Source organism: Sphaeramia orbicularis, chromosome 20 (assembly GCF_902148855.1).
Source record: "Sphaeramia orbicularis chromosome 20, fSphaOr1.1, whole genome shotgun sequence".
In the NCBI taxonomy this organism is placed as follows: Eukaryota; Metazoa; Chordata; class Actinopteri; order Kurtiformes; family Apogonidae; genus Sphaeramia; species Sphaeramia orbicularis.
Genome location: NC_043976.1, coordinates 18100128 through 18244306, shown reverse-complemented (window position 1 = coordinate 18244306; position 144179 = coordinate 18100128). Strand labels below are relative to the sequence as shown.

The following is a 144179-nucleotide window of genomic DNA, read 5'->3' as shown; positions in this document are numbered from 1 at the left end:
AGACGTGAGACAGGAGTTTGGGTTTTCCAACGAATATGCAAAAGCCATTTTAACTCTGAAGCCGTGTATTTTTTTGTTTGTTTGTTTGTTTTGTTTTCTTTTGTGCACAAGTGATACTTGACGGCATGTGCCAATGTGTACCTTAGTGTGTTTGTAACTGTGTTGCCTTAGTATCAATTTGCCAGTATTGTCTAGTTTTTTCCTCCAAAAGGGGAGGTCGTGCACTTTAGAGTATACACATGACCTAATAATGTGCAATGTCTGATGGTTGTTCATAAGTGGATGTTAAAAAAATTCGACTTAAAACATGTAACTTAAGCTTGTTGGTTTGAATGTGTCTCCAATCAAGGGTCTGTTTGAAATGATTTATTATTGTTATTATTACTATTATTATTAATAACATGTTTTACTTATTGCTGTCTTACATTCCACCATAGAGTAGCCTGAAGTTTTACATTCCATGTGGATGATTTGCTGCTTTCGTACTCGTGCAAAGTTTGTGTTTGTGCTGGTCATTTTTGGACATTAGCTAACTCCATTACTAAGCTAATATCTGTCTCCGTTGCAAACGCTTCGACAAACAACCACAATACACTGATTTCTATGTTGAGGTTTTTGAGACCTTCCATGAAAATCCTCCTCATGGCCCACATTCACGCTAAAGACCTCAACACTGATAAGAGTTTAACGCTAACTGTTCATTCCATTGCAACAAAGCTACTTTTCTGCCTTCCGGAACTGAAGGCTGTTCCAAAAAGTATGGCTGTATCACTAACCTCTTAGTCCATAGTTGTTGCTACTGTCAAACAAAACATAAACCACTGATGAAAAGTGAAAGCTAATTGTTAACGTTTACATTGTTAGCATGAATCCATCAACTGCGTTTTACTTCTGGGATTAAACAGACATGTATATATCTCACAATTATCTCACATCTTTGCTATTGTCTCATGTAACATAGTCGCATAGTAATGTTAGCAAGGAGGTGGTTGAATGCTAATGTTAGCTGTATTTTAGCTTCCCGCTCTAAGAGTAAAATGGCCGCCGCATGAACATAGCCTTCCTTCTGCGCACCACTATCTATCGCTAGCTTTGAAATGCAGTTATCTAACCGAACGTCTAATTCTGCCAGCACTACAGACTCCGACACAAACCTGGTGTGAGAACGGAAGCATATCGTCCATACTGAACCTTTGAGACAGTTTCAAAATTCTCCATTTCTTTCTAAACTGGCGTACACACCGTGACACGGACGACATCACTTTATTGCAGCTTCAAAAGAATCTCACTGTGGTAGTCTTGGAAAGCCAGACATGTTGTTTCTCTTGCTGCTGCTGCTGCTGCTGCTAGACCTGCTTCCTTTGCACGTGCATGCGATGCCTTGCCTATCCAGCTTGTTTGATATACTGTCCTATATATCTATTTCTATATCTATATCGACATATATACAGTTCTGTGTAGCTCTGTAATTAGCTTTAGTGTCCGATGTATAACTCAGCCTGTAGATTAGTGCACTGTCGCTCTAGCCTTTACATGTGATCTGTGTCTTTGGCTTCCTGTGGAGTTTTCCTGTGCTGCCAGCATGCTAACCTCGCCTAGCATTGTACTCCTATCTGCGCTTGATCTGACTATCTCTATCCTCTGTCTTTCTCTTCTGCTTGAAGACTGTCGCCGCTCTAGCGTATTATATCTATATGTGTAGTCCCTCAGCATGTCTTTCTGAAAGCTTTTCTCTGCTCTGCACCTGTATGACCTTTCTCTCTTTCTCTTCCGCTTCGCCCTCTGGTAGCAGTATCCTCGGCGCTTTCCTCTAACGTTTCTCGACTACCCGCCGTCTTCGTGTGTCTGAGGCAGTATGTTGACGTGTCATAGTGTCACCGCGTCATTTTATCGGGCCTTCCTAATCCGAATGACATGGAGTTACGAATGACCGTTAAAATTTGGCATAAGATTTGGCGTAACAACTGCTCCCTTGTCATTCGGAATAGCGTAAATGGAATGACAGCTAGAATGGGAATGACAGATGACTTCGAATAATGAAAAACAACGTGTCGGTTTCCTGGCTGGCTGGCTTCTAGTAAATATAGTGAACAGAATATGGAAGTAAGAGCATTTACCCCCTGAAGTGAGCTGTCGGTGTAGCCCTGGTCTAAGAATGGATAATACATTACACTGGTCTACAAGGAAAATGCTTTCAGAATAAAAGTAATGAAATTTTACCACGAGAGTCACTGATAAAGAAAAATCAAGTCAAAAATGCTGGTTGGCTGAACTTTCCAAGCTACAGCCTTGGATCAAAATGTGAAATTCAAGAATTAACGTGAGAATGGGTTTGACTCAAAAGGAATATTCGTCTCAGAGCTACAAGATCTACTTCAAAACACTGTCTGCACATTAGAATACATTCACTTTACAGGTTTTATTTAGTGGAAGATTTATTAAACTATTATATAAATGTATAAACCAATATATACAGGGTGGGGAAGCAAAATTTACAATGAACATTTAGTTGTTTTTTCTCAGCAGGCACTACGTCAATTGTTTTGAAACCAAACATATATTGATGTCATAATCATACCTAACACTATTATCCATACCTTTTCAGAAACTTTTGCCCATATGAGTAATCAGGAAAGCAAACGTCAAAGAGTGTGTGATTTGCTGAATGCACCCGTCACACCAAAGGAGATTTCAAAAATAGTTGGAGTGTCCATAAAGACTGTTTATAATGGAAAGAAGAGAATGACTATGAGCAAAACTATTACGAGAAAGTCTGGAAGATACTATTAAAGAAGAATGGGAGAAGTTGTCACCTGAATATTTGAGGAACACTTGCACAAGTTTCAGGAAGCGTGTGAAGGCAGTTATTGAGAAAGAAGGAGGACACATTGAATAACTAGAAGCACTCGGAGAGCGCAGACCTCCGCCAAGGCTGATCAGTTTCCAACAAACCCTGAAAATTTCATCCAAATCTGTCCATAACTTTTTGAGTTATGTTGCACAGTAATGATCAGTGCCCCCCCCCGTGGGCCCCCCCACCCCCGATCACCACCAAATTTAATCATTTCTTCCTTATCCCATTTCCAACAAACCCTGAAAATTTCATCCAAATCTGTCCATAACTTTTTGAGTTATGTTGCACACTAACGGACAGACAAACAAACAAACCCTGGCAAAAACATAACCTCCTTGGCGGAGGTAAAAATATTTTCTATTATGTCAATTTTCTTGTGGCAAATAAATTCTCATGACTTTCAGTAAACTAATTGGTCATACACTGTCTTTCAATCCCTGCCTCAAAATATTGTAAATTTTGCTTCCCCACCCTGTATGTGTAATAACACTTAATCATATATCTTGAAAACATTAGCAAACCGGCACTTTTGTCATTTATTTTCCAATTAATCTTATTAAAATACGTAACATTTAGCACATTTAATGTCTGAAGCAAATCATTTCTAAAAAATTGTAGACCAGTGTTATCATTCTACCAATTGACAATGTCATTCTGTGGGATATTGGCGTCATTTCCTTTAGAGAGGGAGATAGAGATTATAACAAGGAGAAAACACTGTCATTCTAATGAATTACAGTGTCATTCTATTTCTCAAGGGAGCAGTTGTTACGCCAAATTTTAGTGGTCATTCGTTATTCCATGTCATTCATCATTCGGATTATGAAGGCCCTATTTTATCTGATTTCATTTTCAAGGATTCTCTTTTTTTTTTGTTTTGTTTTTTTTTTCTTTTTGAGGCTCTTGACTCTATGGGATGTATGAGAAACAGAACTAATCAAATAAATATGTCCCAACGCAGATGTGGCTCAGCCTTTAACAAAGTAAAGAAAACCTCTGCTTTACAGGAAATATTGTTTGTTTATGACAATGACTAAATACCCAGAGTGCAGTTCATTTTCTTTAAATATGGTGCAATTTTAAATGATATATTCTGCAAACTGCTGTGCTAGCTTCTCTCAAACATTCATTTGTCCTGAACTACATGTTACTCTTGAGAAGATATAAATAAATATTGTCAAAACACTTCATCTTTATATTGTTTTTGTTCTTCTTTCTCTTCTACTCAGATGTACACGTTTTGGGTCCAACTCGTAGTAGATATTAACCTTTTCATGCATGAATTATCAGAACCTTAGTGGAGATTTTTTTCCTGAATATTTTTATTCCTCTTTAGGCATGAAAAAAAACCAATGTGATTTAATTTTTTTATATAACCCTATTTTTTTAACCCTTTCATGCATAGTGGTCACTGCAGTGGACAGCTGTTCAAAGGTGTTCTCTTATATATTCATGTGTTTTATTGTTTTAGTTTCATATCACCCAACACAGTGGACACTTATGCACCATCCCATAATACACTGCAATTCATACTATTTCTGTAACTTTTCTGTTCTAGATAAACCTGATCTGCAGTAACATGTTTGAACGTAAAAAAAATTCTAATTGTTATTATTTTTTGGTTTTTAACCCTTTCATTCACAGTGGTCACTCCAGTGGACAGTTCTTCTCCAGCTGTTCTCTTGTATATTCATTGATTTTGTTGTTTTACTTGCATATCAACCAACACAGTGGATACTTATGCACCATCCCATAATACACTGCAATTCATACCGTAACTGTAACATTCCTGTTCTTGATAAACCTGATTTCCAGCAATATATTTGAGTTTTAATCAATTGCTAATTGTTATTAGACTGTAATTAACAGGGTTTTTTTTTTTTAAGTTGTTGTGTTTTGTTGTTTTTTGCATATTATTAGAGTGAGTAATAACTACTATTATAGTCTGTTAAAATGTGAGAAAACATCAGATTAGCAACATTAAAACAACATTTATTTCATCGTTTTCACACAGTATGAGAGTAAATGCATGTTTTTTTTTGCTTCAAAAATTAACCCTTTCATGCATGAATTATGAGAACCTTAATCAAGATTTTTTTTCCTGAGTGTTTTTATTCTTCTTTAGGCATGAAAAAACAATGTGATTGATTTTTTTTTTTTTTTTTTTTTTAAATCAACCTGTTTTTCATGGAGTTACAAAAATGTCCACTCAGCTACACCATGAATTTTATTCTTGAAGCAAAGAAACATGTATTTAAAACCCAATATCATAAAGTGATATGAAAACAGTGAAATAAAACCATGTTTAATGCAGCTAATCTGATGTTTTCTCACATTTTAACATATTCTAATACTAGTTATTACTCACTTCATGGAGATAATATGCAAAAAATAAATATTAACCATTGATTTCCACTCAAGAACCAATCAAGAACAGCAAAGTTACAATAATGGTATGAACTGCAGTTTATGAGATGATGCATAAGTGTCCACTGTGTTGGCTGATATGGAACTAAAACAACAAAACCCATGAATATACAAGAGTAAAGCTGTAGAGTAACTGTCCACTGGAGTGACCACTATGCATGAAAGGATTAAACACATGGTGTCCAGCTGAGTGGACATTTTTGTAACTCCATGAAACATAGATTCATAAAAAACAAAAATTTCAATCACATTATTTTTTTCATGCCTAAAGAGGAATAAAAACACTCAGGAAAAAAATCTTGATTAAGGTTCTCATAATTCATGCATGAAAGGGTTAAACTTTTTTTTTTTTTTGCATATCATCTCCATGAAGTGAGTAATAACCAGTATTAGACTATGTCAAAAAGTGAGAAAACATCAGATTAGGAGCTTTAAAAATGTTATTTCATAGTTTTCACACAGTAGATCAGTAAATGAATGTTTCTTTGCTTCTAAAATTAAACACATGATGTCCAGCTGAGTGGACATTTTGTAACTCCATGAAATATGGGTTCATAAAAAAATTCAACTGCATTGTTTGTTTGTTTTTCATGCCTAAAGAGGAATAAAGGCACTCAGGAAAAAAATAAATCTTGATTATGGCTCTCATAATTCATGTATGAAAGGGTTAATGAGTTACAAAAATGTCCACTCAGCTGGACGCCATGCTTTTAAATTTTTGAAGCAAAGAAACCATCATCAGAGAGCAGTAGTGGTAGTAATTGTAATTCATTCGTCCATTTAACAAAACATGATATATACATACAGCTTGGATTTCTATATTAAACATGGATGCAAAGGCGTAGGCTGAAACAACAGCTTATTTATGCCTGTTTATAAGAAGGAAAGCTGCAGAAACAAAACAAGATGGCACCATTTTAAACAATAATATAATAAAACAAATAATATAATCTAAGCAAAATCTTAGATTCATACTAATAATTGGCTTACTTTATCCTAATATTTTATATTTATTGAATACCTTTGTTCACAGGTGTCAAACATGTGGCCCGGGGGCCAAATCCGGCCCGCCATAGGGTCCAGTCCAGCCCTTGGGAGGAATTTGTGAAATGCAAAAATTACACAAAGATATTAACAATCCTTTTAATTAAGGTTCCACATTCAGATTAATTCAATCTCCAGTGGGTCATAATCACCAATAAATAGTCACAATTCCAAATTTTTCTCGTTATAAATGTCAATGTTTTCATGTATTTACACTAAAACAAAGTATAATATTGCAAAAAATATCTGAATAACCTGAACAAATATGAACAACCTGGAATTTCTTAAGAGAAGTAAGTGCAATTTTAATAATATTCTCACCTGTTACTAAATGTTTTGTGTATTTGTAGATCCACTGTGATCTGTAAGTTATAATGTACATGTGTAAATGAAAAACTGAGGCAGAATAGTGTTAAAATTACACATTTTTTTCAGTTTGTTCATGTTATTCACATTGTTTTAAAGGATAGTTTGTAGATGCAAACATCATAATGTAATTTTACTTTTTTCACTCTAAAACATAGAGAAAAGTTTGGAGTTGATATTATTTATATATTATTATTTTTCTGGTTCGGCCCACTTCAGATCAAATTTAGCTGAATGTGGAACTGAACTAAAATGAGTTTGACACCCCTGCCTTAGTTTAAAACGTCCTTTTAAATGCGGTGAGTGATGTGCATGTTTTTAATTCTTTATCAGAACTGATATACTGTGTGTAAACTATGAAATAAAAATATATTTCGTTCAGCCAATCTGATGTTTTCTCACATTTTAACATTTTAACTCACTTCATGGAGATAATATACAACAAAAAAAAAGTTTTTGAATAAGAAAACTGTTGACAATTTTAGCTTTTTTTACATTAAAAATTAGTCTTGATTGGAAACTGCATAATGCAACAGTTTTTTCAGATACATTTTAAAAATTATTTTTATTTATTGATTGATTTTTTTTTTTTTTTTTTTAATGGAATATCCTTTGCAATGGACAGTATTTTTTAAGTTAAACTGTCAAACTTTTGTCTCCCACAGAGGACAAAATGCATTGCTAGGTCTCTGGAGGATATCCAAAAAAAAAAAAAAAAAAAAAAAAAAAAGATTGCAACTCTAATTTGACATTAACACACAGAAACACTCCTGTCTCGAGTAAACCACTTGACATGAATGTTTTTTGCACAGGAGCCAAAGGAGAAGAGGAATGGGAGAGGGAGGAAGAGAGAGGTTGCTAGGTCTCAGGAGGATATGCAAAAAAAAAAAAAAAAAAAAAACTTTTTGTTTCAGAAAACTGTTAATTACAGTCTAATAACAATTAGCAATGGATTTCCACTAAAACATGTTACTGCAGATTAGGTGTATTTAGAACAGCAAAGTTACAGTAATGGTATGAATGTCAGTTTGTGGGATGGTGCATAAGCGTCCACTGTGTTGGCTGATATGGAACTAAAACAACAAAACCCATGAATATACAAGAGAACAGCTTTAGAATACCTGTCCACTGGAGTGACCAGTGTGCATGAAAGGGTTAAAAAACACTAATTCCAGACCACGCACAGTCTAACGTGAACTGAAAAAGGTTATAAGTTGTTACATAAACAGACGGCAAAGTCCTTGAACAGCAAAGTGGAACATGAAAAATGCACTTTAGGACTCATCAGCAGGGCCAGTGCCGCATGCTTCATGTTTATGTAATCAGTTTTTTTTTCTGTGTTCTAGTGGCTTTTAGGTTATATACACGATACACAGTGCAGTATATGTTAGTATTTTCTGCAGTAATTCTTTACATCGCTTTCAGATTAGACACGGGAAGGGCACCGCACAGATATAGGCTACTGTAGTTGTCAAGGTTAAACTTTAATTCTGCTGCATGACAAAGTAGAAGGACGCTCAGAGACCACTGACCTCCACCAGGGCTTGTGTGCATTCTTTTTCTGGTTCCACAATATGACTAAACTACAAAATAAAAAAAAAATATATGAGCTGTGTTTACCTGCCTTTATCCCTTGATGCCAGTGGGAGGTGAGAAATAACTAAGTAGAAATAACTATTTTCATCATTATGTACCATTATATAACCATTACTGTACTAAAGTAGAGTTTTCAGCAATCTGTACTAGACTTTTTCTTTTACTGAAAACTCAGTCTCAACACAAACATATACAGGGTGGGGAAGCAAAATTTACAATATTTTGAGGCAGGGGTTGAAAGACAGTGTATGACCAATTAGTTTATTGAAAGTCATGAGAATTTATTTGCCACAAGAAAATGTACATAATAGAAAATGTTTTTATTCTATGTGTCCTCCTTCTTTCTCAATAACTGCCTTCACACGCTTCCTGAAACTTGCGCAAGTGTTCCTCAAATATTCGGGTGACAACTTCTCCCATTCTTCTTTAATAGTATCTTCCAGACTTTCTCATAATAGTTTTGCTCATAGTCATTCTCTTCTTTCCATTATAAACAGTCTTTATGGACACTCCAACTATTTTTGAAATCTCCTTTGGTGTGACGAGTGCATTCAGCAAATCACACACTCTTTGTCGTTTGCTTTCCTGATTACTCATATGGGCGAAAGTTTCTGAAAAGGTATGGATAATAGTGTTAGGTATGATTATGACATCAATATATGTTTGGTTTCAAAACAATTGACGTAGTGCCTGCTGAGAAAAAACAACTAAATGTTCATTGTAAATTTTGCTTCCCCACCCTGTACACTTCCTACTCTTTTGTGTTTTTAAATTAATGCATTTGTGAGGAACACAAAATGACTTAAGGATGATATAAAAGATGTAATGTCATGACAAAAAAAAGACCTGAAAGACAAAACAAGACAACAATGATGTAAAAGACATAAAACAAAACTATGTTACATTAAAAACAACTAATAAGTAAGTTTTATTTATAGAGCACTTTTCACAGACAGGAGGTCACAAAGTGCTTTACAGAGTAAGACACAGTTAAAAGCAGTTCAAAATACAAACTAAAATACTGTTTTAACCCTTTCATGCATGAATTATGAGAACCTTAGTCAAATTTTTTTTCTTGAGTGTTTTTATTCCTCTTTAGGCATGAACAAAGCAATGCAATTGAATTTTTTTTTTTTTTTTATGAACCTATTTTTTGCGGAGTTACAAAAATGTCCACTCAGCTGAACACCATGCATTTAATTTTTGAAGCAAAGAAACATGTATTTAAAACTCATCATCAGAAAGTGATATACTGTGTGAAAACTATGACATAAAAACATTTTTAATGAGCACAAATCATATGTTTTCTCACATTTTTTTCATACTCTAATACTAGTTATTAGTAATATTATTTCATGGAGATAATATCCTCCTGAGACCCAGGGAATTGACAATTTTAGCTTTTTTACATTAAAAATTTGTCTTGATTGGAAACTGCATGATGCAACAGTTTTTTCAGATACATTTTAAAAATTATTTTTATTTATTTATTGTTTTTTTGTTTGTTTGTTTGTTTTTAATGGAATGTCCTTTGTCCTTTGTCCTTTGGAATGTCAAACTTTTGTCCCCTACAGAGGACAAAATGCATTGCTGGGTCTCAGGAGGATATGCAAAAAAAAAAAAAAAAAAAAACTTTTTGTTTCAGGAAACTATTAATTACAGTCTAATAACAATTAGCAATTGATTTACACTAAAACATGTCACTGCAGATCAGGTTTATCAAGAGCAGCAAAGTTACAGTAATTGTATGAACTGCAGTGTTTGGGATGATGTATAAGAGTCTACTGTGTTGGCTGATATGGAACTAAAACTACAAAACCCATGAATAAACAATAGAACAGCTAGAGAATAACTGTCCATTGTTGTGACCACTGTGCATGAAAGGGTTAAAATACAATTAAAATGCGATAAATACATAAAGTGCAGTCAGTAATATGTATACTATGTAAAGGACAATTCTTATACATTAAGAGAAAACTAGTGCAAAGATGCAACAAGACAAAAACATGTAAGGGACAGTTAACAAGATGAGAGCAACATAAAATATGTACTGAAACAAAAAAATATACAACAGCATTAAAACAGTGTAAACAAGTGGTGCCAGGCACAATAAACCCCGCCCCTCTCATGTATTGTAGCTTATTTTGGCATCAATCCAGCTGATGTCATCATGTCTATGCCTGTGCTGATGTCAGCTTATCAATTATTGTTATTGTTATTGTCTTTATTTATTTCGAACATGCAAAAAAAACAAAAACAAAATAAAACATTCAAATGCACAGAATCTATCTCCAAGCACATAGAAGTCTGAATTTTGCATGGTCGAAAAGGAGTAGGAAGAAGTATAAACTTATTTCATCCTACCCCTCAGTGCTTTTACACCTTTATCACTAACTTAATACAAGAGTCAAACAATAATATTTTCCTAATTTTAACATCAAACCACAGCAAATACATAATGCAGTAACTGAATTACACCCAACAATATGATCATGTCAGTACAGTCATACAAACAGACTCAACAATTCAACTATTTTCTTCAATAATTACAGCAGATTATCTTGACATAAGTGCCAAGTTTGAAGTAAATTGAAACAAAATTGATGTTTTTATAGACATGTGGAATTTTGTCCATTACAAGTAAATGGGAGAAGAAAAATTTTTCAAAAATTCATAAAAAATTTGAACTTTGACCTACTTTTCCCAGAATGTAACCACATCTATTCTGGGTCACTAGAAATCTATAAACCTAATTTGATATAAATTCAACCAACAGTTTTGCTGCTACAGACATGTGAAACTTCACCCATTATAAGAAAATGGGGAAATTTTTTTTTTCAGAAATTCATAAAAAATTTCAACTTTGACCTACTTTTCCCAAAATGTAATCAGATCTATTCTGGATCAGTGGCAATCTATAAACCTAATTTGGTATGAATTCAACCAATAGTTTTGCTGCTAAAGTGTTAACAAACAAACAAACAAGCAGAACCAAAAACAATACCCCTTGCCTCCACTTGGGGGGGGGGGGGGGGGGGGGGGGGGGGGGGGTAATGATGTAGAAAGACAAACAGATGTGAAGAGGTGATAGGATGTTAATATATTATAAAGCTAATGTTCATTATTTTTATTTATTTACTATTTGAAGTTATTATGGACTAAGACCTGAGTTTCACTTCTCTTTGCACAAGGATGATATAAACTTCAACCTCAGCTTTTTATTAGTGCATTTTGGAGCCTGTGCTACTTTTATTCGCTACTTTTGCCCAGATAGTTATTTGATTTCTTAACTTATAACTCATACCGTTCTAATTTCTTTGCTTTCCTGGGCCTCTCCAGTGAAAAACACTTCCAGCCGTAACCCCTTTTTATGGACTTCCAACAAATTTTAAGGGGTTGTATCACATTTCACACTAATCAGGGCACTAGTTTTTACATAATCCTACTGTGATAACATAACATCCTTAGTGGAGATTAAAATGTCCATTGGTACAAAATATAAGGTGTGACATAACATATGATGACAAATGTAACTGTAAATATGACTAAAGCATTTCATTACACATTAACCCTTTCATGCTTACTGGTCACTCCAGTGGACAGTTATTCTACAGCTGTACTCTTGTATATTCATGGATTTTGTTGTTTTAGTTTCACATCAGCGAACACATGGAACGCTTATGCACCATCCCATACACTGCAATTGAAAACATTACTGGAACTTTGCTGTTCTTGATAAACCTGATCTAACATGTTTGAGTGTAAATCAATTCCTTGTTATTGTTATTAGACTGTAATTAACAACAAAAGTTTTTTTTGTTTGTTTTTTTTTTTTTTTGGCATATTATCTCCATGAACTGAGTAATGACTAGTATTATAGTACACTACAAACAAAAAGTTAAGGATATTTTTTTTTTTTTTTTTTGTCTCTTTTTGTCATTTTTGCCATTTGTAAATAAAACTATGTCTGGTCATTTTTAAAAAAAATGTGTTTCAATTCACACACAAAAAAGTAAAAAGCATTGTGCAAGAATCCCAACTGGAAAAAATAGCCCAAAAATTAAAAATATCCATAACTTTTTGTTTGTAGTGTATGTTAAAATGTGAGAAACACCAAATTAGCAGCATTTAATGTTTTTATTTCATAGTTTTCACACAGTATAATCAGTAAATACATGTTTCTTTGCTTCAAAAATTAAACATATGGTGTCCAGTTGAGTGGACATTTTTGCAACTCCATGAAAAATAGCTTCACAAGAAAATTTAATCGCATTGTTTTTTTAATGCCCAAAGAGAAAAAAAATAAAATTCTTGATTAATGTTCTCATAATTCATGCATGAAAGGGTTAACATCCTCCAAAATACAAAGCCTTCTCATTGTGTATGAGCTGCATCCCTGTAGGTCACCAACTTCCCTCTAGGTGGCACTGTTCACTCACAATTTAATCCCAAAGAAGCCTCAGACTTTACAGGCATGTACTGCAAATGTGCTCTGAATTTTCTGGCTAATAATGATTTTCCCCAGTTGTCTCAACCACTTGTTATTTTTTACATTTCCCTCTCATTCATTTCTGATTACCACATCCTTTTAAGTCCAGGAAAACAACCAAAAAAGGTTCCCAGATGGTTTTACCTCATCAACCCCACCGCTCATTCACAGACGGACAGAACAGAAACTCACAGAAGGACACTCACCCACTCTGAACCCGCCTCACCCACTCACAGAGGACGACCCTGTTTGTTTATTAAAGACGCATAAAGGCCCAGATGAGACTGAGAGATGCTGTGTATGTTTTTGAACAGAAACATCTGGGAAGCACACTGTCAGCTGGCTCCGACTGCAGGCGCTCAGAGGAACAGGATGGTTTTAACATTACAAAAATGACATGTAATTGTTCAGATGAGCCAGTGTTTTTAACTGTTTCCACACAACAATTCAGGGCATATCAGTCCCAAACGCAGAGGGTTTAAAAAGAGAAAAACTGCTTTTGCCTCCGTCGAGCTTCTGACTCCCTGTCAGTGTTAAAACATCTGTAGACATCTGGGTGACACTTGCACCTAATGTTCCTCCTGTACTGATGTTGAATTATGGGATTGTGTTAGGACGTGCATCTGGGTTATACAAGTTGTGTTGTGTTTCTACTTTTGGCTGCATATCTGCCAAATGTGACTCTCATTAACCCTTTCATGCATAGTGGTCACTCCAGTGGACAGTTCTTCTCCAGCTGTTCTCTTGTTTATTCATGGGTTTTGTTGTTTTAGTTCCATATCAGCCAACACAGTGGACGCTTATGCATCATCCCATACACTTCATTTCATACCATTACTGTAACTTTGCTCTTCTTGATAAACCTGATCTACACTAATGTGTTTTAGTGTAAATCAATTGCTAATTGTTGTTAGGCTGTAATGAACAGTTTCCTTAAACAAAAAGGGTTTTTTTTGCATATTATCTCCATGAAGTGAGTAATAACTAGTGTTACAGTGTTTTAAAATGTGAGAAAACATCAGATTAGCTGCATTAAAAATGTTTTTATATCATAAATTTCACACATTATTATTATTATTATTATTATTATTATTATTATTATTGCTAATTTTTGTCACTTTAGCCACTTTAACAAACTTCTTTATATTGTTTATATTTCTATCTCTTTATTTTTCTATTGTATTGATGCATACTGTCTTGCACTGCTGTACACGCTTGAATTTCCCCCTTGGAGGATCAATAAAGTATATCTTATCTTATCTTATCTTATCTTATCTTATCTTATCTTACTTTCTGATGATGGGTTTTAAACACGTTTCTTTCCTTCAAAAATTCAACAGGTGGTGTCCAGCTAAGTGGACACTTTTGTAATGCCATGAAAAAAAAGTTGTTTTTTCATGCCTAAAGAGGAATTAAATCACTCAAGAAAAATGATTGACTAAGGTTCCCAAAATTCATGCATGAAAGGGTTAAGTTTTGATCCGTCCTTATAGAATAGAATAGAATAGAATAGAATAGAATAGAATAGAATAGTTTAGGGGTGTCAAACTCATTTACTTCAGGGGCCACATTCAGGCAAGTTTGGACCAGTAAAATACTAACATAATGATATATATTTTTCATTTCATCTCATTTATTTCTTTGTATCAGACATGTAAATAGTTACAGTCCATAGAGTATAATAAACATTTAAAAAATTATAATAAAAAGGGTTATAAATATAAAGAACAACATGCGTGCACACACCCTATCTTCAGTAACAAGTATAAAGATACTGGTGCCAGTATTTAACAAGTGTAGAATCAGTATAAAAGTCAGAGTTAACAACTGTAAAAATCACAGCATTTCTAGAATGACTTAAACGCAGTATAAAATTCAAAATTACTTTCCGTAACATCTCATAAGAGCGAACATTATTAAAACACAACATGCCACTAGCATTACAGCTACGATTTAGGTTGTTAATGTAGACTAAACTTAAAAATGTTATGGTTAAAAATGTTTATGTTTTACCGTGACCTAAGTGGACCATAAAGTTAAAAACCAAACCAAAGTGAAGCAGATGAAGCTAAAAACTAAACAAACACATAAATATTTCAGTAACTCCACCAGTGTGTCTTTTGGGTCAGTTCAGCTCAGATAAAGGAGGAGGGTTGAAAAAAGAACTGACAGTATAGTTCACTTGTAGTTCTAAACATAGTTAGACTGTTTTTATCTCACTTTTTGCCTCTCCTATTCTATTCATAACAATTACAGACACATGTACAATTATGCAAATTAGGTGATGACATCATTTACCAATTTCTAGTGCCTTTTAGAACAGACAGTAGTTACTTTTCTTACTGAGGAGTTGGAATCACTGGTGTGCACCTGGTTGTGACCCAGAAAACGATGATAATGGGCTGATAATGTGGGGCGGTTTGTCCTTTCAGTTACATAAACACACCTGCTGCTGTGGTCGATGTGTCATTTCATGGTGCGTTCCTAGCGGTTGTTAAGTAAACATAAATTGTAGCTTCACACAGTGAGATACTGTACTAAATTTCAGACCCTGTCAGATTTTGTCCCAGACTGTGCATGGTCTCAACACCAGTCGTCTCCAGTGTTGGGAGTAACATATTACAAAAGTAATGCATTACAGTAGCAGATTACTTTTTGTCATAACGCAATACACTGTAAGCCCGGAGAAGTAGAGTTTACTCAAAATATTTGAGGCAAGTGATTGCACTTAAATGATTTGAGTAATGATCGACTAATCAGTCGGTTTAAGTAGTTCAACTTCAATGCTAAAAGTATTGAACTTAAACTATTGAGTAGAAAACACTAAAAGACAAGTTACTTGTACTTTAAATCTGTTGTAAAATTAACCCCACTATCCAAACACTCAACTCAGCGTTTCAGGTTACACTGACTAACTCTCTCAATTATAGACAGATTAATTTATTATTGATTAATCAACTTTTTTTCCAGGTAATCAAACTCAAAATCCTACTCCTGATTGAAACATTTCTGAATTTATACAATTCTACAATGTAGCATGAAAGGTAGTCCTTTCACTGTCATTTGCTAGTATAGGAACTAATTTAAATTTGACAAGTCGTCAGAATTTCCAGTTTACAATATTAATTATAGATCAACAGGAAATCCATAGTTCTTCCTATGGCTCTGACTCATGGTGCAGCTCTACAAAAATACAAAAACAAACACAAAAAGGCCAATAAACATTGCCATACACATATTAAATCCAAATTAACACTAACACCACAACCCCGCTGAACCCCTGCACATAAAAAGAACACATTTTCAACAACATGCCCAATACCCACAATGCAATGCGAAGATAAAAAGGTGTGGTCATGACTAAAACTTAGTGATTTAAATCCATTCAACTTAAACTTTTTTTGTACTTTCAACTATGTCTACAAATTAGTAGAATATACTTCAATTTTTATAGTAACATCATAAAACTTAAATCATTTAAGTGCATTGTAATTAAAGCATTAAAGTAAATACAAATTCTGGGCTTACAGTGTAGTGCAACATTTACATTCATGCATTTGGCAGATGCTTTTTTCCAAAGCGACTTACAGGGTAATATTAACAATTAAGCTCTCTCTCTCTACTTCTTTTGTAAAGCACCTTAGAACAGCCGCAGTGGATCAAAGTGCTGTAAAGACGAATAAATAAAGACCAAAATAAAAGAATAAAATACAAGAATAGATTAAAAACAGCTGTACAATTAAAAACAGTATCGTACAGAGAATAAAAAAGCAAAAAGGCATTAGTAATCAATTTTCAGTAATATTTTGCTCAGTACGTGTTCAATAGCGCTTGCGTTACAACACACTTTTTGCCCATAATTTATTTGCTGAAATGAAAAAAACAAAAAAAAAAAAAAAAAAACGGCAAGACAGCGAGACCTTAAGGAATCAAAAATGTGGCAGGAAAGTTCTATTTCCTGTTGGTGTTCAGCCAGTCGGTGCCGACGGCAGAAGACAGTCCATTATCCACATGAACATATGCTCATTACTAACCCTAACCCTGCTTTAAGAAACTAGTTAGCATGAGCCCTGTGATCAGCAATGACTAGGTAAGCTAACGTTTCTATGACTTTTATAATTCTGTATCGATCACACACAACCAACAGGACATTGATTTTTATTACTGACTGACATTTTGTTTCTGTTGTATTTTACATGCCATATATCTTAATCCCCCCTTCCCCCACATTATGATGATGTAATGTAAGTGTAAATATTGTATAGTACAGTAGATAAATCTCTTTGTCATTTGGTGTCACTTTAATAAAGGTTAAAAAAGAAAAATAAAAGAATTCTGTATCGATTGGACATTTATCTACATGTAAAATGTTGAAAAAATGCAAGCGTTCCTGCTGGGATTCGAACATTTTAGACCAGGGGTGTCAAACTCATTTTAGTTCAGGGGCCACATTCAGCTAAATTTCATCTGCAGTGGGCCGAACCAGTAAAATAATAACATAATAATGCATAAATAATGTCAACTCCAAACTTTTCTCTATGTTTTAGAGTGAAAAAAGTAAATTTACATTATAAACAGGTTTACATCTGCAAACTATCCTTTCAAAAGATGTGAATAACATGAACAAACTGAAAAAATAAGTGTAATTTTAACAATATTATGGCTCAGTTTATCATTTCCACATGTACGTTATAATTTACAGATCAACAGAGGATCTACAGATACACAAAACATTTAATAACAGGCAGAATATTGTTAAAATTGTACTTACTTCTCCTAAGACATTTCAGGTTATTCACTTTTTTTTTTTGTGCAAAATTATACTTTGTTTTAGTGTAAATACATGAAAATATTTACATTTACAAAGAGAAACATTTGAAGTTGTCATTATTTATATGTTAATATGATACTATTTGACTGGTCCTGCCCACCTGAGATTGAATTGTTCCAAATGTGGAACCTGAACTAAAAGGATTGTTAGTATCTTGGTGTAATTTTTGCATTTCACAGATTCATTCCAAGGGCTGGACTGGACCCTTTGGCGGGCCGGATTTGGCCCCCGGGCCGCATGTTTGACACCTGTGTTGTAGACCGTAGCATTACTTTCTGAGCTATCTGTCCACATGTACTACTAAATTTATGCATGCCAAGGCTCTCCTGTCTCTTGTAATGGGGTGGTGGGGTATTATTTGACTCTGGGGGTGTTCTACTGCATACTTGCCATTTATGACAAGAGTCTTTATGTAACTCTAAAGTAATAGAGGAGTCATGTAATACATTACAATTCTGGGACAGTAACATTGTAAGGAAAGGAATTACTTTTAAATAACAGTAACAAGTAATCTGTAATGGATTACAGTTTGGAAGTAACTTGCACAACACTGGTTGTCTCTGAACCTCTTTAACCTCCTAATATCCAGCTGTGGGTTTTCTGTCCACATTTGTGGACAAGAGTTTCACAACTTTATACAAAAAAAAAAAGAAAAGAAAGTAACACTTTATAATAAGTACACACTATGAAGCATTAGTTAAGCATTAACAAATACTGAATTCATTATTTATAAAAGATATTTCTGACATGAATACTCATTAGTACATGGTTTATAAGCACAGTTATAAATGTTTTACTCATCATTCATAATCATAATCCTTCATCATTCAGTCATGCAGTTTGTTTTAATAATCCCATGTGCTTTGTCTTTCCTTTGTTAGAATAACTCAGACTTTTGTGAGTCTTTAGGCATTGCCAACCTTTAAATCTCATTTGTAAATGCTTTAGATGTCATAGATAGTCCACACTTTAGATGAGCTCACACCATATACTTAATTAATGAGTAGTAAGTGCTTTATAACTACCTGAAATAATGGATTCCTGTATTAATAACTGTTTATAAGACACCTATTGGAAAATAAATATGTGAGTTAGTATAAAATACACAGTAAAATATTCACTAACCATTAGTACATGTCTGAATAGTGTATGTGCGAGCATAAATGCATATCATAACTGGTTTGTAAGTGATGCAGTACAAAATTTTTAAATGCTGAATCCATAATTTATAACTTATGAAAATACAATCATTAAGGACATTGTAGATGAGCTTATTAATGATGAGTAAAACCATTATAGATGTGCTTATAAACCATATATTAATGAGTATTCATGTCAGAAATACCCTTTATAAATGATGAATTCAGTATTTGTTAATACATAACTAATGTTCTTATTAATGATGAGTAAAACATTTATAACTGCTTATAAACCATATACCAATGAGTGTTGGTTTTAATTTGATCTTGTAGTATTGTTACCTCCGCCAAGGAGGTTATGTTTTTGCCAGGGTTTGTTTGTTTGTTTGTCTGTCCGTTAGTGTGCAACATAACTCAAAAAGTTATGGACAGATTTGGATGAAATTTTCAGGGTTTGTTGGAAATGGGATAAGGAAGAAATGATTACATTTTGGTGGTGATCGGGGGTGGGGGGGGCCCACGGGGGGGGCCACTGATCAGCCTTGGCGGAGGTCTGCGCTCTCCGAGTGCTTCTAGTTATTATTGTTTATGTTGTTTTGTTTGACTACTGAGTGTTGTTAAGAAGGAAATAGAAGGGTGAATCACATTATTTTTATGCCTGGAAATGGATACTGTATGTTTGTTTGGAATGACCCCAGGGAGAGTAGTTGATGTACTGCCTCAGCTAATGGGGATCCTAATAAATAAATAAATAAATAAATAAATAAATAGTATTCATGTCACAAGTCTCCTTTATAAATGATGAATTCAGTATTTATTAATACTTAACTAATGCTTCATAGTGTGTACTTAGTGTTACCGAAAAGAAAACTGTCCACCACGACGGACATTCCATAAAAATTTTAAAAACTCTATCTGAAAAAACTGTTGCATCATGATGTTTCCAATATAGGCACTTATTTAATAAAAAAACAAAAAAAAGGTTGTACTTTGCTGAAATTTCCTGGGTCTCAGGAGGTTAACTGTAGGAAAGGAAAAAGCTTATCGCTACATTCTCTCATTTTACATCGTCACAAAGTCATAAAGTGTTTACCTGGTTTAAGGGTTTGGAATTCTTTCCACATTAGGTTAAAATGCAAAAAGAAAAGTTTATTCTTTACATATAATGACACACTGTCTGCAAAGTGAAGAAGAGCAGCACTGATGGAAGGACCGGAGATGCAAAGGAGAAATCATAACACTACTAAGCAGTCTTAAAACATCACGGCTTCAAGCACAAATCTACACAGAAGAAGAAGAAGCGATGGTAAGAGTGTTGTTTAAACCCAGACTGCTTTATGTTGGACGTCCTGATGGGTGAGAGGCTAAAAGTTATTAGCCATGACGCTCCCATTTTATTTCTGGCCACAAACCTTTTGCCACAGACCATCATAAATTTTCAGATTCCTGTGGCACTTTGGCCTTAAACAGCATCATTTCAGTCATAAAAATAGACACTGGTTTCGTAGAATTTGTCTAGATGGTCAATAAAACGACATAAAGGAGAGATTCGATAATTAGGACTTTTTGGTGTTTGGTTTCAGTTCTTAAATACAGATTTAAGGATTTTGCTACTAGTTTTCTTCCTCTATAATATATACTTTTTTTTTTTTTTTTTTAGATTTTTGCACAATATAAAACAGAACAAAACAAAACATCTGAGACATGACATAAATAAAAAAAATTAATTACACCACACAGTATTATTATTGTTGTTACAAATATTATACTACATCTATAGATACATTGCCAAATATTGAAACATTCATATATTTGTATACATATGCACACATCTATATAAATACAAAACACCTCATGTCAGGGCTTATAAGAGCAATTCTCATCAACAACCCAAAAAGTTTAATTATACAAATAGTCTTCGACCATGTGCCATCTCCACTTAAAAAGATCCATTTTCATTTGTAATGATGCGGTCATTCTTTCCATAGTGTACACTTGTTTCAGTCTTTGTTTCCATTCTATTACTGTTGGTGATTTGACACTCTTCCAATTTACTGTTACTATTTTTTTAGCAATCAATAGTAAAATATGTAAAATATATCTCTGCTCTGCATTAAAATCATTGACCAATATATACTTTTTAGTCCACTGAATTTGTTTGACATTTCCATATGTGTCCTGTTTATTTTTGATGAACTGATTGATGAAGTGTTTCTTTACAGAGTGAGAAAACCCCCCCTCCCTTTTAAGCTGCGTAAAGTCTGTACAAACGCTCGTAGATTTACTGGAAAATTCTTTGTCACACTTCTGAAAACAGGCCTGTTTTCCAGACCTCATAAAAAGTTGTCTTTGTTGCCATACTTGGTTCAACTCACAACAGCAACATTACAAACATATGATGATCATAAGTGTAGATCAGTGGCGATTTCTCATAGACTGCAAGGGAAGCCCGGCTTCCCCTAAAATTACGAAAATTAAATGGTTAAATATGTTCGGTTGTGTTGACATTTTATTGACAACAAATGCGTTAGAACACGTTCATCTCCAAGATGAGTTCATTCAGAATCAGCTTTATCACAAATCAACGGACGCGATGTTGTTCACTTCTCCTCCATTCCCGTTGCGCTGTTTTCTCATTCGATCTCTGCTCAGTGCATTTGTCCGTAGACGCCGGGCGTCTATGGCTTCAATGGGACTGAGTGGAACAGTTTTTTTCATTGCGTCAAAACTGGACGGTAATTGGATAAATGCCACGATGTTGTCCCGCCCCCGGACGCCGGTCGTCTCTGGGGGTGAATGGAGCTGTGGGCGGAGCTCGGCCGGGCCGGACGCCAGAATCCCACGTGCTGATTGGAGGATCGGTCAAAAGGCTGAATCCCGTTTGATTGACAGCTATTTTCAGATCTACTCCTTCACTGACACAGTTCAGTTTTATACCGTCGTGCATTCTGCTGTGAAATCAAGAGAGAAACCACTACGAAATTACTCGTTCATTTCTTGCACTGTAAATAAAACACACTCATTGGACTTCCTTGTTGCAATTTAACATAATTTCAGTGTTTTCTTGTTTCAGTTCCATAATTTAATCATTTCTTGTTCGAGTTTAATATCGTTTTGTAGATAGTTAAATCAATCATACTGTCGGCTAGGTCGGAGTGAAAGGAGCATCTGTAGTTTAAAAAGGCTGAAGTCTTACACCCACAACACAATGGGCCAAGGCAATCTAAGCAGAGAGGACACTGGCCCAGTCCCTGGGAAAGACGCCTACTTGGCACGATAAGGTCACTGAGCATTTTCTTAATTCTTTTTTTTTTTTTTTTTTTAATGTAAGCTGACAATGAGCTTCCCCTGTCTGAAAGACGAGCAGCCGCCACTGGTGTAGATGAAAGTACACAACAGTATAAATGTACAATATATACAATAGTTCAAATGAGCTCAACCTTAAACATCTACATCAGTAAAATATATCATGGTCAGTGTATCTTTTGGTAATTGGATTGTCTTTTCAGAAACAAAAGAAAAAATCTGTGTATCATTCGTTCATTCGTTTTTCAATTTAAAACCAAAAATCAAATTCATTTTCAAAACCAGAATGAAAAACGGATAACGGTTCATTTTTCCATTTCCCGATTTTGTGCTCAAATGAAAAATGGAAAAAACGGATAACGACCGTTTCATTCGATTTTGCTATTTTCAATATAGTTAGGGTGTCTGACCCAGAAGTAGTCGTTACTAGGAAAAAAATAAACAAATGGAATCATGGACTGGAGGAATATTTAGCTATAATTAAGCAGCTGTTTGATACGGAAGCGTATTGCATTCACACACAAAAAAAAAAAAATTCGGCTCTGTTTTTCTCAATTAACAAGATAATTTTCTCGTTAATTCAGAAAAAACAGAGCAGAATTTAATTTTTTTCAGAAAACAGTATCTCATTCATTCAGAAAAAGAGCCAAATGTATTTTTTTGTGTGAATGATATATGCCTCCGTATCAAACAGCTGCTTAATTATAGCAAAATATTCCTCCAGTCCGGTCATGATTCTGTGTGTTTACTTTTTCCCTGGTAACGACTACTTCCGGGTCAGACAACTGAACTATATTGAAAATAGCAAAATCGGATGAAACGGTTGTTATCTGTTTTTTCCATGTTTCATTTGAGCACAAAATCGGGGAATGGAAAAACGAACCGTTATCCGTTTTTCATTCTTGTTTTGAAAATTTTTGGTTTTAAATCGAAAAACGAATGAACGAATGATAAACGGATTAGAAAAACTCGTGGTTCATTGATTTTTGTTTTAAAATAGAAGAATGAAAATTGAAATTCAAGGCTTTTTTCTTTTTCAGTGCCAAAACAGATAAACCAAATTTTAAAAAACGGACTGATTTTGTTTTCTCTTTCTAATAACAAAAAATAAAGTTACTACCTGACAGAAAAGGAAAAACAAACCAAATAAGGCTGTTTTTTTGTCATTTTCTGTTGTCATGTTGTCATTTTCAAGGAAAGAACATTAATGCCTAGGTCACAAAGATTCTTAAGAGCGATGGGTTTGTACGAAATCTGGACATCGTAGACATGCTCCCTCCACGACTGTCTACGATGTCTGGATTTCGTACGAACTGGAAGATTCGCACAAACAGCCTCATGTACTTTTATGAAGTTTCCCTTGGCAAAGTGCATTTGTTTGTTATGAAGCTGGACAAGACAAGTCAAAAAAAAAAAAAAAAAGAATAGAATAGAATAGAATAGAATAGAATAGAATAGAATACAATACAATAGAATAGAATACAATAGAATAGAATACAATAGAACAGAATAGAATAGAATACAATAGAATAGAATACAATAGGCTTTATTGTCATTACACACAAAATTACAGGTGGTCTCTGCCAGCAACAGTGCACTATGCGTCTATATACAACACAGTAAAACACAGACATACATTCAGAGGTGGCAAACGTACTCACATTCTGTACTTAAGTAAAAGTACAGTTACTTGTGTGAAAAAATACTCTTGTAAAAGTAGAAGTACTAATGCAACTCCTTTACTTAAGTAAAAGTAAAAAAGTGCAACTTCTCAATTTTAATAAAGTACAAAAATAAAAAGTAAAACTGCATTTTTTTTTTACCATGAATGAAACAATACTTATTTAACCAGGCAAAATCATAAAAGTTTCTGTTTTCTAATTCCACAGTGAAGGGTACTGACCAGAGTCCAGCACCGGGTCTAGTACCTGACAGGTTACCCGCAAAAACATGCAGGGACGGGCAGTGGTGTAGTGGTCCCTGGAGAAGTGGGTATACTCAATTTTTGCCATTTTTATATATATATTTTTTAAAGTAGTCCAAAAAAACGCCATTATAGAAACAGTTTTAGAAACATAGGATAACGTTAGCCTTTCAGCACGTTTGCCTGTTCACATAGTTGAACTACTGGTGACAACATCTCTTCTCTAAATGTGCAGTCATATGACCAGTAGTTTAAAACAGTGACTCATTCTGAAACCACCTGAAAACTTACCTCAGAATTATATATTCCATGAAAGTGGGTTCTCCAAATATGTGTCATTCATTTGAAAGACATTTTTTCTGCCTTTCCTATAATCGCGCATCTTTCAATGAGACGTGCAGTGACCTGTCAATCAACTGGGGTGGCACTGGCACCTGAGGTGCCCGAGCAGAGCCCTGGTTCTGGCGCTTAAGTTAGCAATATTTTCCTAATGCATGACCCGCCCTACTCTGCCTCTGATTGGCTCATCAGTCCTCATGCCTAAACTTAATCAATCTAATCAGTAAAGGTACCAAGTACTACACTGTAAAAAAAATAAAAAATAAAAAAAGTAAAAAGTAAAATAACAGTAATATTCCGGCAGCAGGGGTGCCAAAAAAATACTGTAAAATAATGGAAAATAACTATCTCATAAAATATAGTAATTTTCCATAATTAAAATATAGTTTTTTGCCTTAACTTTACATGAGATTTTGCATAATTTTTTGACTTTTTAATGTTTAATAAAGAATATTTACATGTATTAAAACAATCAAATTGCCTATAAATATATATATAAATAATTTTCAATGAGACTAAGTCATACAATCCACTGATAAAAACTGTATTTGGACAGTTTATCAGTGCTTATACATGTTATACATTCACAAAAATGCATTTATTCAACATTTTTGTTGTAAATACACAAGATATTTTTCAATTAACAAACAAGTTTTGTTAAACTTACAGAACAAATACTTCTTTTACAGTTAATTGTCAGTAATTTTATCTTGTTTAATTTTTTTTTTTTTTTTTTACAGTATTAAACTTTAAATTAACAGTTTAATCTAATAAATAGGAAAAAAAATTGTGAAATTACGATACATTTGCAAATGTATTTTAACTGTATTTTTCTGTGAAAAAAGAAAAAATTTCTTTTAAAAAATGTAAATTTTATGGTTATTCACAGTTACAGTTTTTTGGTGTTATTTTACATTTGACGTGTAAAATCACAGTCTGTTTTTGTCATTTCATTGATATTTTCCTGTATTTTAAAAATACAGGAAAAATCTGTAAAATAAACAGTGAAAATTCTGTTAAATTACAGATTTTTTTTTTTTTTTTTACAGTGTAGCCAATTAGAGGCTGAGTAGGGCGGGTCACGGCTTCACCATTCTTGGGGAAAACATGGGCAGTTTGGCTCAGATACGACTGAATGGTGCACATCAGGGGGATTTAGAAGTGGGTATACACAATGCTGACTGAAAAATAAGTAGGTAGACTCCTTATACCACCATATATCCTGGAATACACCACTGGGGACAGGTAAAAAAAAAAAACAAAATTACAAAAATGTTCACAGGCATGAGCACGGGTAAAATTAAACACCACATATGTGACAGTATTTCATGTACTGTCACATCTGTTTAGTCTGAAAAAGAAACAAGCCTATGCTGAGAAGGTAAGGAGTATAAAGTACAGATATTTATGCAAAAATGTAGGGAGTAAAAGTAAAAAGTTACCAGAAAAATAAATACTCATGTAAAGTACAGACACCTTAACCCTTTGATGCATGAAATATGAGGTCCTTACTCAAGATTTTTTTCCAGAGTGTTTTTATTCCTCTTTAGGCATGAAAAAAACAATGTGATTGAAATTTTTTATGAAGCTGTTTTTTTATGGAGTTAAAAAAAAAAGTCTACTCAGCTGGACAACATGCGTTTAATTTTTGAAGAAAAGAAACATGTATTTAAAATGCAATATCAGAAAGTCATATACTGTGTGAAAACTATGAAATATTATTTTAAAGCAGCTAATCTGATGTTTTCTCACATTTTAGCATAATTTAATACTAGTTATTACTCACTTCATGGAGATAATGTGAGAGATAATGTAATTTTTGCTTAAGAAAACTGTTAATTACAATCTAATAACAAATAGCAATTGATTTCCTCTCAAACATGTTACTGCAGATCAGGTTTATCAAGAACAGCAAAGTTGTCTGATATGCAACTAAAACAACAAAACCCATGAATATACAAGAGAACAGCTGGAGAATAACTGTGCACTATAGTGAGCCCTATGCATGAAAGGGTTAAAAATCTACTTAAGTACAGTAACTAAGGACTTATACTTTGCTACTTTCCACCTCTGCATATATTAAAAGAAGAAAAGAGTCAGTTAATCGATTAATCATTTCAACCCAGCTCACAATGACAAACACTGGACTTATTTGAGCTCATATGAGGCCATGTTGTGATCCATCTTCTTTATCTCAGCCCACACACTAGGAGTTTCACAATCCACTCTCACATGAAGACAAAATGACTTGTCAGCTCATGCTCCATTCATTATCATCAAGGATTTGCCTGTGTGTACTCTCCACATCACTTTCTAGATTCTCATGAAACTTCCCAGTTAATTTCAATCAACCTTGACACGCTTCCTCTGTGGTTTTCATCCTCAGTTTCCCACAGTCCACATATTTTCAACAGTGCCTTTACACATTACAAATGACAGTTCTCATAAGTCACTTTTCCATTGGACATCTGCGCAAAACTTTACCGATATTTACTAAATGTCAAAAAAACAGAAGTGCGTAATGCCAGTTTTTCCATTAAATCACAAATGTGATGATTTGTTTATTTATTATCACAAGATGACACGAGAAGTCATTCTATAAACATGCCGACGAACATAAATACAGTGTTGATTTACAGATGTATTCATTATTATTATTATATATTACCCCTCTATCTCGTACTAAATTAAAAAATGATTGGGTTTCCTGGTGTGTCCACACATACTGCCACATGTTTCTTCATCTTTGCTTGTTGTAACGTACGTCAACGTAGGGCTACTCGATTATAGAAAAAAAAAAAAAAAAATCACGATTATTTTAGCAATAATTGAAATCACGATTATTAAAAACGATTATTTGTTAACCTTAAAGTTGTTTATTTTTTTCTTGCAAAACAATATAAAATATGCTCTTTAAACATGAATAAAGCTTTTAACCACTAAAACAAAGTATTTTCACTTTTGTACGAAACAAAAAAATCTTTGAAATCAAATAAGTGTACTGTAAATTCAAGTATGTTTCCTTTTGTAAACAAATAGTGCACTGTAATTAAACTGCTATAGACTTGCCATAGAACTGTAGCAATAAAAAAAAAAAAAAACTCACGTAAAGTGCAAATTATAAATTCAAGTATGTTCAATGTAGTATGAAACATAGTAAATTCAGTGGCGTGCTGTGAGGTTTCAGTTAAGGCCTTCTGTTTACATCAGCCATCTACAGGGTGTCCTATAAGTCTCCATACATAGGAGACATACAGGGGTTGGACAAAATAATGGAAACACCTAACATTGTGGCATCATAGAAGGTGTTTCCATTATTTTGTCCAACCCCTGTAATACATATGGTTCTAACATGTATTTCTTTATATTTCTTCTTTATAGTTCTTCAGCAGTGGAGGACACGCATTGAAATGTGTTCCCGACAAAATGGCAGTCATATAGAGCATATTATATAAATAAAAATGGTTTATGTCAAGAAACGTTTATTTTTCCTATGTATGGAGACTAATGGGACACCCTGTAGAATACGTACGTTAGGGTTATACGGGTTAGGGTTAAGTTTATACGGGAGTTGCAGCGTAAAGAGATTCGGAGACTGAAGATTGCATTGCGGACGAAGTTGATTTTATGCGTTTTAGTTTTTCATAAGATAAAGAATATGATAAAGGTGGCGGTGGTTAAACTTTAGATGGTTCAAAAGGTTTGTTGTGTTAGCGGTCGGTGCGGACACAACTACGAAACACTTTTTGCACGTGATGTGTTTTTGCTCTTCGTCTTCTTCATCAAACCCAAAGTGATTCCATACAATTGAATTTGACTTGCCTTTTTTGTTTACCAAGCACTTCTGCTGTGATTCTCCTGCCGTTTTTCCAGACCGCTAGGTGCAACTTTCCTCTTGGGGCGGACCTGCCGGCTAGCAGACAGCTGTAGCTTAGAGGGGGGCGGGGCAGAGCAGCTCATGGTAGCTTGCGTGCGCGTGAATTAAAACAACTCAAAATTAATAATCGTTTTTTCTCGATTACATAATTTTTGTAATCGTTGCGTGTAATAATCGAAATCGTAATTGAATTTCGATTAATTGCACAGCCCTACGTCAACGTACGTTTTTTTTAATTCATGTGACTCTAGTTGCGAAAAAAGGTCTTTCCATTGCAGTTTTGCTTGATATACCATTTGTATGGTGGCCCAGAGGTGCAACAGCCCAAAAAATTATCCACTGTAAGAAAAAAGAGAACAGCCCAAAAAATTATCCATATAAGAAAAATAAAGAGTACAGCCCAAAAAATTATACACTCTAAGAATAAAAAGAGAGCAGCCCAAAAAATTATGCACTATAAGAAAAAAAATGAGAACAGCCCAAAAAAATTATCCACTACAAGAAAAAAAATGAGAGCAGCCCAAAAAATTATCCACTATGAGAAAAAACCACCTGAAGGCCTTAAAATTTTTCAGCCTATGCTTTTATTTTTTGTGGTGGCCTTAATTTAAAGCAAAAGACCTTTCGATTAAACAGAGCCCCCTAATTGAAAAGGTGGATGATGTTTTTTGTTTTCTCATAGTGGATAAGTTTTTGGGCTCATGGATACTTTTTCAGGATGTTCTTTTTTTTTTCTTGTAGTGGATAATTTTTTGGGCTGTTCTCTTTTTTTTCTTATACTGGATAACTTTTTGGGCTGTTCTCTTTTTTTTTTTTTCTTATAGTGGATAACTTTTCGGGCTGTTCTCTTTTTTTTCTTATAGTGGATAATTTTTCAGGTTGTTCTCTTTTTTTTCTTATAGTGGATAATTTTTAGGCTGTTCTCTTTTTTTTCTTATAGTGGAAACTTTTTCAGGTTGTTCTCTCTTTTTTCTTATAGTGGACAATTTTTTGGGTTGTTCTCTTTTTTTTTCTTATAGTGGATACATTTTCAGGTTGTTCTCTTTGTTTTCTTACAGTGGATAATTTTTCAGGTTGTTTTCTTTTTTTCTTATAGTGGATAAATTTTCAGGTTGTTCTCTTTTTTTTTCTTATAGTGGATCATTTTTTGGGCTATTCTCTTTTTTTCCTTATAGTGGATAATTTTTTGGGCTACTGGATAATTTTTCACATTGTTCTCTTTTTTTCTTATAGTGGACAATTTTTCAGGTTGTTCTCGTTTTTTTCTTATAGTGGATAATTTTTCAGGTTGTTCTCTTTTTTTTTCTTATAGTGGATATTTTTTTGGGCTCTTCTCTTTGTTTTTCTTATAGTGGATAATTTTTTGGGCTGTTGCACCTCTGGGTCACCGCACATTTGCGCTACTCCCGAAAAACCACCTCTTACCAACGCAAAAACTTTTAATCAAAAAATGAGACTTTTTGGCTAAATTGTCACTTTTCCGTTAGGTAAATTTTTATACGCAAATTATATTTGCGCAATTTGAGGGCCAATGGAAAAGCGACTTTAGATTCCCCCTGTGAGGTGTGGTCCTATGTGATCAGAGATGGTTTACACGAGTGTTATATCACCAGTGTCACCTTGATGATCTGTTCAGTGTCTGCTGCAGCACAGACCATGTGCAGTGCATCACAGACCTTGTAAAAGCTCCAGTACTTTAACCCTCCGGTATCCCGTCCAGCAAGGCCCTTACTGAGCATCAAGTGTGCTTTTTTCGCACACTTGTGGAATAACGTCAAAAAAAAAAATGTCATACAGTTTGTTTTTAATTCTTTTACACTTTTTTCTTTTTCATCAACTTGAGCCGTATATAAAAATACCAAATACTTGATAATTGTCACATTTCTTAACCCTTTAAATGCCGTGTTTGTAATGTAAACAAAGTATTTTTGGGGGGGATGCGAAAAACACAAAAAATTATTTTTTTTCAATATACTACATAAAAAGTGGATCGCATATTATTTGATTTTTGCAGCCTGGCATATGTCAATGATTAACAGCAACATTGGTTAATTTGCATTATTATTTTTGGTACTAGGTCAAATGTTCAAAAATACTAGCATCTGTCACTAAGTGTGCGTGAAATGCACACCTATAAATCAAACTATTAAAAGTTATATATTGATTTATTTTTCTGCTCTAATTTGATTTTATTTTTGCAAATCAAGGTCAGCCCTAATCATACATATCAAATGGAAGAAATAGTGCATTTTAGGCACACTTGGGAGACAGATGCTAGTCTGGTAATTTTCTTTTGTTTACAATGTGCACATTTTAGTTGGTGGCCAGAATTTTAAAGATCATGCAAAAATGAACAACTTTTGAATTCTAACCTTATTTAAATTGTGGAAAATAATATGAAGTTTTTTAAAACGAAGTGCAAAGTGTTCCTAAAAGGCGCACCTGGATACCGGAGGGTTAATATAACTTTTCTGTGATGTTTTTGTTTTTTAATCTGTACTTAAGGTTTATAACAGGGGTGTCAAATTCATTTTAGTTCAGGGGCGACATGCAGCTTAATATGATCTGAAGTGGGCTGGACCAGTAAAATAATATAAATATTAGCATAACAACTGATAAATAATGTCAACTCCAAAGTTTTTTCTATGTTTTTGAGTGAAAATCAAGGTCAGCCCTAATCATACATATCAAATGGAAGAAATAGTGCGTTTTAGGCACACTTGGGAGACAGATGCTAGTCTTGTAATTTTCTTTTGTTTACAATGTGCACATTTTAGTTGGTGGCCAGAATTTTAAAGATCATGCAAAAATGAACAACTTTTGAATTCCAACCTTATTTAAATTGTGAAAAATAATATGAAGTTTTTTAAAACGAAGTGCACAGTGTGCCTAAAAAGCGCACCTGGATACCGGAGGGTTAATCCTACTTATGAATACACAAAGACAAGGACAGCAGCTCTGCCCAGACACGAGGAGCGTAGCAAACATGTCATAAAGTTTTAGTCGGTAAAGTTGCTCTTTTCTTCAACTTTTCAGTGATTTATGAGTAAACCAACAGATGGTAAAGTCAGGGTGCCGGCCTGCAGAGGAGCTCACCGAAGCATTTGGACAGAAAGGCCCGAATGATTCTCCTGCTCATATAAACAACCGGAGTCTTTTCTGAAAACAGACCGTATGTCTATGTTAGCGCAGATAAGCCGAGCCAGATGTCGGTGTCTGTCGGAATTGGTGGCTTTCACCTCGCGGTCTTCTGGGCCGTGTACGTCGTGTGAACGCTGCATCTGGTCTAATGTCGACCCAAAAGCCGGTGGGTCATCCATTAGTGTTTGGTTTCACTTTGACACTTGAAAACACGGTCACCTGAGGGGAAAGGCCACATGCCTGGAAGATAGCACGAAAAGTTCTGTTTGTTTTCTTTTGTTTTCCCATGTGTGTTGTTTGTCGAGCTAAGATTTTCCAGGATATTTAATTACCTTCGTTAAAGTAAAGCTGTCGTTTATCACAACTTCAGCCCAACCTTCACAGTTTTGATGATAACATCTTTTAACCTTTTAACCCTTGTGTGGTGTTCAGATTTTTGTTATTCTGCCAGTGTTCATGGGTGAGGTGGACCCGCTGCATTTGTGGGGTTTTAATTCAACATAATCAAACAAATTAATATTAAAATACTCAACAGATGTTTACTTCATCCCAATTACAGGCAACATAAAAACCATATACACTACAAAAAAAAAAAGTTAAGGATATTTTGAATTTTTGGGCTATTTTTTTCATTTGGGATTCTTGCACAGCACTTTTTACTTTTTTGTGTGTGACTTGAAACACATTTTTAATGACCAGACATAGTTTTATTTTCAAATAGCAAAAATGCAAAAAAACAGACATAAAAGAAAAGAAATATGTTTAACTTTTTGTTTGTAGTGTATGTCTAATATTTACCTTTTGCCTTTGCTAGATCACATTTATGAATTAAAGTGCTTCTCATTTTTAGTTCGTTTTTTTAATAAAATGTAATATAATCAAGATATGAGAGGAAAAATTTCATTAAAAACTAACTACTCATCATTTTTCTTTTAATAAAAAATGAAAACAGGTCCCACAGACCCAAACACCATACATGGGTTAACCCTTTCATGCATACTGGTCACTACAGTGGACAGTTATTCTCCAGCTGTTCTCTTGTATTTTCATGGATTTTATTGTTTTAGTTCCATATCAGCCAACACAGTGGACGCTTATGCACCATCCCATACACTGACATTCATACCATTACTGTAACTTTGCTGTTCTAGATGAATGTGATTTGCACTAACATGTTTGAGTGTAAAAAAAAAAAAAAAAAAAAAAAAAGGTAATTGTGATTAGACTGTAGTAAATATATATATATATATTTTTTTAATTTTTTTTTTTTTTGCATATCATCTCCATGAAGTGAGTAATAATTAGTGTTAGAGTATGTTAATGTGGGAAAACATCAGATTAGGAGCTTTAAAAATGTTTTTATTTCATAGTTTTCACACAGTATATCAATAAATTCATGTTTCTTTGCTTCTGAAATTAAATGCATGATATCCAGCTGAGTGGACATTTTTGTAACTCCATGAAAAATAAGTTAATAAAAAAATTCAATCACTTTTTTTTCCATGCCTAAAGAGGAATAAAAACACTCAGGAAAAAAAAAAATCTTGATTATGGTTCTCATAATTCATGCATGAAAGGGTTAACATAACATCAACACTAACAGAAGTAGTGAAAGGCCAATATGCATGAATTATACGTCATTTAAAAGGGATCATGAAGTTTCTGTGTTTTGCATGTGGCTAAAACACAACCTAAACTACATCACATTATAATTAACCCAAATGTAACTGTAACCTACTTAAACTTAGCATTTTTGTGATTCTACTTGCGCATAAACTTGTGTCTACAAACTATTAGACCAGTGTTTTTCAACCTTGGGTTCGGGACCCCACGTGGGGTTGCCTGAAATTTCTAGTAATTGATAAAAAAAAACAAAAAAAAAAAAAAAAACAACAACTTACTGATAAAAACTAAATGGTGAGTTGACAGAGACAATCACAATCCATAAAAGACATGACAAACTGTGAAGCTGAAACTGAAGCACTGTGGTACTGTTTATCTTTCAAATGTTCATTGTGGTCGGTTTCAGATGCTGCAGCTCTTTCATAATTCACAGTTTCAGTTCTTGTTTGTTCAGTATTAATTGTCAGCCTAACATTCATTCAATGTTAAAGCTGCATTGTTAGTTACCCTGAGATTTGTATCTGTAATATAGGTATATAGGTGGCAAAACTACACTTATTGTTCACTGAAATAGAAATACAGATACCTGTGTTTTAAAAAATAAATAAATAAAGTACTGCAGTAAAAATGGACAGGTCCAAGCCTTGAACTGTACTCTAGTATTAAAGTAAAAAGTAGGCCTTTAAAGGTCCCATATTATGCTATTTTTCAGTCACATCATATAGGTCTCAGAAGCCCCAAAACATAGTATTTAAGTTTGTTCGCACCAAAATCATCCTTTTTTCGGAGTTTCAGCGGTCGAAAAAGTCACTCTCACCAGCCCTCCTCAGAACAGGCTGTTTCTGGGCCTGCTTCCGGGTATGCAAATTAACGCATCTGTCCACGCCCACTCCCCCTCCCCTCTCTGGGAGAGGACGCTAGCGGTACTACGCGCTAATGTTGACTGTGAAGCCATGGCTCTCTCGTCTACAATACACATGTCTCAGACAGAACGTCTTTCCAAACACTGGCTTTCTTTGCCTTGAGGCGTGATTGAGCCCCGACGGAAAACGGCGGTGTTGTGTCGGGTTCGTGGACCTGACACGGACAGACGCCTGCCGCCACTAATGCAGGCAGCTACTAACAAGCTTGATGCTAACTATACTGATGCCAACCACAAAAGGCCCGTGTTCAAAGTAGTTCTGTTGAATGTCTCTTGATATTATCAGCTCTTGCATGTTAACGGGGACGCAAACGTTAGCAGCAGTAACCGAGCTATGTTAGCTGCCATGCTAACGTTAGACGTACACATCAACAACCACCAGCTTATCCGTAATGTAGGGTTATGCAGTAAAGATACAAAAAAATGAGAAGAACTTACATCTCCCACACTTGTACTTGGGTCACGAAGCGCTGGTACTGCGTCCTTCTTGATTCGGAGTCTTTGTGCTAAGCCGGAGCTGTATGGGCCCATGTTAAAAAAACACTAGTCTGTGAAATGCCGGGCACACACATACAAGTGTTTCGGAATGTTGTTTGGTACATGACCATCAAAGATATAATCCAGCCACTTTTTACGGAGAGGCTCGGAAGTGGGGAGCAAAAATAAACTATCGTGTTGGTGTGTGCAGCCAACAACACCACAACTTGCGTGTGTCGCCTTCGCCATGTTTGTTGTCCAAGAGGTACTTTGCCAGGGCGGGGGCACAGTCAGGGGGAGGAGTTAAATCCGCTTATGTCGTCATAAGCGGACCCAACTCAAACTCGGCCGTTTGAGCATTTTCACCATATGTGGTGTAGCAAGGCAGGGAGGAAACAGACAGTTTTCAAATTCGAACCTCATAATGAGGCTACTGCAACACACACTACTATAAGAAAACTGTCACAAAGTGAAATTTGCATAATATGGGACCTTTAAAGGCTGTTTCTGGGAAATGTGCACTGAACCTCATGTTGGATCAATAGAATGTGAAGACTGTTAAAACATTCTGCAATTACAAATAATGAACTTAAAAAGGTCAAGAACAGAACCCAAACCATTACTTGTTGTTTTGTCTTGTTTCATTTGTCACATGCTGAATGTGCCAATGGAGACACGAAGTTATTGCCTAATCTTTTTTTTTTTATTGTGCAATACACTCGTGCATTTAGGTTAAGGTGTGTTATGATGGGATAATTTTCTTGCAAATACATTAAGAGTGAAAGTGCAGATTGGGGCTGCACGATACTGGAAAAAACTTACATTGCGATTTTTTTTAACTTCGTGATATATGTTGCGATATGAAAAAATACTCAGGAGGATATAATAGCTGTGTGGTGCAGACGTAAATGGTCAAACAAATTAGATGCGTTACCTCTCGTGGCGACACATGCATGGAACTATCGACGCAGAACACGTGTTTCAGTATCATCCTTCTTACAGCCAAAATTTTTCTAGATAACTGACATTGCTTTACTTTTTGACACCAAGTCTTCATTTTCTCTTGTGATTTTCTCTTGTTTGTTGCGCATTTTTCAACATTGCAGTGTTTCCTGTGGAACTGACCTGTTGGTGTGGCATGTGTAATCTGGGGGGGGGGGGGGGGGGGTGTGCGTTGTTACCAGCGACTCACTCCATGTGCAGGGTATGGTCTGCTTCAGCAAACTGATTAAGAATGAATGCAATTGGTAGATCGCTGCACGCAATGTGTGTCAGGTACCCTTGAAATTAGATGAGAACACATTGAGTTCATTTGCCTCCAACATCGCAGGACCTGCGATGTGACTACTGCGCACACGGATATCGTATTGACAGTGCTACAGTGATATATCGTGCAGCTCTTGTGCAGATACATGTGTAAAATGCAGAGTAAAAGCAAAAAGCTGACAAATATAAAATCCAAAATCTATCTATCTATCTATCTATCTATCTATCTATCTATCTATCTATCTATCTATCTATCTGTCTGTCTGTCTGTCTGTCTGTCTGTCTGTCTGTCTGTCTGTCTGTCTGTCTGTCTGTGGCGAGTGCGGGGAAAGTAGGTTAAACGACAACTCCACCTGGAGAATTGCACCCCAGGAAATTAGTAAAAGGCTCACAGGTTCCAGCAAACACCACAGGGGGCATGAGACGGTTTCAAGTTAAAACAATTTATTGAACGAAATGTTAAAAAGAGTACTATTATTTAAAACAGGAGTGTCAAACATGCGGCCCGGGGGCCAAATGCGGCCCACCAAAGGGTCCAGTTCAGCCCCTGGGATGTTTTTGCCAAGTGCAAAAAATTCCACAGTCTTGAATTGAATTAGCCAAAAAAATTTAGCTTGAATTAAGGAAAAAATCACCAAAAAATAAAATAAAAAAATCTTCAATTAAGTAAAAAAAAAAAAAAAAATCTTCAATTAAGCCCAAAAAATCTTCAATTAAGTAAAAAAAAAAAAAAATCTTCAATTAAGCCCAAAAAATCTCAAATTTAGCAAAAAATCTTGAATTAAGCCAAAAAAAACCCATCTTCAATTGAGTAAAAAAATCATCAATCAAGCCAAAAAAAATCTTCAATTTGGTTTAAAAAATCTTCAATTAAGCCAAAAGAAAATCTCAAATTTAGCAAAAAAATCTTGAATTAAGCCAAAAAAAATTCTTCAATTAAGTTAAAAAAAAAAAAAAAACTTGAATTAAGCTAAAAAAAATCTTCAGTTAAGTAAAAAAAAAAAAAAATCTTGAAACAATCCAAATAAAAAAAAACTTCAATTAAGTAAAAAAAAAAAAAAAATCTTCAATTAAGCCAAAAAAATCACAAATTTACCCAAAAAAAATCTTGAATTAAGCCAAAAAAAAAATCTTCAATTAAGTAAAAAAAAAATCTTCAATTAAGCCAAAAAAAAACTTCACTTAATTAAAACAAATCTTCAATTAAGGCAAAAAAAAAAAAAAAAAAAAAAAAATCTTCAATTAAGTAAAAACAAATCTTGAAGTAAGCAAAAAAAAAAAAATCTAGAATCAACAACTTAATTTTTTTGTCTTTGTTTTAGTGCAAAAAAATAACATTAAATTATGAAAATATTTACATTTACAAACTATCCTGTAACACTAAAATGTGAATAACCTGAACAAATACAAACAACCTGAAACGTCTAAAGAAAACTAAGCACAATTTTAACAATTTTTCTGCCTGTTCCTCAGTGTTTAGTGTCTTTCTAGATCTGATCCATAATGCATATGGAGAAATGATATGTTGAGGAATAATATTGTTAAAATTGCACTAAATTTTCTTATTTTTTTAAATTTAAATTTCAGTTTTTATTTTTATTTATTTATTTTTTTTGATAGTTTATAAAAGTACGTATTTTGATAATTAAATGGGTTTTTTTTTTACACTAAAACAAAGACAAAAATTTGGAGTTGTCATTATTTATAGGTTATTATGTTATTATTTTTCTGGTCCGGCCCACTTCAGATCAAATTTAACTGAATACGGCCCCTGAACTAAAATGAGTTTGACACCCCTGATTTAAAAGCTAGCACATGGCCCATAAAGGTGAACAGGGCTGGGGCTTACCACTGCGGCAGGGATCCGACAAAATATAGAAAAAGGGACTGCAAACCAACACCCGTGAATCTGCACACCAAACAAAACTGGGAACTGTGAAGAAAATCCACCACCAGGGATCACACTGCCACCCTAGGCCCACAGCACCTGTTCAAAAGAAAGAAAGAAAACAGTTAAAAAGGGCCACGTACTGTACCCAACCCCTCAACTGAAATAAAGAATACAATTAATCAAACTATAATACAAATAACTAAACAAAACGCAATGACAAACTAAAACTGCACAAAACACCGAACAAAAAGGAAAAAATATCTATAAACTAAAACTAAAAAATTCAATTAATAAGAAACTTAACTATAAGCACAAGTTACTAAACAGAAAAATACAGTAATGATGATAAACAATCCAGCAATACAAAAAAAAGAGAAACAAAATAAACCAAAATTCTATTAAACACAATATAACAAACGGAAAAAATACAATTAATTATAATAAACACCGCCCGGCAATACACTAGAACAGAACAAAAAGAAAAAACAATATAACAAATGATTCAACGAAAGAACTTCAATATAATACGAACAAACACACTTAACACAACTGAAAACAACTCAACGGAATGAAAAGAAAGAACCCCCCATGCAAAAGCAAAAGAAAAGACATTGGAATCTGCATTATCTATCTATCTATCTATCTATCTATCTATCTATCTATCTATCTATCTATCTATCTATCTATCTATCTATCTATCTATCTATCTATCTATCTATCTGTTTTTATTTTATTTCATTTATTTCGTTGATGGTTGTGCATTTCATCAGTAAACATTCAATAATCATCAAGTAAACATGTACACACCCATGCTCGAAAAGGAGCAGGATGAAGAAAATCTTATATTTCCTGTCCCCTTCTAAATAATAATAACCTTAATGCTTAGCCATACACAACTAGCTATAAAATCATACTGTATAAAGTCAGACAAACCAACTAAACACATCCAAAGATAGTACAAAATGAATACAAAACCAAGTACAAAACTACATGTCCAGAAAGTACAAAACATAAGTAAATATAAACCTGATGAAATGATGCAAAAACATTTTACCAGTCCAAAATAAGTAAATAAATATGTCCCGAAATGCAAAACAAATACAAAGCCAAATGTAAAACTTGTAACTGTTCATATAATGTCATTGTTCTTTCTTTATACACTTTTTTCAGTTGGAATAAGTTTTCTATCTATCTATCTATCTATCTATCTATCTATCTATCTATCTATCTATCTATCTATCTATCTATCTATCTATCTATCTATCTATCTATCTATCTATCTATCTATCTATCTATCTATCTATCTATCTATCTATCTATTAGGGATGGGAATCGAGAACCGGTTCTTTTTGAGAACCGGTTCCCAGTAGCTTGATTCCTTGGAATCGTTTGCCTGCCTGCTTAACAATTCTGCTTAACGATTTGTTGTGCATGTGCGATGACGTCACACGTACGCTGCATTGTTTTGGTCAGAACGTAGCCAACATGGCGTTGAGGCAAAAACGGTCCAAACAGACAACACCAGGTCCACTGGAACACTGTCAAAGCTTCCATGTCTTCAAAGGGGTGGAATCCCTCCAATATCCTCAAACATTTGTCCACAGCATGTGAATCATTTACAGGAATGTCACATATTTGATACTCTACTTAGCGGTGCTTGTGAATGTAGCGGCAGAGTGAACACCGGGCCGGTTCTGGTGTGGGCAACAAACATCATAACTCCTCAAATACAAGTTTCCAAAGGTAAGAAGGGAAAGGAAATGAGGTGCACAACAATGGGAGACCAGCCGAGCTGAGTCGAACCGGTTCCACGTAGTAGAAATGCGGCAATAGAAGAATTAGTAGAGTTTTTAGTTTCACTTTCACTGTATGCCCCCCCAAACCGGGCCCTGCGTCATCTGTTCTTATTATTTGTACATACTGTATATGCTATATTTTCTGTTCAGATGGAAATATAAAAGACAGTTCATGCAAACACACCTGTTTGTACTCTTCTATTCCCTCACCCAATGAGAATCGATAAGGAATCGGATCGATAAGCAATATTGATAATGGAATTGGAATCATTAAATTCTTAACGATTCCCATCCCTACTATCTATCTATCTATCTATCTATCTATCTATCTATCTATCTATCTATCTATCTATCTATCTATCTATCTACTCAGACAGACCTTTTTGTTGTTAAGGTTATGTCTTACAACTTAAAAAAGACCTTTTTCTAATAAACAACTCCTCTATTCTAAATGCTGGATGATTATATATGGTTACACAGCATTTAGGACAGAGATACTCTTAAGCACTGAGGCACTTTTTCCTTGTTTTTGGTGACGGCTGAGTCCACTTTGTTAGTCAAAGTCAGTCATACTCATTAGCTTCTCTGCCCTCGCTGTACCCTCTGCCTGCTTCCTATGCATACACTATGTCCTGTTGCAAAGTGCTGCATACACACTCACATCACTCCTCTCAACTTATTGTGGTGTATGCAGAGTCATTTGTATGGATGCATTCAGTGAGATAGTTAATCTGTAAGCGTCTGCCGGAGAAAGCAATTAACCTCACAGACCACCGGAGAGTTGATATGAGTGAGAGAGCATCTCTATATACACCACGGGGACTCGTTTGCTCACATTCAACCAACCTATTATTCATCATCAACACTTGAAATGGCCTCTTTATGAAGACAGGCCTCACTCCCCGTGTTTATTGTACACACACGTGGACACTCAGGTATTTATTTCCACACCCAGACTGACTGATCCCATGGCTCTGGAGTTTTGGATTGCCCTTGATGCACAATAATTAAGGTCGGCTAAAGAATGAGAAAATGAAATGCTGCATTCCTAGTGATCAGGGACTTTACCAGGCACTGGAGGGAACTATGCAGAGTCTCTGCCAAGACTGGAAATAGGAAGATAGAGCATGTCCAGCATGATTATTCTCACTGCTGATGTATCTTTCGCTTGGTCTAAAGATCTTATAGCTCACTGGCACAGAAAATCTTAGGAATGTAAAGAGAACTTTTAGTGTTTGCCAGGCCAAGAAACCTTTCACAGGCTGTTCAATATGAATCCCACTTTGTGTTTGTGGCCACTGACCTGGCAGCCCATTCCCTCATGCATCAGTAAACTCTCTAATGAGGAGAGAAACACCGGCACAGATGGACGACGGAGGGGAGGAGACTGTGACAGATGAGTAGATCCACAAGAAAGGGCGGATGATGGAGAGTTCAGGATGAAATTAAAAAAAGTCTCTTAAAACTATAATAGAGCTGTAACACCAAATATGAGATCAGCAGCAGATGGAAAAACTTTGGCGTGGAGCAGAAACATTGAGATATTTTGCAAATGAACATAGGCTCCTATCGTACTTTTCTGGCTCAGTGGTGTTCGGAGTGCTTTACAATGTATTGCATTTACCCATAAACCCACTGGTAAAACTGTCACAAACAAGCTGAGGGTCCAGTGTGTTGTTCACTGACACTTTGACTGTGTTGGCAGACATCAGGATTGTATCACCATCCGTTTGGTTTATGGAAAACTTGCTCAGCCACCCCATTTGTATGGCTATTACTGATTTTTTTTTTTCTCCTATATTCATGGATGTTTGCAAACCTCAGTTACAAACAGATGATTCACATAAAGTTGGAAAGTAATAATTTAAGATGACATGCAATATTATACAAATGTGAGCCGTAATGAGCCATAAATAAGAGCTGTACCATACAGTGTCACACATTTCAGAGGCTCACTGAATGAGGGCTACCTAGTGTATCACTAGTCCAATGATAACCTCTTGGTTATCACTGAATATCAAATACTAATGAAAATGTTTACACAAATTGCAAGTCGCACAGAATAAAGCAGCATGAATTGTTTTGGGTTGCCCTTACAGAACTAATAGAACCACAATGCACAACAGTTTGACATGGTTAACTGTAAAATCTAGATTGAAATATTCTTTATTATCATTTATTTGTAATATTATAGCAACACAAACTCCAGAAATTATTCACAGAAAACTGTCATTTTTTGCTGATCAACATAATTATCGTACAAGACAAACCACTGAAACACGGTGTGCTCTGCCTTTGGGCAGAACAAATCAGTCACAGTGAACTGTTTTTTATTGGGCCACGGTTGCATGGAATGGATTGCCAGGGTTTTTGTTGTTGGAAAATAATAGAGAATGTTTTCAAAAGAAATTTAAACTTTTTTTTGTTTACACAACAGGCATGAAATGGAATGAGTATTGCTAATATTGAAAGATGTTTCATGATTTGTATCAGAAAGCTATTGTTTGGTGAAGGAGTATGAATGTATAGCACTTATTTTGTTTGTTTATTTATTTTAATTGCATTGGGTTGTTGTATATGTCCTGTTTGTGTGTGTGTGTGTGTGTGTGTGTGTGTGTGTGTGTGTGTGTGTGTGTGTGTGTGTGTGCGTGTGTGTGTGTGTGTGTGTGAATGGTGTAAGATTAATGTAAAAATTTAAAATTGCAATGTAATGTAGAGGAGACCCCAGGAAGAATAGCAACTGAATCATCAGTTGCTAATGGGGATCTTAATAAATGAAATGAAAAATGAAATGGTTTTGTCTTAAACATTGAATTTCTTTCATTTAGGTACAACTGAAATATTCCCTTTAAATGTAAATCAAACTACATAAAGTCTAGCTAATGAAATACATGGTTTAAAGATTCTATATCTTATATTTGTGCATACTTGTGTACTGAGCCACTCATCTGCTGAGGTCAGCTAACTTTATTTATTTCCAGGCTAATGTTTGTAATGACAGTTTTCTACATTCCTAATAACAAGCCATATAATTTCTATGTAGAAGACTAAAGGCTTTCTTTCTCTGAACATCAGAAAGCTCCCAGATTCTTTGGTGAATCTTTTCTGCTCCTCTGCAATGAAAACAAACCCAATGCTAGCTACTTTTAGCTTAGATATGATGTTAGCTAACACAACAGTAACTCCAAGGACAGGCTCAAACACAAACTTCATATAAGCTCACACAGAACTCTCACACTGAAAAAATACACAATTTAAAACTTCATTATCTAAGATTTGCACATGCTTGTAAGCGAAGTTTGTTTTTTATGCTATTGCAGCTTGTCATTTGTGTCTGTTAGCTAACTCCATTTTTAAGTTAATGGCTGTCTCTGTTCCCCTACTTTGTAATAACCATTCATAGACTGATTTCTACTAATTAATGTTTATGTGTTTTTAAGGGTTTAATGTTTTGGGCAAAGATCAAAGTCAACAATGACAACTGTGTCTAATGTTAGCTTCTGTTAGCTTAGGGCGGCCATGGCTCAGGAGGTAGAACAGGTTGTCCAATAACCAAACTGTTGACGGTTCAATCCCTGCTTTGTCCTAGTCAGTTTGTTGCGTCCTTGGGCAGGACACTTCACCCTCCTTGACTCCAGTGTCCCTCACACTGGTGTATGAATGTTCGGTGGTGGTCGGAAAGTGCTATAGAAATCTAATCCATTATTAGAAATGGGGTTTGCTGATGTCAACAAACAACTAGCTTTCAGAAAAACACATAAAAAATGTCATATAAGGACAGAGTTTTACATATGAACATTTTAAGTACGCAAAGCTATACTTGAAAATTTGTGAATTTCTGAAACTCATGTATAATGGCATTAAAAATAGCATTAAACCAAATGACTAAATGTCAAAATATTATTTTATCTCATTTTTCAACTTTTAAACCCAAAACTTCAAGTGTCACTTCACTTTGACAAATAACCGCTGGTATTTTAAACAAAAGGTTTAGTTTTCACCAGTTAGATGGTTTGATGTGATTAATTCTCACAAAAGACCAACAAACAGAACATCATCGCAGTCATTACAAACTCTTTTTACACCCCATAAATCCTCTCCTTCACAGCCTTCTTCATGTTGAGTACCACTGTAGCACTGTGTGGAGGTTTGCAGCATCAAGTCTGACCACATGGTCCAAACATTTCCCTGTAGACAAGAGGCCTTGGCTCTTACAGTAACATCCGCTTCTGATTAAAACGAGCCTGTCTCCGGCTTTGTCCTTTTTAAGTCAACATCGGAGCAGACTGGGGCCAGGTTTGGGTTAGGAGGGTGTTCACCTCCACCGCAAATCACTGCGACTGATGTGTCTATTACCAAAACGAATGAATGATGCAGATGCATTTCTGAAGTATTAAGTTAAGTGCTCTATAGACGTCAGGGGAAAGATTTCTAGGCATGCTGGGTTGTTTAGATGTTGAAACAGTTACTTTTAGAATCATGTGAGTTTTTGTTGCATCAGAGTAAGTCTCTGTCTGTCTGAGAGTACTGCGAAAACACAAAAACCCTCAGAAAGAAAATAAACTCACAACAGATGCACTGCGGTGATGAACGATGTCTTTTTGCCACAGATATGCTGGCATGCAAGTCATTAAACGCACAGCACCTTGTGTTTCAGCAGACACTGGATTTCTAAATAACCAGCTTGTTTTGGTTGATGACGTCCAATCAGAACAACTTTCATCGACCCTTTAATAACCATACTTTTTATGGAACCCTAACAGAAGAAGTCTAAGCCAGAATACATATTGGATTTCATTTGGAAGGAAGCGTTCTAGTTTCTGTGTTTAACATATGACTTAACACAACCTAAACTATATCAGAGCAAACATATCTCAAATGTAACCCTAGAGGAGGAGGCTGTCAGGAGGTTTATTCTTGATTTTATGTTTATATATAGAAGATAAATATACTTCAGAATAAACTATGATCAAATTTTCAACTGAATGAATTCATTTTTGCTCAAAACACCCTCTTAATGTTGTAAACCTTGTTCATGAGTAGGAAAAAAGGTGTCAAAATTGTACAGCTGTGCAAAAACTGCAGACTCAGGCACAACATGACCGTCTCGTTGCACATAAAATTTTGATTCCTTGCTAATACAAAAAATATGGATTTTTTTTTTTTTTTTTGTACATGCATAACTGTGTACTTTTCTCTCTCCTGTCTTAATTCTCTGTCTCCGTTTTTCTCTCTGATGTCTCTGAAAACTCTTCATGTGCTGTGGGTCTCATTTGATCTACATCCTCAAACATCTGGAGCGCTGCTTCACCGAAACACCTGTTTTCAATTCAGCGACCGACAGAAACATTTGATTGTTTCTCACAACCAGACTTTTTTTTTTTCCTCTTCTCTCTCTTCCTTTCATTGACTCACAGGCTATTTGTTATGTTTAAGCAAAAGAACAGCTCTCCTACAGGTAATGGATGGAGGAATAATTTGAAGTTGATTAAGACCAATTGAAAGGAAAATACAGTGTATGATTTTCCAGGTATTATGTGCACAATTTTGGCACCTTTGCTGCTGAATAAGGTTGCTTTCAAATAGGTTCAGTATGTTTGGGATTAAAACTGGAATGAGTAATGTCTGAATGTTAAACTTTTACCCTTTAAATTGATGGAAAATAAGAGGTGTGCAGTATAAACTGTTGATAGGTATGGCTAATATAAAAATAATTGTGCTTGTCAAGGTACTGAAATACAGGTCAAACATGTGACTGGAGTAGAAAGCTTTGCGTGCACATGAAGCCGATTTCTGCTTTTTTCTCTCTTGTGTACTTTTAAATGTACAGTGACAGTCTCGGTTGCCTTTACCTGCATTGAATTTGACAGTTTTAGCAAACCAGTATGAGTGAAATTCCTTTTCTGGCAAAATATATGTACATTTTATTTGGTTTAAAACAAGTATGCATGCACTGATGTTCCAAAAGACATGTGCAGGGTGCCTGAACATAGACACATACACATACACACAAAGAGAAAAACATCACTAAACATAATGAAGTGAGAATAAAGCTGAAGAATTTCAGTGGCGCCTTCGCTGCCAACTCTCTGAAACACTTAATTATGCCTAATTGTTTAGAGGACAGAACACACACAGAGGCAATTAGGAACGATATGCATGGGCAACTCTTCACAGGGAAACATCATTTAGGCAAAAGAATAACAAAGTATGATGTTTGCACATTCCATAATACTATGTTAAACTATACTTGTGCAAATAAACGCTATAACTGCATGTACTTGATTATTAGCACTGCTTGTTCAGTGCCTCACTGTATAATTTACATATTTATGTCCTACTTTTTACTCACACCTAACAAATATATGCATTCTATAGTGAAATACAATAGTTTTGTTTTATAAAAGGTAAATAAATATAATAAAAAACATTATCAATTATCAAAATTCCTGATGACACAGGTTAACTACATTGCATTAGTCTATTGCATTTAAAGACCTAAAGATACAGTATAATACAAAAAGTTTGATACATATAATATACATGTGCAGAATTGGTAGAATATATATGTTAAACAACTAATTCATGCAAAAGTAGGCATGCCAGTGTGTGTGTCCACATGCACATACATACATATTGTACATAAGCATCAATTACTCACATGTATACACACACTCATCCATACACACACAAAACGTTTGACAAAGAATTGGTCACTGCTCAACCAGCCGAAGTACTTAGAGCAAAAGCAGTACTTACAGTGTGTAAAATATACACTAGAGACAATTTACAATTAAAAACGTCTAAACAGGGCATGAAATATAGATTCAAAAACATCAATATGACATTATGTAAATGAATGAGGCATTTTTTCTTTTCTGTCGTTTGGTAAATTGTTGAATCTGCTCTGCAATTCAATCATGTGCAAACTGTCTTTTAGTTCATGAAAACAAAATGTACTGATGAAAAAGTTTCCATCGCGCTGAATCACACAGCAATCCAGAGGATTGAAATGTTAGTGCCGCCCTCGTGCGTTATCTGGTTAACTCGTCCACGGATACAGTCCAGAGTAACATACACTGCTGTACCATTCTGGACCTGGAATGAGGCCCTCAGCCCTATACTGGCCCATTCACTCCCCTCAGGCATATACCCAGACACCTGCTGAGCCACAGGACCTGCCTGCCCCTGCCCACCACGACCTGGACCTCCCACCTGGTGTAAAGTGAGTTTTATTATATTACATGAGTGGATCAGCTTCAGGTTCAGGGCTACATTCGCTGTCCCTTTTTCATGGAACATAAAGTTCTTCCGGCTGTGCGGTTCTCCTGAACGGGCCAAGTGAACCTGCGGCGTGTCTGAGCTGATCTGCTGGAACAACAGAGGTTTATTCCTGACCGCTCCGAAAGGAAGGCCGGTCCTGGACACGGTAGCGGACAGGGACGACGACACAGCTGAGGGAATCCAGATGAGGCTCAACATACTGATCCCAGTACTGTCCCCAAAGTAACGGATGTTACACTGGGACGGGGATGTGATCTCAAAGCTCAGCGTGTCTCCGCTGTCCACGTTGACAGCACCAGACAGGGTGATGGAGGTGTCCCTGTAGTTAACCCCAGTCTTGAATGCTTGCGTTGCCTCCTGGCCCGTTCCGTTATGATTGGTGTAGGCGATCAGGGAGAAACCCTCGCGAATACAAGTGTGACCCATGGAGTAAAGCGCCTGCTGGAGGACGAACTTCACCACGCCACTTTCTGTGAAGCGAATGCCACGGCTGTCGTGCGTCAGACTGATCATATAGGGGTCGGACACCGAGGTCATGCGGAACGTGGGGCGGTAGCTTGTCTGGTAGTGTGACAGCAGAGACATTTGAGCAGACATTGCGACGGCTCCCGTATCATGCGACAACCAGAGCAGACTTAAAGACGGCGCAGTGACATCATAGACATGGATGTCCTTGCTTTGGTTGCAGTACTGGTTTGGACTCCTCAGCAGCAAAGTTAAGGTGTGATTAGGCTCCACCTCAACTCCACTGCTAATGCTAACCCCCTGGAAGTACTTCCCATCAGGCTGCTCAATGCGAACTCCACTGAGGTCCCGACCTTCTTCTTCTTGGCTCCCATTGAGCCTCATGCCCACCTGCAGGAAGTTCCTGCAGCTGTGCTTTATCGCAAAGTTATGATCCAACCACACTAAACCATGCTGCAGGAAGGTCACCTGCCCCGCCTCATTGGACAACAGGTCAGTGCTCTGTTTGCTTCGGATGTTTAGCTGAAGCCCAGGGAAGATGTGGCCGCCAGAGGTCCTAACAGAGGGAACTGCCACAGTGGCCCCCCAAGCCTGAGACAGCTGGCTCTCTGACAGTGGATTGCAGATGGCATCGCTGATGGCCGTGCAGGGAACGGTGACAGGCTCTCCATCACAGTCAGAACAGGCCTGGCACTCCTGCAGCTCCTGATTATAGAAGTAGTCGTGACCACATAAACCCATCACCGCCTCTCGCTCAGAAACGCCCAAACACCTGAACCCTCCTGTGCAGAAAAAGAACAGAGGAAGGAGAACCGGAGAGTAAAAACACAGTCAGATATGCAGTCCTTTATGTAACTATGATTTAAAGTGGTATGGGTAAGAATTTTACATGCAGAGATGAAATTAAAGTCAGACGTAACTTCTTTTTGGAAAGTTTTGATTTTAATAAATTCTATTAAAACTTGGCACTGAGGGTCTATCAGTCAAAACCTAGTAAGTGTAGCATAATAGCAGAGTGAAGTAGCATGGAATCATGGGAGTCGTTGTCTCCATTACCAATGTCAATGAAAATCCATCTAATGTGACTCAAAAAAAAAAAAAAAAAAAAATCATGCTTACAGATTAGTATTAAAGTTGTATTCATATTTTCTTTAGTGAAACACATTCACAAATTACACCAGTGTAAAGTTAAATGCTGACATCACATTAGATGAGTTAACTTTTCTAATGATGCTGACACTCTTTAATGATTACAATATTTTACGCATCATAATAAACAAAAGTTAATTAGATGTATAATGAACTGTATCTAAAATGTCACTTTTTTTCCTGATTATTGTGTGACTTAATGGCTTGCTGATAAACAAATATATGCTTTATCCTTTAAATATTACTGTATCACACTTTATTACCATGTAAATAACACTTATTAAAGTATATTTACTAAAGGGGGTATGATGTCCTTGACAGGTGACCAAATGTAAGGGGCCATTACAAGGAGTAAAACGATAGCTTTCTCTGAACTGGAACATTTGATATAATGTAAACACACAGGTCAACAATGTTTAATACACAGGTTTGGATGATTTTAGATATCAAAATGCAGAAATGTTACATATTACAGCTTTAAACTCACCCGGAGTGTTGAGGCACTTCACTCTCTCTCCGCAGATGTTTGGTAATTCTAAGCATTCGTCTCTGTCCTGTAATTCAAACAAGTCAATGCAGTCAGAATATTAACAGCCAATACTGTTGCTACTGCTTCTGAACTCAGAGTAAAGATTACCGATATATTGTTTAAGTATTCATGAGCTAACTCATTTTCAACATGATGGGTTTTTTTTTTTTCTTCAATCTGTAGTCAGGGATGCAATACGAGTCCAAGGCCCATGAATATAAACATTTTCATTTACAGTCTGTTAAAAATCTGATGACACATTCTTCGAAGTCACTGATTCAATTATAACTTGGAGTGTCAGATATCGCTCACGTCATTGGTGTTTTTATATAAATCCCTAAACAGGGTCATATTATTAGTTGACATATGACCTCTTCTTTAAAGTCTAGTACACAGGTGTCCAACATGTGGCCCGGGGGCCAAATTCGGCCCACCAAAGGGTCCAATCTGGCCTGGGGGATGAATTTGTGAAATGCAAAAATTACGCAGAAGATGTTAACAATCAGTGGTGTCAAAATCATTTTAATTCAGGTTCCACATACAGACACATACAGTCCAATTAGATTTCAAGTGGGTCAGACCGGTAAAATATTATCATTATAACGTATAAATAATGACAACCCCAAATTCTCCCTTTGTTTTTTAGGTGTAAAAATGTAAAATTACATGAAAATGTTTACATTACCAAACTATACTTTTACGAAACACATGAATAACCTGAACAAATATGAACAAAAGGAAATGTCTTACGAAAAGTAAATGCAATTGTACTGATATTCTGCTGGTTACTAAATGTTTTGTGCGATTGTAATGCACATGTGTAAATAATAAACTGATAAACCGAGGCAGAATATTTTTAAAATTACACTTGTTTTTCCTAAGATAATTCAAGCTGTTCATGTTATTCAGATTTTTAAGGAAACTTTGTAGATGTAAACCTGATCATAATAGAATTTTACTTTTTTCACTGTTATTATTTTACTGGTCCGGCCCACCGTAGATCAAACTGGGGTGAATGTGGCCCTTGAATTAAAATGAGTTTGACACCCCTGGTCTGGTACCTGGCACATCCTGTCTGCTGTCGGAGAACACTGTGAGATGAGGAAGAAGCCGGGTGGACACATGGTGCACTTCACACACTGTGGTGGGTCCTTCTGAAAGTCACAGAACTCCTCTGGTCCACAGGGTGAGGGGCACCCCAGCAGAGGCTGAGGGAAATGAGCCTCCCCTATGACGTCCATCACCTTGGAGTCCATGTCCACTTTGTGAACGGCGTAGGACTTCTGCAGGTGACTACGGGCTTGGCTCTGCAGACCCGCCAGGTGACTCTCAAAGTAGCTCTGCAGCTCACCCTGCAGGCCCTGGAAGGACACCTGTTTGACAGTATCTGAGAGGAGGCCATACTGGGCTTTTACCACATCCATCTGTTCGTACATGCGCCTCTGCTGCTCCAGGATCTCCCGTTGTTGGGACAGTAGTGCCTCCTGTTGGTCGGCGAGCTTCTGCTGCAGGTCTCGGATGACCATTTGCTGGGCACGGAGGGCCTCCACCAGCTTCTCCTGACCCTTGGCCAACTGGAGGTGCAGGATGAGGGCATCTTCAGAGGGGACTTCATTCTCCCCTGATGCACACATACAGACACTGTTACTGGACGTCAATGCAACTGAGCTGAAAATATGAAGTTAAAGCCTGTTTCATGAGTTTGATGTCAGGAAATAATGCTGCTTGAAGTGTGAACACCCAGAAAATCACAGCCTATCCATCCAAACCTCCCCAACATCAAAGCAGCCTAAATTTTCTGGACAATTGATTCTGAGACATTTTTACAGTTGAGTTGCTGCAGATATTTTAGGATGAAGGTCAATAAAGTCTTTGTACTCAATCCCACTTCACTGGTGGTCAAATAGACGACAATAAAATGGATTTGGTTGATTTCTGTAACACTTCAGTGTTTTAGAAATCGTCTCTTTCTACAGACTGGTGCCTTCATGTCTTCCATGCCCATTGGACATTATAAACCACAGGTGTCAAACATGAGGCCCGGGGGCCAAAACCAGCCCGCCAAAGAGTGCAATCTGGCCTGGGGGATGAATTTGTGAAATGCAAAATTACACTGAAGATATTAACAGTCAAGGATGTTCAAATCATTTTAGGTCGATTCAATCTAAAGTGGGTCAGACCAGTAAAATACTATCAGAATAAACTATAAATAATGAAAACCACAAACTTTTTCTTGGTTTTAGTGTAAAAAAAAAAGTTACATTACACAAAAATGTTGACATTTACAGACTAGCCTTTTACAAAAAATGTGAAAAACCTGAACAAATGCGAACAACCTGAAATGTCTAAATAGAAGTATGTGGAATTTTAACAATATTCTGCCTGTTACTAAATGTTTGGTGTATTTGTTGATCCACTGTGATCTGTAAGTTGTGACGCACATGTATAAATGATAAACTAAGGTGTAATGTTGTTAAAATTGCACTCTTTTTTCTTCAGAATTTTCAGGTTGTTCATATTTGTTCATGTTATGTTCAAGTACAGTTCATGGATGTAAACATTTTCATGACAGAATTTGACTTTTTTCACTCAAAAACATAGAAAAAACTTTGGAGTTGACATTATTTATCAGTTCTTATGCTACTATTTACATTATTTTACTGGTCCGGCCCACTTCAGATCATATTAAGCTGCATGTGGCCCCTAAACTAAAATGAGATGGACACTCCTGCTATAAACCTTAAGTACAGATTAAAAAACAAAAACATCACGGAAAAGTTATATTAACCCTCTGGTATCCAGGTGCGCCTTTTAGGAACACTTTGCACTTCATTTTAAAAAACTTCATATTGTTTTTCACAATTTAAATAAGGTTAGAATTCAAAAGTTGTTCACTTTTGCATGATCTTTAAAATTCTGGCCACCAACTAAAATGTGCACATTGTAAACAAAAGAAAATTACAAGACTAGCATCTGTCTCCCAAGTGTGCCTAAAACGTACTATTTCTTCCATTTGATATGTATGATTAGGGCTGACCTTGATTTACAAAAATAAAATCAAATTAGAGCAGAAAAATAAATCAATATATAATATTTAATAGTTTGATTTATAGGTGTGCATTTTACGCACACTTGGTGACAGATGCTAGTATTTTTTGAACATTTGACCTACACTGTAAAAAAAAAATGACTGTGGAATTAACACCAAAAAGTTGTAAAACTGAAACATAAAAAAACTGTAAGTGACAATATAATGCAAAGTTGTTTATTTGAAAAGATTTTTGTGTTAACGATTAAATCAAATATAGCTGTAGGTTTTACAGGAAGAGTATGTGAACAAAACCAGATTTGGATGTAGAAATGATGTATTTCTATTGTTTTTAGAAAATAAAACTGTAAATTGAAAACAATCTGGTGCCGTTTAAACTGCAAGACCATAATGTTGAAATAACGGCATATTTGCTTTATATATATATATATATATATATATATATATATATATATATATAGAGAGAGAGAGAGAGAGAGAGAGAGAGAGAGAGAGAGAGAGAGAGAGAGAGAGAGAGAGAGAGAGAGAGAAAGTTGTAAAAAAGTAAACATTTAACAATGTAACATTTTAAACTCGTAAATTAATGGGTTGGTAAAGTTGAAGAGTTGGTAGAGCGGCTCGTCCAATAACCAAAGGGTTGGTGGTTCGAATCCTGGGTCTGACTGTTCATATGTCCAAGTGTCCATGGAAGACACTGAACCCTAAATTGCTCCAGTTGGACCTGGTGGATTTGGAAAGTGCTTTGGACACCATGAAGGTGGAGAAAATGAGCTAAATAAGTGCAGTCCATTTACCATTTAAATCTACATGTTTAAAATGTTAAATCTACATGTTACTCTGTAAATATGTTTACAGTTGGATGTGTTTTTTACTGTATTGTTCTGGAAACCACAGCTGCCAGTTTCTTTTCCGTAAAAACAACAGGATTTTTTTTTTTTTTTTTTTTTTTTTTACAGTGTATAGTGCCAAAAATAATAATGCAAATTAACCAGTGTTGCTGTTTGTCATTGACATAAAAAATCAAATAATATGTGATCCACTTTTTATATAGTATTTTGAAAAAAAAAAAAAAAGATTGTTAATGTTTTTTGCATCCAAAAAATGGTTTGTTTACATTACAAACACGGCATTTAAAGGGTTAAAAAAAATGTGACAGTTATTGAGTATTCGGTATTTTTATTTACAGCTCAAGTTGATGAAATAGAAAAAGATGTAAAAGAATTAAAAACAAACTGTATGAACATTTTTTGGACATTATTCCACAAGTGTGCCAAAAAGACACACATGGTGCTTAGTCGGGGCCTTTCTGGACAGGATACTGAAGGGTTAAAGATAACATTTTAGATTGTATTGATAATGATGATGATAGGAGCAGACCTGGCTTGATGTCACATGTGAGCTGGACACCCAAAGGCGCACCGCCAAGTTCCGACGACGGATATCCAAACTCCGGAAAATCTCCCAGAAACTGCGCGGCTCTGTCGGACAGATGGACGGGAGGAAGCTGGTCCTCCGGATCGGCCACGCATCCCTCTCCCACGCAGGACTTCGCTCGAGCTTTTGGCCGTATCCTCAGCGGCAGCCTGCATTCGATCCCCCTACAGTCTCGGGTGTCATTGGTGGGCTGGACGTGCTTCCCTGGAGCGGCGCAGTCCGCATCGGCGCATCCAAGTTCGGGCGCCGCGATGCGTGTTCCGCGGAGCGTCTGTGGATGTGCGGCTGGATGAACCTCCGACGCAGCTCTCGGAGAACCCTGGTGTGCGTGGTGTTGACTGCCAACTACCTGCGCCGCTCTCCCCTGCACCGTGGGAGCGAACTGCCGCGGAGGTCTGGAGTGCCTCCCCACCGGACAGTGCGCACCGGTGCACGGTCTCGGATCTGCGCTTTCCTTTCCGTGGCACTGAGCCCCACGGCAGCTCTCTGCGGCAGCTTCTCCGTGCAATGAAATCCACGACAGAAACAGCAACAGCACTCCTGATAGTAAAATCATTTTGCAGCAATTACACACACACACACACACACACACACACACACCCTAGAAAATAAAATGACAGGAAAAATCGAGGTACGCGTAAAATCCTAGAGAAACGCACCAAAGATCATGGCCAGTCCTCAGATGTGTTTCTACTTAGTCCCAGTAAAGTTTGTCAGAGTGGATGTGCAGCTCCTGACAGACAGAGTGGCTTCTCTGACTGTCAGTAAGAAATAAAAACATTAGACCCACGCATTAGTGCTGGCTCTGTCCACGCCTGAGCCACTCTGTGCGCTCCAGTGTCAGTCTGTGGCATTCCTAAGACTTCATTAGCATCAGGTTTCCCCGGCCACACATTAACCCTTCACCTTCCCTGCTCTGTTAGGAGGAATTCCCCCATTGGAGGTGGACAAAGTCATACAATTAAAGCTTTCAGATAGCAAATATTTTGGCAGTATTATGGCATACATTTGGCATTTTTGGCTTTCTTTTGGCATTATGAAAACCTTTAGGCTTAACTATGGATGTAACATTACCAGTATAAGGATAAACCATGGTAAAACTGCTGAGGGTTAGTGTTACGTTTTAAATTCTAATTATCATGATAACCCTGTTTGATTTTAGGGGAAAAAACCCAATGTAAAGATCTGCTTTTATGACAAATATTTGAATATAGTTTTAATTTGTTACAATTTTTAATTTTGTATACCTATTATTTGGAACCAATATTCACTTTTAAAGTCTTTGAAAAGGTTTGTTAAACGTCTTTGTGTTATTTCTGAAATAAATTATATACGTTTTTCAAATCAGATTTAATTTTTTTTTTTTGTATTTTCTGGCCTTTTGTGTTGTTATAGTAGGTTACAGTGAAAAAAATAATAGACACATGATATAGATGAAGTTGTGCTGGAAAAAAAAAGATCCCAAACATGGGTTAGATAACATTTGTTTGTATAGTATATAAAGGCAAAATCAAAAGGACTGAAAAACAGACAGAATAGACTCAGACCACTGAGGGTTAATATTTGAATGTTTCTGCCAGCAGAAGGTACATTGTGCCTATTATTTTATCTTTTTATTTATTTTTTTTAAAATACAACTTGATTAACCCTTTCATGCACAAATTATAAGAACCTTAATCAAAAAACTTTTCCTGAGTGTTTTTATTCCTCTTTAGGCATGAAAAAAACAATGCGACTGAAATTTTTCTTCTGAAAAATAAATAAAAATAACGAATGATTTAAAAAATACATTAAAAAAAAAAATAATGAAAAAAAAATTCTTATGAACCTATTTTTCATGAAGTTGCAAAAATGTCCACTCAGCTGGACACCACATGTTTAATTTTTGACACACAGAAACATGTATTTACTGATCAATTGTGTGAAAACTATGGGGAGGGCTTGTGATTCTGGGGGTTTATGCTCAGGAGAGATCTACATAATGTTACCAATTCATGTCAGAAAAGATATGTAGTGTCTTAAAACTTTAATAAAGATGTGTGTAAAATAAAAAAAAAAAAGAAGAACAAAATCCATGAATATACAAGAGAACAGCTGTAGAATAGCTGTCCATTGGAGTGACCAGTAAACATGAAAGGGTTAAATTATTTCAGTATGTGTTTAAGTACTTTTTGAACATTTTGAGCACAATTTCAATAATACCGTGATAATAATGATAACCGTGATAATTTTGGTCACAATAACCATGATATGAAATTTTCATATTGTTACATCCTTAGGCTCAACTGTGGTATAACTAAGGTTATCCATAATAAATATGGAGGCACCAGCAGTACATGGCAGAGTTCTGGCATATGTCTGGTTAACCAAAAGACTGGGCAAAGAGCGGGATCAAGTATAGGGATGGTATGGCATGTTTATGGCAAGACAGAAGATTGACTAAAGAGCGGCAACATCTTATTCCATATATGGAGGTTTTTGGTTGTGTTTTGGCATATTTCTGTAAAGCCAAAACACTGTGCAAAGAGCAGGAATTTCTACCCAGAAGAAAACCCACTTCATTTTAAAAGCATGATTAACACAAATTTGGGTGAATTTTGGCCTCCTTCTGGCCTCTCTTTGGGTCAGTTTTGGCTACTTTTTGGCTGGATTATGGGGATTTGGGGCTTTTCTGGGATAATTATGGCTATATTTTGGAAGACCGCAATTAGTTTTGGGTGAATTTTGGCTTCCTTCTGGTTTGATTTTGGCTTGCCTATTTTGGGCCATTTAGGGCCCATACATCTGCACAGAACTTTGCCAAAATGGCATGCCAGTTTTGGGCCAGATTTAAGCCATAATGATTTTACTATCTGGGTTAGGGCGTCTCAAAAATCACTTTTCTCTTCAGATCACGGTGTTATTTATAACCAGTTAATCTCCAACATGATAATAGTCCCCCTCAAAAGTTTCAGCAAAATCCGTCAACGTTTGACACCCCCCCCACCCTCACCACCACCACAAGGGCCCATCATAAAATGCTAAAAACGCTCATTTTAACCTAGAAAATCACATATAATGAAGTCTTAAGTGTCCACAAATTGCTTTTTCTGGTATTTTATAGCATCCATGTCACTGTAAGTCTGGAATTTGTATTTACTAAAATGCTTTAATTACAATGTACTTAAATGATTTAAGTTTTATTACATTACTATAAAATGTCACGTATATTCTACTAATTTGTAGACATAGTCGAAAGTATGAAAAATTTTAAGTTGAATGGATTAAAATCACTAAGTTTTAGTCATGACCACCCCTTTTTATCTTGGCATTGCATTCTGGGTATTGGACATGTTGTTGAAAATGTGTTATTTTTATGTGCAGGGGTTCAGCGGGGTTGTGATGTTAGTGGTAATTTGGACTTACTGTGTGTATGGCAGTGTTTATTGGCCTTTTTGTGTTTGTTTTTGTATTTTTGTAGAGCTGCACCATGAGTGAGAGCCATAGGACCAACAATGGCTTTCCCATTCCTTTTTAATTAGTCATACTCCAAACAAGTCTGACCAGCTTAACAAATGGAAGATGCTTCCTGTATTGACAAGTGAAACGTACCTATCTTCAAGCCTGGCTTTCAATTATGCAACAATATCTTAAGTTGAATAATTATACTTAGTGATACATTTTGCAAAACAATTTAATTTCAGTCGCCTTGGAACGGAACACAATGAACTGATGATATTCAGTCTAACGACTCTACGAAGTAATTGACATTGCAACAAATTTTAAGCTAAATTAACTTGGCATTGAGTGTGTTGTACTTAAAATAGCAAATCCATTCAAATCAAGCATTTAAGTTTAATACACTCAAGTTTTCATCACTCATTACTTAAATTTTTTTAAGGGAACCAGTTTACTCAAATTTTCTAAGTAAACTCAGCTTATTCGGTCTTACAGTGTAGGGCGTCTCAAAAATCACTTTTCTCTTCAGATCACGGTGTTATTTACACCAGTTAATCTCCAACATGATAATAGCCCCCCCCCAAAAAAAATTTTCAGCAAAATCCATCAATGTTTGACCCCCCCCACCACCACCACAAAGTATGAAGGGCCCATCAAACAATGATAAAAACATTCATTTTAACCCAGAAAATCACATATAATCAGGTCTTAAGAGTCCACAAATGGCTTTTTCTGGTATTTTACAGCGTCCCTGTAATAGCAACTTCATCCCAGATAGCAAAATCATTATGGCTTAAATGTGGCCCAAAACTGGCATGCCATTTGGCAAAGTTCTGGGCGGATGATTTGAATGGATTTGCTATTTTAAGTACAACACACTCATTCATTCATTTTCTGAACCCGCTTTATCCTCACTAGGGTCACGGGGGTCGCTTGGAGCCTATCCCAGCTACATAGGGGCGAAGGCGGGGTACACCCTGGACAAGTCGCCAGTTCATCACAGGGCATCACAGGGCATCACAGGGCATCACATTACTCTTCCATTTCATTCTTGAGAAACTCTGGTAGCTTGATTCTGTGGGTACCATGTTCCCTCTAGGGCACCATCCACAGCTGCATTGGCATCATCTTGGATGTCCTTAACACCTCTTTCTGCAGCATCGTTACTGACAGATGGCTCCGAGACATTCATTCATTCATTTTCTGAACCCGCTTTATCCTCATTTCTCTGTACTGCAATTGTCTTCAAGGTTAAAATAGTTTTGGATTTTTCATTATAGTTTAGTTTTATTTAGTTTTGACTTTTTTTTTCTCTAATTCAGTTAGTTTTAATTTGTTTTTAAAGCAGGTTTGCTAGTTTTTATTAGTTTTCATTTTTTTCTAAATGCTTAGTTTTAGTTTAGTTTTAATATTAATTGTTGTTTTGTTGTATCTATTGTCTTCTTCAAAGTTGTGTTCAAATAAATCCCAGACAGGACTCTGCTGCTTTCTCCCAACTTTAGTCTCCATGTTTCCAGGTAGAGTGGGGACCAGAAGACGACTGGAAACCACAAGTGACAGACCGTGAAGTGTCATATGGTGCCACTAGCTAAAATTGCTTGAGCGAAATAAATTGATTTCATATCAATCCGACATTGACAAAGACGAAAACGAAGGGAATTTTATCCATGATTTTTATTTGTTTTAATTAGTTTTGTAAATACACAATACAGTTTCAGTTAGTTATCATTTTTTTCTTTTAATTATAGTTTTATTTATTTCAGTTAACGAAAATGTTTTTACAATTCTAGTTTTCGTCATTTCGTTAGTTTTCGTTTATGGTAATAACTTTGGTTGTCTTGCCATGGCTGCTTTGGTTTCTATTGGTACTTCTTTATCAAAGAGACTTAGTACCACAGGCAGGTACCACATGTGACGCAGTATGGATGTCTACTTTAGGCACTTTAGTATCCATTTAGTATCCGTTAAGCATGGTAATGCATTTAAAAACAGTATTTTTTGGCGTTTTTTGATGGGCCCATCATACTTTGTGGTGGTGGGGGGGGTCAAATGTTGACGGATTTTGCTGAAATTTTTGGGGGGGGCTATTATCATGTTGGAGATTAACTGGTTTAAATAACACCGTGATCTGAAGAGAAAAGTGATTTTTAGACGCCCTATTAAAGCTCTTTCTGGCTCATAACACAGAACTGATAAGATACTGACTTTAAAACATGCAACAAGAGGAGGTTTTGTTTGAGCATTGCCAGGGTGATGTTCTCATCCTGCATCCTTTTCCTGATGACTGTCACTTTTCATTTTGCTCACTGTTGACTTTCCTATGACCCTGTGGTCACCGGAGTGGCAGTGTTTTTTGTTTCCTGAGTGTTGGGACAGCTGCTGGTCCTCGGCCCGCTGAGCTCCAGGTTATACTGGCCTTGTCCTTCTTTATAGACAAACAGAGGTCAGACTTTTGTTGAATAGACCTAAGACACAAGTCAGGAATGTGAAACCCACAGCTGATTTTTTGTGTCTTCTCCACTCTAATTTTAGGCCTTGAGCACAGCCACAGATCCAGTGGGAGGTTATCTGATGCTGGTGTGTGGTCAGACGTTCAGGAAATGGTTTAATATCATTTCTGTGTGGTTGTTTAGTCATTTTTACTTACTATTTCATAAGTTAGGAACAATATCAACTTCATAGCTCATAATTTAGACTCATTCTCAAATAATGGGGTTGTAGTTTCCCATAAACCCTATAATTCTGATATATTTCCTCATTATTTTATTTAACTGTCTCATAATATGGTTATTCTGTTGTTTTACTTGGTATTTTTATTTCACTGTCTTAATTGTACAGCTGTTTTTATGTCCTCTTAATCTATTCTTGTTTTTTTAGTCTATCATTTTTTATTTTTAATCTTCTGTACAACACTGTTTTTAATTGTACAGCTGGGAAGTAGATGGGATAGGCTCCAGCGACCCCTGTGACCCTTGTGAGGATTAAGCAGGTTCAGAAAATGAATGAATGAATGAATATTTGACTTTAATTCCAATTCTATATTTGTATCAATATCTTTAGAAATACCAAATTTCTTAGTTTTCTCTTCATATTTCATTTTTCATTCATTTCTGTTTTTTCTTCCTGTCTTTTTTCTCTGCACTTGCTTGTTGTATGTTGCTGCTGTTAACTGTGAAATTATCCTCATGGTGGGATAAAGTCTTATCGTATCGTATCATGTCTTGTCCTGTCCTGTCCTGTCCTGTCCTGTCTTGTCTTGTCTTGTCTTGTCTTGTCCTGTCCTGTTCTGTCTCATCCTGTCCTGTCCTGTCTTGTTGTATTGTATCTTGTCTTGTCTTATCTTATCTTATCTTATCTTATCTTATCTTATCTTATCTTATCTTATCTTATCTTAACTAATGTGATCCTTTTCAGTCTCTCAGAAGTCAAAAAGTGTTCCTTATCGGGCTGTGCTGTCAACTTTCCATGAGTGTTTGTATTTTCTCTCAGCAAAGTTTTCCTGTTTTCCTCTCAGCTTCAATAGAAGGATTCAATCTGACTCATATTAATAAAAACTAACCTCAATTTCATTGTTTGTTGGATTCCAACAGAGAATAAATCCTGCCAAGAAACATACGGACTGATCGGAAATTGGTTCCATACATAGAAAAATATTCCAACTTATTGGCAGAAACTTTCCCAGTGTAAGGATTTTGTGTCAGTATTTCACAGAAGTTCCTTAAACTTAGTATTTCACAATTTTGACTAAGCGTAAAAAAAATCTGATTGTTTCATCACTATTCATCTCATCTTAAATAGCAGGTAAATCTGACTATATTGGTAAAATTAGACCTCAGTTTTAAGGATTTCGGGAATATCAGTTCAAATCAGTTCTTGTCTGATTCTTTCTGCTGTAAATGATTGAACCCAGTGACTCATGAATGTCATCAAGAACTAGAAGCACTCGGAGAGTGCAGACCTCCGCAAAGGCTGATCAGTGGCCCCCCCCGTGGGCCCCCCCACCCCCGATCACCACCAAAATTTAATCATTTCTTCCTTATCCCATTTCCAACAAACCCTGAAAATTTCATCCAAATCTGTCCTTAACTTTTTGAGTTATGTTGCACACTAACGGACAGACAAACAAACAAACAAACAAACAAACAAACCCTGGCAAAAACATAACCTCCTTGGCGGAGGTAATTAAAATGTGTCTCTCATTATGTCATAACTTTCCATCACAGTTTGTATTTTCTTTTAGCTAAATTTTCATCAGTTTTTCTTTCTTTTCTGTGTTAAATTTGACTCATATTAATAAATAAACACCTCTTTTTTTCCTCATTATTTTCAAATGGCGAAGACTGAGTGAGAATTGTAAGATATTTAATACAACATCCTTAACTCATAAAACCCCAAATATACACAAACGACCAAAAGCATCTACTGATCTAAAATGTTTAATAACTTTAGAGCCACTAATCCTATCAATGCATGTAAATAACTGATGTAAAATGCAGTTTGTCATCTTTGATGGTCATCAGATATGACCCATTTGGATGTTCAGAGGCTCCGTAGTGAACATGGAAACACTGTCATCTTCTACAACATTAGTTGCTTTTCCATTGACCCTCAAATTGCGTGTATATAACTTGGACATAAAAATTTGCCTAATGGAAAAACGACAATTTTGCCAAAACTCTAGTTTTTCAATTAAAAGTTTTTGTGCTGGCAAGAAGTGGTTTTTCGGGCGTAGTGCAATTGGTATATTGCGCAAAACTGCAATGGAAAGACCTTTTTTCATAACTAGACTCACATGAATAAAAAAAAAAACAAAAAAAAAAACGATATTGACTAAGGTTACAACAAGTGAAGACAAAGAGTTTTAAAAGAAACATGATGTGGTATGTGTGGACACACCAGGAAACTGAATCATTTTTTAATTTAGTATGGCATAGAGAGGTAATACATGATAATAATGAATATATCTGTAAATCAACACCATATTTACGTTCGTCACCATGTTTATGGAATGACTTCTCATGCCATCTCGCTATACTAAATGAACAAATCATAGCATTTGTTATTTAATGGAAAAACCGACATTACACACTTGTGTTTTTTCGACATTTAGTAAATATCGGTAAAGTTTCGTACGTATGTCCAATGGAAAAGTGACTGTTGATTCACCAATAAAACCCATGGAGTTTGATCAATGACTGTGGATGGAGACACTTGGTTTTATGTTCTATTAATGATAAATCCTACTGAAAAAGTCACTTTTTCTCAAGTTTTCTTTTGTTTTTAGTATAATAACCTTCAAATGTAATCTCAGCATGATGATTAAAGTACATAATCAGTCAAATAATACAGGAAAATACATTATTTTCAATGAAAAATACAAAATGGACAGGATAATGCTATGATAAGTGTTGATAAATCACTTAAGAAAGGTTAAATATAGAGAAAAATTCATTTGGAACTACCACAAAAGTAAGACTGGGTCTTTATGGGTTAAATATGTTATAGTTTGGACAAAGTTTTGATTATTTTGTTTTAAGCTTTAAAAAAAATCTCACTTTTGAATGGTTATCCTTTCTTTCAACTAAGTTTTCATCAGTTTTCACCACAGCGCTCTGTGGTAGGCAAATTTGAGTCACATTACTAAAAACAGACCTCGGTTTCATTGTTGTTGGATTTCAGTGGCGCGTACTCCTAATACTGAGAAATGTAAATTAGTGACATAGATTCAAAAGAATTCCGCTCATTGTCAGATTCTCCTCTGACACAAACAGTTCAACTCAGTATTTCATTAATCTCATCTTTTATTGTCATGATTTTGACAAAGTACCAAAATGTTGTTATTTTTTTTCTCATTAAGTCATTACTGTATTTTTCTGTTTTATTTAATTAAAAGTCATTTAATTGTCATTTAAATTTAATTTAATTTAATTTAATTAAAAGCGCTTTTCAGGTTCAGAATTCATTCATATTCACAAAACTATACCTCAGTTTCTTTGGTAAATATATCCTACTATGGAGCAGCTTCACTGATTTCTACTATATAAATATTAAATATAGTACAGTTTTAACTTAGTATTTCATAAATTGACTAAAAAATTAAACTTTTAGCTGTCATAATTGTAGCTTTCCATTAGTGTATATACTTTATTTCCACTCAGCTTCAACTGTAAACAAATTTGACTCATATTCGTAAAAACAGACCTCAGTTTCATGTGTGTTGGATTTCAATGGCAAATAAATCCTAATAATAAATGTGAATTAAATATGTAGATACAAATCCTTCCAAACAGTTGTCAGATTCTCTTCTTGTGTAAAGAACATGACTCAATATTTTATCAAAATCATCTTTAAGTTTCATGATTTTTTGACAAAGGATCGAAATGGTTTTCAAATGATGTCATAACTTTAACTTTCTATCAGAGTTTCTATTTTCTACTTTCATTTCTTTTAATTTTTAATCAGTTCTTCCTTTTCAAATTTTACTCATATTAACAAAAACACCCCTTTACAAGGAGCTGCTGTACTCATTTCTACTCCACAGATCTTAACCCATAGAGACCCAGTGTTACTTATGTGGTAGTTCCCAATGAATTTTTCTCTATATTAACCTTTCTTAAGTGATTTATCAACACTTATCATAGTATTATCCTGTCCATTTTGTATTTTTTTCATTGAAAATAATGTATTTTCCTGTATTTATTTGACTGATTATGTACTTTAATCATCATGCTGAGATTACATTTGAGGGTTATCATACTAAAAACAAAAGAAAACTTGAGAAAAAGTTACTTTTTCAGTAAGATTTATCATTAATAGAACATAAAACCAAGTGTCTCCATCCACAGTCACTGATCCAACTCCATGGGTTTTATTGGTGAATCAACAGTCACTTTTCCATTGGACATACGCACAAAACTTTACCGATATTTACTAAATGTCGAAAAAACACAAGTGTGTAATGTCGGTTTTTCCATTAAATCACAAATGCTATGATTTGTTCATTTATTACAGCGAGATGGCACAAGAAGTCATTCCATAAACATGGCGATGAACGTAAATATGTTGTTGATTTACAGATATATTCATTATTATTATATATAACCCCTCTATGCCATACTAAATTAAAAAACGATTCGGTTTCCTGCTGTGTCCACACATACCGCATCATGTTTCTTTTAAAACTCTTCGTCTTCGCTTGTTGTAACCTCAGTCAACATCGTTTTTTGTTGTTTTTTTTATTCATGTGAGTCTAGTTATGGAAAAAGGTCTTTCCATTGCAGTTTTGCGCAACATACCAATTGCGCTACGCCCGAAAAACCACCTCTTGCCAGCGCAAAAACTTTTAATTGAAAAACGAGAATTTTGGCAAAATTGTTGTTTTTCCATTAGGCCAGGGGTATCAAACCCATTTTAGTTCAGGGGCCACATTCAGCTAAATTTAATCTGCAGTGGGCCAGACCAGTAAAAAAAAACAAACCTAATAATATATAAATAATGACTACTCCAAATTTTGTCTTGTTTAGGGTAAAGAGAAAAAAAACATTGAATTATGAAAATACTTACTTTTATAAACTATCCAAACAAAAAAGATGTGAATAACCTGAAAAAACTGAAATTTCTTGAGAAAAATAAATGCAATTTTAACAATATTCTGCCTCAACTTATCATTTCTACATGTGCATTATGGATCAGCTCTACAAAGACACTAAACACTGAGGAATAGGAAGAAAATAGTTAAAATTGTGCTTAATTTTCTTTAGAAATTTCAGGTTGTTCATATTTGTTCAGGTTATTCACATTTTATTGTTATAGGATAGTTTGTAAATGTAAATATTTTCATAATTTAATGTTATTTTTTGCACTAAAACAAAGAAAGAAATTTGAAGTTGTTAATTCAAGATTTTTTGCTAAATTTAAGATTTTGTTTTTTTACTTAAATGAATTTTGTTTTGTTTTGTTTTATTTTGGCTTAATTCAACATTTTTTCCTTAATTCAAGCTAATCTTTTATTTTTTATTTTTTTTGCTTAATTCGTTTCAAGACTGGAATTTTTGACTTTGCCAAAACATCCCAAGCCCCAGACTGGACCCTTTGGTGGGCCACATTTGGCCCCCGGGCCACATGTTTGACACCCCTGCATTTGGCAAATTTTTATGTGCAAATTATATACACGCAATTTGAGGGTCAATGGAAAAGCAACTAATGTTGTAGAAGATGACGGTGTTCCACGTCCACTACGGAGCCTCTGAACATCTGAATGGGTCATGTCTGATGACCATAAAAAGATGACAAACTGTATTTTACACCAGTTATTTACATGTATTGATAGGATTAGTGGCTGTAAAGTTATTAAACATTTTAGATCAGTAGATGCTTTTGGTCGCTGGTGTATATTTGGGTCTTTATGGGTTAAATATCTGACAATGTAAATTTAGCATTTTATGATTTTGATTAAACATCAAAATAAAACTTTTCCACAAAGTCAGATTTTGTGCATTTTATCTTTCCATGAGTTTCTGTTTTTACTTTTAAGTGAAGATTTTATCAGTTTTGTTCTTTTTCGCTGATCTTAACAAAACCTCAGTTTGATTGTTTGTTGGATTCCGGCGGTGAATAATCCTGCCAAGAAGCAGCTGTTGATCGGAAATAAAAAGTAGTTGTGTACATGCAGAAATATTGAGTATATTGGCAGTTACAATCCTGGTGTGAAGACATGGTGGAGGTCACTGCTGCAATGAGAGAAAACATTGAAGTGCTTTACACCACCCACTGAGTTCAGTACTGTTTGGTATGTACAGTACAGCAGAGTACAAACAGAGGGCACTACAACACACCTATATGCATCACTTATCACATCATCGTCATGGTGACAGCTTGTCCTCTGCTGTACTACGTCTGATCATTTACAGTGTGTTGCAAGGTCTCTGCTGGTTTTGTCATCATCACCCTGTTTTCTCTGAGTGCACAAGAACCGGGGAAAGGTTTTTAGAAGTGTGTTGAAGCATTCAATCTAAACATAATGGAGACTAATGGTTTAACCCATAAGACCCAGAGCTACTTTTGTGTTTTCAGTTCCAAATGAATTTTTCACTTTAATAGACCTTACTTGAGTGATTTACCAGTATTTATGATAATATTATCTTCTGTATTTTGCATTTTTTCAGTGAAAATCTGGTATTTTCTGATATTTATTTTACTGATCATGTAGATGTTCATAAAAGCTCAGATTAAAGTTTATGCTTATGTTATCGGAAACAGAGAATAGTGACTTTTTCAGTAGAATATATCATTAACTGAGCATAAAACAAGTGTCTACAGCTGCTGTTATTGATCCAACTCCATGGGTTTTACTGGCGAACCAATGCTGCAGAAGATGACGATGTTTCCACGGTAACTATGAAGCCTCTGAACGTCCAAATGGGTCAAATCTGATATCTGATGACCATGAAAAGATGACAAACTGTATTTTACACCACAGCTAAAATTTACTTAGGGGGTAAAATTAGTGGCCATTTTGTCAAAAAAAAAAAAAAAAAGTTGTAAGAAATGCATAGAACTGTGTTGAAATAATGCTAATACATTTGTGCACAGACTACTGATATTATTTGACAGTGGAAGCTCTATTTTCAGAAATATTGGATTTTCAATAGCACGTGTATGTGAAAACTTTTGCTGGTGGACGGACGTGACATTACCCATGATGATCTGGTCAGTACCAGTACTTTATTAGTAATAAACTTATATACTTACTATTGCTAATTCTCCTCTTATTCATAAATGTTAGTATTGTGGATCTAAAACAATAACAGCTGACACAAAAACACAAAATGTGGCAGTGGACGGATGTGACATGGTTGTTACAGATCCCATCATACTGATGCTCGGCAGCCATGTCAGCGTTTCCACAAATGATCCCTGTGCAAAAACTAGGATCAGAATTATTTATTGTATAGTTTATCATCATACTAAAGAGTAAATAACAATATAGAATTGTTATTTCTTATAAAAATGCTATTATTAGAAAACTGTTGATTTGAAAAGTGACGTGTGACATTCTTAATGTATGTATTGACGTAACATAAGCAGGATGGATCAGCACCATACTCCAGATTGCAACCTGTAAAAATAAAATGTGATATGTAGGATATAATCTTGTAAGAAAAACTGGGGAATCTAAAAGAATAGAATATTTGTTTTTCAGGTAAATTCCGTACAAATATAACTTGGCCATTTGTGACATGAAAATATAGCTTTAATTGTGATGAAATTGGACATTTTTGACCTGAAAACATAGTTCATATGACCATAAACATATTGCAACAGAACTGAAATCCTGTAAATTTGCATAACTTGCATTTACCAACACACAGTTCCTTTGGGGATTCACTTCTATTGATTTCTTATGCACAAAGACAGAAATAAGACCTCTAAGCACATTTTAGCCAACCAATTATTTACATGTACTGATAGGATAATTGGATCAACGGGTATTAAAGATTTTAGATCAGTAGATGCTTTTGTTTGATGGTGGATGTTTGGGTCTTTATGGGTTAAAGTATGTAGCTTCACACCTCACCATGTGGGGTTTGTTAGACTTCAAAAGCAGCTCTTCAAATTGAACTCAAACTATCTGAAAATTGCTTAAACCTTATCTGGAAAATAACTGTATTTTTCAGTTTCTGGCTTCAGACTGTGATGTACAGGCTCATTTGTTCTATTGGGTAAAAAACATTATCAGTCTGGACCACCCTCAGAGACTGGAGAGTGACTGCGGAGACACAACAAAAGCAGAAAAATCACCCTGTCCTATTGCTGAGCTCCGTGACTCTTAATCAGTGTATTTATTGAGAAATGTTCTGCGAGGGCAACGGCGTGCTGTAGTGTTTAGGCGGGACGCTCGGAGCCAATAGGACGCTGTACTATGGAGTCCATCTGTTTGTCAACCCCTGAGAGAGAGGGAGGGAAATGAGTGGTGGTTGGAACACATGCCTGTACCCAGAGTGTTTGTTTAATACATCACCAGTCATGAAAGGCTCTTGGATGCATTCAAGGTTATTTGGCTTCCCCCACGGTGCTCTGGCCTCACTGTACGATGACAGGGGTTTGCCACAGAGAGGGTGGTCTGCCTTTCCCATCGGAGCAGCCACGAGTCTACAGAGATGGTAGCACACAACAGTACTAATAATAGCAAAATGATGTAAATGCAAACCAGCGCTGGAGTTTTAATCAGAGTCAGGAATGGTGTTATTTTCATGTCAGTACCTCAAGCATCATTCACTCTGAAACTCATCCCTCAGTACTCTTTGACCTTACTTTTCCAATATTTTTGACACATTTTTGCTGAATATGCCAACCATGTAAGCTTAAGGGATAAAAAAAAAAAAAAAAAAAAAGAAGATGGAATCTTGTTTTTTGGCCTCCCAGGTTGAGTCAAGGAGAAATGCAAATAAATAGAGCTATCTGTGTCTGCGTGGTCAGATAAGAGCCCCAGGCTATTCATAGCTTGACAGCTTGACTCTCCTTGGTTCCCCCACTGAAGATAACTGACCTTGTTGCACCACATCAGTGTCTTAAGATATTCCTTCCTGATTTTAAAGGAAAAGATTGTAAACGGATGCACTTTTTTTTTTTTTGCCTCATCTGCAAAAGAAGAGTTTTAACCAGTAATGTGATGTAACTTAGAGCTCTGGGAAATTTGGCTCATAGTAAAAATACTTAAAGTGCATGATAAGCAATCACCAAATTCTGAGAAACATTATACATATGAGGCAGTGACAAGAAAAAACAGAATAATGATAAAATAAGTCAATTGCACTGATTCGTTTATTTTTCTTTTAAATGGAAGATTACATATCCAACATAATTTCACTGAAAATTTATTTTTGACCTTAAATGAAATATGTGTCATGTATGTATGTGTAAAGAATGATTATAAAAGATATGAAGCATAACCTGTTAACTGTTGCCAAATGGTGAATAAATATGGCGTCAAGATGAGTCCAGATAACATTGTACATGTACGTGAAGTATTGTAAACCAAAAACATATATTTTCTTTTCAAAAATTCACCTACAAAACTTTGTTTGCTCCTAAAAAACCTGTTTTTTGCTTTTAAAAAATGCTTTTTGAATTTACATAACTTCTCTGTAGTTACAAAACATTGTGGCCTCTTTTGACGTGGGGGTGTGGTTAGCTAGGGCTTGCAGCTTGGAGCATGGTTTGGTTCCCAGTTCTGTAAACGAAACTGGTTCCATTTACTGGTTCCATTGTAATGAATGAGGTAATGTCTGTCCATCACCACTAACACTGCTTCCTGTCTGTACCAGGTCTGGACACACCTCTCATCTAACCACGCCCCCACGCCAAAAAGAGGCCACAATGTTTTGTAACTGCAGAAAAGTTTTGTAAATGCAGAAAACGGGTTTGTATGAGCAAAATAAGTTTTGTAAGAGAATTTTTAAAAAGATTTATTTATTTATTTATTTTACAAAACTTCACTTGCTCTTGCAATACTTCACATATGTGTACGATGTTACCTGGCCTCATCTTGACGCCATAATTCAATCATTCACACTAGCAATTGTTATATTTTAGGTAGGTTGATTTTTGATGCAATTTCATACAGGCATTTGGTAGCTATAGTTCCCGGGGTCCTCAGGTGTGAGTCAGTGAATGGACCACCAGCAGCTAAGTGTCTGATGGGCCTGTGTGTATCTGTTTTGCAGGTGAGTGAAAGTATTGAAAAAAATGTGTAAAAGTGGCAACAGTGAAATATTATAAATGTTTACAGATTAATTAACAAGTGGTGCTTGTGCGAACCAGTGCTTCATCTTGTGTCAGTAATTCACAGACATAGTCAGTGTTGTGTCCACTGTTGTCCTGCTAAAATATGTCAGTTGTGAACTATTATTTTTATGAGTGACAGACAATGAAAACGGACTGTTAACACAGGTGTCAGTCAGTGAATGGACCACCTGGGGCTAGAGCCTGATGCTGCCTTCATGTGCAGTCAGGAAGATGAAACTTTTCACTTGTGAATTCAAGATTGCCAGTGTGTTATGTTCAATTGCTTTTGTAATCGTAGCGAAAACAAAAAATGGCTGATGCACAATTTATCGTCAGCTGCTACTTGGGTAAAACAATTTTGGACATGTTAGCATTTTTTTTTTCATCCATTCATCTTCTGACCTTTATCTGTGAGAGGGTCACAGGGACATGTATACGCTGACATAATAGAGACGGACAACCAATCACTCTCACATTCACACCTATGGGCAACTTAGTTTCAACTATTGACACACATCTTTGGAGGCCGAAGTACCTGGAGAGAACCCACACATGAGGAGAACATTCAAACCCCACTTTTTTTTGTAAAATTGTTTTTTGCAAATTGTGTACACTATAAATGTGCAAAATAACAGCAGCAGAATGTTAATAAAAGCAGTGTTTAATTAAAATTCCTGTTTAATCCCTTGTTGCTCTCCACCATGTTGAAAAATTCGAAGGTTATTTTCATCTCGGCAACTTGTCTATCAAGATTTTTTCCTAGTTTCCCAGAGGAAAATACAACATGAGGGGGCTTTCATGTGCAATTTTCAAGATTGTAAGTAGTATTTACCATAATTCTCATAGTAAATGAAGGCAGCATAAGTGTCCATTGTGCCTGTGTGTGTCTGTTTTGCAGCACAGAGCACAGTAAAAGTCATTTGAACAAACTCATGCACACCTGCAAGTCCCTCTGTGTCCAAGTGTGCAATGCATAAATATTCGAAAGCCTGTTCCAAACACTGTTTATGCAGCTTTTTGACACTTGCTCGAGACTGTGTGGACGTGGTACATGGCATTTTATTGGCTTGGTATAGTGTTGACCTACATTATCACAAGAGGTAAATCTCAAAAATTAGACACATTAGTAAAATCTGAAAGTTTAAGATTCTAGGTTAATTTTATTGTCTGACAATGGAGGGAACTTCTACATCCTGAGCTTCAGTCTGTGCTGATCAACATATGTAAAGGACGTATTGAGACATATTATGTTGGCTGTTGAAGGCATAGCTACATTAATAAAATAAAACAGAGTAAGAAGTTGGATGAATAAAAAATTCATCATACAAAAGGTGCATTTCCTTACACAAGTTAGAAAACGTTAGACATGCCTTAATGAGGTCCAAAATTTTCACAATACAGTTCAATGATACCCAAAACATGGTGGTGGTTCCTGTTGCTTCACTGTTCATGCAGAGGTGGACCTTACAGACCCCTGTAGACCACATTGGGACCTCAGATTGTTGACTCACTGTCCTCACTGGAACTGGTGATGCCACTGTCTTGTAATGTATATGGAAATTACCAAAAACAGTCACTTGCCTGATAAAGGATTAATAAATTTAAGCACTTTTACCTTATTTGGGTCAAAGTATGGAGGCTGGTGTACACCTAAAGAGTCTTCAGAGGATAGGTGCGTAGGAGCATGAGGTACGAGTGGAAGAAGAAAAAGGTATTCCACACGCTGTCCAATAAACTTGCAAAAAAACTTTAATCTTAAATTAAATTCAATGTTTTTTGCAAGTTGATTGGACAGTGTGCGGAATATGTTTTTTCTTCTTCACTCGTACCTTATTTTGGTCAGCCATTTTAATGCTTCTTTATACTCTTCTCTTCTATAAATACAATACTCTATATATTTTTTTCTTCTTTACAGTGGGTTTAGTAACTTTTAAGATAAAGTTTTCCACCCCATCATATCCTGTAACAACCATGTGTCAGCAAATGATGACAACGATGATGATGATGACGATGATGATAACAATGACGACAATGATGATTAATATGTGTTAGTGTTTCCCAACCCCTGTGCCGCAGCACATAAGTGTGCTGTGAGAAATCATCAGATGTGCCGTGAAAGATTTTCCAATTTCACCAGATTGAAACTCTAAGCAAGCGATGTGATAGAGCTACATAGGACAGTATGCCCCAGTGATCCACTCTACAACAACAGTCTCCTGGTTCCCTTTGCAAAGTGAAAGTGAACCAGCCCCAATGCATTGCGTTCTGTTGATAAAGCCCTCCTCCCTATGATGCGTGGATCAGCAGGTACCTGTGGGATCAGCAGGTCGGGGCGGGGCGGGGGGGATATGCCTACCATACTAATGTACTATTATACAACGAACCTCAATCCGTAAGCCAGGGGTCCGTCTGAAGCAAGGTTATTATCGTTAACGAAAACTAACAAAATGACGAAAACTAGAACTGAAAAACATTTTCGTTAACTGAAATAAATAAAAACTATAATTAAAAGAAAAAAACAATAACTAACTGAAATTGTATTGTGTGCTTACAAAACTAACTAAAACATATAAAAATTATGGATAAAATTCCCTTAGTTTTCATCTTTGTCAATGTTGGATTGATACGAAATCGATTTATTTCTCTCAAGCAATTTCGGCTGCTGGCACCATATGATATTTAATGGTCCGTCACTTCTTGTTATTTGTTCGTTCGAGTCTTCTGGTCCCCACTCTACCTGGAAACATGGAGACTAAGTTGGGTCTGGGATTTATTTGAATACGACGGAGAAGAAGAGAAAAGGGATGACTAAACTAAAACTAACTAAAACAAAGCATTTAGACAATAACAAAAACTAATAAAAAATAGCAAACCTGCTCTAAAAACTAATTAAAACTAACTGAATTAGAGAATAAAAAAGTCAAAACTAAAGAAAACTAAACTATAATGAAAATCCAAAACTATTACAACCTTGGTCTGAAGAGTCGCTGACGCACCCCCTCTCAGCTTTCTTGTCCAAATGCCCCACAACAATGTCACCCCTGCACCCCCCGATGTGCTCGCGCCCCCCTGGGAGTGTCCAGTGACTGCTGCCATGGAGTTCCCCATTCTGGCAAACAAAGCTATTCCAGTTCTGTTCCCTTTCTCCACAATCCATCTATGCGAGCTGGGCTTATTCTTGCAGGAATTAAAGAAAGACACACCGAAGATCTTCAATTCCTGCAAGAATATCAGCTTTGTGTTCAAACTAAAGGCCCAGGTTTACACTGAGTGAGTAAATTGAGACTAGATTTGCATTATATTTCAATAAATATACTTTTTTGTGACATTTGTTTGGTAGTGTGCCTTGTGATTTTTCTAATGTAAAATATGTGCCGTGGCTCAAAAAGGTTGAGAAACACTGATATGTGAGATATACTGAAGGATGAAGTGCAACTTTATGGGCTGACTTTCCAATTCTTTGTTAAATAAAGACCTTAAAAACTGCTGAAAACAGAGTTGATTCTTACAGAGGAATATGGCTCTCACAAGACAGAAACAGAGCAAACGTGATGAAGACCTGAAACTGAAGGATCTGGTTTCGTTGGACACTTTTAAGAGGATGCTGTGTGACTTAGAGAGGGAGATATCTGGCTGCAGACGTTTTACCTGACGCACTTTTGTCTACATATCATGAGCACTTTTTGAGTTGACTTTGGAAGGTTTGACTTGTCTATGTGCTTTTTATGTATTTGTTTTATGTACGGAAGTCTGTCTGTAACTACAGGGTGTCCCATAAGTCTCCATACATAGGAGACATAATACATTCCATACATACCCTTATGCAAAGAAAATATATTTCTCTATATATTGACTGTCAATATATTACTGACTGAAAAATATATTACTGTATAATATATATTTAAATTTAAAATATACAGAATAATATATTGTATCAATATATTTTGTATTATATTACAATATATTGAAAAATACATAAGGAATTGAAGCTTTCCATATATTGAAACATATATGGCAATATATTTACTTATACATGTAAATATATGTCATTATATATTTAGTAATACACTTCATAATGTATGTATGCATATATACATACATATATTGTCTAGTGTATTACTAAATATATGTAATTATATATTTAGTAATACACTTCAAAAAATATGAATGTATATATATATGTACATCTTTTTCATCCTATGTTGCCAAAATGACTAAGAAGGCATCTTTTTTCAGTTAACACTTTTTTCATGTATATCATGATGCATATTTTCATGAAATATGTTATTATGCATACCAAGTAATGTAAGTGTTGATAAATATCTGCTTTATGTAAACTTGTGTCAATGGAAAGAAATTGAGTTTCAATAAAACTGTATGCAAAAATATAGGGTAGTTTTTGTCTTCATTGCAATATATGTTTTATATGTATCAATATATGATTAAAGCATATATTGCAGTATATTGGAAAATATATGCACTACTTTCCCATATATGGAAATGTATTTTTTAATATAATGCATTATATTTTTCAAAATATTGCCATATATTTTTGTTTCATAAGGGTATATGGTTCTAACATGTATTTCTTTATATTTCTTCTTTATAGTTGTTCAGCAGACACGCATTGAAATGTGTTCCCGACAAAATGGCAGTCATATAGAGCATATTATATAAATAAAAATGGTTTATGTCAAGAAACGTTTATTTTTCCTATGTATGGAGACTTATGGGACACCCTGTATTTAATGTACTGCTGCCCGTCTTGGCCAGGACACTCTTGAAAAAGAGATTCTTAATCTCAATGAGGTTTTCCTGGTTAAATAAAGGTAAAATTAAAAAAATAAATAAATGAACTAATAGAATATGATGTATTGTGTAAGTTAAACTACTCAGTACATAAAGCAGCTCAATTGAGGTCAGGCTTTAACATCTACGGCAATAAAATGCAACGTACACATGAATGAAGCAGTAAAATGACTCAAATACATCATATATATATATAATAGTAAAACACTGACAGGGACCATTTTACTGCACAATGGCTACTTTGACTTTTCATGCTTGAAGTATATTTCGCAGATCCTTTTTACGTACTTTTACTGTGCTAAGGAGTCAACTGTTCATTGCTTAAAGTCGATCTCAGGATCTCAGAGGCAGGTTTTGTATCCTTCTGTGCTGTGACGTGCCACATTACCACTCCACTCCTAAGACCTGCTGTAAATCAGTTTCAGCGAGGTGAATTATTAACCAAGACCCTCACATTCCTGGTGCTGATTCAGCCATTCTCCGGATCCCACCGAGACCTTGCCTTTTTTTTTTTTCTCGTGCTCTCAACAACCTTCATCATCTGTTCAAGTAGTTGTCAAACACTAGTACAGTCCCAGTTAGAAGTCACAGCAAAGGCAGCTTTTCCTTGGTGTGTCCGTAGGTGAAACACTTGCATTGTGCACTCAGCTCCAGTTCAGATAAGCAGCACTTGTTGAAGGGGGACGGCCCAGCGCTGTCCAGACAAGACTGTTGTGAAAGTGTGGAGCTCTTAGAAGGAATGTAGTGACAGGTCTAGACCTGAACTTCCGCATTAAGCAGGAAGAAGTTAACAGTCCGAAAAGCCAGATGCAACACACACTCACACACCCATATCTGCTTGTATGTTAGTTCATTAGTCTGTTATTCGATAATATTGTCTGAAGCTGGAACTAATATCTATGAAGCTGTTATCTTGAAACTAACGCGTGAGACAAGGACTGATACAAACGTAAAGGTGAGTAGCATCTCCGTTAAGTTTGATGGCGTGGGTTTAGTTAACGGTAAACTTCCATTACTGCTTTAGAGCAAAAACACTACTTCTCTCAATGTTTTATGTGATTTATTTACATTTAAATGGAAGGATTGAACTGATAACATTCATCAAACAAATGAAAAAGTTTGGACATTTTTACTTTTACACTCTTTAAGTGTTGACGTGGTGTTAACACATGACAGTAAATGTCATAAAGCCTTCGTTTTCACTCTAATACGTGTCTTTTCATGAAATTAGTAGACGGTGAGTCAGTCATTAGGTGTATTTTCACATGATAAAAAAAGGGTGTTAGTGCATATGTGATCTGTGCTTTCCATTGGGTGGACCCTGCTCTAATTTCAGATTGCTGTGTGACTCAATAACCACATGAAAAAATGGGCTGGCTTCTTATTTTAAATGGCCAAGCTAAGAGTCAGAGAGCAGATTTTTTTTTTTTTTTTTTTTAATAAGACATTAAATCACAAATACAGATACAAAATACAGTACAAACTATGACTGGAAGTGTCTGGAATGATGAATTAAAAACTGTGTACTTGAAAAGCCTTTTTTTTCTGTTTTTCACCTTAATCAAAGTCACAAAAACTCTGCAGTACGCAACGACAGATACGATCTAGTGTTTTGTTAAATGTCAGTCGTTTTTTATGCCCCGCGGAGCTTTGTTTCTGCTCCTGAACACACACAATTTGCCTGTTACAGCAGAGTACATCCAGGCCTGTAAACACATCTGCCGTCAGACTGAAGTATAGATACATGATCCGAGTAAGAGAGGGAGTTTCTGTACGTTATGGTAAACACGCTGTGCTTCGATGCATTCACTTAGAGCTTTTGTCTGGTTTCCATTTTCTTTCTTGAAGCTTAGGTTACACACATTTGAACCAAAAAGCCTCAAATATACTGTACGGTTGAGATTTTTGGGTAAAAGTCCCTCGCATGTTCTGTTTTTCAGCTTTTATTTCCTCATATAACAGGAGTAAAGTGGTGTGTTTTTACAATGCATTGTGCGGGTTTGGCAGCTCGCCATATTTCATGCCTGAGTGTGTCCAATAATATTTATAAATGCTGACAAATCACATATTTTCAGAGCGGTTTCTGGAGAGAAAATAATATTGTGCAAAGGACACATTGATATACTTTTATAATAATATTCCTCTATGTTCCATATCTTCTAAGAAAATGTGACAGTGAATAATTTCTTTCTGAATATGACTTTTGTAGTTTGCTAAGCACAGAGCTAGGAAGTTACTAAGTACTAATACTTGATTACTCCACATGAGTATTTACTATTCTGACAACATTTTCACCATTATTGTGTCCATTGTAACATAAGTTTCTGCATTTTCTACTCCTTACATCTCCTTATATCATTAGGAGTTACTTATATTTTGCATAATTGCAGACCTTCACCACATTAACCCTTTCATGCATGAATTATTAGAACCGTAGTCCAGATTTTTTTCCTGCGCGTTTTTAATTCCTCTTTAGGCATAAAAAAAAAAAAAAAAAAAAAAAAAACAATGCGAATGAAATTTTTTTATTAACTTTTTTTTTTCATAGAGTTACAAAAATGTCCACTCAGCAGGACACCAAGCATTTAATTTTTGAAGAAAAAAAAACAAAAAACATGGGCATGGGATCATTCCTAGGTGTTTATTTTTTCTTCAGGTTCGAACATGTAGCAGGTGGAACTAATGTTTTAGCGTTGGAGCACCCTGGACTCATTTTAGGGACGTACAACAAACAAATCTACTGCCATGGTGATCTGTCACTAGACTAGACAAAGAGTTTAGGTTTGGAGAATGGACAAGGACTGAACTGGAAAAGAAAAATGTGCAATGTTTCTGTTTTTGCACAGTTTGTACAGTTTGCACTTTGATGTTCTCAGATGTGCAACATAAACAGGCTCATTGCAGCCACTGACATTGTTAAAATGTTCATCTTTGTTACCAAAATGTGTTTGTTGTTCTAAAAAAAAAGTACCTTATTGTCATAGTTGTAAGATAATTACACATTTCCTATTTTTATTTTGAAAAATAATGTCTCAGGGAGCAGTCTTGTTGAGTTCATTTGTATTGTTCAATCAAAAATCTACGTTATTTTTAATTTGCACAACAAATTATTCAAGGAAAAGCAAAAAGTATTCTTACAATATTGATGTTTCTTTCAATAAAACTAATAATTGCACCACAGGTACAATGTTGTTAGGGTTGAGGGGGGCTTGGAGATTTTTTTGTGCTCCAAAGGGGGGGCCCGACAGAAAAAGATTGAGAACCACTGATTTAAACCCATCATCAGAAAATCAGATACTGTGTGAAAACTATGAAATAACATTTTTCAAGCAGCTAATCTGATGTTTTCTCACATTTTAACATACTCTAATACTAGTTATTACAAATTTCATGCAGATAAGATGCAAAAAGACAGTAATGGTTTGAATTGCAGTGTATGGAATGGTGCACTGTGTTGGCTGAAATGCAACTAAAACAACAAAACCCATGAATATACAAGAAAACAGCTGTAGAATAACTGTCCACTGTAGTGACGGCTATGCATGAAAGGGTTAAGACTGATCTAAAGACGCAAACAATAACATGCAGAGAAGACAACATACATAAAAGCATGCTTTAGTACATATTATACACGACAAACGTAACAAGGCAAAACCATAACAAGACAAAAACAGTGTAAAAAGACGTAATGACACGTAGCAAAATGTCTGATTTCTTGATTTGTTCCTTGTTCCATAAGTTTTGATGTAATGATACAATACGACAAAAATTATATAAATGAAACAAAAACCATATGTCATAACAAAATGTAACCAGATGAAAACAACATAAAAGATGTAAAAAAACAAGTGGTATCAGGCACAACAAACCCCGCCCCTCGCACGTATTGTAGCTTCTTTTGGCATCGATCCAGCTGATGTCATCATGTGATACGCATGTGATGATGTTAGCATATTAATTACCTCTATATATGTGCCAAGTTTGAAGTAAATTGAAATAAAATTGATGTTGTTTATAGACATTTGAAATTTCCCCCATTATAAGTCAATGGGAGAAAAAAAAAGATTTTAAAAATTCATAAAAAATTTGAACTTTGACCTACTTTTCCCAAAATATATTGACATCTATTCTGGGTCACTGGCAATCTATAAATCCGATATGGTATGAATTCAACCAATAGTTTTGCTGCTAGAGTGTTAACAAACAAAACAAAACAAACCGAACCAAAAACCATACCCCTTGCCTTCCCTTTAGGAGGCGGGGTAATAACGAATGCAATCAAGAAAAAACTTGTGTATTCAACGAAAACAATGTAAAAGACTCAACAATGTAAAAAGTATATAATGACAAACGTGAAGTAAACAATGTAAAATATGTCACAAAATGGAAAGTTTATCAAAATTAAAGCAATATAAACAACACAAAATGGAAACAACGTTAAAGTCGTATTGAGACATAAGAAACAAAAGCAAAAATTTCTTGGATTTTTTGCTTATTTTTCATTTTTTTTTGTTAATATTGCTTTCGAGGTAAATATTACACAAAAAAAATACTGGAATGAGACTAAAGCAATGTATTTATAACAACAGAAGAAAAACATACTTGTGTTGGACTTTGTTTTCGATCAATGTTGCAACAAGACATGATGATAAAAATGATTTAACAAAATGAAAATTATATATAAAAAAAAAAAGAAGTAAGATGAAAAGTGTATAGGAGTGAAAACTATGCAAGAATTTAAAAAAGTCCTAATATTTTGATTTCTGTCCTTTTTATCATTTTGTACATTTAAGAGCCTGTACTTTCTTACACTCTTCTCTCTTGCACTTTTTATTTTGTTTCATCTGCTCGACCTTTTTTAATAAGGAAGATTCTCCTGCGTTGTTGATCAAATCTTTTGCATGATTTCACAACAAATTCCCCTTCAACTGTTTTTCACAAGAAACCAGATGATGTTAGAAAAGTACTTCCTTTAACAAATAACAAACACGAATGCAAGGGCGAGACCTTCTTTGTGGTTCCTCTTGTGTTTATTTACAATGTCACGCCAGAAAAAAGGGGTAATACTTTGTTCTGTGCTGATGAGAGGTGTGAGGTCATATCCCTGTTTGATTCGAATATGAATCCCTTCTCAGTAGTGACTGTAATATTGAATCAGCTTTGAAAAAAATGAGGGAAAAAAAAGGCCACTTTCGCTTCGATCAGCAGCCGTCTGTTTGTTTCCTAATTCTGACCAAAAGTTCTTTTTTTTTTAGAAACTTTGCCATTTACTGCATTTGGCGTCTAAACGTAGCTGACGTGAGTGACCTGACAGATACACTAATGTTTTCCTTGTGTGACTTTAAAACCACACAATGAAAATAGCAGTAGTTGCACGCAGTCTTTCTTGTGTTCTCTGTGGTTGTTAGAAATCCTACAGCGGCCATAGTGTTAAAATCATATACAGGCTTTGGAGATCTGCTGTATTTTGGATGTCATAATACAAAACATGATGTGACACCGTGGGCATAAGAGGAAAAAGGATTCAGGAAATGAAAACAATTAACCCATAAAGACCCAGTGCTACCTTTGTGGTAGATTCCAAATGAATTTTTCTCTCTGTTTAACCTTTCTTCAGTGATTTATAACCACTTATCATCATATTATTGCATTTTTTCCGTGAAAATCAGCTATTTTCCTCTGTTTATTTTACTGATCATGTACTTTAATCATCATGCTGAGATTACATTGGAGGATTATCATACCAAAACAGAGAAAAGTGGAGAAAAAAGTGACTTTTTCAGTAAAATCTATCATAAACTGAACATAAGCTAAGTGTCTCCATCCACTGTCACTGATCCAACTCCGTGGGTTTTACTGGTGAATCAATGTTGTAGAAGATGATGGTGTTTCCATGGTAACTACGAAGCCTCTGAACGCCCAAATGGGTCATATCTGATGACCATGAAAAGATGACAAACTGTGTTTTGCACCAATTATTTACATGTATTGATAGAATTAATGGTTCCAAGGTCATTAAATATTTTAGATCAGTAGATGCTTTTGGTCACTGGTGTATATTTGGGTCTTAATTGGGTTAAGGCAGTGGTTCCCAACCTTTTTTGGCTTGTGACCCCATTTTAACATCACAAGTTTCAAAACGGAGACATTGTTTTGTTTTGTTTTTTTCACTAAAATTAATTTATTTCTGATCATGTAATAGTTTGCTATACTGTGTCGCTAATAAATGTTAATTTTAGATGACATTTAGTCTATATAATGTATATTATTATGGACAGAGGTAGAAAAGCCAGGTGTAGATTACTGCACAAAGTGAGAATTTGATTTTCCTTGGTCAGGATATGTACAGTCAGTCCAGTTTGTATTTACAAGGCTGACAATTAATACTGAACAAACAATAACTCAACCATTGAATTATGAAAGAGTTGCAGCATCTGAAACCGACCACAATGAACATTTCAAAGATAAACAGAACCACAGTGCTTCAGTTTCAGCTTCACAGTTTGTCTTTTATGAATTAGGATTATCTCTGTCAACTCAACATTGATTTTTTATTAGTAAGTTTTAATTTTTATTTTTATCACTTATTAGAAATTCCAGGCGAGCCCACATGGAGTCTCGACCCCAAGGTTGAAAAACACTGGGTTAAGGAGTGATGGTTCTAGACCTTTTTATGTAAATAATCACAACGATGTGAAACAACTTGACGTTACTTCTGAGACTCCATTTTCTTAAAATTATAAAAACATTACACCAGTTGGTTTCATCAGTTTAGTCCTTGTTGCACATGCTGCCTTAAAGTGTGACATGAAACACAAACAGCAGCGTTAGGCTTGCAGGTGGTTGCTCGTGTCACCATTTCCTTCATAATTTCAACATCGCAAATGACAGGAAGTATACCCTTCACCACTTCCTTCAAGGGGCAAACCATTCTGGTAAAAAGGGGTGGAGTAGTAGACATGTTACATACGTGCAGGTGGAAAAACATGCACATACACAGCGTGACATGGAAAATAGTGCCTGATGTTCAAAGAAATATAGTCACCGTGGAATGATTTATAAGGGGTTTTTTTTATTTTATTTTTTTTTAATCTGCGATCTGTACAGGCTGATCTCCAGAATCAGATCTTTAAACTGTACATGCACACGCCATCTGTTTGACGTCGGAGCAATACTGATCCAATTCACATTCAAATTAGAAACATCATGTCACAGCGCTGTGTGAACTCTTGCCTGGAACACAATCAATCACAGTTGTCTCCAGTGCAGAGTGACGGAGGGTCTCAATCGGATTTTGATTAAATTTCTGCCAGTATTTTTTTCCTTTAAAATGACCTAAAGGTTTATTATGTGGAATCCAAACTGTGATGAAAGAAAAGCAGTGAGTTACACTTGAGGGAAAGATAATATTTTTAAATGTAATGAACCGTAGCAAAAAGAAAAAAAAAAGTTTAAGTGAAGTTTTAGTTGTAGCATTTGTTTTTATGTGTTATTGAATAGACGGAGCTAAAAATGTTAGCGGCTAACACTTTACATCTAATGACAGGCCTATAATCAAATAGGTAAAGCTGTGGCCACTGTGAGGTTTGTCTGAGGTGTGCAGAAAGTCGTAGAGCCGACATTTTTAACATAACCTCAAACTGTAACTAACCCCACTTATATCTAACATTAACAATAGGACTGACAAATGTTGCTATATAGGCAAGGCAAGGCAGGTTTATTTATAACAGCGCATTTCATGTACAAGACTCTTCGAAGTGCTTTACATAAAACATAAAAGCATTACAGCAGGGAAGCAATAAAAAGTATAGGCATGGAAAAAACAAAACAAATAAACAGATAAAACTGATTGAATAAATAAATAAATAAATAAATAAATGTATATACCTAAAATGGTCAGAAGGGTCAAATTTACACACACATATACATGCATACATACATGCATATACTCTTTCAACTCCATGTCCTCTGTCATTGCATTGAGTCATTCTCTTTCTTCACTAAGAAATGGTTCAAGTCATAGCATGAGTTTGTTTAATCATCCTCTTGTGTTTTAGTTTTCTGGTTTTGAGTGGTTTTAAAGGGGTCATATTTTGCTAAAACCCATGTTTATTAGTCTTTGGTTCATTTATTTGTGTATTTGGACCCTAATAGTTTCAAAAGTTTGAATTTGAACCCTCCAGGTGCTGCAAAGCTATCTTTATAGTCATCAAATTCAAATTTATTTGTCATTTCAGCATATAAAATACACAGAAAGAAAACACTGTACTCAGGTCCCCGACTGTCAGCAGCATTTAGTAAATAGTAAAAATTACTGATAAAAATAATAAAATAATAAAAATACTGATATAAAAATAATAACAATACCCCCCACCCCTAAAAATTACCTATAAATAACTAAAAAGTTTTATTTCTACAGTGCACAGCAGTAAAGTGTCATTTTGGCAAAAATCATTTTAATTCCTTTGTAATTTGTTACGTTTTATAACTAGTTATGACACGACATTTGCACATACAGGGTGGGGAAGCAAAATTTTCAATGAACATTTAGTTGTTTTTTCTCAGCAGGTACTACGTCAATTGTTTTGAAACCAAACATATATTGATGTCATAATCATACCTAACACTATTATCCATACCTTTTCAGAAACTTTTGCCCATATGAGTAATCAGGAAAGCAAACGTCAAAGAGTGTGTGATTTGCTGAATGCACTCGTCACACCAAAGGAGATTTCAAAAATAGTTGGAGTGTCCATAAAGACTGTTTATAATGGAAAGAAGAGAATGACTATGAGCAAAACTATTAGGAGAAAGTCTGGAAGATACTATTAAAGAAGAATGGGAGAAGTTGTCACCCGAGTATTTGAGGAACACTTGCGCAAGTTTCAGTAACCGTGTGAAGGCAGTTATTGAGAAAGAAGGAGGACACATACGTGGAATAAAAACATTTTCTATTATGTCAATTTTCTTGTGGCAAATAAATTCTCATGACTTTCAGTAAACTAATTGGTCATACACTGTCTTTCAATCCCTGCCTCAAAATATTGTAAATTTTGCTTCCCCACCCTGTATAAGGTCAATACTTCTGACGAACATTTCTCCGAGTACAACATAATTGTTTGTCAGCAGCAGCGGTTGTATGGAGAGAAATTTGTTTCTTTATTCATTAATCAAAAGAATGGATTTGCAATTAAAAATAATAGATTTGCAACCAACAAAGAGATTTGAGAGCAAAAGACAATGAGTGGCAATCAAAAAAGAGAAAGATCATCACTTATAAATTAGTCCTCTTTGCTTGTGAGATAAAAACTTTTACTTGAAAATCACTCCTCTTTGTTTGCAACTTCAAAAATTTTGCTTGCGAATTTAACTGCACTTAATGGGCGGGGCTTATGCTGATGGATGAGAGAAGAGTTTCTATTGGTGGGTTTGACCTGGCTCCAGCACCGGCTACGGCTTCCACATTAAACCCACTTCTATGTTGTGTTATGTTACTGGGAAGTCAGCTGACAGTCTGTTGCTCTTTGAAATTGAAATGTATCTCATCAGTAATGACTTACACTAACTAGTAAGTAAGTAAATTTTATTTATAGAGCACTTTTCACAGAGTCACAAAGTGCTTTATCAAATCAAGTCAAAATCAAATCAATAAAATAGCGTCGGCTACAGCCTGCCGTACGTTCCCCGCAGTTAAATTTGCAAGCAAAACTTTTGAAGTCGCAAGCAAAGAGGACTGTTTTTCCATATGCTGTATTTTATTGTGTGTGCAGTATTTTATTGTTTTTACATTGTGTGCTTTTATATTTATTGCTATTTATTGTTGCACTTTGGTAAGGGCGTCCTGAACTAATTTATATTTTAACATGGAGTACAATGACAATATAGCCTATTCTATTCTATTCTATTCTATTCTATTCTATTCTATTCTATTCTATTCTATTCTATTCTCGATTTACACAAAACAATAAGTAAATAGTAAGTGAAAAAGTAAATAAAACAAACAAACAAATAAATAAATAAATAGCTGGATCTTTATTTGGGAAGAACTGGAAATAATTATGATCTCTTACAACCTGTGATTTTTTTTTTTTTTTTTTTTTTTAATGTAAAGCTGATTTTACAGGTTTTCAACATGGATCATTGTGGTTGAAATTTATCACAATGGTGAAATAATTATAGAAATTTACAACAGGTTTAATAAAATCTGATGATAATAATAGAATACACTCAATACAAAAAAGAAATAGTGAAATGGTCTTATTATTATTATTATTATTATTATTATTATTATTATTATTATTATTATTATAATTATTATTATAAAAATTGGAATCAGCAAAACATCACATCCCAACTTCTTGAAGAAAGTACAGTTCAACTCTGCAACATCATGTTACAAGTATTTATTTCCAAAGCTATAACACTTTCACTTCATTTTTTTTTTTTTTTTTTTGGAATGCGGTTAATTTGACTCATGGGTAGTGAATACTCTCTGTTGTTCTATGGGATGTCTGTGTCATCTAAAACTGAAACTCATGGTGGATGCGCTGAACCATATCTAGGACACTGAACTGTCACTCCAAAACTCATCAGCCAATTAGAACACAACCTTGACAAAAAATAAAACCCTGCCCACATGGGAGGTTTGTGTCAGAACTGCAAAAACAACAAAAAGTCAGGGCAGTGCGACTGACAGAGCAGGGCAAAAGTGTGCTCAGCAGAGGGAACTGAAAACATAAGGACAGGTTTGATGAATTTGTTGTTTTTGAGAAAATATGAGTGAAGCCACACTGTTGTTACTGTTACAGAGGCGTTATGGTCTTATGAGCTGACTGTAAACACTTAAAATCACCAGCATCTGTTGTGTAATATGTTTATGAGTGTTACATAACATAAAAACTCCACCTTTATTATTAGTATCCATGTTACCGCTCATTCATCTTCAAACCTTTAAGTGTTCTATGGATACTACACTACTACACTACTTTTTTTTTAGTTTAGTTTATTTTGAATATGCAACAAGACAAAGTAATCTTATGTAGTCCTTAGAAATAAACAGGTAGTAAGAAGTCATAGAAAAAAAACAAAAAACAAAACTTATACATTAACCCTTTCATGCATGAATTATGAGAACCTTAGTTGAGATTTTTTAAATGGGTTTTTTAAATTCCTCTTTAGGCATTAAAAAAAAAAAACAATGCAACTGAAATTTTTTTTATGAACTTATTTTTCATGAAGTTACAAAAATGTCCACTCAGCTGGACACCATGCATTTAATTTTTGAAGCAAAACAAACAAACAAACAAAAAAACGTGTATCATCAGAAAATTAGATATTGTGTGAAAACTATGAAAAAAAAACATTTTTCATGCAGCTAATCTGATGTTTTCTCACATTTTAACATACTCTACTAGTACTATAATATATAATACTATACTAGTTATTACTAACTTCATGCAGATAATATGCAAAAAGACAGTAATGGTATGAATTGCAGTGTATGGGATGATGCATGAGTGTCCACTGTGTTGGCTGATATGCAACGAAAACAACAAAACCCATGAATATACAAGAGAACAGCTGGAGAAGAACTGTCCACTGGAGTGACCACTGTGCATGAAAGGGTTAAATGACTTCATTTGCACATTTGAAGATTAGTGGGAGGAAGTATAATTTATTTAATCCCACCCCTTTTCCACACAACAGTCCATCCCAGGGGTGTCAAACATGTGGCCCGCAGGCCAACTTTGGCCCGCCAAAGGGTCCAATCCGGCCCACGGGATGAACTTGGATAGTGTAAAAATTACACTGAAGATATAATCAACCAAGGGTGTTGAACTAGTTTTAGTTCAAGTTCCACATACAGACCATTGGGATCTCAAGGCAAATAATAACAATCACCAATAAATAATAATGGATTAGATTTATATAGCGCTTTTCTGTGAATGGATACTTAAAGCGCACACAGTGGATCCATTATTCATTCACTCTCACATTCTCACTCTGGTGGTGGTAAACTACATCTGTAGCCACAGTTGCCCTGGGGCAGACTGACAGAAGTGTGGCTGCCAACTTGCGCCTCTGACCACCACCGAACAGTCACACGCATTCATACACCAGTGTGAGTAGCAGCACTGGAGGCAAGGAGGGTGAAGTCTCTTGCCCAAGGACACAACAGCACATGGACAGAGTGGGATCCGAACCGCCAACCCTTCGGTTATTGGATGACTCACTCTACCATCTGAGCCATGGCCGCCCCAAAATAACAACTAAAATAACAACTCCAAAATTTCTTCTTGGTTTAATGTGGAAAAAATATCATGTTATGCCATGCTATGAATAATGACAACTTCAAAATTTTCTCCCTGTTTTAGTGCAAAAACTAACATTAAATTATGAAAATATTTACATGAACAAATTATCCATTAACAATAAAAGGTGAATAACTTGAAATGTCTCAAGAAAATTAAGTGCAATTTTAACAATATTCTGCCTGTTACTAAATGTTTTGTGCCTTTGTAGAACTGATCCATAAAACACAAGTATATGATGTAAATGATATTGAGGCATAATATTGTTAAAATTGCACTTAATTTTCTTACGAAATTTCAGTTTTTTTCAGATAATTTACATCTTTTCTGTTTGGATAGTTTGCAAATGTAAATATTTTCATAATTAATGTTTTTGATTTTTTTTTTGTTTTGTTTGTTTTGCACTAAAACAAAGAGAAAAAAACAGGAGTTGTCATTATTTATTGTCATTATTATGCTTTTTTTTCTTTTTTTGTTTGTTTTTTTTTCGGTCCAGCCCACTTGAGGTTAAATTGGGCTGAATGTGGGCCCTGAACTACAATGAGTTCGACACCCCTGGTCTATCCTTTAGCTTCCTGTCAGTGTAATATATGAAAAATGAAGTCCCTTGAATCTTTTGTAAGTAATTAACCTTATTTATCATCCTCACATCCACATACATACACACCCGTATTGACATACTAGAAAAGTAATTAAATAAATAAGTACATACATACATACACAAGTCCTTGAAGGCAACACAAATGAATACATAAAGTAAAAAACAATAAGACAAAGTAAACAACAACAGCAATCAAACCAAACCAAACATAACAATCAACAAACACAAACAAAATCATACAAGACAGAATGTTAATGTAACAAAAGTATTAGGACCCTCTATCTTTACACTGGGATCAGACCCCCTGTTTATATACCAGTTTAAATAGGTGGATATTTTGGCATTGCTTGTGTTGGATACCCAGACTGTTCCAAAGTTTCACTCCACATACAGACACACAAAAACATTTACGAGCAGTTTGAAATTTTGGTAATGTGAAGTCTCTGAAACCTCTCAGACTATGAGTGCTCTCCCAAATTGTGAAGTTTTTTTTGTATATTACTTGGTAGTAATTTGTTGAATGCTTTGAATAAGATTATTGATGTATAATATTTTACAAAGTCATGGATTTTTTATAGTTTTGACTAAATAAACCAGTGTTTTTCAACCTTGGGTCGGGACCCCACGTGGGATCGCCTGGAATTCAAATGGGGTCGCCTGAAAATTCTAGTAATTGATAAAAATAAATATAAAATTACTAATAAAAAAATATATGGTGAGTTAACAGAGACAATCCCAATCCATAAAGTCAATTCAAATGTTCATTGTGGTCAGTTTTCAGATGCTGCAGCTCTTTCATAATTCATAGTTTGAGGTTCTTGTTTGTTCAGTATTAATTGTCAGCCTTGTAAATACAAGCTGGACTGACTGTACATATCCTAACCAAGGAAAACCAAAGTCTCCCTTTGTGCAGTAATCTACACACTTGGCTTTTCCTGCCTCCGTCCATAATACAGAAAATACAGCTTTACTATCATGATAGGGGAGTCAACAAAATTTGTTACAGTTTGAAGAATATATGAAACGTATCAAAAAATATATAAATGATATGTAAATAGTTGAACAAATGTATTGAAATCAAACGAAGTGGCATATTGTGTGGGATTGTGGGAATACGTTAGGGCAGTGTTTTTCAACCTGGGGTCGGGACCCCACGGGGGTCGCCTGAAACTTGTAGTAATTAATAAAATTAAGAAAACTTATAAATGCAAAAAATATATAGTGAGTGGACAGAGACAATCACATACATAAAAGACATGACAAACTGTGAAGCTGAAAACTGAAGCACTGTGGTACTGTTTATCTGTCAAATGTTCATTGTGGTCGGTTTCAGATGCTGCAGCTCTTTCATAATTCATAGTTTGAGTTCTTGTTTCTTCAGTATTAATTGTCAGCCTTGTAAATACAAGCTGGACTGACTGTACATATCCTGACCAAGGAAAATAAAATTCACACTTTGTGCAGTAATCTACAGCTGGATTTTCGGCCTCCGTTCATAATAATATACATTAAATAGACTAAATGTGTCTAAAATGAATGTTTATTTGCAACATAGTATAGCAAACTATTACATGATGAAAAACAAATTAATTTTTGCAAAAAAAAAAAAAAAGTCTCTGTTTTGAATGTCTGGGGTCGCCAGAAATGTGTGATGTTAAAATGGGGTCATGAGGCAAAAAAGGTTGGAAACCACTGGAATAAACACATGATGGGTGGTGTTCTAGAAATCCAAGCTTGTGTATGATCCGTAACTTGCCCGTTTTCTGTAATAGCTAATGGATTAATGGAACTGTTTCTCCACACTTCAGTACAATACATGAAGTATGGGAGTACCAGTAAGTACCATTATTACCAGTATGGATAGACCAGTATGCACAGAAGCAGCAGGAAGAAGCCTGCAACATCATGTTTTTCTAGTGGTTCCGTGTGGTTGCAGTAGCGCTTCAGTTGTTATTGGGCTCGTGAACTTTCTCTGTCTTGATTGGTTGAGGAGTTCCAACCAGTTCCTTCTGCTCAGACGTCTTTTAATCAGAACAACATGATGCCACGGAGCTGCACAGTAACTCATGTACGATATGTTGTGTTTCCGCCGCCGCTGAAGTTTTAGTCCCATCTCAGCTGTGACAGATTGAACTCCAAGCTGACACCTTCACACTTCTGGTCATGTTCCCCCTGTAGGAAAACACAGAGTCTGTTTTGACTGCACATTCTAGCCCATCATAACATTGCTCTGAGAAATGTGGCTTTAAAAAATTTCATATGCCAGAGGACAGTGTGTTGTATATACAGTGGTATAGACATAGAAATCTCCCGTGAATTTTCGAGGGATTGGTTATTAGGGAAAATAGAGCTGCGTACTGGAGCTGCACATTTGCACCACAGGCTGTTTTGCTTCTTTAGTTTGAAATGATTAAATGATGCTGCTGACTTTTCACTAAGTCTAGGTTTAACTATATAAATCAGTATCAGCGAGTGTAAAAGTCAGTGTTGAGGCTTGAGCAGCAATTTATAGCCAGGCACAGTATGCAAGCATGCAAACTTTGAACTGCCAATGGTTTCATTTATGCTTGGACTCAGCATTTTCAAGGATCAATTTTTGAAGTCTTTACATCACAAATAACAGCACTGCAGTCTATGTGTACAATATTATTAACCTCTTAACATCCAGTCTTTGGATGGAACTCTAACTCTAACTCTAGGGCAGGGCTGTCAAACTCATTTTAGTTCAGGGGCCACATTCAGCCCAATTTGATCTCAAGTGGGCCGAACCAGTAAAATAATAACAGTGAAAAAAGTCAAATTAAATTATGATAATGTTTACATTTACAAAATCTGAATAACGTGAACAACTGGAAACATCTTAAGACAAACAAGTGCAATTTTAGTAATATTATGCCTCACATTATCAGTTTATCATTTACACATGTGCATTACAACTTACATTACAATTACAAATGCACAAAACATTTAATAACAGGCAGAATATTGGTAAAATTGCATTTACGTATCTTAAGACATTTCAGGTTATTCACATTTTTTGTAAAAGAATAGTTTATTAATATCAACATTTTCATGTAATTTTTACTTTTTTACACTAAAACAAAGAGAAAATTTGCTTTTTTTTATTATTATTATTTATAGGTTTAATATGATAGTATTTTACTGGTCTGACCCACTTCAGATCTAATTTGTCTGTATGTGGAATCTGAATTAAAATCATTTTGACATCCTTGATTGTTAATATCTTCAGTGTAATTTTTGCATTTCACAAATTCATCCTACGGGCCAGATTGGATCCTTTGCTGGGCCGGATTTGGCCCCCGGGCCGCATGTTTGACTCCTGTGCTCTAGGGTTAAAGTTAGGGTTAGACTTAGAGGAAATATAATGACAATACTCATGTTATAGACTTAATTTTAACCCATAAAGACCCAAATATATACTGGCAACCAAAAGTATCTACCGACCTAAAACGTTAAATAAAGATTAAAAAAAAAAAAAAGTTGAAATTATGAAGGAAATGGTGACATGAACAACCACCTATGAGCCTAACGCTGCTGTTTGTGTTTCATGTCACACATTAAGGCAGAATGTGCAACAAGGATTAAACTAATGAAACCAATACCAGTAATGTTTTTAGAATTTTAAGAAAATGGAGTTTCAGAAGTAACGTCAAGTTGTTTCACATCGTTGTGATTATTGAAATAAAAATGTCTTGAAGGTAGAATGTGCAACAAGGACTAAACTAATGAACCCAATTGTAGTTTACTTATATTACCACGCCCAAAAACTAATTCAATAAAAAGCACTGTTGTATATAGAGGTATTTTTTTATGGAGCAATCCTCCTTTAAATATTAGAAACATTTCAGTAAGAAGTAGTAAAAAACATGTAAGTCACTATTCAGGCTTGAGGGTTATTAGTTTTTTTATGCTACTATTTTCGGAAGTTTTTCCTTTCTCTTTCTTCTTCTCCTTTTTTTTTTTTTTTTACTGTAATTAGATCTGTGTATGCGATTTTGCCAGGAAGACAAGCCTGGTGTTTGTGCATCAGCTAATGGGGATCCTCAATTAAGAATAAACAGGAAAACACAAGAATTGTAGTAATGTGTTTATCATTTTAAGAAAATGGAGTCTCAGCAATGACATCAAGTTGTTTCACATCGTTGTGATTATTGAAATAAAAATGTCTTGAAGGCAGAATGTGCAACATTTAAAAAACATGTGAAGTCACTATTCAGGCTTGAGGGTTATTAGTTTTTTTTATGCAATTATTTTGGGAAGCTTTTCCTTTCTCTTTCTTCTTCTCCTTTTTTTTTTTTTTTTTTTACTGTAACTAGATCTATGTATGTGATTTTGCCTCCTGAACTTTTTCTTTTTTTTTTTTTTTTTGTTAAGAGGACCCCAGGAAGACAAGCCTGGTGTTTGTGCATCAGCTAATGGGGATCCTCAATAACGAATAAACAAGAAAAGACAAGAATTGCAGTAATGTTTTTATCATTTTAAGAAAATGGAGTCTCAGAAATGACGTCAAGTTGTTTCACATCGTTGTGATTATTGAAATAAAAATGTCTTGAAGGCAGAATGTGCAACAATGACTAAACTCATGAGCCCAATTGTAGTTTACTTACATTACCACGCCCAAACACTAATTCAATAAAAAGCAATGTTGTATATAGAGGTTTCTTTTTTTATGGAGCAATACTCCTTTAAATATTAGAAACATTTCAAGTAAGAAAGTCTCAAGTCTCAAGTCTCACTATTCAGACTTGAGAGTTATTAGTTTTTTTATGCAACTGTTTTGGGAAGTTTTTCTTTCTCTTTCTTCTCCTGTCTTTTTTATACTGTAACTAGATCTGTATATGTGATTTTACATCCTGAACTTTTTTTTTTTTAAGAGGACCCCAGGAAGACTAGCCTGGTGTTTGTGTGTCATCTAATGGGGATCCTAATAATAAATAAGAATAAACAAGAATAAACAAGAATTATAGCAATTTTTTTTATCATTTTAAGAAAATGGAGACTCAGAAGTAACGTCAAGTTGTTTCACATTGTGATTTTTTGAAATACAACCATCTTGAACCATCACTCCTTAACCAATAAAGACCCAAATATGCACCAGTGACCAAAAGCATCTACTGATCTGAAATATTTAATGACCTTAGAACCATTAATCCGATCAATACATGTAAATAATGGGTGTAAAATACAGTTTGTCATTTTTTCATGGTTATCAGATATGACCTATTTGGATGTTCAGAGGCTCCGCAGTTACCGTGGAAACACCATCATCTTCTACAACATTGATTTACTAGTAAAACCTGTGGAGTCTTATCAATGACAGTGGATGGAGACACTTGGTTTATCAATCAATCAATCAATCAATCTATCTATCTATCTATCTATCTATCTATCTATCTATCTATCTATCTATCTATCTATCTATCTATCTATCTATCTATCTATCTATCTATCTATCTATCTATCTAGCTAGCTAGCTAGCTAGCTAGCTAGCTATCTATTTTTATTTTATTTATTTATTTTTATTTTATTTTTATTTTTATTTTTTTATTTTTTTATTTTTATTTTTATTTTTATTTTTATTTTTATTTTTATTTTTATTTTTATTTTTATTTTATTTATTTCGTTCATGGCTGTGCATTTCATCTGTAAACATTCAATAATCATCAAGTAAACATGTACACACCCATGCTCGAAAAGGAGCAGGATGAAGAAAATTTTATATTTCCTGTCCCCTTCTAAATAATAATAACCTTAATGCTTAGCCATACACAACTAGCTATAAAATCATAGTGTATAAAGTCAGACAAACCAACTAAACACATCCAAAGATAGTGCAAAATGAATACAAAACCAAGTGCAAAACTACATGTCCAGAAAGTACAAAACATAAGTAAATATAAACCTGATGAAATGATGCAAAAACATTTTACCGGTCCAAAATAAGTAAGTAAATAAATACGTCACAAAATGCAAAACAATACAAAGCCAAATGTAAAACTTAGAACTGTTCATCTAATCTCGTTGTTCTTTCTTTATACACTTTTTTCTGCTGGAATATGTTTTCTATCTATCTATCTATCTATCTATCTATCTATCTATCTATCTATCTATCTATCTATCTATCTATCTATCTATCTATCTATCTATCTATCTATCTATCTATCTATCTATCTATCTATCTATCTATCTATCTATCTATCTATCTATCTATCTATCTATCAAATTTTATTTATATAGCGCCAAATCATAACATAAGTTATCTCATGACACTTTATAGCTGGTCGAAAACCAGACTCTCAAGCAAATTTACAGAACCCAACAGAATCCTCCAGGAGCAAACACTTGGTTTATGTTTATGCTTTATGTTCTGTTACTGATAGATTTCACTGAAAAAGTCAGTTTTTCTCAAGTTTTCTCTGTTTTTGGGGTGATGACCCTCAAATGTAATGTCAACCTTAATGATTAAAGTGCATAATCAATCAAATAAATATAGGAAAATACCTGATTTTTATTGAAAAAAAATGCAAAATGGACAGGATAATATGATGAAAAATGGTGATAAATCACTTAAGAAGGTTAAATAGAGAGACACAAAAGTAGCGCTGGGTCTTTATGGGTTAATGGGAGGATCTTGTAGTTTCTGTGTTTGGCATGTGGCACCAAAGCATAACTTCAATATGTAAAGATGAAACCCTAACCCTGAACTAATGGATGTTAAAGAGTTAAATAAGCGAGTATCAGTGGTACAGAATAAACTAAAATGTTGTTTATGTCTCATGCTGTGGCATTCAAAAGCATTATGATCTAAACCATCTCAGTTCAACAACATAGTTATGGTCGGCGTAAACATATTCTAGTGGTCTTAGCTCTATTTTGCTCTTTCTGAATCAAGCAGAAAGTACAAAAACAAAATAATGTAGCGCTCTCCAATTCAGCGTGTGCAACAAGACATGACAAGTTGTGGCAAAAAAAAACCTGAATACCGGGAAGTTGAGCATACATACTTTTCTTCCTTCTGTCTGGGTTGGAGATGTTTTGCAAGATAGCAAAGCCCCAGGCCACATAATCTAACTGCACATATTTCAGAGTAAAGTAGTTCCTCTGAATTATACTACTGCTTATGTTAGTTAAATACATGTGATTTAACATTTGTTTCTCTATACAAATGCACTTGAGCTCTTCATTCCACACATTCCTTCACTGTCACCGTAACAGCCACGTCTAATCAATGAAAATTCTTTGCTGTGGAAATCAACGCAGGTGATCTGTTTGTGTCACATGAGTTAACACTGATCCTGAAACAGCGCCCCTGTCTCACGCTTTGATGTGTTTCTGTTGTTTTATCCAGATGGACGACATTGACGCCATGTTCAGTGACCTGCTGGGGGAGATGGACCTCCTCACCCAGGTGAGCTCAGGCCGTTGTCATGACGATTTACATACATTATCATATTATTAACAATACTATGAAAGTAAAAGAAGTGAAGTTTCGCTGCTATTTTGATATAATTTTTGTGGTAGAGGTGTAGCTTTGTAGTTATGAACTGATATCACCTTGGAATAACTAATTAGGTTTCACTTCTTAAAACACAGGTGTCAAATATGCGGCCCGGGGGCCAAAACCGGCCCACCAAAGGTTCCAATTCGGCCAGCGAGATGAATTTGCAAAGTGCAAGTTAGGGCATCAAACTCAAAAATAATATCATAATAACCTTATAAATAATGACAACATCAATTTTTCCCTTTGATTTAGCACAAAAAACATTAAATTATGAAAATGTTGACATTAACAAACTATCCTTTAACAATAAAATGTGAATATCCTGAACAAATATGAACAACCTGAAATGTCTAAAGAAAATTAAGTGCAATTTTAACAATTTTCTGCCTGTTACTAAAAGTTTTGTGCCTTTGTAGATCAGGTCTGTAATGCATATTAGGGCTGAATGATATATCGTTATCATATCAATATCTAGACATGAACATTCAAGATATTAATATTGAAAAAGCAACGATATAAACGATATAGATTTCCCCATTGCTCACCTTGCATGTACAGCTCTGGAAGTCACAACAAATTTAATTTATTCGTACTTTATGTTAATGTTGATGACTGGCAGTGAGTTCTTATAAATAAAACTGCACTTTGCACATTCTTTTGTATTATGATGTTTGTATTTTTCTGAAAAATGCTTGGTTTTCACCGAACCCGTAGTCATATCATATCGTATCGTATCGATATCGAGATACCTGGCATGAATATCGAGATATAAAATTTTGTCCATATCATTCAGCCCTAATGCATATGTATAAATGATAAATTGAAGCAAAACATTGATAAAATTGTACTTATATTTCTTAACAAATTTCATTTTTTTCAGGTTATTCATATCCTTTTTGTTTGGATAGTTTGTAAACGTAAATATTGGCATAATTGAATGTTATTTTTTGCACTAAACAATTTGGAGTTGTCATTATTTATTGGTTATCATGCTATTATTTTACTGGTCCGGCCTACTTCAGATTAAATTGGGCTGAATGCGGCCCCTGGAAGAAAATGAGTTTGACACCCCTGTCTTAAAATGATACATTATTTGACAGTAACAGAGTACAGATGAAAAATACTAGAAAAAACAAAACTACAACCCATTCTGAGGACTGTTTGCAGTCTAAAATTGAGGAAAACCCGCTGCAAATGATTTTAAAATGGAATAATATCACAGTCCCATACACAATATTTCCAATAAGACTGGATAAGTTGAGTTTACTTAAAAAATTTGAGGAAACCGGTTGCCTTAAAAAAATTAAGTAATGAGTGATGAAAACTTGAGTGTATTAAACTTAAATGCTTGATTTGAATGGAATTGCTATGTTAAGTACAACACACTAAATGCCAAGTTAACTTTGTTGCAATGTCTTCTGCTTTGTATAATCATTAGACTTAATATCATCAGTTCATTTTACTCAATTCCATTTTGAAATTTAGATTTAAATTAAAATCTTTTGCAACATAAATTGCTCCGTAAAATTATTCAACTTAATATTGTTGCATGAATGGAAATTATGCAGGAAATTCACTCAAAGTAATTTGTCAGTGCAGGAAGTGCTTTTGATTTAGGAAGGAACAAAGATTTAAATAGAACAAGAAAAATCATAGATGAACAGGAAAGCCATTGTTGGGCCTATGCGCTACAAAAATATAAAAACAAACACAAAAAGGCCAATAAACATTGCCATACACACATTAAGTCAAAATTAACACTAACACCACAACCCCGCTGAACCCCTGCACATAAAAATAACACATTTTCAACAACATGCCCAATTCCCACAATGCAATGCAGAGATAAAAAGGTGTGGTTATGACTAAAACTTAGTGATTTAAATCCATTCAACTTAAACTTTTTCGTACTTTCGACCATGTCTACAAATTAGTAGAATACACTTCACATTTTATAGTAATGTCATAATACTTAAATCATTTAAGTACAGTGTAATTAAAGCATTTTAGTAAATACAAATTCCGGGCTTAAAGTGTAGCTTTGATTACAGGACTCATTCACTATGCCATCATATATGCCACACAATTAAATTTTGCAAGATCACAATAAATATCACATTTATTCCCATCCAGACTTGCATTAATTTTTAGCCAAGATCTTGTATTGATAATGGAAGAGTCAGACTAGTGTATAAAGTCTGCTCCATCACATCCCGAAAATTCTCAGTGGGGTTCAGGTCTGGACTCTGGTGTCCAATCCACGTATGAAAATGACATTTCATGGTCCTGATCCAGTCTTTCACAGTCTGATCCAGATGAATCCTGGTATTGTCTGGTCTTTATGATCTCTAGTAAACAGACGGTTGTTTAAGAAATGAGAAGCTACTCACTGCATCCGTCAGGGTTAAAGAACTTGTTTCCATCTGAAATATACTGATCTTAATTGTAAAGGAAGGCTCAGTTAAATAATGTAGAAGGCTTTTTTTTTTTTTTTTACGAGGCTGTCTATTGGTCATCATGAATTATCAGAAAGATTTGTTACCTCCGCCAAGGAGGTTATGTTTTTGCCAGGGTTTGTTTGTCTGTCTGTTTGTTTGTCTGTCTGTTAGTGTGCAACATAACTCAAAAAGTTATGGACAGATTTTGATGAAATTTTCAGGGTTTGTTGGAAATGGGATAAGGAAGAAATGATTAAATTTTGGTGGTGATCGGGGGTGGGGGGGCCCACGGGGGGGGTCCACTGATCAGCCTTGGCGGAGGTCTGCGCTCTCCGAGTGCTTCTAGTTTCTTGTTTGTGTTTTAACTGATAAAAGATTTTGAATGTGGAACTTGAACATCTTCTGTCTGTATATATATATATATATATATATATATATACACAGTCCTACTTTTTCTTAATACTCTGATATTTTTTATCTTATTTTGTTTTTCTTACACAGTCCCTTTTGTGTTTTGCTGCTAAATTGAACTGAGCTGCTAAACTGATTTTCATTGTTCCTGTGACAGTGACAGATCTATTCTTCTATATATATTTGATACTGCTGCTTGTTTTTAAGGTTGTTATGTACTATATTTACTGCAACTCGACCGATATATCAGTCAGCTAATGTAAGCTAATGTTAAGTCAGTATGGGCCTGATACAGATTGGTTTGACCATATGTGTATTCATACTACTGCAGATATGACAGTTTCTCTACTAAACGAAAAAAAAAAAAAAGAAGAAAACCATACACATTTTCTTCTCATTTTCCACCTTACTCTACTACTATTTTGTAATATTTGTGCTTTTTTATTTACAGTTATTTATAGTAAGTGAAGTGAAGTTTACTGTTCAGTAGACCAATGTCAGATTTAAGTTTATTTCAGGCTGTAAAACATCACTGGTGTTTGAGGTATCATTGCAAAAATGTGCATTTGTATATACTGTGCATGTCTGATGAAAGTGGCTACCAACATAACGCCTTAAATAGAATTTTTCTACTTTAGAGACAGATGACAACCTCACTAAAGCACACCATCAATCACTTGAGTTACTCTAGACTGGCATCCATAATGGACACTGTAGGGGTTGACACCCTTTGTGGTCATCTAACAACCATAAATTACATGCTCTTTTTGTGCGTCTGTGTGTGTGTTGGGGTGGGGGTGGGGGGGTCATATGGCAAACTCATGAGCCAGCCAGAGATTACACTTCTTTTTTTTTTTTTTTTTTTTCCAGTGAACAGCCCTGCTGATCACTTTGATGTTGTTTTGCAGCCCCTCCATTCAGCTTAAATCACTTCCATTTTGCCAAGAGGTAGCAGGGTGGATAGATGCATAGAAGTCCTGTTGGGTGTAAAACCTAAAAACAGATGTAACATTATGCTGGCGTACATAATGTTTGGGGACAGTTTATGTTTCAGACCACTCTGAATGTGTTGTAGATTAACCCACTGAGCCTCTGGGGGGGGTGGGGGCCCTGTGGTCTTACAGATATTGTATTCATGCCCCTATAAACACCATCTTGTTCCCTTTTTCTTCAACAGAGTCTCGGAGAGGAAACACCACCTCCCGCATCTCTCCCCAGCTCAAACCAGGAAGTCAACTTCTCCATCGGCTTCACAGACCTGAACGGTGATTTGACATTTTTGTCAGACATGAGTGTGTGCACATATTATAGAGAATTTTCACAGTGACAGTTACTACAACGTTCCAGTTACACAAGAGCAGGATATATCCCATGTTGCATCAACTGTCTGTAAATTTACCACAATTCAGAAGACCAGGCAGTGGCATAAAGACGTGTTAAACGTACTTCTGCTGCTTATTGTTCAAGCAATGATTTTAGACAAGGAAGGTCATTCTACTAATTACTGACTTTTTGTCTCTAGCTCTTATGGGATGTAAAACAAGTGGTAATAATGTAAACGCAAGGTCATTGTGTCTGCTTTCATTAACAAACCACTTTGGAGACACCACTTGCCTGTTTTATTTTTATCTTTTTTTAATCACAAACTGATGTCTCAACTGACTGACTTAACAAAACCAAACCTACAAAATCTAACAAGAAAACATCATAACACAAACTATGCTATCTTCCAAGAAAACATCTTTTTTAATACAAGTTTACTGGGTTTAACAATTTACTGGTGCTTTATTTTAGTAAAACAAAAAAACAACATAAGATTGCAGGATGATATTGCTTGTAAAAATGAAAGTTGTCAGTGTACAACAAAAACATGTATATGTTTTTTTTTTGTTTTTTTTTTTTAAAAAGGGAACTAGGATATCCTGTACGTGATGATGACTGAGTAAGCATTTACCCTGTGGTGTCTGGTGAAAAAAAATGCCTTATTCTGTGTGACCTGACTATATTCTAGGACTATGTATCAATAAATCAATAACATAGTAAATTACTATTGTTTATTGATAGTAATATGTAACTATGATCTTTGCTTTTTTTTGCTCATGTGGCTGACTAGGTAATAGTAATACAAGAACAGAGCTTCATATGTATGGTATATGTGTGCTTTTGTGTTAATACTGCTACTAGTGGTAGTAGTGGAAAAAGGTTTTGAATACTTACAATTTTCTCAAATATTACCATTCAAAAGGTGTGGCTGCATCACACAGACACAAACAAATGCAAAGAATTTTTGCATGTCACGCACTGGATGTGTTTCATTATTGGCTGAAACACCCAGTTTTGACTTTGATAGAACAGAGCATGTGCAGAAAGAAGGTAGCACGTGGATTTGGAGTAGGGATGTAACGATTACCGGTATAACGATAAACTGCGGTAAAATTGCAGACGGTTAAAATTAGAACAGTTTAAATTGTAATTATCTTGATAATCGTGTTTGATTACCGCACTTTTCTGGAGAAAACGCCTGTGTAAAGATTTGCTTTTATGTCAAATATTTGAGTATAGTTTTAATTTATTACAATTTTAATTGTATATACCTAATATTTGGAAACAATATTCACTTTTAAAGTCTTTGAAAAGGTTCGTTAAGCATCTGTGTGTTATTTATGCAATAAATTACATAAATTTTTCAAATCGGATTTTATAATTTTTTTTGTGTGTTTTTTGTCCTTTTATGTTGATATAGTAGGTTAAAGTGAAAAAATAATAGACAGTTGATATAAATGAAGTTGTGGTGAAAAAAGATACCAAACATGGGGACAGTAAACATTATATATATATATATATATATATATATATATATATATATATATATATATATATAAAGGCAAAATCAAAACTACTGAAAAACGGCCAAAATAAGCTCAGACCCCAAAGGGTTAATATTTGAATGTTTCTGCCAAGAGAAAGTGCATTGTGCCAGTTATTTTATTTGGTTTTTTGTTGTTGTTTTTTTAAAATACAACTTGGTTAATTTATTTCACTGTATGTATAAGTACTTTTTGAACATTTTGAGCACAGTTTCAACTGGAAGCACTCGGAGAGCGCAGACCTCCGCCAAGGCTGATCAGTGGCCTCCCCCGTGGGCCCCCCCACCCCCGATCACCACCAAAATGTAATCATTTCTTCCTTATCCCATTTCCAACAAACCCTGAAAATTTCATCCAAATCTGTCCTTAACTTTTTGAGTTATGTTGCACACTAACGGACAGACAAACAAACAAACAAACAAACAAACCCTGGCAAAAACATAACCTCCTTGGCGGAGGTAACAATACCGCAATAATAATGATAACCGTGATAATTTTGGTCACAACAACCGTGATATAAAATTTTCATATCATTACATCCCTAGTTTGGAGAATGGAACAATACTTCAAAGACTGTTTCAGTGACTTAAGAGGGATTCTTAATGCAATATTTCACAAATGCATGGGGTGTCCAAAAGCTTTTTCCCACCACTGTATGTTCCCCATTAATATAAAGTGTTATGTCTTATATATTGTCTTGATTTGTTGCCAGAATCTCTCAATGAACTTGAGGACAATGACTTGGACGCCCTCATGGCTGACCTTGTGGCTGACCTCAATGCAACTGAGGAGAAACTGGCAGCAGAGATACAGGGTCTAAAAGAGCCGTCACTGCCTGCGTCAGACCTGCCACCCCCACCACCGAAGGGTCTGAGCACACACCCTTCCTCCTCACCATCACCCATGAGGAGCAGCAGCAGCAGCAGCAGCAGCGATGTTAGCACCCCGGCCTCATCTGCCACCTCCCCTTTACCACCTCCCCAGTCTACAAAGCCTTCGAAGGTGACCAAGCCCTGTGTAAAAATAACATCTATACACTGACACTTTAACCCCCTACACAGAAGCAGTTCTAAATTTAAGAAGTGAAAGTTCCACTGAGTGCACATCAAGACTAATAATCTCTTTTAGTTGGTTTTGGTTTCAGGAAATTTTTATGCACCATCCATCTCTTAAAGCACGGTATAGAGAAGCAAGAATATAAAGCAGTCAGACAATAATGTTCCAATCTCTGTTTTATTGGTGCTGTGTCTTGATTTATCGAGAATAAGTGCTCTCTGAGCCATGTCTGAAAGGACACCACTACAACTTCAACACCGGTTCCCAGCATATAAATTTCTGCTGAGTGCTCTTTGTCTTTGTGGAACTGGGAGGAGTGGTATTGCTCTTGAAATTGGACAGTGAGCTCATGGCGAGATTGTTCCTGGACAAAAGCACGATGGAGGCATCTGTTACAGTTACAGAGACTTGTGAGGCGAAACCGCCAAGTCTGTCTGGAACAGATCAAACACATAGAGCCATAAGGCAAGAAACAGTAACAGGATCAATACCAAAGGTTGAAGGAGGGGAGGTAAGATGTGGCAGCAGTAGAGGGAAGGGGGGGGGGGGGGGGGCAGCCAGACAGGAGATTATTGCTTTAGCAGGGCTTGTTACCTCATCCTTCTGAGGTAAAAACACCAGCTGTGTTGAGGCAGAGAATGCGTCATTGTTAGGTAGAGACGTACAAATTCATCAAAGCTGCACCGCCGACAGGTTTCAATGTAAGAATATATCCGATTAATCCAAAGAAAAGAGTATCTGATTTCTACACATTTAAGTCCAGTAGATTAGGTGTAATGTCCCAGATGAAATTTGTGAATGGACCCTTCCTGCCACAGTTAAATGAACAAAATTAAAACCAAATCAAATCATTACACAGGCTGTACGTCAGATGAAATTATAGACTGTGTCAATGAGGTTCCTACTTATTTTTTAGAAAAGGGATGGCATACCTTAATGGATCTCTAAAAATGGAAATATACCTAGTTTTCATCGGCAGACTGATATATATGGTCACCTAAGAATAACTAAAAACAACTGAGATGGCAGCCTCCTCATACTTTATCACAGCAACAATGGATGAGTCATTTTCTAGACATAGTTATGATGGAGAGGTCAGTGTCCAGGATGCATGCAGCCAGCCGAAAAACCCATAGTATGTGGGATGGTGTTTACAATATGGTTAAAGAAAGAATGCAACATAACTATTTATGACTATCCTGTTCACCTATCTGTTTACATCTGTAAATGTCATTCTTTTTCATTTATATATGTGTATTTGTTTTTATTAGTGGTTTTCATATTTTGAGATCCAGGTTGGGTTGGTATTGGGGGTCATCGCTGGTTCTGGGGGGGATGGGGTTTATACTTTGTGTGTCACAAAATCTTATATCATAAAATGTGAATTTATTTCTTTTTTTTTTTTTTGTATTGTACTTTTGGAGATGCACAATGAAAGTAAATGAAAAATTGATCAAAAAAAGAATAACTAAAAACAGAAATAATGACATGTACAACAGGCCATAATAATATTATGAGTAAAAGACATGTATTATACATACTAGACTACATTTAAATAATACTGTAAAAAGAAACAGGTAATTATTGGTTTCTGGATTTGGAAATTTATCTTGTTCTTTTAGAGCCATATTTGGTCAGAGGATGGAGTTGAGAAAGACTGAGGGTGAAAGGCTGATGCTAATGGCTAATGTGAATGGCTAATGTAAATGATGATGCTAATGCTAACATACTGAATGCAGGATAATGCTAATGACTAATGTAAATGATCATGCTAATGCTAACATATTGAATGCAGGAGAATGCTAATGGCTAATGTAAATGATGATGCTAATGCTAACATGATGAATGCACAGACCACAATGCTAACTAACAATGTGGAGTAATTTCAGCTACTTGTAAAATGTTTTGAAAGAGGTGAGAGTAAATTCACAAAATATACAGTACAAAAACAAACAAACTATCTTAACTCTAACTATCTTACAGACCATAGCCTTTAATATTAACACACCACAGCATTTAAGCTAACACTTAGTAAACTGTGCTAATAGGCTGAGTATTGTTAAAAAAAAGTCACAAAACTAGCAACAACATCCAGTGACAGTCTTGTTAGTGTCACTTCTCACATTTTATTTTTGTGATAAATTGGGGGTTTCTGTGGACTAGCATACTTTTTGACCCAGCGTTGATGTGCTTCTACTTCTGCATTAGCTTTATTTATTTATTTATTTATTTATTTATTTTTTACTAATGGATGATCGGGACTTGGTAATGAAAAAAGATAAAATGGTCATAGATGTGGCACCCAAACACAGGCTGTGTCAAATATCTGACAATAAAATTAATCAAATGATGATATGTTAAGTATTGTTAGCTCTCCTCTAGCTTTTTGAGGTTTATGCATGCATACTAGTACCAGTGCAACGGTCATAAGGCCTGTTCATTTTTGTCCTATTACCACCATGGTCAATCAACAGAATTAGATTAGATTTTTACATCTTCCTTTCTGTTACTGTCATGAACGGTGTATGCAATTTGCAGATATCATACCTACGGTGGCCCAGAGGTGCAACAGGCCAAAAAATTATCCACTAGACCAGTGGTTCTTAACCTTGTTGGAGGTACTGAACCCCACCACTTTCATATGCGCATTCACCGAACCCTTCTTTATTAAAAAATAAAATATGATTTTTTTCAAATTCAAGACGCAGGTATATGTTTTACTGGTGCACAAAATGAACCGTGCATTAACATCACTGTGTTCAAAGAACAAAACCAATACAGTGCATGAACTCACAACAAATTACATACCTTTTCACAAAGACATGACCTTTTTTAATACTACCACACTGAAATGGTTTTAATTTTTAACCTTGTGATCACCTGCAGTCAGTGATGGCCAAGTGGGGTGTGTCATCACAATCATATGTAGGCCGTCAGGTCAACCCGGTTTTCGTTTCATCTCGCTCCGAACTTTCCGAACCATGCAATTTTGACATAAAAAAAAAGATAATTGCATGTAGTGTATCAAAAAAAAGTTCTCGTTATACTCCTTCAGTATTTTTGTGATCGTTGTTTTATTACGGCACTAGCTTGGCTTTAGCGTAATACGATTTCTCCATCCGCAACGGTGCGTCGGTCGTCACATGATTGTAACTGACCAGTGCGGTGACCGAAAAATGTAAACAAACGCTACACATGGCTGCCTCCGTGGTTAACAGGAAGTAGCAAAAGTCATAACAACGATGTGGAAAATACTCAATTCATCGTCAGACGAGTGGAAAAGATTATAAACACTTCCGGATGTGTTGTAGCGCTATAAGCAACAACAATACACCACGTATATTGGATGTCAATCAGAGAAAGTGTCCGAAGCCATTTGTTTACATACACAGACCTAGCCCGACACACACACCCGACTAATGAGTCGAGTGTGTGTCTTGACCTCCGCCGAACCCCTGAGACTGACTCACCGAACCCCTAGGGTTCGATTGAACCCAGGTTAAGAACCACTGCACTGGACGAAAAAAATTATCTACTACAAGAAAGAAAAAAAAGAGAACAGCCTAAAAAAATTATCCACTAGATGAAAAAAATTATCTACTACAAGAAAAAAAGAGAACAGCCCAAAAAAATTATCCACTGTAAGAAAAAAAAGAGAACAGCCTAAAAAAAAAATCCACTAGATGTAAAAAAATAATAAGATAATTTATTTCACCTGTTCTTTTTTTTTCTTATAGTGAATAATTTTTTGGGCTAGTAGATCTTTTTTTTTTGCCTGTTCTCTGTTTTTTTTCTTTTAGTGGATAATTTTTTTGGCTGGTCTCTTTTCTTTCTTATAGGGGATTTTTTTTTCGTCTAGTGGATCATTTTTTTAGGCTGTTCTCTTTTTTTTCTTGTAGTAGATAATTTTTTTCATCTAGTGGATAATTTTTTTAAGCTGTTCTCCTTTTTTTTTCTTGTAGTAGATAATTTTTTTCGTCTAGTGGTTAATTTTTTGGCCTGTTGCACCTCTGGGCCACCGTACATACCACCTAATTTTCAACATGATTTAACATTATATATTTATTTCTGGTTGTCCTGTTTAGGAGGAAATTGAAGCCCAGATGAAGGCAGACAAAATCAAGCTTGCTCTGGAGAAGCTAAAGGAAGCTAAAGTGAAAAAGGTAAGGAAACACCAAATAGTGAATAGACCGATTCACATGAGAAAACCGACTGGCATCAGTAAACTTTAAAGAGATAGTGAATTACAGCTCCTACCTGGACGTCGCTGTAAAAATGTTCCAACATATCTGGGCTCCTTCTTCCTTTTCTTTTGAACGAGTCATGAATCACAGTAATGGATGTGTACTTTCATCCAGCCAACATCCTGAAGGACAGCACAGTTTCCTCTTTGGGTGATATGTGGATACTTTCTCATCTTCAAAGCAGGCCAGGGAAGTGCAGACATGTGGTCATGCAAGGATGGTTACACATACAGTATGGTGTATCCTTTGTGATACGACTGTTTGGCATGTCAGCCTCAGTCCTAAAACTGTAAAACTCCATTGGTTTCCTGTTTAGATGGTAACTTTAAATGAGCAGTGTGCAGTCAAGTTAAACTAAAAGACCATTTTGCACTTTTATATAGGAACATCTGTCAAAGGGTTGTTAGCTGAGGACGTAGAAGGTGCACTCTCAGTGGTTTGTGTGGTCAGGGGCCCTTCACTTTCTGATATCCTGTGGAGCGTGGTTCAACACAGGTCATGCATTTTCAAGATACCTTTAGATTGCATGAGGAAAAATCATTTCAAGTGATATTTTATTCATACGCATTTTTAACTTATATTATTTTCCAGGGAGCGTTAAGACGGCGTAACATGTGATCTAACACCTTAAATCCTCTTGTGATAACATCTCTGAAATCCACATTTTTATGACACGAGGCAAGCAACTGGCTGACCTTGGTTCTGTGAAAGTCCTCAGCTTCGCGAGGCTGGATTTGTTTCCAGATGAGAGGAAGTGTGAAGCCATATGAGCTTGTAAGGAAAGTACTGCTCGACTCCGGAGCAAAATTCATCTCAGCTGAAGCGAAGGTGCTATGGCTTCAACAGAAATGAATGCAAAAGAGTAATAAAAAAAATGGAGGAAGGAGGCCGTTTAGGTTCATCAGAAAAGAGAACTGGAGTGCTGTCAGCTAACAGCTTTAGGAAGGGTAACATTAGGAAACAGAAACAACAATTTACAGTATGTAGCCTGTAATTAAGCCAGCAAATAAACATGATGCATATGCTTCAAGACCTGATGTTTGATGTCTCATTCTAGAGACACCTGTTGATGTCCACAATATGTTGGAAACCCAATCTGTCAGGCAGATGTCATAGAAAACACATTAAAACCCCAAACACGTAGAGAAACAACTCAAAATTTTAACAGGTCCAGTAGGGTTAACCCTTTCATGCATGAATTATGAGAATGTTAATCAAGATTTTTTTTCTTTATTCCTCTTTAGGCATTTAAAAAACAATGAGATTATTTTTTTTTTTAAGACGCTATTTTTTATGGAGTTGCAAAAATGTGCATTCAATTGTTAAAGCAACAGAACGTGTATTTACTGATATACTGTGTGAAAACTATGAAATGAAAACATTTAATGCTGCTAATTTGATATTTTCTCACATTTTAACATACACTACAAACAAAAAGTTAGGGATATTTAAAATTTTGGGGGCTATTTTTTTCAGTTGGGATTTTTGCACAACCCTTTTTACTTTTTTGTGTGTGAATTGAAACACATTTTTTAATGACCAGACATAGTTTTATTTACAAATGACAAAAAAAAAGACAAAAAAATATATATATATATCTTTAACTTTTTCTTTGTAGTGAACTCCAATACTAGTCACTTCATGGAGATAATATGCCAAAAAAAAAAAAAAAAAACTTTTGTTGTTAATTACAGTCTAATAACAATAACAAGGAATTGATTTACACTCAAACATGTTAGATTTGGTTTATCAAGAACAGCCAAGTTACAGTAATGTTATCACTTGCAGTGTATTGTGTATTGTGTTGGCTGATATGAAACTAAAATAACAAAATCCATGAATATGCAAGAGAACAGCTGTAGAATAACTGTCCACTGTAGTGACCACTATGCATGAAAGGGTTAAGGTATTTTCAGTCTCTTTTACTAGTTTGAGACAATGCAGTAAGACACTGAAGTCCATTGTTTTGACAGTTGGTTGTCAAAGTGCTGATGAATGACGGCAGCTCCAAAACTCTGATGGTCGACGAAAGGCAAACTGTCAGGGAAGTTCTGGACAACCTGTTCGAGAAGACCCACTGTGACTGCAACGTGGACTGGAGCCTGTGTGAGACCAACCCTGAGTTACAACTTGGTGAGTTTTTGGAGGAATAACAGCTACTGTAGTGTACTGAGCTGTGTTACGCCTCCCATTTAAACACAGCAGAAGGTGCTTTTACCTCACACAGAACACTTTATGGCAGATAGTTAATCTATCAGTGATCACAGTTGTTTTTAATGCGCAGCTACAAAGTGATATGGTACCATAGCGATTCAGTCTGTGGTCATTTCACGAGCAATTTCCTGATTTAAACACCTAGTGGTGACATGTTAAGTATTTTCTTGGGGTAAATGGAAGGCCCTTTGGTGCATAGGAAGTGTTTGACATTTTTCAGCAGCAGCTAAGGATAAATCAAAGAGCCCCGTTGTTAGAAAAAGCAGTAATAGTGGTGAGTGCCACAGGCTTGACATATTTTTTAAGCTAAGTTAGAAGTTAGCATCACCCCAACAAAAAGTCATTGGTTGCTATATTATTGCAGACAATAACTCCCACTGCAGGTGCATTCTTCTGATCCTTCACAAATAAAAACCACTTTAAATGCAATGACAAAAAAATAAAACACTATTATTAATCTGTAACCTTACAGTTGCATGACTTTGGTGTCACCAAAACTAAGCTTCCAGTTATAATTTAATATCATGTTCTTACCTCTTAAAAAAAAACCCAACAACCTTCACAAGGTCTGTAAAGACAAACTAGTAAATAGATGAGTTTCTGTGTCTGGTAAAATCTCATCTAGCCACTCAGTCCTTTTAAAGACATGTAACACTTGTAACCAGAGGTATTCACTGACATTTTTATGCCGTAGGATATGTGAAAATCTATTAAAGGGGTCATATTTTGCTAAACCCACTTTTATTAGCTCTGTTATATTTATTTGCATTTGGACCCTAATAGTGCAAAAAAGTTGAATTTGAACCCTCCAGGTGCTGCAAAGCTATCTTTATATTCATTCCAGCAAAAATTGAGTGGATATCTGCAACCTGTTTTAATTTCTGCTTAATTTGTTACATTTTATAACTAGTTATGTCACAACATTTGCACATATAAGGTCAAGACGTCTGATGAACATTTCTCCGAATACGCTATAACTGTTTGTCAGCAGCAGTGGTTGTAGTCCATACTGAAAATATGTCCAAAATTCAAGCCAATTACCTAAAATGTACAGTTGTTGGTTGAACGGGACAGAGCAGCACAGCCAACAACCTGGAGGGGGCAGGGCCTGAAGTGGCTCATTTGCATTTAAAGGGCCAGTGCTCAAAATGACCTTTCTGGTGTCATTACTCAGGAATAGGGTTAAAAATGGACCTGTGGAGTTGAATGAATGAATAATTCAGACCCAAGAAAAGCATTTACAGTTTATGTAGACCACAGGGAAATGTTTTAAAATGCATAATTCCATTTTTAAAAAAAGCAAAATATCACTCCTTTAAGCTTGTGTTTATCACAAACTATATTTCAATCATTGAACCAAAAACCCATAAAAAAATAAACATTTCCAAACTCTCTACTTTCTTTAATCTCCATGGCCAAATAGACAAAAATAAGCTCAAAAATTTTATTGACACTGCTTTGTTGACAAGTGACTTCTGGGTAATGTACTGCAGACAAACCACAGCATTAGCCGGTCGCCAAATATGTCAACTACAGCAGACAAACACAGTGGTGGATTACCTCTTTAACAACATAAGCCTTCGGCGTGTTTTTCCATAAATTGTCCACTAAACATACAGTACACATACACACATGGAGAGAGCGTGTAGGGAGGGATATTTCATTCATGTCCAGATGATGGACTGTGTTTTTATTGGCACGGTGGCAGCCACACTGCAGCGAGCTCACAATGAAACATTGATCTGCCTTCCATCCATCTCTCTTTCTCTCTCTCTCTCTCTCTCTCTCTCTCTCTCTCTCTCTCTCTCTCTCTCTCTCTCTCTCACAGTGTAGACAGGTGGGTTTAATTTGCTGTATCGGACACTGTCAGTCATCCTCCCTGTCATGTGGAAATAGAAGCCTTATGATCTCAATCCTTCGTCTGAGCTGTCTGTGCTATATTTACTTCATCTGCTGGACTTTGCCGCCATCAGATCCTCCGGCCACTCATTACCATCTGTTTTCTGTGTTTTCTAACAGCTTCATCAGACTGTTACGGAGATAATTCATAATTTAAAAGAAACCATCTTATATATCATGAACAGGGAGTAATTTCATTCTGTCCCAAAGCTGTCCAAATGAGGGACTGATGGTAGAGTCATTAAACTCTCAGAGCAATAAAATCTAAGTCAATATTGTTTTGCTCCAAAATCATATTAGAGAAATTTTATATTCCGTTAGTTACACAGTGATACACTAAATTGACGGATAAGACAGGGGACATTGTATAATTTCTTCATAGTCAGCGAGCCATTTGAAAAAGAAAGTGTGAATTATTCTGCACCTCAGTACTTTATCTTGCACTCATACCTATTCATTCTTTATTCAGACAATCTGTAAAAACAGCTAAAATAAACGTATAGCTTATAGAAAAGGCTGAGTTACAGCTGGATATTAAATTAACAGCAAAGTTCAACATCCCAGTAGATTGAAGGTTGTAGAAATTGGGTGTGAATCACTGAAGATGCCAACAATATATGAAATCAAAGTTGAGTGTCTCTTTAAATATCCACAAAAATCTGAAAGAAAATACATATTTTGCTGTTTTGGCTGTTTCACAAGACTGTGTTTGGATTGACATCTTCCCATCTAGTAACGATAGGAAATTACAGGGCTAAATATGTTAACAAATTTGTTAGTTAGTCATAGATAACAATGCAACATGGTATGAAGTCACCCTAAGATGTCATGATTTACATTAAACTACTGTACTATATTATACATTACTGTACAGTAGCACATACACATAGCTTTGACTACATATAATTAATTAGTGGCCAGAGGAAACAGTGATGTGGCCCACAGGTTTCTGAACTCATATTTAGAGGCCATTGGTTTGTGGTTTAGATGTGACCCTGTTTGATTTTTGGAGCTAGAAGTGGCCAAAAGGCTCAAAATGGTCAAAAGGGGCAGGGCTGTGGGAGCTCAATGGATCATGGGTGAGCTAATGCTAAATGCTAGTTTAATGGTTTCGTAAAGCAGTAAACTTCATTGAGCAATACCTAATTAACAATGAAAAAATAAAGTAATTTAGCATCTTGTTAATGTAACTTATAAACCAAAGTAAATTAAATGTAAATTAAATATGAGGTAAATTAAATATAGGAAAATGCTTACTTTTCTTTGAAAAATGCAGAGGTTAAAATAATAGATAATGAAAATAGATGGAAAGCAAAATTCATTTGAAGTTTCTGCAAAAATAGAGCAAGCAGTAAAAGGTAACATGTTAAATATGGATTTAAATTTCTTTTTATTTCTTTTTGATGTTTATTCATATGAACATAAGCTGCTGTATTGTATTGTACACAGTCTGCAGAGGCTTTAATACAGTTAACACAGTGGCTAATATTGACTGTAACAGATTAAAAATAAACTGCAGTGTCTACATTCTTTGCAAAGACAAACACATGTTTTCCAGTGAAACTTCATGACATTATATTGTTTCTAACAATGGCTGGTTGTTATTCTAACAGGTACAAAAGTGCTTAAAAGAGGAACATAATCATTTTGTTTGTCGATATGTCTATAAAGACAATGTGCATTAATTCTGTCCGTGCCAAACAAATGAGGAAACATGTGTTTCCCTTTGGTCAACACTTTTATTTTTGACCAAATGATAGTCCATGTTTAAATCAGTCAGCCTAAGCACTGCTTGAGACACAGATTGCTACTTATAGCCTGTCCATCATGCATGTGTCTTTGTGTGTAAGTTATCTGACTCACTGGCATGTGGGAGGGTGAGGTCTGGTGTCATCTCTGACTAACTAAACAGTGTGACAGCTTGACAATGGAAACCATGTTGGAGCTTTTTTTTTTTTTTCTTCTTTTTTTTTCTTTCTTATGCCCCTTTCAAAAGCTCTGACTACTGTAACATTTTTGCCGACCTTTATCTTTGTCAACAGAAATTCAAGGCGAGTCACGGCTGATAAACACCCACAGCACTCAACAGTAACACTGTCTTCAAACAAGCCACTTCAGCCATGTGCTCACCATGCACAAGACCAAAACGCACCATGTGGTTCATGTAGTTCAAAGGGATTTTTACTCCTAATCACTCACTCTCAGTACCAAAGTCACACCATCCATTTAATGATTGTAAGAGTCAAACTATAGACTGGAACCCTGGCTGCAATTTATTTAATGCCTACTTCTGCCTCAGCTAGTAAGGTGTAATTGGGAGCCGTGGCTAAACTACAGTCAAATGCCCAGTACATGATGGAGATCTAGCACCGTGTGTGTATGTGTGTGTGTGTGTGTGTGTGTGTGTGTATGTGTGTGTGTGGGTGGGCAGAAAGGAGGAGGTGGAAAGAGCTCTTAATGTGTTTTCGAGGTTTAGTGCCATTTAAAATCCTTCCAGCAAATGTGGAGGGTGGTATTTTATGGAGCCTTTCCTTAATTCACCCCATTTAAAACAGACAATCGTACAGCTGTGAAATTGACTTTGAACCAAGAGCAGCTGATGTAAAGATTTTGTGACACAGTAAACTACTGTACATACGGGTAAGCGTTTGTTTTGACATGTTTTATGGCGCAAAGATAAAACAGAGAGGATGTAAAGCGAGAGAAAAGGCCACTACACAATCTGGTTTGCATAATGATGTACTGTAGACTCAGAGTGATAAAGTGAACTGGAGACGTTTTTAATTTTCCAAAGGCACGTCTTGGCATTAGTGTCTGAATGTGCTGAGAAATTATTTTAATGGCTCATATTGATTTGGTGTGTTTGCTGCAGAGTGGAGAAGAAAGTACATTTACTCAAGAGTTGTACTTATACATTCAAGAAAGTTTTTATCTGTTACTACAATACATTTCTCCACCTTAGGAAAAATAAATAAATAAATAAAAATAATAATAATAATAATAATGAATTTTATTTGAAAGTGCCTTTTGTGAAACCAAAGGACACTGTACAGCAGAGGATAAAGTTATAACAAAATTGCTTTAAATTTAAAGGTTTTATGAAAGGATCCATCGTTTGCAATGGAATATAATAGTCATTAATAGGTTTTCCTGAGTGTATAATCATAAGGAAAATAAGAGGTATTATGTTTTCATTTCCATAGAATGAGTCATTATATTATATTTGCAGATGGAGCTTCCATGGAGACCACCATGTTATTACACCATGTTTCTAAAGCAGCCTATGTATTAAATAATCATTAATAATTAACAGAATGGACATCCTTTCCTTTTCACTTTCAGGGTGCATTACCTAGACTACATGTGGAGCAGAGTCAGTTTCACTTTAACTAAAAAGCTCTGAATGAAAATAAAACAAAAACCCAATGATTAACCATGGAAATTCCATGCTGTGGGGGCCACCATAGGTGATGGGTGGGAGGGATTAAGATCAATGCAAGAAGGAACATCACCACTAGGTGTCACTAGACATCACACCCTTTAAAAAATTACCACTTGAACATGCATTTCAGCCAGACACCTGACTTTACTCTTCTTTTTGCAGAACGGGCATTTGAGGACCATGAGAACCTTGTAGAGCCACTTTTAGCCTGGACCAGGGACAGCGAGAACAAGGTCCTCTTCAAAGAAAGACAAGAAAAATACGAGGTCTTCAAAAACCCACAGGTGAGTCCACTCACTGTTGGCAAAATATGAATATAAACACAGATTAGCTATACGTTTCATAACACGGTAAATACTGATTGATGACATACGGCTGCATGCGTGTAGTATCTCAGAAATGCAACATGGGCTGTTTCATTATTTTTGGCCTTGGTTTGTGCAAATCTATCTCCACAATGTTTCAGCGCATGCAGCTCCATCTGGCTATTTTCACTGCTGAATTATTGTTTAAATTATCAGACGTCTTTCCTTCATGGAGGAGGGCTCCTTACATTTATGTCTTCGCTGTAATGTATCAGAAAAAAACGCTTCGGGCGAAAGACACAGAGATCTTGGCATGTTTGTTGATATAATGGGAGCCCTTTGTAATCTCAGCGTATTTAATGGATTCGGTCTGTTGGCAGAGACAAATAGCCTGATTGCCTTATGGAAACTGGTGAAATATTCTCATTTTTAAAGTGCTCAATCACACCGTCCACTTCCCCCAACAAAAGATAGATCTGTTTTATATAATATGTCCGGGTCAATTTACAGTTTTTTGACACCAGCTACCAAAATAAAGTTCCCCTTTTGGCCTCCACCCCCCCATACAATGAAAATACAAAGGCCCAGACAATGATATAGAATCCAACCAGCCCACTCACAGGGGTGAGGAAGACAGGAGGAGGTTTTGGAAGATGATAATACTTGTTTTTTGTTTTTTTTTTACATAGAGGCTGCTCAAAGCCAGCATTTACTTCTGCTATTCAGTTCACATTTTACTTTTCTGTGGAAACACAAAACAATGTAATGTTAGCATAGGATTTGTGTTTTAATTTTACAAAACGATAACAAAAACCTACTTAATGAGGAAAATGAATAGAATGCATGTGACCACATTACAATAAGAGGACCCTTATAATCAGTTCATAAATGGGTTAAAATTAGTTTATTACTAAGGTTTGAAACAGCAGGTATAACAGTGACCTGCTTTAGCCTAGCATTAGCATTAGCATTAGGCCTCAGATCTCACAGTTACTTAGCATCCACTGTCTTACTGTCTTTTTTTTTTGCTGTTTTTAATCACCTTTTCCATGTTTCTTTTATAATGTTTTAAATGTGTTTCTTTTTCCCTTGTCGTTGTATTTCAATGTCCTGTGTGAAGCACCTTGAATTGCCTTGTTGCTGAAATGTGCGCTATAAATAAACTTATCTTGCCTTTTTTGCTAGCAGCATTATATATACGTCATCTTAGATTAATCAATAAATTACTACTGTAGAACCTCTATCAGCATATGATAATACTGAAAAAGTTTCATTTTGCAATGTATGAAGGTAAAATGTGGAAAAACTGTTAGCACACTAGCTGAATGGACATTTTGTACCTACGTGTTAGATGGTAAATTGATTTTAAAGTTTGTGTAAAGACAATGAATGAACCTTAAACTAAAAACTAAGAAGGTGTTTCATGTAATATGGGTTGAATTTGAGCTACATGACCTGTTTGGTTTGATAACTTATGTTAGTGTTCCAAACAAGGACCTCTACGCTTGTATATTTGCTGAGTATCACAATAGTGACAGTCACTATGAAAACAATGAAAAGTTTAATTGATATATTTCACACTTTACAGCAAAATCCCCTTTAACAATTAAAATTGTACTCAATTATAAATTTTGTTTTTTACTTTGCAATAACACTCTTTTTGCCTTTTATAAATGGTAACTCATTACTATAAGGTGCTAACATGATAATTGATAAAGGCACACATTTAACTAAGCCCAGCAAGTAAGATCTGAGATTTAACAACATCAGTGAAGTTAATGATAAATGAACTGATGAAGAAAAACTATTATAACTTTGTCAAAATTCTCAGTCGTGAAAAATATACTTAAAATTATAAAACAACCTAAATGTGAAGCCCTATATTTAGGAGATATTTCATGTGAAAACTGGACTCTGAAGGATAAAAAACTGTTGTCAATGCTTTTGGCAGCAAGTAAAAAGACTATCACTAGAAAATGGTTAAAGCCTGAAGCACCCACAACAGAAGAATGGATCGACATTGTACAGGACATTTACATTCTGGGAAAGTTGACATTTGGTTTTAAGGGTCAAAAGGAATCTGTTTTCACAATTTGGTCAAAATGGACAAACTATGTTAAAATTGTAATGGATGTGAAATGAATATATCGGTGTTGTGAATACTTTTATATGTGAAACATTTCTGTTAAAACTGATGTAAACATGCACACTTAAATTGTCTTTTCTTATCGTTACAGTGAGTAAGCCCTCTCCTCCAGCCCACTTTTTTTTTTTTTTTTTTAATTTTATATGTTCTTTACATGACAAAAAATCTTGGATAAGCATTTTTTCATTTGACGTGTAGAAAGTGAACTGTGCCTGTAACAGAAGATTTGTAACGTGCTTTTCCAAATAAACAAAGAATTTAAAAAAAATAAATAAAAAATTATAAAACAACCTAATTAATAACTGAATTATAAACATTTCTAGGTCCCTTTTTGTAATTGATAACAAATGTTCTTGCATACACAACAGTTTAGTTATGATTATATGGTATGATGTACTTTAATGTTATTTTTTGCAGAACTTTTACCTATGGAAAAAGGATAAGAAAGCCCTCAAAGACATAAAAGACAAGGACAAGGAGTTATTAATACAGGTAAAGAGAATGCACACAGATGAACACATAAGACTAACATTTTCCCAGTGGGAGCTCCTCTCAATGACCCCTTTCATCCCCTCTTCACCTCCACAGGAGAACTTCTGTGGGACTTCCATCATCGTGCCGGATCTCGAGGGGGTGCTCTACCTCAAAGAAGATGGCAAGAAGTCGTGGAAACAGCGGTTGTTCCAGCTCAGGGCCTCGGGAATTTATTATGTGCCCAAAGGGAAAACCAAGGTCAGGGGTCAAAAAGCAGGACATCATTTGTGGAGGACTTAACCAATAAAGGCACACATCACTCTTATCTGGTAGACACTGAGTTTGGCTGGCTCTGTCTCTTTACAGTCGTCCCGTGACCTCGTCTGCTTCGTCCAGTTCGACAATGTTAACGTCTACTACGGCCAAGACTTTAGGAGCAAATACAAGGCCCCGACTGACTTCTGTTTTGTTCTGAAGGTAAGTTTGACATTGGCTTTCTAATCTAATCTCAAAGCCATATGTAGTTTCAGTTTGAAACTTGAACAAATAAGCTGCAACTTCCACCTGCTTTATCATACCTAGTGGTTTGGCTGTTACACATTGGTCTATGGACTGGCAGGTCATGATGCAGAGATATCATTCAAAAGTCGATTGTTTTCGCATCCACTGTCAGCTGTGCATCTGTTTTGCTTTACTGTAATAGCGCAACGCAATAAATAGGCTCATTTAAAGAAGTGAAAGGAAGCAGACGATAAAATTCAGCTCGCAGTGGTGAGAAAGAAAAGAGAACAGAGCTACTGTTTTAAGTTTACTTCCTACTATGTCTTTTAACCCCTTTAGTGCTATCAGCCCACCAGCGGGCCAAAAAAATTATATTAATATTCATCTACTATAAAAATATAATAAATCAGGACAATGAATGTTTTTTTCAACTTTTGCTCAAAGTTTAGACCCTAATGTTAATAAAAGTACATCAAAAGTGTGTTTTAGTGCAAACTTTAATGTTCAAACATGATTTTTAATCTTTGTGGGGTGAAATATACGCTATTAAAAATCTCCGACACGAACACTTAATTTATGCATATCATTGTGAATCCAGCCGAAAAAAACAGGCAAGGATAAAAAATTCCAATTTCTCTTTTAGTTTGTTACAGTTTACTCAGGCATAGTAATAGATACAATATTTTAGACAATGGGAATAGATTGTGAGGTCTCTAAATGTCCACAGACACCAAGAACATCCATATGAACCTTATTATTTTGAAGTAATTCTTCATTTACTTTAGGTATGTCTTTTTAGGCATTTTTCCCCTGAAAATATGGTCAGGGTTTAACAGGTTAAAGGAGAGCCGGCCTAATGCGTAACACTGAAAATATTTTAAAGTCTGAGGGCATTTCCATCGATGAGAAGTGTCCGTGGTACTCCAAGAAATGCTGACTTTAAAGAAGAACAGCTAGAATTAGATGGGTTGGTGGCCAGTGTTATGGGGATGTGAAAGTCTGTGTTATTTCTTTTCCCCTATCTTGTCTGGGAAACACTAGAATCAGCAGATACCATTAGACGAGATGGTGAGGACCAAAGCGAAAAGAGCTTAGAGAGGCAAAGAAACTGAATTACCTGCTGGTGAAAGACAGACTCTTCAAGGTTTGGGTTGAAAGGTTGAGGTTCACAAGGTCCTGCTTGTCAAGGGCGAAAGAAAATGACCTGTCAGAGGGTAGGTTTTTGGAAAGCAAGGAGGCTTTTGTGTGGTCTTTTACCCTTTTCATTCTCTGGGAGTTGTGTTATTGAATCCAGTTTTAGTGGCGGAAGGTGATGATGTTGATGATGTTGTTGTATAATATCTGAAGTTGTAGTAGTAGTCAAAGGGAATGTTTGACAGACTGGTGTTTATCTGCTGCCAAAAAACACATTAAAATAGATTCATCAGTGATTATTAGATATCCAAAAGAACTGAGGAAATGTCTAATACCAGCACATCATCAACAACCACAGTGCAGTCCTTTAAAAACCTGACTCTGGACTCACGCTGCCCCCTAGTGGTGCCCTGTCATACCTTTGGATACTTTTCTGAATATGAATAAAACCTAGAAAATCAATATAGCAGGAATCACAATCGTAAAATGTATTAAGTATGTAAATAACTGTAACTGTCTAGATCACAGGTGTCAAACATGCGTCCTGGGGGCCAAATCCGACCCGCCAAAGGGTCCAATCTGGCCCCTGGGATGAATTTGTGAAATACAAAAATTACACTGAAAATATTAACAATCAAGAATGTTCAAATCATTTCAGGTCAATTAATTCTAAAGTGGATCAGACCAGTAAAATACTATCATAATAACCTATAAATAATGAAAACTGTAAATTTGTCTCTTTGTTTTAGTGTAAAAATGTAAAATTACACAAAAATATTCACATTTACAGACTAGTCTTTTACAAAAAAAAAAAAAAAAAGTGAATATCTGAAATGTCTTAAGAGAAGTATGTGGAATTTTAATAATATTCTCCCTGTTATTTAATGTTTGGTGTATTTGTAGATCCACTGTGATCTCTAAGTTGTGATTCACATGTATAAATGATAAAACTAAGGCGTAATATTGTTAACATTGCACTTATTTTACTGAAGAATTTTCAGGTTCATATTTGTTCATGTTATGTTCAAGTACAATTTGTAGATCTAAACATTTAATTACAGAATTTTAAATGTATTTTTCCGTGTATTGTAGGATATTTAAGCATATTCAAGTGTATTTTTGCGTGTATTGAAGAATATTTGAGCATATTTAAGTGTACTTTTGTGTGTATTGTAGGATATTTAAGCATATTCAAGTGTATTTTTGCATGTACTGTCGAATATTTAAGCATATTTAAGTGTACTTTTGTGTGTATTGTAGGATATTTAAGCATATTTAAGTGTACTTTTGCGTGTATTGTAGGATATTTAAGCATATTTAAGTGTATTTTTGCATGTATTGTAGGATATTTACGCATATTTAAGTGTACTTTTGCGTGTATTGTAGAATGTTGAAGCATATTGAAGTGTATTTTTGCGTGCATTGTAGAATATTTAGGCATATTTAAGTGTATTTTTGTGTGTATTGTAGGATATTTAAGCATATTCAAGTGAATTTTTGCGTGTATTGTAGGATATTTTAGCATATTTAAGTGTACTTTTGCGTGTATTGTAGAATGTTGAAGCATATTGAAGTGTATTTTTGCGTGTATCGTAGGATATTTTAGCATATTCAAGTGTACTTTTGCGTGTATTGTAGAATGTTGAAGCATATTTAAGCATATTTTTGCGTGCATTGTAGAATATTTAAGCATATTTAAGCGTATTTTTGCATGTATTGTAGAACATTTAAGGATAAATGTATTTTTGCGTGTATTGTAGAATATTTAAGCATATTCAAGTGAATTTCCGCGTGTATTGTAGAATATGTAAGCATATTTAAGTGTACTTTTGTGTGTATTGCAGGATATTTAAGCATATTTAAGTGTACTTTTGCGTGTATTGTAGGATATTTAAGCATATTCAAGTGTACTTTTGCATGTATTGTAGAATGTTGAAGCATATTTAAGCATATTTTTGCGTGCATTGTAGAATATTTAAGCATATTTAAATGTATTTTTGCGTGTATTGTAGAATATTTAAGCATATTTAAGTGTATTTTTTATTTTCCGGAATTTAGTTTTTTCACTCAAAAGTTTTTATCCTGTTGTTTATATTACTTTACTGGTCCGGCCCACTTTCTATCATATCAGACTGGATGTGGCCACTGAACTAAAATGAGTTTGACACCCCTGCTCTAGATCTATCGAGACTAAAATTCAATAAATCCAATGATTCCTAACCTGATCATATGTGTCCTTGTCTCTGTAGCATCCTCAGATCCAGAAAGAGTCTCAGTACATCAAGTACCTTTGTTGTGACGACGCTCGGGCCATGAATCTTTGGGTGACTGGAATACGGATCGCAAAGGTACATTTAGACGACGGCATATACTGATAATTTCTCAAAAGGATCAAATCTGAGACGTTCGGTGTGTTTCTTACATTTCCAGTACGGTGTATCATTGTATGACAACTTTAAAACAGCTGAGAAGAAAGCTGCTGTTAGCGCCGTGTGGACGAACCGTAGCACTCCATCAAGCTCCAACGCATCCACACCCTCACCAACGATCAAAGGTAGAACCCACAGGTTCCTCCAGACTTAGTGTTTCACCAACGGCTGGACTGCAAATCACTGACTTTTCACTGTTCCATTTATAAATCCACGGTGTTTCTTCGTCTTGTAGCCAAATCACCGAGTCAGGCCAACGGACATGCCTCCAGTCCTCAACCAGGTCCTCTATCTCAGGTAGGAAACTTCTGATGGAAACTAATATCAGTAAATATCAGGAAGTGGTAGACCCAACAAGTCACATTTAAGACAACAAGGCTCAAATCATGGTTTAAATTTAATGTTAAAACAATGTTGCAGCAAACCAAAAAAACTACAGCCCTGGTTTTTGTTTGTTTGGTTGTTTGGTTGGTTTGTGCCTCAGATTACTTTTCACTCTGATATTAAGTTAAAGAAGAACATGAAAAACTGACCCAAGTCTTTTATTATGGAAGTAGGCAGTTTAGAGTGTCATCAGCTTAGAAATCGAGGTAACGAAGATCACATGACCAGATACTAACTAGGGATGCAAATTATCAATTAATTTATTAATCATTAGTTGGTTGACCTTATTGATTGATTAACAATTTTTTTCCTGAGAACCTGAATTTCTCTTTCAATAGGGTCTATAATAATAAAAGCTAAATGCTGTTTATATACTTCATGAAAAAAGCATGTCATATTCCTTAGTGATTGATTTATTGTACCATTGGATACAAACAGACAGTGACATTTATGGAGTAGAACAAAAGAAATTGTGCAGAGAAATTCAATAAAATAAATGGATCTGAGGAGGGGCAGTTTAGAAGAAATGGGCATTTCTGACTTTGCATCACTGACATGATGGTTATGGTTATTGTTAATTCAGGTGTAGGCCAAAGTGCGTGTATTAAACTGTTTAACATACGTCTGAAACACAACCTAAACTACATCAGATTAAATATGGGTCAAATAGAACTCGGCCTGGTTGACAATAAGACGTTCAATGATAACATGTTAATTACACTTTATTGCTGGAGTGTTTTTAACTCTCTGGTATCCCGTCCTGCAAGGCCTTTACTAAGCACCAAGTGTGCCTTTTTGGCACACTTGTGGAATAATGTCAAAAAATTTTTCATACAGTTTGTTTTTAATTCTTTTACACTTTTTTTCTGTTTCATCAACTTGAGCTGTAAATAAAAATACCAAATACTCAATAATTGTCACATTTTTTTTAACCCTTTAAATGCCGTGTTTGTTAATGTAAACAAACCATTTTTTTGGATTCAAAAAACAAAACAATAATAATTTTTTTCACTGTACTATATAAAAAGTGGATGACATATTATTTGATTTTTTCATCCTGGCATATGTCAGTGATTAACTCCAACATTTGGTTAATTTGCATTATTATTTTTGGCGCTATGTCAAATGTTCAAAAATAATAGCATCTGTCACCGAGTGTGCCAAAAATGCACATATTATACTTATACGTACTTATTTTTCTGTTCTAATTTGATTTTATTTATATAAATCAAGGTCAGCCCTAATCATACATATCAAATGGAAGAAATAGTGCGTTTTAGGCACACTTGGGAGACAGATGCTAGTCTTCTAATTTTCTTTTGTTTACAATGTGCAAATTTTAGTTGGTGGCCAGAATTGTAAAGATCATGTAAAAATGAACAACTTTTGAATTCTAACCTTATTTAAATTGTGAAAAATAATATGAAGTTTTCAAAAACAAAGTGCGAAGTGTGCCAAAAAGGTGCACCCGGATACCGGAGGGTTAAATAAAGTAGGACTTTTAAGGCTTTTAAGATATTTTTTTTTGTTAGCCAGTGTTTGTTGTTACATCTCTAAATATTGTTTGCTGATTTGATCATAATATTTCTATTTGATAAAAAAAAAAAAAAAAAAAACCTTAATCCAGCAACTAAAGCCAAAAGTAACATTCATATTAATGTTATTTTTCGCAGTCTTAATAAAACGTATAACACATGGAAATTGAATGAATTTCTAGAACCGAATAATTTTTATGACATCCAGGGTGAGAAGATGAAGAGGTGGAATCCAAACTACTGGATCCTACATTTCCCATAATGCACCAGAACCCAGAATACATATTTATACCACAGTCCCCAGTTAAAAATCTGTCCTGTATGTTTCCTGTGTAAGCTGTATCATGTTTTTTACTGTTTCCCCAGAATGTTGGAAATACCCTACCTCCACCTCCACCTCCATGCGAGATCCTCCCACCGCCCCCCCCAGACCCAGTCCCATCCCCTCCACCTCCACCCCCGCTGGCTGCAAAGAATTTAGCAAGACCACCCAACTTAACCAACCGCCACCTACCGACCAACTTCCCTCCTCCACCCGCAATGGACAACCTTCCTCCCCCACCGCCACCTCCGCCCATGGACGACAGCCCCGAGGCCCCGCCTGACTTCCTCCCGCCCCCACCTCCAGCTGCTGGCTTTGGCTCCCTGCCACCTCCACCTCCACCAGTCAGCTCTCTACCACCACCTCCGCCGGCGAGGTTTGGAGGTATAGACCAGTCTCTGCCCCCTCCACCACCAGATCCAGAATATTTACCACCACCACCTCCGCCAGTGTTCACAGGGAGCGGGGCACCTCCTCCACCTCCACCACCACCACCTCCACCTCCAGCTCCAGCTCCAGTGGCCGCCCCACGTGCAGCAGTGCGGCCTTCTGGGTCATTGAAGAAGGTTCCTCCTCCTCCGCCAAAGAGGACTACACCACCGCTGCACGGAGGAGGAGGTGGAGGAGGGGGTGGAGGTGGAGACTTCATGTCAGAACTGATGCTAGCCATGCAGAAAAAGCGAGGTGACCATTAGCCTGAGAAGAGACGAAGAGCATCCATGCAGTATAAATAGAATAGAAACCGTGCCCACTCAAAGAACAGTTTAACCCTTCATTATCTTTTCCTCAGTTTATGCAAAAGTAGCTCCACTTACGTTCACGGTTGAAGCCTCACTAATATTTTCAACACAAGAGGCTCCGTCATTCCATCAGAATATAATGCTGTGTGGATCGAGTGTAAGTTTAGTCGTAAACTTAAGGGTTAAACCGAGCAGAAAATGTTTTACAATTTACATAAGTTCTTGACTATGTGCATTCATATATATAGAACTGTTGAATTTATGTACAACTAAAGAAAATAATGTTGTCATAGTGTAATTAGACAAACGGAAAATTTGGAATTGTATATACTGTAAACCATTTTATAACGAGAGATGTAAATACTGTTGCACACATATTGTGTTATACAGTGTACCTGATGAAATAACTGTTAGTACTGATGCCCGAATAAAACTTCATGAATAAATCCATAAAATTCCTTCTGAAATGAGAAATGTACAAATGGAACATGTTTCATTTGATTACATTCTTGGGTTTACTCCACTTCCTTCTCTTGTCTAAAACCCCCAAATCCCCTGCAATTCAGCGTGTAATGAAACTATATTACTCATTTAAAGAAAAGCTACAAATCCCTCAGAAATGTAAGAAGAATCTGATCTGGTTTGTATTTACTGGGTCTGGTGTGTATGAGTGTTTACGTGAAGGAGTATTGAATATCACAGGGCATCAGTGGTTAATTATCTTCACAAAGGAGGCTCTAAGTCTTTCTTTCAGCAGGATTATGCAAAAAAAAAAAAAAAAAAAACTACTGATTTTCATGACACTTAGTGGGAAGGTGGAATATGGGCCAAAGAACCATTACATTTTGGGGCAGATTCATAAAAAAGAGGCACATATTCTCCTAGTTCACATGTCTCAAACATGCGGCCCGGGGGCCAAATCCGGCCCGCCAAAGGGTCCAATCTGGCCCCTGGGATGAATTTGTGAAATGCAAAAATTACTGAAGATATTAATGATCAAAGATGTTAAAATCATTTTTAGGTCATTTCGGTCTAAAGTGGATCAGACCAGTAAAACACTATCATAATAACCTATAAATAATGAAAACTGTAAATTTGTCTCTTTGTTTTAGTGTAAAAAGTAAAATTACACAAAAATGTTTACATTTAGAGACTAGTCTTTTACAAAAAAATATGAATATCTGAAATGTCTTAATTCAAAATGATTTTGCTTAATTCAAGATTTTTTTTTTTGCTTACTTCAACTTTTTTTTTTTGCTCAATTCAAGATTTTTTTTTTGCTAAATTCAACATTTTTTTTTTTCTCAATTCAAGGTTTTTTGTTTTTTTTTTTGCTTAATTCAAGATGGGTTTTTTTGTTGTTGCTTTATTCAAGATTTGTTTTGCTTAATCCAAGATGATTTCTTGCTTTATTCAAGATTTTTTTTTGCTTAATTCAATATTTTTCAACCCAGTAAAATACTATAATAATAACCTATAAATAATGAAAACTGTAAATTTTTCTCATTGTTTTAGTGTAAAAAAAGTAAAATTGCACAAAAATGTTGACATTTACAGACTAGCCTTTTATTAAAAAAAAAAAAAAAAAAGTGAATAATCTGAAATCTCTTTAGAGAGGTATGTGGAATTTTAACAATATTCTCCGTTATTTAATGTTTTGTGTATTTGTAGATCCACTGTGATCTCCAAGTTGTGATTCACATGTATAAATGGTAAACTAAGGCGTAATATTGTTAACATTGTACTTATTTTACTAAAGATTTTTCAGCTTGTTCATATTTGTTCATGTTATGTTCAAGTACAATTTGTGGATAGAAACATTTTCATTACAGAATTAACGTTTTACACTCAAAAGTTCTTATCCTATTACTTATATTATTTTACTGGTCCGGCCCACTTTATATCATATTAGGCTGAATGTGGAACTGAACTAAAATGAGTTTGACACCCTGTTCTAGTTCATAATATAAGAAACAAAACACGAGCCTTAGAAGTCGCATTATCTTTAATTCGGCGGCAAAGTACATGTGTATCTTACGTACTAAAATACAACTGTCATAATGTGGTTTTCTGATACAAATATCATTATAATAGTAGTAAGATTTGAGTTACTCTGTCTCCTTCAGTTCATATATCATTTTGGAAAAAAAACCTCTGATTCAAATATGAAACACCAGACTAAAATACACATTAGTCCATGCACTCAAGAGGAACAGCTGACTTTTAACCCTTTAGCCCACTGTGGAGGTCGTGCTGCATAGCCCGCCTCCTCTGCAGTCTCTTGTGTAACAAAGGGAAACGATAGGACATGGTGCAGCAGCTCCACCTAGTGGTACAGAGACAGATCACAGCAAGATATAAATATTCTGGCAATCAAGAGCGAGTGAAGGAGGACTGTTAAAGATCTGGAAAATGACAGAGAATTTCTTAATCTGTTTTTATAAGATAAATACCTCTGAAAAATCATTCATCTCAGCTTTCTGTATAGCTGACTCGGCCATCCAGTTCCTCAGAACGTACCGAGGATTTACACCTAAAAGAAGTTTTACACAAGCTTTAAATAAATACAGAAGGGTGAGGTCAAGGGCGTCACAGATGGTCAGCCCACTACTTTTTGATACATAACTGTTGAACCAGAAAGGTTTAAGACAAATATTACACATAACTGGAAAGGTCTAAATGCCATCTTAAACATACTCAAAGGGTAAAATTTTGTTTCAAATATTTTTAAATGAAAAATATGAAAAACTACTGCGTCACAGATGGACAAAAAAAATTTATGCCTAGTTTTTGCAAGAATTACAAAGTCCTCAAAAGTGAAGTTCCTATGACATTTTCATCCTAAAATATATTCAGTGTATACCTTAAACCCTCTATTTTACAACCTAATAATTGGATAGAGGAAAAAAATATTTGATCATACCTAAATAGCAAGAGCTTTGACAAAAGGCAACGTCACAGACGGACAAGAAAAGTAAATATCAAATTAAACATTTTTTATTTCAATTATCAATATCATATAGATTTTTTTATTTTTTTTTTTTACAATATTTACAACATACAAATAATATTAACATTATATTTAAATGTATTTTGCATAGATATATGCATTTATTAATTTTAAACACTGTGTTTTGAATATGACAAATAAAGTAATAGTCAAATATCAATGTATTTGGAATAAATTTTGTTCATTTATGAGAGATTATAAAAATGAACCCAGAATGATGGCAGAAAACTTTTTTTTTTCCACAAATTTATTCTCATTTCAAAATACATTTTCCTGAAAATATAAGTAATTACCTACCTAAGAATATAAGTTTGGTGTAGATAATTGTAATTTAATTTTTTGACCACATGTTAACCTTCCCTTGACTTCACCCAGAAGTCGCTTTTTCAAATGTCCTGATTCTCTTTGTTTGCTTACTTTGCATCCTGTGTTGACGATCCACATCTTCATTTTCCTGCCTGAAGACACCAGGAAAACAAAATCAGAATTTAAACCAAAATATTTAAAGGTGCAAAAATGTAAGCGGCATTACAGAAAATGTTATAACATCTCACCTGTTGAGGCGAAGCAGGTATGTGCTGAGCCATTCAGAGAAATGCAAGTGCAATGAAAGGTCCTCAAGAGCCCACAACTAAAACATTAATACGTGAAGTTTATTACAGTATATTACACACGCAGTGGACATACAGGGTGGGGAAGCAAAATTTACAATATTTTGAGGCAGGGATTGAAAGACAGTGTATGACCAATTAGTTTACTGAAAGTCATGAGAATTTATTTGCCACAAGAAAATTCACATAATAGAAAATGTTTTTATTCTATGTGTCCTCCTTCTTTCTCAATAACTGCCTTCACACGCTTCCTGAAACTTGTGCAAGTGTTCCTCAAATATTCGGGTGACAACTTCTCCCATTCTTCTTTAATAGTATCTTTAAGAAAGTCGACATTGCTGTGTGATGTTCTATTGGTAGCATGTTCTAAAACGCCCCAAATAGCAGAATCCAGAGGGTTTAGATCTGGGCTAGAAGGCGGCCATAAACATGATTCCCAAAAATTGCTAAAGTTGGATTTGTTGCTGTCGTCAACAAGTGTTTTGGTGTTCTTGTGTAAGATTTTAACTTCAAATCATATTTTACTGCATTTCTAACGGTCTTGTTGTCTACCTCAAGTTCAATTGCCATTTTTCTCATGGATTTGGTTGGATCCTTTAGGATTTTGGATTTGAGAGCTTTAATAAAAGCTTTGGTACGTTTTTTGTTGCTTCCTCCACTTCCAGACTTTCTCGTAATAGTTTTGCTCATAGTCATTCTCTTCTTTCCATTATAAACAGTCTTTATGGACACTCCAACTATTTTTGAAATCTCCTTTGGTGTGACGAGTGCATTCAGCAAATCACACACTCTTTAATGTTTGCTTTCCTGATTACTCATATGGGCAAAAGTTTCTGAAAAGGTATGGATAATAGTGTTAGGTATGATTATGACATCAATATATGTTTGGTTTCAAAACAATTGACGTAGTGCCTACTGAGAAAAAACAACTAAATGTTTGTTGTAAATTTTGCTTCCCCACCCTGTATATCACAGAAATGAGCATCCAATTTCCTAACAAAACCCAAGAAAAGCCTGTACCTGTGTGAAGTCCCTGCTGTGAAGCTGATCTGCAGACGCTTCACTGAGCTGCCTGAAGGTCATAGTGAAGTCACTCTGTGTGTCCTCCATCATCTGCAGAGTCCAGCAGAAATATTGGATTTCTATCAGCTGAAGACAGGACTATCATATATTTCAGAGACAATATTAGAGCGCATTGAACTGAAAGGGAAAACAATATGAGCACTGACACTAAACTCAAATTGCTGTGGTTGAGTGAGATGGACTGTGAGGAAATATCTGACCATGCACGATGACGGTTAGTCTGGACGGTACTTGCCTGAAGCAGGAAGGCGATAAGGAAACCATCATTCGTTTCCTCACCAAGAAGGCCAAGTTTGGCTTTGAAAAGTTGGTGAATCCTACAGTGCAGTTAGAAAATAGATCACTGTCATTATATCGCCCAGACGCAGCCACATTGCTTTATGACAACATATGAAAAAGATTTTCACATGGAGCATACCTCATCTGGTAAATATCTACATATCCTTTTAAAATATGTTTAGCCCTGAAAGACACAATAAGAAAACAGAAAAGAAAGAAAGAGTTAAAAAATAATATGACTAGAGTTAATAAAAAACACCAGTAAATTAAATATGAATAATTGTACTCAGTTGATCTGTTAAGATTATTAAAGGTTGTGATGATATGCCAGATAATGGTTCTGCTCCCCCAGTTTTGAAAACCAAAATACTCCATCGTTCACTAAATGTTCAGGAGGATGTCAAACTTCTGACACTCTGGAGCACAGGTGTCAAACATGCGGCCCGGGGGCCAAATCCGGCCCGCCAAAGGGTCCAGTCCGGCCCCTGGGATTAATTTGTGAAATGCAAAAATTACACCGAGGATATTAATACTTTTAGTTCAGGGACCACAAGCAGACCAATTTAATCTCCAGTGGGTCAGATCAGTAAAATACTATCAGAATAACCTAAAAATACTCACAACTCCAAATTTTTCCCTTTGTAAATGTAAACATTGTCATGTCATTTTACTGTATTTACACTAAAACAAACTAACTTTTCACAAAAACACAAATAACCTGAACAAATATGAACATTTTGAAATGTCTGAAGTGTAATTTTAACAATATTCTGCCGGTTATTAGATGTTTGTGTGTATTTGTAGATCCATTGTGATCTGTACGTTCTAATGTACAGGGTGACCCAAAAAAACGGGAATTTTTGAAGTGCGTATTGGCAGACATGAGCAAGTGGCAGCACTGCGAGACAGTGAGCTTGAGCAAGTAAACACACCCCCATTTTAGTAACCACTGGCGGCTGTGCGAGAATTGTTCGGTAACCATGTGATCTCAAGATTCGGTAATGTTACCTGGCCCCCTAGATCGCCAGATTTGTTCGTTTGTGATTTTTTCTTGTGGGGCTATCTCAAGGGTAAAGTGTACACAACTTGACCAAGAACTCTGGATGAGTTAAAACAGAGAATTCAGGAAGAAATTCACAGTATCCCAGCTGAGATGTTGCAGCGGTCAATGAGGAATCTCAACAGCACATTTCGAGAATGCATTCGTACAGGAGGACGCCATCTACAGGAAGTAATTTTAAAAAAATGAAAATTCCATCATTGTTTCTTAAATGGCATGTTTTAAGGTTTCAATTACTATGAATAAAATATTTTTCTTCCATCACTCTTGGTTTTATTGGATTGTTAAAAAGTTCCCGTTTTTTTGTGTCACCCTGTACATGTGTAAATGATAAACTGAGACAGAATATTATTAAAATTGTACTTTTTTTGCTCTAAAACATAGAGGAAAGTTTGAAGTTGACATTATTTCTATGTTATTATTTTACTGGTTCAGCCCACTACAGATCAAATTTAGCTTAATGTGGCCCCTAAACTAAAATGAGTTTGACAGCCCTGCTCTAGAGGTAAATACATTTCTTAGATCCATCATAATACTTACTCTTTCTGCTGTTTTTGAGAAAGCACTGGACTCAGAGACACCAGCAGCTTCTCCAGGTTAAACAGACCCACGTTGGCCTGAGCTCCGATCCTGTATCTGCCCTCATCATCAGAAGTGTTTGGGACAAAGTCTGCAACATTACAGCTATACGTCACATTTTCAAATAACAAGACATTTCTTTTTTTTTTTCCAGAGAAATACAGCAAAGAAACACTGAACACACTAGGGTTGTATGACTCCATGAAGCCAAAGGGCCCATAGTCGATAGTGATGGACAGGAGACTGAAGTTGTCTGTGTTGCACACACCTGTTAAGAAAGAGTAAAGTACTGTTATTAGTTATTAGAGTTGTTAGTGTGAAATGTTCAGCCAAAGCAGGTTCTCACCATGTGCAAATCCCACTGACATCCACTGTGCGATCAGATGTGCTGTTTCATTTACAACTGTGGCATAAAACACCTAAAACCACAGAAGCTAGTAAATAATAATGTATGATATAAGGGGTACAGATACACCTTAGATGCTGTTTCTGAAGTGTACAACTTACTGAAATGTAAAACTTACTAAATATTTATCTGGGTCATTTGCTTTGATTGAAGGGAAATGTTCATTAATCACAAAATCCAGTAGTTTTCTGAAATCAACATGAGCATAACATAAACTGCTTTAGGCAACAGAGTAAAGACCATGAAAAGAGGTTTTTTAAAGCATCCAAACATTTGACATCATGCTGTAACCTGATCATGTGACTGATCTCACCTTAGAAGATCTATCTCTCCACTTTCAGCCAAAATTTCTAATGATCCAATCCGAAACCATGACTTAGCTAAACGAAGAACAACAGCTCCTGGGGTAAAAAATTAAGAAAAATAAAGAAAATACATAAATACATTTTTAAAAAAAACAAGACATTTATCTGTGACTAAATGAATACAGTGTATAAAACAAGTACACATGTGCAAAGCATTTAACAAACTGATAACTTTTCTAACTTGCAGTATTTTCTGTACCTCTTTCCGTCTTCACGTTGCCGTTGTAGAACTGGTCCCTCAGCACTGGTTCCTCACTTACAATTAGACTAAAACCAAGCAAGAAATCAGTGAATAAATAAAATATGATTCTATGAAACAGACAACATGACATGGGAAATACATTCACCTGGCAGCCCTGCTTGTGGGAATCCCTAAGGAATGCATGGCCTCGCTGCACAGAAACTCTCTGACAGATGAGCGGATCACAGCTCGACCATCTCCTGACCTAAGAGGATGTTTTCACCAAACCGTCAACGTCAACAACAGCAGCTGTGCAGGTTAATTTCTTTTTCATGCAGAACAAATCACACTGTTTCAAAAATGTATAGTGAACTTTAAAGTTAAAATAAACTTTGGTTCAGAGAATGAGCATTTCCAACAGTTATAACACTAATATAACAGATTATTTTACACTTACCCAGATGTGTGTTAAAGTGATTTATACTTTTCTTTTTCAGCTTTCAATGATGTAGCCCAATAAATACTGCAGCATAAGCCAAATTCACAGTGAAACAAGGAAGACAAATTGCTGTCATATACCTTGAAAATGGTGTTTTCCCAGAGCCTTTAAGCTGCAGTTCCCACACGTCTCCTTTCCTGTGAAATAACACATTACATTAAGAAAAAAAATTATTTTACTGTAGACTAAATGTTCAGAGTTTTCATTGGAAGGACAAAAACACTTACCTGTTTTTATACTGACCAAGGGAATGCGCTCGACCATCACCCAGCTGACCCGCCCAGAAGCCAAACTGGTGGAAAGGGAGATAAAAAAAAAAAAAAAAAAAATTACATTCATGAATAAGACCATTTATTTTCTTTGTAATTAAACAAAAAGTATTTTTGACATGGCATTCAGCTGGTCAGCAGGTAATCAATACATTAGTAAGTATTACTCTGAACTGAAATAAAAGCTAAAACAATATTTACCTGATGACCTCCATATCTGTGTGCCAGAGGGACAGATCCTGGTAGCAGCCTGCCACCACTGATAAACTGCAGAAAGTCACTGGAGTGTGTTACAGCCATGTCTAAATCTAATATCTCCTCTATGACAACCTGCAGAGAAAAGCACACATATTGTTACAGCTTAGAGTGAAACTCCTGATTCTGCTACTGATGATATTGTATCACAACATCACCTTAGAAAGTGCTGCCAGCTTTAACGGGCCTTTCAGTGGGGTTGGAATGGATTTGGAAAATATGCAGTTTTTCACAGTGCGGACAAAGTTGCCACTAATCTCATCAACTGGGAATGTTTCTGTAGAAATGAGACCAGTGATTTTATTACAGCTGTGAATTATTTGACATTGAGAAATGTTAGATTTCATTGTACCTATGAGCTTTTTGGATGATACTCTGAAGTGGTCCAAGTCCTTCATCAGGTTTGTGACACTAATGTTCCATCTGGATTTATAGGTGTGTGCGGATGGCTGTATGTCTGATGACATGTCATGGTTGTGACAGTCTAGGTCACTACTTTGGCAAAAATCAAGCATATAAATAGGTGAAAGGATATTTACTGCTATGAGGGCAAAGACTAATGCTCTGTGGAAGGTCCGCATGTCTAATAAAGAGCAAGTAAACCTGGCACCATGAGAGACGTAAAATAAATCTTATTTTAAACTAGTCATTATCACAGGACAAAGTGCTACTGACCAAATGTAAATTTCAGCCAGACTTTTGTTATCCTGCCCTATATCAGTTTACTCTTAAATAGTATCATTTATTACAAAAATATTGAACCCCACCATGAAATGAGAGCAAGGTTACCTTTACAGTCATGTTTTAACGTATAGAAACATTTACAGTCAGGTTTTAATATATAGAAACATTTAATGTCAGGTTTTAACGTATAGAAACATTTAGTCACGTTTTAACGCATAGAAATATTTAATGTCAGGTTTTAACGTATAGAAATATTTACAGTCAGGTTTTAACGTATAAATATTTACTGTCAGGTTTAAATGTATAGAAACATTTACTGTTAGGTTTTAATATATAGAAACATTTAATGTCAGGTTTTAACGTATAGAAACATTTACAGTCACGTTTTAACGCATAGAAATATTTACTGTCAGGTTTTATTTGCCACAACTTTTCAAAACAAACGCTCACATTTCGATAACATCCACTCAGCTAAGCTAAGCTAAGCTAAGTAATAGCAATCCACTATTAAACTTTTGCCCAATTATATATAGTGAGCGGGAAAGACTTTTTATTAAGTTATCTTCAGGCTAAAAACAAAACGATAATAATTTTCAGCTGTCAGTGAGTTACAGAAAATATTCTGAATAAAATAATAATCACTTCTACTGTCTGCGAACAGCTGTGGCTAATACTTCCTGTTGTGAAACGTCATCATTGGTCGACGGGTGATTCTCTTCCGGTTCCGCTGAAATACCTAACCTGTCCCAGCAATGCGCGCTGGGCTGAAACATGGCGACGCCGTGGTGGAGTGTGTGCCGGAGGTGGAGTACAAACTGTACGAGCCCGAGTTTGATAGAAACTCTGTGGCATTTTAACTGCAGGGCGGTGTCTTACTCCGCGGCCCATTTGGGGCAGACGTCCCGGAGCTCCAGGCCGGGAAACGAGGTGAGTTTAAACAGAAGCGGAGGACAGGGAGTTTTGTAAGATCCAGGAAGGTCACAGCACCGAGCTGTCAGCCGGCTGCTGTGGACGGAACGGCCGGAGAACGGCAGTTATGGGACATTTCCTGACATTGCAACTACTATTTTATGTTTTGCAAGAGAAGAGTGCATTGGGCAGATTTTTCTCAGATGGGTCGTGACTTGTTGCCTCTGGTGTTGGCTTTCTGTGCGTGTAGAAAGGTCAAGACCTGTTCTTGACTTACAGGGTTATTAATGTAAGCCACTTCAGCAGCTGTTCCTTCAGCTCTGTCCAGTAAAGGCAGTCATTCATTCATTCATTCATTCATTCATTTTATTTATTTATTTCAAGTCCAGTATATTAACAAATCTGCTATATATACAACCTGTTCATTAAACTCCATTTTATTTTTTTCGGATGTAAATCTGCAAATATTAGGAAACATAATATAAAAATGAAAAAAGTCCACACCTCTCTAATCAGAATTGTTGTCAGTATGTGTACCATTCGGGGTCCATTTCCCCACTTGGGGTGTGGATCCTCAGCTGAGTTATATTTTGTTTGTGATCAGATCAAGTCAACAATAAAATTATAAAAATGAGATCAAAAAGGATCTGGACTTATTCTTGGAGCTGCCAACAAAAGAACACGTTAACAGGGCAGTCATTCATTCATACATTCATTTTAATTATTTCAAGTCCAGTTTATTAACAAATCTGCTATATATACAACCTGTTCATTAAACTCCATTTTATTTTTTTCGGTTGTAAAACTGCAAATATTAGGAAATACAATATAAAAATGAAAAAAGTCCACACCTCTCTAATCAGAATAGTTGTCAGTATGTGTACCATTCGGGGTCCATTTCCCCACTTAGGGTGTGGATCCTCAGCTAAGTTATATTTTGTTTGTGATCAGATCAAGTCAACAATAAAATTATAAAAATGAGATCAAAAAGGATCTGGACTTAGTCTTGGAGCTGCCAACAAAAGAACACCGTAACAGGTCATTCATTCATTCATTCATTCATTCATTTTAATTATTTCAAGTCCAGTTTATTAACAAATCTAATATATGTACAACGTGTTCATTAAACTCCATTTTATCTTTTTCGGTTGTAAAACTGCGAATATTAGGAAACATAATATAAAAATGAAAAAAGTCCACACCTCTCTAATCAGAATTGTTGTCAGGATGTGTACCCTCCTACCCACTGTAACCCCCTCACTAAATCTGAACCAAGACTATAATTCTTACTTAAATGTTTAATATTTCCACTACTACCTGCCCTTATGTGTTTTGGTTTTTCAGGTGCAGCCCTCGTCATCAGCGCAGACTATCCCAAACACTTTAACCTGTACCTCATTTCTCTTCAGGTGAGTTAGTAAGTTATTCATCTAAGCTGTGTTTTTTCCTTTTAGTAGGGTTGGAGAGTATGGGTGGACAAGTGGAAAACACAGATTCTTATTGCAGTGACCTTAGTCCCTCTGTAATCAGTTCCATTCCAATTTAATCTTTTTCCACCTGTAAAACTCTTTTTTTTTTTTTTCTTTTTATTGCAATACAGACAGACAGTCACATTGTATGACCATAATGTCATAATATAATTCCACTTTAAAGTAATTACTACCCAATCCTAACTTCTAGTCAAGTCTTTCATTACACTAATTTGGCGTTTTATTTAATTTTAAACCAATGCAAAATTGTGCATAAAAGCCAAATATAACATTAGTTTTCATCTTCAATGATAAAATATAAAATTATACAATATATTTTCTATATTATCTAATTTATAGATGTATTGCCCAAATTTAAGAGAACTAGTTTTGTCTTTTTGGCACTTCAGGTTCTGATTGACTATTTCACTGTTTTCCCACAGACACAAGTCAAGGCTGCTTTATTCCAGGCCTCAGTCCTGCTGCTGCAGAAAAATACACAGCGACGCAAAGCCTAAGGACCCTTTCACATTAGCCCAGAGGGATTTAACCAGTTTATATGACGACATCAAAAAGGTGTGTGTATTTTAATATATTAAAGTGGCTAGACATGCATATCAGCATTTAAAATGTTCTCTTTATTCCAGCATCACTTATCTGATTTTCTCTTAATGTACAGTGTTGTCGTGTTTGTACAATAAAGCTTATTTGCTCTAGTTGAAAAAACTGAATTTAACACTAACATCAAACTTAAACTTGTAGATACTAGACTTTTGATAAAAGGTATTTGCTTAGTGAGATTTGACCACACAGCTGCAGTCGAGGCTTTAAATGTTATCTTTAATAACCTAGCTTTTGTTAAGTGTGACACAATAAAAGCATGTAATTCGACTTTATCTTCCTCGCAGGAGCTGTTTGTATCCAAAGAGCTGAAGTCTCTATGTGACTACTACTTCGATGGCAAAGGCAAAGCAATCCGACCAATGATCGTGGTCCTGATGGCTCGGGCACTAAACATCCACAGCAACAGAGCCGGGTAAGAAGAGGACGGAGACATCAGGCTTTTTCTGTGACCAAAGCACAACTATAAATCTGTATTTGAGCCCAGAGTAACAGAGAGAATAAAGACCATGACACACCCTGAAAATGTATTCAGTGATGTTGAGTCATAATCCAGGGTCCAGGGATGGTTTTTCTTTCACTTCGTGTAACTTGTTTTTTTTTTTTTTTCTTTTTATGTGCAGAGATTTGCTCCCAGGGCAAAGGGCCATCGCGATGATCTCCGAAATGATCCACACTGCCAGCCTGGTGCATGATGATGTCATAGACGGGTCAGATAAACGGAGAGGAAAAAGAACCATCAATGAAGTGTGGGGGGAAAGAAAGGTCTGTGGAACGGCATCAGCTGCTGTTGTTTCACATGATATAAACATGGCTTTAGACCAAATCTGCAGTCGTTTTAAGTCTTCCCTCATATCGTTAGCCTCATAGCATAAGAAGTCATACACTATATGGACAAAAGTATGGGGACACATTGGGATAAATCATTGCATTGGTTAGTTTAGTTTAAATTCTTATCTTTACTTCCAAGATGCCTCAGAGATGGTTTTTACTTCATTTCCCTCAATATTGATTTTGTTGGGGTTTTTTTTAATCCATGACTAATTTTAAATGTTCTATCTCTAAATTTCAAAAATATTTTTCATGCTTTGACTGTAAATAATAATTTTCTACCTCAACGAACCATCTAATTTCTTCACATCTCACTAAAGAAGAAAAATCTCCCATTAAACTTTAAGGAAATATTGATGTTTATAAACTATATGGACACAAATATTGGGACACGTCATTTCTACAGCTGTAAGATGTCCTGTTCATGCTGATTTGAGATATAAACATTAATATTAATAATCAATACAATATTTAACACAATATAAAACTATAATATGACATTTTTCATTATTGTTTTGTATCCCAGACCCCTGTTAGAAAAGAAACACCTGAATTCCCAGTACTTTTGTCCATATAGTGTATGACTTCGGCAATTATGCTATGAAGCTAACACTATGTTCTCTTAAACATTTTCTATGAGTATTTTTGAAATGTTATCTTTTACTTGTCTTTCTTTCAGGCTATCTTGGCTGGAGACTTCATCCTCTCAGCCGCCTCCATGGCCTTGGCTCGGATTGGAAACAACACAGTGGTCAAAGTGCTGTCCCAGGTCATAGAGGACTTAGTACGAGGTACAAAACAGCACATGGCATAGACATTAATTCTAAAATATCACAGGCCTGGAAAAGCTGCAAAATAAAGTAAAACTGCATAATGCCACCTTTCCCAAAACAGAAACAGAACCTGTTTAATTGAGTAAAATAGAACACAAATGATGGGATATGTGGATTTGTTTTCCATAGCTAGATAGAGTAAAAAATAGAACACAAGAGCAAACACTATACATAATAAATTAGAAGTATAAAAAAAAGATGTGGCTAAAGAGCCTGGATAATAACTGTGATGTGCCAATATAAAATTATAAAGTGCAAAACAAGCCGTAATATTCAGAATGAGAATGTGCAAAATGACATTTAAGTGCAAATAGATTCATGAGCAGAGACATCAGACTGAGGTGAGTCATAATAGAGTGAAAAAAACAACGCATCTGTTTGGTCAAATTCCAGCCACTGCATGATTCTGAAAACATTCTGAAAACATTCTGCAAAATCAGAATGAGGTTGAGAGACCGTGGTGTCTAAAAGTCCAGGTCTGGATCTGAGACGCAAGTAGTTCAGGGACCTCCGTATCACATAGAATCATAGGCTACATCTGGAGAACCATATGAGACTGTGAAAGGGTTTGTGTTTTTGTTCTGGATTTACCACCCGACAAAGGTCTGCCTAAAAGTCAGTCTCCATTTATTTTAAAACAATATATGTATTGACACTTTTTCTTATATACGTACACACACTTGTAAGTATACATACAATTATAGCAAGTATGTAGACCTGTGCCTCACTAACAAAGGCATCTGCAGTATTACAAGTGTTGTCAACAAAAGAAAAAAAAAAAAAAAGAAAGTACAAATAAACAATACACATACACATTACAAACTAAAAAGTCAGTGTCCATTTATTTGTTTGCTATATTCATAATATATTCTTGCCATCATTGTCTTTTCCCACAAGGAGCTGAAGCCTGAAGTATTCTTAAACCTACCAACGTTAATGACAAAGTGTGCACCTGTTCAGCCTGTATTGTGTCATAGTGGAGTTTTAATACGTTTCTTCAGATTCACTCAGCCAAAAGATTTATATGACAGGGGTTCATGGGACAAAACCAGGGCCTTCATGTGAGTCCAATGGTTCAGAATCAAAAAGTTGCTTCAGTTCGACTTGAAAATAAATTAGGTCTGGAAGAATCTGACAGGTCGGCGTGTGTTGAGCCATTTACCCCCATAAAATGTTGACTTTTTTTTTTATTTTTTTTTATCCACATTATCACCAACACTGATGTGTTTCATGACATTTGAGTTGTTAACGGCTCAAAAATCGATTTAGTATTTAGCATTTAATTTTATAAAATGAATCCATGTTGACAAATTACACCATTAAAATGTTCTCAGTCCTGTCCGTCAGTATTAGATTATTTTATGTTCATTCTTTTGCATCACTGATCTGTTCATCTGAGACCCTGGTGAAGTTCAGAATGATTTGGTTCCTTGGAAGAATCCAAATATGTTTAAAAAAATATAAAGATGAAAGGTTGGGAATTCATCTAAGTATTTAAGTAAAGCCATGGGATTTATTTTTCAGGGATGCAAACTTCTCACCTTTTGGTGAAATCAGTACAGGTCAAAAGATCTTCCCTTTTATCCTGATGCAGAAATCGATTGTAAATTCATGTTTTCAAGGAGTTCAAGTTCCCAAATGAATTTTTCTCTCCATTTAACCTTTCTTAAATGGTTTATCACCATTTATTACAATATTATCTTCTTTATTTTGCTTTTTTTCAGTGTAAATCAAGTATTTTCCTAGTAATGTAGATTTTCATAAAAGCTCAGATTATAGTTGAAGGTTATTTTATCAGAAACAGAGAAAACTGATGAAAAAGTGACTTTTTCAACAAAGCTATTAATGACTAAACTATTAACAAGTGTCTCCATCCACTGTCATTGATCCAGCTGCATGGGTTTTACTGGTGAATCAATGTTGTAGAAGATGATGGTGTTTCTACATTCACTACAGAGCCTCTGAACGTCCAAATGGGTCAGATCTGATGACCATGAAAAGATGACAAACTGCATTTCACACCAATTATTTACATGTATTGATAGGATTAGTGGACCAACAGGTATTAAACAGTTTGGATCAGTAGATGGTTTTGGCCGACAGTGGATGTTTGGGTCTGTATGGGTTAAACACTGTCCTCATGGGGGGAACATAGCGCTGGACCTGTTCCCCTGTTTATAATAACACTATAACATTGACAGAATAAGAGAATAAACTTGGAAGATTTGGACACTGACGACATATAATAAAAAATGGAGTTGAACTCAGGGCTTTTCTTAGGTTTGTGGAGGTTCAGGTTCAATTCAACCTTTGTTTTGCCAGGAAACACTCATTTAGAATTAAAAATCTCTTTATATTGAGTTATTTGGCTAAGAACAATGCATTATTGTGTCATTTACATACTAAATAAATACATAACTACATTCCTTCACAGACAACAGCTTATTAGCGTCAGTTTTTCAGAGTACTTGAAGATGAAAGTAATAGGGAATGAAAAAGGCTCCTGTTTATTTTCATGTCATAATTAAGTCCATGTCGGTTCATTTACTCAAAGGTTGTGAAGGATTGAATTCTATTTTATGTGTTGAACAGTTTTAAATGAGAATCTACTTTAAAATATTTGGACATTGGATGCTGGACTCAGTAACAGAAGCAGATTAAAACATGGCGTTGAGTTGAAGGTTTTAATGTTTCCTTTCGTTCTGACTGTTCTCCAGGTGAGTTCATGCAGCTGGGGTCAAAGGAGAACGAGAACGAGAGATTCAAACACTACCTCGAGAAAACCTTCAAGAAGACGGCGAGCCTCATAGCGAACAGCTGTAAAGCAGTATGTACGTTCTGTCTCCACACAAATACGACAAAGGTGGAGGAAAGCCTCGTTTTGTGCAGTTAATATCTTTTGTTGACTGTTTATCCCCTGTTTTATTCAAGGTTTCAATCCTGGTGAATTCTGATCCTGAAGTTCATGAAATTGCCTTCCAGTACGGAAAAAACGTTGGCATCGCATTTCAGGTTCGTTTTCATCTTCGATCTATGGTGTTTGAGTAAAAGGACGTTCAGATTTTACAGCATGTGATGTTTTTCATCCAGTTCAATGTGAAACTGAATAGAACTAACGATAATAACAATATTAATATTTTTTTGTATCCTTTAGCTGGTGGATGATGTGTTAGACTTCACATCAGGAGCCAGTCAGATGGGGAAGCCGACTGCTGCGGACCTCAAACTGGGTTTGGCCACTGGACCAGTTCTGTTTGCTTGTCAACAGGTGGGACTGACTTTTAAGGTGGTATTCTAGTGTATTTAAGGTTGGATTCACTGGTGCAGTAGTTGTAAATGCAAACTATATCGGCAGTATATCCTCTTAGTTGTGAGTGAGCATTGTGTCGTTCTATATTTAATCTTTGTGTTGGTTTTTTTTCCAGTTTCCTGAGCTCCATGCAATGATCATGAGGCGTTTCAGTTCTAAAGGAGATGTTGATCGAGCCTGGCAGTACGTTCTCCAGGTATGACTGAAATTTGAAGATGACGGTGATGTTAGGTATTACAGGTATTATCTCCTGCTGTCGCTGTCCAGAGGGGAGGTGCTGAAACGCTTTGCCATGTATCTGGAAGAAGTGAAAAGAGGCCGTCCAGAACACGTCAAATGCATCTACATATGTCAATATGCACTGGAGATACACTACCAGTCAAACGTTTGGACTGACCTGTTTTTTTGTTATTTTCATGATTATTTATATTGTAGATTCTCACTGAAGGCATCAAAACTATGAATGAAAACGCATGGAATTATGTAGTTTAAAAAAGTGTGACATAACTCAAAGTATGTTTTATATTTTAGATTCTTCAAAATAGCCACATTTTTCTTTTATTACTGATTACCCATTCAGTCCTCGTGCAGTCAACCTTAGCAAAATACATATTAAAAGGCCCTCTGTGCTTCTCCAGATAGAAGTGAAAAGGTGCAAAGTCTAAAGCAGGGGTGTCCAGTCCTGGTCCTCGAAGGCCGGTATCCAGCATGTTTTAGATGTGTCCCTTTTCCAACACAACTGATTCAAATGATAAGCCTATCACCAAGCTCTGCAGAAGGCTCATAACGACCGTCAGGTGTGTTGGAAGAGGGAAACATCTAAAACATGCAGGATACCGACCCTCGAGGACCAAGATTGGACATCCCTGGTCTAAAGCCTGATTGTCCATCATGTTGATGGGAAGGACAAAGGAGGCAAAAGTGTGTACAAATCTGTGCAGCACAGAAACTTAACAGGACCATGATGTCCAACATTTGATCCTGAAGGGCCGGGGTGTTTAAAGCTGCGGGAGGCTTTCATCACCAATCCATCACCATCATCAAATCTGTAAAACCCCAGTCCTAGCCCAAGTATCACAAATCTGTAAGTCTTCCTGTGGTTACTCACCTGAATCTCTTCCCTCACGGTGAACAATTTCGAAGTGCCATCCACCATAAACAAACCATTTGTTTATAAACAGAGTCTGGAGGTAACTTGGGCATCTTCGGAATTTTGTCGCGACGTGCATTGTGGGAAGCGGAGGTTTGCGCAACCGTCCCTCCATCCACTTCCACGTCGTGTTTGTTGCAGCCATATGATATCATAAGGCTGCACTGCTGCTACCACTGCCAGGCGGCTGCACGAACCTCTGCTGAGCACTTGTTGGCCATCTGTGGTCCAGACTTTTGACTGGTAGTGTAAGTTGAATATAAGTTACACATACACTGAACAAAAATATAAATGCAACACTTTTGTTTTTACTCCCATTTTTCATGAGGTGAACTCAAAGATCCAAAACTTTTTCTGTGTACACACAAGGTTTATTTCTCTCAAATCTGTCTGAATTTGTTAGTGAACACTTCTTCTTTGTCCTTTGCTGAGATAATCCATCCACCTCACAGGTGTGGCATATCAAGATGCTGATTAGACAGCAGGATTATTGCACAGGTGTGCCTTAGGCTGGCCACAATAAAAGGCCACTCTAACATGTGCAGTTTTATCACACAGTACAATACCACAGATGTTCCAAGTTTTGAGGGAATATGCAATGGTCATGCTGACTTCAGGAATCTCCACCAGAGCTTTTGCCTGTGAGTTGAATGTTCATTTCTCTACCATAAGCCATCTCCAAAGGTGTTTCAGAGAATTCATGAAGAAGACTGTGCGAGGAAAATGGTGGTCACACCAAATACTGACTGGTTTTCTGACCCCCCTGGACCACCCAATACAGTAACAGTGCACATTTTAGAGTGGCCTTTTATTGTGGCCAGCCTAAGTCACACCTGTGCAATAATCATGCTGTCTAATCAGCATCTTGATATGTCACACCTGTGAGGTGGATGGATTATCTGAGCAAAGGACAAAGGAGAAGTGCTCACCAACACAGATTTAGACAAATTTATGAACAGTATTTGAGAGAAATAGGCCTTTTGTGTTCGTAGAAAAAGTTTTAGATTGTTGAGTTCAGTTCATGAAAAATGGGAGCAAAAACAAGTGTTGCATTTATATTTTTGTTCAGTGTAGGTTCAAAGTACGTTACCCATAGGTTAGTAATAAGTTTTGGATATGCTGGACATTATCAGTGTATTTCATCTTAAGGGGCTGGAAAAGATTAATGGCATTTTAGTTCATTTCAATGGGGAAAAGTTACACAATGAAGTGAACTCGTAAGTCAAAGTACCACTGGATCTGAAATGAGAATGTACAGGTTCATGTACCTGCAGGTGACGCCCTGTGTAAAAGCCTTCATCCTCTGTCCCCAGAGCGACGGCGTGCAGCAGACCACCTACCTGGCCCAGCGCTACTGCCAAGAGGCCATCAGGCAGCTCAGCATGCTGAGGCCGTCGGCCGAGAGGGACGCCCTCATCCGCCTCACTGAGATGGTGCTCACTAGGGACAAGTGAACCTCCACGGCCGGGCTTCACCTCAGGCAGCTACCGGTCCGCAGATGACCTCCCCACCCACCCACCCGCCCGCCAGCGTCAGGGCTGGACGAACACGAGCAATGGGAGTTTGTTCGGACGGACCCCTGTGGCGGGCTTTAGTGCCAATTCACGAAAGGGGTTGGCTGCAAAGGAATTGGTCCGAGCGTGAGATCAGAACCGCTTCAGGGTTCTGTCTGAACTCATATCTGTTGTTTAAGACTATACAAAGATCGCTTACAAATGATGCAGTTTTTAGTGCAAATCCTCCCAGTTTCCTGAACTGAATATTAACTAAATATTATAAAAGGCACTGAGGACTGCATCCCAAACGTTCACTGCTTCTCGTACTGTAACTGCAGCCGCCTCCATGGCCTCACACGAGCTGTGGAGGGGCTACAGAAATATTATTATTATTATTATTATTATTCCAAATGCAAATGAAGTGCATCATTGTCATTGGTGTGTTTTTTTTGGATCTGTATTATGTCTCTAAGGATCCGTCCACACCTCCAAGGCCAAACATGTCTCATGAAATGTTCCGAGGCTACTTCTACAAAGTGTCCTGTAACAACAAAGGCCTTAACATCCACTATGACTGTGCTCACAACAATAAAACAATTCTCTTTTTTTTTAACATGACTCTTCATTTTTTTGCGTTTGCGAGTGACCACGAATGCAGGTTGTACATAGAATTGTTTATTATAAAAAGACTGTACATTAAATTTTGAATCAACACATTATATATACAAATGAAGGGCAGAAAGATAGAATAAAGATAGAATTCTCAATATTTCTACCATGAAACTGAGCCAGAACACTTCATCAGGGATGATCTCGGTAAAATAAGCAAAACATGGAAGCTGCAGATTCGCTGAAATGGTGACAACGCAGGTAATGATGGACCTTTAATCAGTTATTAAGAGGTGATCACGTGTGTGTTTGAGGCCTGTCAGGAATAACCAGGAAGTTATTAGGGTGATTCTAAAGACCTGAGTGAAACCTCTTTGATTGGCTGATTGTAAATTATGTACACCTATGCACCATGGGAGATCACATGATCAGAGCGGTCGGTTC

At 35.7% G+C, this 144179-nt stretch overlaps 4 protein-coding genes across 6 annotated transcripts; 2 read left to right on the top strand and 2 right to left on the bottom strand.

Moving 5' to 3' along the window:
* Positions 1-45195: 45195 nt before the first annotated feature.
* nell3 (NELL (neural EGFL like) family member 3) lies at positions 45196-54179 on the bottom strand. The gene is made up of 4 exons (XM_030123823.1): positions 53162-54179; positions 49797-50356; positions 48694-48760; positions 45196-47839 (listed from the first exon to the last, which is right to left on the bottom strand). The coding sequence occupies exons 1-4, from the start codon at positions 53772-53774 to the stop codon at positions 46296-46298; spliced, it is 2784 nt and encodes a 927-aa protein (XP_029979683.1). The 5' UTR covers positions 53775-54179; the 3' UTR covers positions 45196-46295.
* Positions 54180-75020: 20841 nt separating this feature from the next.
* On the top strand, positions 75021-124171 carry apbb1ip (amyloid beta (A4) precursor protein-binding, family B, member 1 interacting protein). The gene is made up of 14 exons (XM_030122703.1): positions 75021-75206; positions 94533-94592; positions 98712-98799; positions 101114-101403; positions 105543-105620; positions 107675-107834; positions 113419-113540; positions 116125-116199; positions 116296-116439; positions 116548-116658; positions 120066-120164; positions 120247-120370; positions 120481-120542; positions 122531-124171. Exons 2-14 carry the CDS (start codon positions 94533-94535, stop codon positions 123179-123181), a joined length of 2064 nt encoding a protein of 687 aa, XP_029978563.1. The 5' UTR covers positions 75021-75206; the 3' UTR covers positions 123182-124171.
* A 1046-nt stretch (positions 124172-125217) lies between these two features.
* On the bottom strand, positions 125218-133187 carry LOC115410981 (protein adenylyltransferase SelO-like). 3 transcript variants are annotated; one of them, XM_030122846.1, is made up of 20 exons: positions 132915-133186; positions 132176-132612; positions 131982-132100; positions 131770-131898; positions 131527-131591; positions 131380-131436; positions 130967-131065; positions 130819-130886; positions 130568-130655; positions 130373-130442; positions 130195-130267; positions 130033-130116; positions 129810-129939; positions 128349-128393; positions 128166-128247; positions 127868-127960; positions 126791-126867; positions 126654-126694; positions 125680-125759; positions 125218-125552 (listed from the first exon to the last, which is right to left on the bottom strand). In XM_030122846.1, the coding sequence occupies exons 2-20, from the start codon at positions 132402-132404 to the stop codon at positions 125430-125432; spliced, it is 1752 nt and encodes a 583-aa protein (XP_029978706.1). In that variant the 5' UTR covers positions 132405-132612; positions 132915-133186; the 3' UTR covers positions 125218-125429. The 3 variants fall into 3 exon arrangements, with proteins under 3 accessions (XP_029978706.1, XP_029978707.1, XP_029978708.1); XM_030122847.1 differs by having other exon boundaries at positions 132176-133165; XM_030122848.1 differs by lacking the exon at positions 125218-125552 and having other exon boundaries at positions 125699-125799; positions 126615-126694; positions 132915-133187.
* Positions 133188-133235: 48 nt separating this feature from the next.
* Positions 133236-143084, top strand: pdss1 (prenyl (decaprenyl) diphosphate synthase, subunit 1). The gene is made up of 11 exons (XM_030122858.1): positions 133236-133434; positions 134761-134825; positions 135329-135461; positions 135794-135921; positions 136130-136271; positions 137017-137128; positions 139888-139997; positions 140102-140182; positions 140325-140438; positions 140596-140676; positions 142944-143084. The coding sequence occupies exons 1-11, from the start codon at positions 133279-133281 to the stop codon at positions 143082-143084; spliced, it is 1263 nt and encodes a 420-aa protein (XP_029978718.1). The 5' UTR covers positions 133236-133278.
* Positions 143085-144179: the final 1095 nt, after the last annotated feature.

Coding starts and splice junctions, on each gene's coding strand:
- pdss1 (XM_030122858.1), top strand. CDS start 133,279: ATGGCGACGCCGTGGTGGAGTGTGTGCCGGAGGTGGAGTACAAACTGT. Junction 135,462..135,793: donor TATATGACGACATCAAAAAG/GTGTGTGTATTT, acceptor TCTTCCTCGCAG/GAGCTGTTTGTATCCAAAGA. Junction 140,183..140,324: donor ACGTTGGCATCGCATTTCAG/GTTCGTTTTCAT, acceptor TGTATCCTTTAG/CTGGTGGATGATGTGTTAGA.
- nell3 (XM_030123823.1), bottom strand. CDS start 53,774: ATGATTTTACTATCAGGAGTGCTGTTGCTGTTTCTGTCGTGGATTTCA. Junction 50,357..53,161: donor CACATGTGACATCAAGCCAG/GTCTGCTCCTAT, acceptor TGTGTGCATCAG/GGGAGAATGAAGTCCCCTCT. Junction 48,761..49,796: donor CAGCAGACAGGATGTGCCAG/GTACCAGACCAG, acceptor TTTGAATTACAG/GACAGAGACGAATGCTTAGA.
- LOC115410981 (XM_030122846.1), bottom strand. CDS start 132,404: ATGCGGACCTTCCACAGAGCATTAGTCTTTGCCCTCATAGCAGTAAAT. Junction 130,268..130,372: donor ATGACCCAGATAAATATTTA/GTAAGTTTTACA, acceptor CTGTGGTTTTAG/GTGTTTTATGCCACAGTTGT. Junction 126,695..126,790: donor TACCTGCTTCGCCTCAACAG/GTGAGATGTTAT, acceptor TGGTGTCTTCAG/GCAGGAAAATGAAGATGTGG.
- apbb1ip (XM_030122703.1), top strand. CDS start 94,533: ATGGACGACATTGACGCCATGTTCAGTGACCTGCTGGGGGAGATGGAC. Junction 116,200..116,295: donor ACAAGGAGTTATTAATACAG/GTAAAGAGAATG, acceptor TCACCTCCACAG/GAGAACTTCTGTGGGACTTC. Junction 120,371..120,480: donor ACCCTCACCAACGATCAAAG/GTAGAACCCACA, acceptor TTCGTCTTGTAG/CCAAATCACCGAGTCAGGCC.